Raw genomic sequence first — 114,807 nt, forward strand, 5'->3', positions numbered from 1 at the left:
TTTTTTTTCTCAAAGATGTGAAAGAATTAACAATAGGTTGAAAGGTAGATCTATAAGACCTTAGCATAGAGTACAAAGTACTTAACCATGTTTTGTCATGGTTATAAGTCATGCCAATATGTAACATCATTCAATTAGGATTTTATATTTTTGTTTTAATATTGTATTCATGCAATTAAAATAATGATGTGTTAATATTTCATAAAATCAATACTATTGATATTAAATTAATAAGTTCACTTTAAGCTATTTAACATTTTATATAAGTTAACCCTTAAATAAATTTTTAAAAATCAATACACTAGAGTAAAATGTCTTAATACTTTTAATATATTTGTACATTTGGACAACTACACAGGATTACAGAGATAGAAAAGTACAGAGACCATTTACATGACAATTCACAAAAACAGAACACAACATTCAACCTTAAAATTAAAAAACAAAATTTTGCATGTTTTAAGCTTAACTACTCCTTAAAATAAAAAAAAATCTTACATGGTACAAAAATATTTTTCTCTGGGAATGTTGGGTCATAATAATAGGAAACAAGTTAAGGGTTAATAAATTCAATAGTTCCTTTAACGAATACAATTTCTCACATTGGTACAACATCAAGTACTATTTGTGTTGATCTATGGATGTCATGGAATGAGAGAAATAAAGCTTGAATCACATCACTCTTTCTTGAATTAATAGTTACAAAACAGTAGTGTTATAATAGAAATAGTCACTTTTGAACATGTTACTTCTGCATAGTATGAAAGTGTGTATAATATGCATGCTATGGGATAAATTGGTTAATTATTCAAAGGTAACTATATACAGGACTGATTGCAAATATACAAAATAAAAATGCTTAAATTTACTAAAATGGATAGTTATCCAAGGTTATGCAGATGACACAAAAGTTGGGTTAATCTATACAGTCTGATACATATATTCCACAAGCAGGACTCTTTTAATTATACAAACTGTAACTATATTTAATGTCCACTAAGAGAATGGTAAACCTTACAACCTACACAATTAAGTGATTCCTAAGAGAATGGTGAACCTTACAACATACACAATTAAGTTCCTGACAGAGATGTAAACCATAAAAAAGAAAATTGCTCAATCCCAAACCCATATATCATTAGGTCTAGCCCCAGTAGTAATAAATGTTGGTCCACTAGTTACTGAACCAGAAAAAAAAAAAAAAAGCCCAGTCAGGAGCTATCGAGAGGAATAGTTACACAAACAAACAAACAATGTATATTGTCAACAAGTTGGTCAATCAGATGTAAAATCAAGAACATCTTTTTTAAAAGTATTCCGAGAGAAAAAGAAAAGGCCATTACACATTTTATGTTTGCACCCAGTAAAGGAGAAACAAGTAGACATTATTTAATTTTATTATCATAAAGCTTATTTTGAAAAAAATGTATAACTCAAAGAGATGACTTCAGAGACAAATTAAGATACCATAGATAATATTTGGGAGTAGTTTGAAAAAATTTTTAATGAGAGAAAAAATATTTATATATAAATATATATTTATATATATATATATATATATATGACCACAATATAAAAAATGTCAATAACCAATATTCTCAAAACTTTTCAATTTTAAAAATTCATTTAACAAAATTGCTAAAATATTAAGGTACCGGAATGTATGTTCATTGCATGAACAATTATGAGTCTTCCAAAAAATTCAATGAACTTACGTTTTTTATTTTAAATTGTAAATAATTCAAGGACCTCCAAGAATGATAAGAAAGCAGCTGAAAGCTTTCAAATGATCTAAAAATGAAAAAAGGGTTACTTAAAAAAAACAGGCACTACACAAGGTGAGGATACACAAGGCAATGTCAAGGATGAGTGTGGACAGAGCAATTCTAACAATGTACACAGCACAGAATAATGGGTAAAATCAAAAAGAGATTGGAAATCAAGTGGGAGCCCAACAGTAGCTTGACATGTAACTCTTTGGTCATTTCTTTTCTACCTTTATTGCACAGAGTAGAAACTAGCTAATATGTGAACAACACACCAATATATCTAGGCTAAACAATCATTGATTGAAAAACAAACTATCAAAAAGCAAATGTAGAGCATAGCAAGGCAGACAAAATCACAAAGTAATTCTATATAGAGTCAAAAAAAAAAAATACACACACTACTTGCTCTACTTAAATGTGCTAAAAAAAAAAGTCATGAGCATGCATGCAAAAATCAGTAAAAATCTTAGCAGAAATTAATAATCATGATTGTGCAACATAAACTTAAAAGACTCAGTCCAAATTATAACAAGCATAAATTGAAACTGTATTTTAATATTCGTTTAGAAAAAAAAATTCTATTTTAAATAAAAAGAAAGTTTTTGTTTCCAAATTTATTTTTTATTGGGAAAAAAAATGGGGAGGGGGGTAGTGATTACATATGAATAAGACATACATCTAAAGGCAGTATTTGATTTTAACAATCTTTGCTAAATGCTGTTACAAAATTAAAGTCATGTAGTACTGTAGTATACAAGTCTGCTTACTTCAGAAATCAAAGGAGTTCCTTACCACTCCAAATGTATAAATATTGAAAAGAAATATCTATTTAGAATATTTAAGCCTAACACCAGCCATTGCACTAACCTTAATTATAAAGCACAATTTTTATCTATCAATCCCTCAACAACAATTTATAACTAACTAAAAAAATAAAATGCTACCAACTCCTACAATGAAATACCCCAATTTACAAAATAATTAAACACTTGAGTAAAATTTGATTTTGACAACAGTGGAAGCAGTAAAAAATGTGTTTGATCCATTTCTAGGACAGTGACAAGATAAACAATATTTCAAGCACTGGTTTTTTGGGGCTGTTGAGTTAAATAAAGCCACAGATCACCCAGTCTTTCAAGCAGATAAAAAGTACTGTCATAGAGGCTTTGAAAACCATCTGTCAGCCTAGTTTTTAAAGTCTCCATATTTGGAAAAGCCTGTGACTTGAAATCTTTGAGGCTGTAAAAACAAATGTAAAATATAATTAGCTTTTAATTTATATTTTAAGTAACCTGTTTTGGTTTCTTTTTTGTTGATCTCTTCTAATTTTATATTTCATAACATTAAGATTCAATAAATAACCATTAGGCAGGGTTTAGGCTGTGTTATTTATTATAATTCAAATAATTAACTTCATTAGTCAAAATATGCCCATGCTTGATTAACTTCTTAGGTTTGAAAAGGAAACTTATTAGAATAAATTAACATGAACAATAACTTACTCAACAATTTTCTCAAGGAATAAAAAAAGTGCAGCCATAAAGGACAAAATAAAGAGGACAATCACTGCATAATCAGCCACTCGCCAAACAAGGCTTCGAGATTTTTTATCGTCATCACGAACAAGGCAACGTTCATTGTGAACACGTTGTACTTCTAACTCTTTTGTGAATGTAGATGTTGCTGCTGCCATATTATTGGAGTCTGTGTTACTCTAAGGAATATGAAAAGAATAAATTACAAATTTATTTTACATACAATGGAGTATTATTCATAGCCTTAGTTTGTAAACATCTACATTAGAAATGTATACAGTTGCCAGGATTGTATGGCAATTATGCAGCAGATGAGTTTCATTGAAAAAAGAAAGAGAGAAATAAGTCCTAATTTCACAACACAGAAAATACAAACAAGACTCTATGAATCAGTTTCAAAAAGAAAGAAACAACAAAATTCTACTTAAAAAATGTATTACCTTGGACTCAGTACTAATGCTTTCTACAGTGTTTACTACAATTGCTGATTCCTTAAAATTTCCGTCAGATATGGCAATACTCTTTCTGCTGCGTGTGTTTTTACTTGGAGTGGTCGATGTAACTATTCCGTCTACTTCTTCTGTTGTCTTCTCTTTATTTTGTACAGACTCAGACTTTCTTGGACGACCTCGTGACCGTGAACGTGATTTTGACTTCTCTGCAGAGGAAGACTTTCTATTTCTTGATGACGACCTAGATCTTGAACGAGAAACTTTTCTTGACCTTGAGGTAGATCGCTTTTTTTCACTCTTAAAAAAATTATAATAGAATTGTGAATGACGTAGTAGTTCATTCAAATATACTGCTATAATTGCAACTATATATGTAAATTGATTGGAAAATTCTAAAACAAATAGCCTAGCTATCAAACAAAATGATCACATTAAAAAAATAATGACATCTGCTAGTTAAGTAAAGGGTCCACTTGTCAGACTGTGCCATCACAAACCTTTAGTGAAAGAACATAGCAAAATCTATTTCAAATATACTATAGACCATCAAAGAAACTTCTTATAATTGAATAAAACATTTCAAATATAAACATTCTTAAAACATTTCTAACTAATATTGTTAATTGTTACTTTTATGTGCTAATTTCAGTTTCTTACCTTTTTACTTTCTAAAAAATTCTGGATCACTTTTGCATAATCTGAACCTATAGATAAAGCAGATTCCCAGCTTTCTATGTTGTCTCCATCACCTCTCCATCGTACAAGATATTCAAGAGCACCTTTCCTCTTTCTCTGACCTAATATTGCATCAACCTTTTAATTAAAAAAAAAAAGTATTTCTATTACAATATTTATTTTCAATTGATAAAAAAAAACGCTTAAAAAAAAAATAAAAGAAAAGCTAAAGTTGAAACTAAACAGATTTAGGGGTATGTCTATAACATAGACCAATGTTTCCCAAATTGAGTTCCACAAGGACCTCCCAGAATGATAAGAAAGCAGCTGAAAGCTTTCAAATGATCTAAAAATGTAAAAAAGGGTTACTTAAAAAAAAAAAAAAAAAAAAAACAGGCACTAAGCAAGGTGAGGATAGGAATAGGTGTTCAACGAACTATAGGAGTTATTAACTAGTAGGCCCATAAGTTATATTCTTAAGTAAATGAAGGAAAAAAAATAAAAATAAAACAACATCTAAGAGACTCTAATTTGAAACAAAGATACTAAAATAAATCATTAAATGATTGTCTAAAGCTTGTCTAAAGAGTATCAAAATATTTCAAAATAAATTCCTTTTAACTTAAGTTTCCTACATCACAACATATTTGTGTGATGCAGGTTACGTATGTTGCAACAAAGTAAACAAATAAAACCTAATTTCACATCACATCAGATATATATAGATATATATATATATTAAAACAGCTATATATGTATCATTATTTTAATTTAGTTTCATACAGCCTATTTGTGCGAAGCAAGATTTTCTTATGTTGCAACAAAGTTTAAGTCTAGAAACTGGCTTGATGCCACACTAGATTTTAGAATTCAGCTTTAGAAGCAACATGGTGCATGATAACAAGAAGTTATGCTCTTCAAGTATACCATCAAAGCTATTAAATCTTTTTATAATTATATATATTATATTATATATCATGATATATCTATATTTTTTTTAAAGTTGTATACTTGAAAAGAAAGCTTAATTTAGAATATGGTTTAATTATTTTTTTTTAATTTAAATAGAACAAAAATGCAACCTAAAAAATAAAGTGTTCCGCTAAATTCTCTGAATGTTCTCAGTGTTCCGCTAAAGATAGAGTATAGATCTAGACTCTAGTCTAGTGACAATAATATTATATACTTATCGCTTATATTAAACGTTATATTAGTCTACTAGATTACTATAGTAGTATAGTTACTGTAGTAGTCAATAAGTAGTAATAGAGTATTGAGTAGACTCTATAACAGTCAAGTAAATTTCTAAATCTAAGTAATAATTAATTAAAGTATTTAAAGTAATGCCAGTGATTGAATGAGTGATGGCTGAGTAATGGGATATGCATGGGCATGATTATTATTATGACTGCGCTATCTATGACTATATCTATGACCATCATGACATGATTATATATAGATTATGTCCCCAGTTCTAAATAATGTCTAGGCTAGAGATGATAAATTTAGATCTTAGAAATCTAGATTTATAACAATAATAACATACCTATAGTTTACTAGATATATTATTATTATATTATTTTATATGATAGAAAAATCTATACTATACATTCTGTATAATCTATACATCTATAGATCTAGAATCTATATACTATAATACTATAAGTCTATATGTCTATATTGACTATATGAGACTTACTACTATTAGACTAGATATTAACTATATAAAGTGTATAGATCTATACAGACCTTATATAAGACAAGAAGAAGATATCTAGACTTGAGACTATATAACTATATTAAGTTAACTATATAAATCTAGATGTGTACTATAGTATACTACCTATTACTATACTAGTTACTAGATCTATTTTTCTCTCTCTCTCTATATATATATATATATTATATTAATAGTCTATTACTATTAGATATTACATTATAAATAGTACTAGTACCAGGTATATATATATATAAATATTGATCCTATAACTTAGTAATACTTAGGACTTAGTGTCACTTAGTCTTAGTATAACATAACTAGATCTATATTCTATATTATAATATTATTAATATAAAAAAATGTATATAAATATATATATAATATTAACTACATCTTTATTATTATTATAAGTATTAAAGCATATATATATATTATATATAATTTATACTATTTATAGATTATAGATTCTAGAAATCACCTGAGAGCCATAACTTGCAAATGCATGTATTTTTTATTTATAAGCCTAACAACTTACCTATACTCTATAGTCAATAGAATAATAGATCAGTATATCTAGATTTACCATGAATACGGATACAAATAAGGCAATGAGTCTTGAATGAGGTCAAAGGGTATGGGCATGGCCCGTCAAGTGTGGTTAGATATTTTAAAATATTTAGATATCTATAGATTAGTCTCTAGATCTAGATCATGTAGATGTCATGTGGGTATGCAGTTTTACAGCGGAAAGACCTCTGGCCTAGATCTATTAATCTATATAGATCTATATATATATATATATATATATAGAGAGAGAGAGGTCTAATAGATCTAGAAGTATCGACTCTCGTAGACTCTGGTGACGGTAGTCAAACCGAAAAAAAAAAAAAGAGTAAAGAGAGGCAAACCAATGAATTGAATTTTTGAATTAATTTCATGCTTAGCTTATTACTGAAGACAAGGGATTGCATTTTGCATTCAAAGATAGACATTAATGTAGATCTACTATCAATATTATTCTACTTTGAATGCATAGGAAATACTAAAAAATCTAGAAATATCTAGAGAATAGATCTAGATCTAAATCTTGATAACTTACTTGAGAATCATCGTCGCTGAAATTCGCCATTTTTTTAAATGCTCAAAATTCAATCCCATAAAGCAGTTTGGGACGCTCTGTAACTATCCAACTCCCAGCAAATATTCAAAAATAATTGTTGCTATATAGATCTAATATATTTAGACTATTTGTTACCGGCAAAATGTGAAATCAGAATGAAGATTTCAGGCAAAGTAGGAAATGATTTAACCATGATTTAACATTGTTATTATTAAGTGTGTTTGCTGTGTACGACTTTATTCTGCTAGGTAAAATGTTGATACAAAAGATTTTTTATGTTGTGGGTATAAAAAGTGAAAATAAAGAATATGTGATCAAGACATAGGCCTGTAACCTATTTGGCCTATACGACTACTATGCACGTAATTGGAAACAACATTTGCTTATAATATTAAATTAGTAATAAGCCATCATTTTATAGTCCTTGCTAGAAAATGTTATGATCTTTATATGAAGCAACCGTGAAAATAAACGCTAAGAGAAGAAAATATAATGGCATTAATGGCTATTTTTTTTTTTAAGATATGGTTTTACTTCATTAGTTAAGGCAGGAATTGAGTCACTAGCGGATCCAGAAATTTGGTGGGGGGGGGGCGATTTTTTTCCAAACCCTAACCCTAATGCCCAGTAAACCCTAACCCTATGCATAAACGTGCGTACAGCGCGCGCGCACACACACATATATATATATATATATAGCTTTTCTCAACCTTCGGCGAAAAACAAAACAACTGGGGCAGAGCTATAAGGTCCTCTTGTGGGGTTCGGGGCGAAGCCCCGACGCCAAAAGCGTTTTCTTGCATTCTTCACTGCAGAAACGCATTCTCCTGACCTAAAGCTCATTATTCATACTATTAAAAAAGGACCTTTCGAATAATGTTGTACTTGAAAAATATTCTAATATGAATTTATAGGCCCATAATACATTGCAAATAAAACTGATTTGTTCCTTGAAAAGATAGGATACCCCACATATTTAGATTTTCGCTTTGAGGATCGCCGCCGAAAAAAAAAATTCGATAAATAGTATTTAAGAAAATGTAAGTATAAATTGTGAGTTATAGTCCCAAATTTATTTAACTAGAAAAATATCAGATTGAGTAAAGGTTGGGAAAAAGCGACTATGGATACATTATTTGAGTTTAGAACTCATCTCAATCATGACTTTTATACTGAAAAATTTCGTTTGAATTCTAACTTTTCCAATGCAAAGTCTTTCTTAAAATAATTATGATAAATTCATGTGAAATTACATAAACGGGAAATGGGAGGGGCGGTAGAGTGAAAACGATTAATCCTCGATCCTTTAAGGATTTCTGCTAAAGATTGCGTTTGGCATTAAAGAATAGGGGTGGGGCGACTCGATATAAGAATTTAATTTATAGTGTATATAAATTATATTAGTGACAGATTTTTTTTTAAATTTTGTAATTTCTTAACTATAATACAAAAACAAAATTGATTTGTCCGATGGGGGAAATGCGATTGCATGTATCGCCCCTCCCACCTAGTACAACCCTTTTTCATCTAAATTTTCTAATGAAACAATTTGAGATTAGAGTATGGTACGACATAATATACAATGGGTCACATATCAATACGTAGTTTATATTATATAGATATTCAACTAATTTTGTTCACAAACTATATATGATTCTCCACAAAAATAGGACCCCCCCCAGCACTCAGAGAGCTAGAGTGGGGAGGGCAGTACATGCAATCGACCCCCCCCCCACCTCACCGAATCAGCCAAAATACCAGAAAGGGAGCGACATAATATACAATTTATATGTTAATTCAACTAATTTTGTTCACAAACTATGATTTCTCCATAAAAACGGACTGCCCCCCCCCCACTCAATGGGTTTAGGTGGGAAGGGCAGTAGAGGTATTCGCACCCCGCCCCCCCCCCCCACACCAATCGGCAAACAGGGAACGACATAATATAAAGATCGGTTAAAATATCAATAACAAGTTTTAATTATATAGATATTTAATTGATTTTGTTAGCTGTTAGCAAGCTGTGATTTCTACAAACAAATTGGACCGCCCCCCCCCCCCACTCGAAAGTATAGGGGGTGGGGGTGGGATTGATACCATCGCCCCCTCCCGACCCCACCAAATCGGCCAACATACTAGAGGGGGGGGCGAAATAATCTAAAAATAGGTTGAAATATAAATAATTAGTATATATTTTTAACATAAGTAATAAATAAGTAATAAATTCGTATACAAATTGTGTGAATCCTATACTAAAGTTCGACCGCCACCCCCACGCCAATCAATCCGAACAATCTGAAACGTCATTTTGATATCAAACATCCGAGCTTTGTCGACAGCGACATACAGTGGGCTATGTGAACTGAGTCAAGAAAGCAAGACTTTACAGCTGGCAAATACAATAAACAAAACATATAGCTGTCATTAAAGTTTCTTATTTGATAGCCCTCAGAATTGCTAGAGCTATGAAACATAACATCGATGCTGATGACTTACTGTTGCCAGCTGCCAAATTCTAGTAATGATTGGAACCGACTTTTTAAAAAATCTATCTGTAGCCTACTATTTCAATCTCCGTATCTAATGAAACTGTTTACAGAATAGTTGACATGTCTAGTGATTTATTGATCAGATAATTCTATGCCTGTGGTCCCGTCTGGGGCATTGGCCACATCCAGCTTCCTCCGGGCATTTTGGTTCTGGACAATCTCCCCGATTGTCTAAATGCCTTGCCCAGGGCGGCACCTTCGCCCAGGGCCGCCGCTACCTATTGTGCACAATGCACACAGGCGGCCGAAATTAAGGGGCGGCCAAACCATCATTCCAAGGTTAATTTTTTTTATATTTTTAGTTTGATTAAAAAAAAACTTATATTAATAGGCCTATTTAAATATTTTATATAAGTTCTAATTATTCCATTGTCCGTTAAAAACTTTAAAAACCAAACAAAAAAAAAAACGATATTGGTAGGCCTACATAAAAAGTTATTTTGGAAATGTATATAAGAAAACAATGAAATTTTCCATAGGCACCTACAGAAGCAGATCAGTCAACAATTGTTTTTCCTTCATATTATCTACTTGCTACATATAACTATTTCTGTTTAGTCGAATAGACCGCCCTGTAAGTAGATCTAGTAATTAAAAAGTCAATGTTTAAAACATTTTCACTTTTATTTTAAATGGCTGTTAGGCCTACTTAAGTTAAATCTCAGCATATTGTAATAATAGTTTTATTGAGTTTTTGTTCACAAGAGAAGTTTGTTCAAGTTATTTAAATGTTTATTTATTTAAAAATATAATACACCTACATCGGTTCAGCTGTATAAGCTGTTTCGAGCTACAAGCCAACGACCGACCAACAACAAGGGGGGGGGGGGGGGGGGCTGCAAAAACAAAGTCTACTTTCATTTCTACTTTCAAAGTCTACTTATTAATCGATGTCTGAATATTATTAAAATTTTATAATTACCAATGTTTTAAAATTTAAAAAAATCTTAAATAAGACGTCGTTTCGTCTTCTACTAAGAGCTTGTCAAATGTAGAACATTTTTGCGAGAGGTGTTTGCAACAATATGGGTCAAAACTTTTTGAAGAAAACATTGCAAAACGTCTCCGCTAGTGTGATTCTTCTGGATTTTCTTGCCTCAGAATGGTCGAATCTCTTCCGACCATAGCACTTCATTATAGTGACGACTTTTGTGTGAAAAAAAAAAATGGTCCGAGACAGATATGTACTTAACACTAAGGTGGCCTTAAACCAGGTCACGCCCTTTACCGACACCCATGCGCTATACGTACCTAGAATGTCCCTCGCATAACACTATTGGCCAGGGATACCTCTTTATTATTATTAGACTTAGGATGAATAGTAGGCCTTCGTTTTCGATATTCACTCTTCTTACTACAAGACAAAATGCGTTGTAGACGCCACGAGAAAGAATTTCTGAAGATAAAAACGCGTAATGCCTACCGACATCGGATACTAAACCATGGGCGGATCCAGAACTTTGGAGTGGGGGGGGGGCGATTTCTTGCATTCTTCACTGCAGAAACGCATTCTCCTGACATCTACATCATAATATTCACCAGTGGAATTCGGGGCAAAGCCCCGATGCCAAAAGTGATTTCTTGCATTCTTCACTGCAGAAACACATTCTCCTGACATCTACAGCTCATTATCAATCAGTGGGGTTCGGGGCGAAGCCCCGGTGTCAAAAGCGTTTTTTTTTTAATTCTTCACTGCAGGTTTCAAGTCAAAATTTCGTTTTTGTATCTTTTCGATTATGTGGCCCGCGACACGAGTGTCGGAAATTAAAATGGCCCACAGGTCGAATTAGGTTGGCATCACTCCTTTAGTCTATCAGAAAAAAGGCCTCAAGTGAATTCCCCCTTCCTGTTCCCCACACTACATTTATTTTGGCATTCTGTCCTCTAAAAAAAAAAGGAAGTATTAATTTGGTTTCATCAATTGTGATCGTTTATTTAAGTGCTATCGAGTATAGATGAATCTTATCTACACACGTGTAAAATCATTATCATTCCTCCCTCTCTCTTTCAAGAAAAATAATATACTCTAGGATAACTCTAGATCTTTTTTACAATTCATCTATTCAGCTTGCAAATGCAACGGCTTAAAAACCTGGTCACGGATCTCATTTATTGGAGTTGTTTTTATGCAGTGGACGCCCTCACATTGCGGCGTGAGGAGCGATGAGGCAGCAGACGTCCTCGCAAGAGAGGGCGCGTTGGAAGCTACGAATCTCAAAGCACCAAGCACTTTTCTACAGGCTAAGGCAGAAGTCGGAGCACTCATTTATGTGAAGTGGTTAAAATCTTGGGAAGAATCCAATAGGGCCCGTAGCGTCTGTCAGCATATGCGTCACCCATTGTGGTAATTGAGGTCAGACCAGTCAATCATTGCGCACTTTAGGACGGAACACTGTCCTGTTGGCCGCAGATTGCCTGAGATTGGGCATACTTTGCCCGGTTCCATACAAACTCTGTCTCTCTCTCTTTGGAGAGAGCGTGGAAACAGTGACGCATATTTTGTACAATTATACCTGACTCCGAGAGTTACAATTTAAGTTTGGCTAAAGGACTAGACAATCATTATCTTAAACTATGTCTTCGGATATTTCCGCACGAAGGCTCTATTTACTAAAGAGTTTAATTAATAAATTAATAGACGTTTAGGAACATTTGTCGCAACGTCTTCAAAGTCTGCATCTATCATCACAATTTTATAAACTTTACTAGATTTACAGGGTAGCCTACATTCGCTCAATCAGGATTTTTTTCGGATGGGGAGGGGTAAAATTTTTTATTTTTTTTAATATATAGCATTCATTAGTTATCAAGAGCAAAATACCAGTTGGCAGCTCAATAGAGGATCCAGAACTTTGGGGGGGGGGCGATTTTTTTTCCAAACCCTAACCCTAATGCCCAGTAAAGCCCCGACGCCGAAAGCATTTTCTTGCATTTTCACTGCAGAAACGCATTCTCTACAGCTCATTAATCATTCTATTAAAAAAGGACTTTTTGATCAATGTTTTACTTGAAAAATATTCTAATATGAATTAACAAGCCCTTACTACATTGCAAATACAACCGATTTGTTCCTTGAAAAGATAAGATACCCCACATAAGCCTACTTATATTAAGGCTTATATATCTAAACAGAGAATAAAAAGTGGTCATATTACAACTAGAGCAGTGTTTCTCAAACTTCGGCAAAAACAAAAAAAAAATCATGTTGGTGGCCTTTCCCTTGTCAGCTAGGGGGTCGGGGGGGGGGGAGCGCTGTAAGCCCCCCCCCCCCAGCGGCGTTCGGGACGGAGCCCCTACTCCAAGCGTCTTCTGGCATTCTCACTTCGGGGAAGAGAGTCGGCCGAGTGGGGGGGGGGGCGATCGCCCCTACCGCCCTCCCCCCCGGATCCACTATTGTGGCAGCTGACCGCTTAGAACGTTTATAATTCAACTAGTAGAACACTTTTTCATGTGGCTGTAGAACCCACAGTGGAGCGCTCTTTACGAGAGACATTACCGTCCACATCCACGTGTAGGCATATCGCTTTGGTGGAAAAGGAGCCAACCATTTTTCGTTTGGCACGTTTTTCTTCCGGGGCTAAGTCCAATGGCAGAGTTTTAAGTCAATGATTAACATGCATGACTAGATTGACACATGAAAGGCTTATGACGTAATTATCTTCTTTTGTAAAGTAAGGTCTGATATATAAGATAAAGTTTTATTGGTTGTTGTTGTCGGTCGTTAACGTATAGCACCAGAGAGCTGGGAGTATTAATATTTTTAATAAATAGACTTTAAATAACTTGAACAAACTTCTCTTGTGAACAAATGAACTCAATATATTAACAGATTTATCTTGAAATGAGATATATATCTAATATGCCTTATACTGAAATAAACTGATATTCAAATAAATATAGCTCACAATAGGAACCATGGGCGTAGCCAGGGGGGGGGGGGGTTGGGGTTCAACCCCCCCCCCCGAAATGAAATCCCCCCCCCTCGCGGGGGGGGGGGGAGTCGGAATTTAGTGACTGATTTTTTGCTTTGATTTTGTTTATTTTAGGTGAGATTTTAATACTAAACCATCACTTGCCCCAGCACAACCAAAGCGGTTTTGAGTTTAAAACTCCCTACCAGGGGGGTTCGAGTTTAAAAACCCCTACTAGGGGTTTTGAGTTTTAAACCCCCTACCTGCGTTTTTGCAGTTAACTCCCCCTCTTCTATAAAACAAAACAAGAAAAATGCAAACGAAAATCCCCTAATTCCAAGAGCAAAGTTAAGGAAGATTTTGATTTTAAAACCCCATCTAAAATTTACGATAAACCCCCTTTTTAATATAAAAAAAAGCTAATTACGCACTCAAAATGTTATGAGCGTAGCTAAATGGGTTTTGACTCAGTTTTGAGTTTAAACCCCACTTCAGCGGGGTTTGAAGGTAAAAAATACCTCTTTAATAATAAAAACAAAGCAAATTATACACTAAAAATGTTATGAGTGTAGTCTAATGGGTTTTGAGTTTAAACTCCCCTCCAGTGGAGTTTGAAGCTAAAATGTACCTCTTCAATATTAATAAAAGAAAATTACTCACTCTAAAATCTATGAGCGTAGTCAAAGGGGTTTTGAGTTTAAACCCCCCGCCAGGGGGGTTTGAGGATAAAAATATATCTTCAGTGTAAGAAAAAAAAGCAAAATTACGCACTCAAAATGCTATGAGCGTTGCCGAAAGGGGTTTTGAGTTTAAACCCCCATTCAGAGGGGTTTGGTGCTAAAAATACATCTTCAATATAAAAAAAAAGCAAATTACACACTAAAATTATTTGAGCGTAGCCAATCGGGGGTTTTGAGTTTAAACCCTTCTTCTACAGATGGCTTTTTTTCAAAGTTTAAAACCCCTCCAGATGGTTTTGAGTCTAAGATCCCCCTACAGAGCATTTTGAGGTAGAAATGCCCCAACAGAAGATTTTGACGATAAAACTTCTCTTTTCGATATAAAATCTAAAGCAAACTACAGTCACTTAATTCCAAGAGCGTATTCATGAGATAAACTGCAGTGAATAGTCATCTACCGAAATCGAAAAACACTAAATGTAGCTCAACAAAGATGGCTAAGACAGATTTTAGGAGTCAGTTATAGAGATCGGGTCTAAATCAAGGAAATCCTATGCCGAACTGGGAGTCGACCCCTTAGTAAGATTGTGAGAGAACGACGCATGAGGTTTGCGGGAAATGTTCTTGTAAAATGTTTGTTTTACATGTTTCGGATGTTCCTTCAGAGTAGAAGATAGTTTACTTCCTAGCCCAAACCTCCCGCAGGACGACGGGGGATGGGAGCGGGCAGGGTTTGAACCCTCGACCGTCGATAAATCCGAACGACAGTCCAGCGCGCAAACAGCACGACCAGGCAGCCATTCTTCGACATAATGAATTACGCATAAGAAGAGTTGCAATGATATCCTAGTACAACTTGATGCCACTCATTCATGGAGGTCCTCATGGTAGGTGGGAAGAGGCTTCAGACATTACCAGTGACAGATTTTTATGGAAACGGCTTGCCTTCAAATGCTCTGAACGTCGTGGGAGGGTCTAAGTCAGTAAGAATAGCACATTTGGTTTTTGAAATAAAACTTTTTAATAGCAGGAAAATGCACTGTAGATACCTCAGATTATGCATTTTGTTGGTTTTCAATATCAAAAATAGTGCTTGGCGGCGGGGCTTCGCCCCGCGCTGGGGGAGCTCCTAGCGCTCCCCCAGACCCCTTTGCTAGTAGGCCAATGGCGGGGAGTCTACAATTTTATGAAAACAGCTTGATGGCAAATGCGCCGAACGACGAGGGAGGGTCTAAGTCAGTAAGAATAGCACATTAGGTTTTTGAAATAGAACTTTTTAATAGCAGGAAAATGCACTGTAGATACCTCAGAATATGCATTTTGTTGGTTTTCAATATCAGAAATAGTGCTTGGCGGCGGGGCTTCGCCCCGCGCTGGGGAAGCTCCTAGCGCTCCCCCAGACCCCTTTGCTAGTAAGCCTAATATCGGGGAATCTACAACTTTTCCACTAACTCATGGAAGAAACTATTCTATGGCACAATAAACGTCTTCCGAAAGAATGAAGGATCATAATGTAATAAAGATTATGTACACACACACACACAAACATATAATTTTTTTTGCGGTGGGAACGTCGGGGGGGGGGAATTCATTCCCCCAAACCCCCCCCCCCCGGAAAAAAATCCTGGCTACGCCCATGATAGGAACACATCCTTACACTCTGGTATCCTGGATCGTCTCTCGAGCATAACATATATTATGACAGCTCCGCTCATCTTGCATTATTCTACAAGACTGACAAATTAATGCTCCATTTCTTCATCACATATTATAGATGATTTAAGAAGATGGCGGTCATTCCTTTTTTTTGTGTGTGTGTGTGTGTTTTTTTTTACATTTTATGTGCAATATTGAACAAAGTGACAAGCTTCAAAGACAAGTATTTCTTACTTGTATCGATTTTATGAAAGCGCTTGACAGCTTGCTAGAATACAAAGATGACTTGTCTCTCAGTCTAGTTAAACTTGATTAACTGATCTGGGTGTTGCTTTGATTGTGTAGCCCAGTGATGCCCAACCTTATTCGACATGCGGACCATTTTTATTTCCGACACTCAAGTCGCGGGCCACATCAACGAAAACATACAACAATGAAATGAAATGAACCTGAAACTATTTGATTAGAATCCCGTGGATCTATAACCCGGAGTTTAACACTCTTTTATTCGCGGCTCAAATCGAGAAGGCCCCCATATTTGTTTTATTATACCGTTTATATGTTGTTGTTTTTTAAACAGCTACACTTTCCAATACTTTCCATATAAACCAACACGTAGGCTTACTATCATGTTCCACAAGTTAACATCCGTTCACTTTTCCTGATAGATTTCCATTCAGAAATGTTAAAGGTCAGCCAAGGATACCAACCCATTGTATAAAAAAGGAGGGCCCTAATGTAGATAAAGATACATTTTTCAACTTTAAAAAAAAAAAAAATGGGTGGGAGAGATTTTCTGCGGATCGGGCCGTATTTTGCGCATCACTGGTGTAGCCGAATTACAGCGTTAAATGACACATCTCGATTTGACCTCCTTGTAAGCAAAGAACATGAACAAATATAGAATATCTAAACTTTTAAAACTCTTCGTAACCAATAAATAATTAGATAAGATAAGAAATAAGCAAAATAAAATATATACTTAAAAAAAGCGTATATTAAGTGTAATTTTACCAATTAGATAAATGTGTATGAGTTATATATATTATATATATACACACACACACACACATATACATATTTGTGTATGTGTGTGTGTGTGTTTGTATGTCAAAAACATTATAGTTATAGGAGGAAATTGGGAAACAATGGTAGATCATCGATTTGTATTCTATCAAAGAACGCGATCATTTTTCATACATTCCTACAAAGTTTATTACACCATCGTCCTCATGCTGGCAGCAGTGTATTGTAACGTCCTCATGCTGGCAGCAGTGTATTGTAACGTCCTCGTGCTGGCAGCAGTGTATTGTAACGTCATCATGCTGGCAGCAGTGTATTGTAACGTCCTCATGCTGGCAGCAGTGTATTGTAACGTCCTCGTGCTGGCAGCAGTGTATTGTAACGTCCTCATGCTGGCAGCAGTGTATTGTAACGTCCTCATGCTGGCAGCAGTGTATTGTAACGTCCTCATGCTGGCAGCAGTGTATTGTAACGTCCTCATGCTGGCAGCAGTGTATTGTAACGTCCTCGTGCTGGCAGCAGTGTATTGTAACGTCCTCGTGCTGGCAGCAGTGTATTGTAACGTCCTCGTGCTGGCAGCAGTGTATTGTAACGTCATCATGCTGGCAGCAGTGTATTGTAACGTCATCATGCTGGCAGCAGTGTATTGTAACGTCCTCATGCTGGCAGCAGTGTATTGTAACGTCCTCATGCTGGCAGCAGTGTATTGTAACGTCATCATGCTGGCAGCAGTGTATTGTAACGTCCTCATGCTGGCAGCAGTGTATTGTAACGTCCTCGTGCTGGCAGCAGTGTATTGTAACGTCATCATGCTGGCAGCAGTGTATTGTAACGTCCTCGTGCTGGCAGCAGTGTATTGTAACGTCCTCATGCTGGCAGCAGTGTATTGTAACGTCCTCATGCTGGCAGCAGTGTATTGTAACGTCCTCATGCTGGCAGCAGTGTATTGTAACGTCCTCATGCTGGCAGCAGTGTATTGTAACGTCCTCGTGCTGGCAGCAGTGTATTGTAACGTCCTCATGCTGGCAGCAGTGTATTGTAACGTCCTCATGCTGGCAGCAGTGTATTGTAACGTCCTCATGCTGGCAGCAGTGTATTGTAACGTCCTCATGCTGGCAGCAGTGTATTGTAACGTCCTCATGCTGGCAGCAGTGTATTGTAACGTCCTCACGCTGGCAGCAGTGTATTGTAACGTCCTCACGCTGGCAGCAGTGTATTGTAACGTCCTCGTGCTGGCAGCAGTGTATTGTAACGTCCTCATGCTGGCAGCAGTGTATTGTAACGTCCTCATGCTGGCAGCAGTGTATTGTAACGTCATCACGCTGGCAGCATGTATTGTAACGTCATCACGCTGGCAGCAGTGTATTGTAACGTCATCATGCTGGCAGCAGTGTATTGTAACGTCCTCATGCTGGCAGCAGTGTATTGTAACGTCATCATGCTGGCAGCAGTGTATTGTAACGTCCTCATGCTGGCAGCAGTGTATTGTAACGTCATCACGCTGGCAGCAGTGTATTGTAACGTCATCACGCTGGCAGCAGTGTATTGTAACGTCATCATGCTGGCAGCAGTGTATTGTAACGTCATCATGCTGGCAGCAGTGTATTGTAACGTCCTCATGCTGGCAGCAGTGTATTGTAACGTCATCATGCTGGCAGCAGTGTATTGTAACGTCCTCATGCTGGCAGCAGTGTATTGTAACGTCCTCATGCTGGCAGCAGTGTATTGTAACGTCATCACGCTGGCAGCAGTGTATTGTAACGTCATCACGCTGGCAGCAGTGTATTGTAACGTCATCATGCTGGCAGCAGTGTATTGTAACGTCCTCATGCTGGCAGCAGTGTATTGTAACGGGCAAACTTGGGACCATCGAGACGACTAGATGGAGCGCATTCCGCACGACACGGCTGTCAGGCAATCCACACGTGCTTCAACAACGTGACTCTCTTTCAACGACTAACAACGACTGTGTCGTATAACCTCAAGCAAACGACTTTCAAAGAGTGTATGGATTTACGCGCAAGAAATAATGATTTAATAATCTCAAACGAATGACATTGCTTATATTATAGTGATGCTGATAGAATTGTGCCATATGACCGGAAGTCCAATGCGAGGAAATATTTTGTTGAATGCTAAATTATTATTTGTATCGCTTCACCTGCCACGCTAGTTAAAAATTACTTTTTTTTTTTTCCTGAGACAGACTTGCTAATTGTTTTCTGTAGAGAAAAAAAATGTGAAAACAATAAGCTTTAAATTTGCGCCTTCGCGGGCCGCATTTAACACGAATACCACCAGCGACTGCACTTCGCCGACCTTTAGTATATAGACTATAGTGCCTAGGATCTGCTGTGTCAAAAGCCACCGCCTAATGAGTGTGTTGATTCACGTAGGCACACAGTCATTGGAAGACCCCCGTCACCGAAGCGACGCCTCCGAATCTATATTTAGTCCCTCCATCCGGGCCCTAGATATATTCACACCTTTTTATTGGTCGAACCAGAGTTCAGGTCAGGGAAAAAAATCGCTGTAGCGCTATCTTTCAAAAATTTTGATTGGCTACTTATTCCACTGGACTTATGTGTGCAATAAATTACACAAACAACAATTTATATCACATTTCAACGCGTAGTGAGTTAGAAAATTAAATATAATGTATTCATATACAATTTAAACATTGAATCATTATTATTTTTTCATGTATTAGCCATTTAAAATAATTTAAAGAAAGTAAAATAATCCGTTACTATATTTAGACTACCCAATCATAGATAAGTTTACTTTGAATCGCGTAGGATTCATAAATGAAAGGTTTGAGAGGCCCTAGACGTCAAAATCATCAAATCATAATTTTCGTATTTCTCGGAACATTTGTAAGGTAAATTTACATATTTTATGAAAATATTATTGTTTAACTTACATTTTAATTCATACTTTTGTCCTATCAGGATTGTGTACTTTCTGACCGTACTGAATCAAATTTCACTCCTGATTGGTTTTCACATCTAGTTCTAGTAAGGCTAAGGGAAAAAAATCTTCGAAAGTTGAATAGAAATGGCGTTCAAACGCAACATTGCCTTTGTTTGGTAAGGGTAATAGAAAACAAAGGTTTTAATATTATGTAGATGTGTGCATGTGCAAATCGATTTTCAGTCATTAGTCGTAAGCAATGAGAATAAAAAGCTACCAATGTCAAAGGCTTGTTATTTCTGCACGTGTTTATTACATGACTTATAGCGGTTGGCATGTAAACATACCTCTGCACTGCCTTTGCTCTGGACTGTCTCTGGACTCAGGAGAATGAGTCCTATCAGTAGATTCTAGATCTAGTTATTTCAAGTAGTAGTATCGTCGATTTAAAAAAAAACAACAACAGAGACTGTATTCAACTGTACTGTATTGTAATGTTTGAATTATAAGTATTATTAGTACTATTAATAATCTAGATCTAGACTCTAACTCTAGACCTATCAGTCCTATCTAGTCTAGTAGAGACAGTAGTACTGTAATATATATTATATAGTTAGTAGAGATATAAGATGTCTAATAATAGTAAAATAGTAATAATAGACATGTGACATGTGTATTCACTGTACTGTATTGATCATAATTGATGTATCTACTAATCATTGTATGTATATAGTGACAGTCTGTAGGCTGTAGCTAGATTTAGTTCTAGAATCTAGATCTATATAGAATTGATTAGATCTATATAGACTCTAGATCTAATCAATCTAAATTTCTAATCTAGACTATAATCATAATGTCTATAGTCTATAGTGACATAGATCTACTAGTGACAATCTAGGTTATATATTCACTGAAATTCATGTCTAATGTAAGACTAGATTATATTATTATTATATATATATAATATTTTAAATAGTAAGAATCTAGATCTAAGTTGTCACTGATGTAGATCTATAATGATTAATCTATAAATATAGAATAGGAATAGATATAGATTTTAATGTAGATCTAGGTTAATACATTATTTATAAATCAATTATTTTTGCCAAGAACATCACATCTAAACATCTATTTCTGCTTGTAACTAAATAGAAACTGAATAGCTTTCAGCTGTTTGTTCTTGGGAATGAATGGTAGAAAAAACTTAGGGGATCATTATTTAAAGGGAAACTCTGATGGTTGGACATGTTTGATATGTGTTTCATTTACAGATAAGGAATATATTATTCTTTCATTTTATTTTCAATAATAACTTTAGACTTAGATCTAGATCTAGAATCTAGTAATTGATTTTTTATTTTTTAAATTTTGCTTTGCATCCAAAACTATCAGATTTTTACCTAAAGTTCTACGTATATCTGACCAGCTTGTTAACACCAGTTGGACTTGATGCCTATTTACTTTTTGGGCAGAGAGGGATGTGAATGAAATTGCTAGTTTTTTTTCCCCTTGAGTTGGTTATCTTAATCGTATGCTCTGAGTACATCTATGTGATTGTACATCTAGGCCTAGATCTCAGTACTACAGACTAGTGTCTAGTATGTAGTATCTATTACATGCTTTGGCACCATATATCTATGTGTCTTATAAATGTTGTTGCACACAATAATATAGGATGTATAGTATATATATATATTGTCACATTCAGCGCAGACTTAACCATTGTCCAGTGATGGTCAATTTTGATTCTCTTTTCGTCGTTTATGTCTGTCCTTGGCAGTGGATTTTCTTTGTTCTCAAATAACGGAAATGTTGAAAATTAAATAGTTCTAGGTCAGTGCAGATATAGATCTAGTAAGTAAAGAAAAAAATGTTTAAGAAAAATTTGATCTGTGTAACTAGGGTAGATCTACATGCATGACTAACCATGTCAGTGTGTTATTTTCTCGGGTACCACTCATCATCTCTTGCATAATGGGCAAGGAAAAATATATGACCATTATGACATGATGAAATACATGTTCAGAATTAGGCTAGGTCTAAACTGACGAGTTTGTTAGAATCAGTTGGAAAGACAGTCTATTTTACTTTTTTGGGCAGGAAGGAGTGTAGATGAAAATGTTACATATGTTATTTTTTCTTGAGTTAGTTATCCTAATACTTTTAGATCTGTATCAGTGACTATCATAGCTGTTGGACTGAACCAATACTAGGCCTAACAGCTACTGTAAAATGAAGCATTGCATTTTGTTAGATCTAGATCCTCTTTCAGTATTGTTGAGGGGAGTGACATAGACAATCCCTAAAAACAAAATCTCATATTATCCCATTTTTATGAGATATTTACAGTTTTACTGTCTAATTTTTGAAATATTTATATACATTGTTGTAAACATGTAACTAAAAAATGGCATTTACACAGAATTTAAGTATGACACTCAAATTTAAAAGAACATTAAAGTTTCCCTTTAATAATTTCAATGTCTTATTGGATTTTATCATATCAATGTCTATGAATATGACTAGCTCTAGACTTTAGAATCCAGATCTATATATCTTGAATTTTACATTAGTTAATATAAACAAAAATGTGCACCTAGTAAGCAATGAATGTTCATTTTACTTTTCAGAGAAGTCAAACTATGACAAAATATTTACTGCCTATTAAAGAGAGATCTATTTTCTCCTTGTTAACCTTTGTATATAGGTTATTATTGTAAAAAAAAAAAAATCAATTCTCTACAATTTTTTAATGCCCCATCTCTGTGCTCTATTTTTTTATGTCACAATTTTACCTTCCCCTTTATTGGCTGTTTTCATGATCAAAATAGGTTCAATCCAGTAGTTAGGGTTATGCTATATGCTTTTTGAGCTTTTTTTAAAAAAAAAAAAAAATAGATAAAATTTTACTATTGTCTTCATTGTGATATTAATTTTGGTGCAACTTATAATTTCAATTTACAGAATTTTTAATTTTGTTTATAAAAGTAAGTCAAAAGTTGAAGCACTCCTTCCTGACCTAGTTCTGTGTAAGGCAGATGATGTAAATAATTTTATTTTTTCCAAACTAAGGTCAGATACCTATTAGTTTGGTAGTTTGGGGAAATTAAAAAATCACCAAGATTTGAACCTGGGCCCTTTACTGCTAAGCCAAGTAAAAAAAAAAGATTACCTACCATTTTTTCCCTACAAAGTTGGTTAGTGATAATAATGGTCTCTTATTGGTCAATTTATGATCATTGTTGAGAATGTGATTTAAATGTGTGTTTGTATATAATATAAAATGTGATATTTTTAAGCCTTAGGGAAACATTTGAAAAAAATATTGTGTATAGTATAATTTCTTATTTATTTATTATCTGTAGGTACAAAGTACCTTATTTTGGTAGTATCTTCTGATGATGCAGCGGTAGTATATTGAGGCCTACTGTTTTTTGGTAGGTAACCTTATGTTTTTATATCTTTACCATTAAGTTATTTTGAAACTTTCTTTAATTATTTCATAATAATTTCTTTTTTTTGGTTTTGTTTTGACTTAAATTTGCCTTCTGACAAATATATTGAAAAAAAAACACAGTTTTCCTTTTCCAATGTTATGTATGTGTATATATATATATATATGTATGTATGTATCTATTTAAAAAAAAATATATGTGACTGTACCTATTAATACTTTGATAAAGTTTTTAAAACACAATGCTACAAGGACTGACATTTGTGTACTAAATTGTTGATTAAGAGGGATCTATTAAAATTTATTAATAAAATAAAGCTCATAACCTGAGAATCTAGAGATGTAATATGAAAACAAAATAATTCTAAATGTAGTTGCTAAAAAATATAAAAAAACTTACATTTTGACTTAGTGTCTAGTTTTTTTAGGATTGATATCTGCTAGAAAGTAAACAAAAAAATTAAAAAATTTCTCTTTTATAATTCTTTCTAAAATATTTTACTTAAGCAAAATGCTTTTTATTATGATATGCTTTTTGCTTTATAATTTAGGTAAACACCAGGCCTAATAATGGCTGATGAGCCAATTCTGGGGCTCTTCGATGGAGAGACTAATTTTCTAGATGAGTTAGCTGCTACAGGCTCCAATGACCTTGGTCCAACCACTGGTATGGGAGGTGGCAGTTTGATGGGAGGTTCTAATTCTGGGATGCCTGGGACACAACACCTGCAGCAAAGTGGACAGTCACAACAAGGTAGGAAACTCAATTAGTAATTAGATATGTATAGCTTCCTCAAGAACTTATTTCTTGGCTTCAGGTAATGGGACTGTAGGCTGCCCATGCATCGTGATCCCTCTCTTAACTTGCAGATGTGATCCAAAGAAATGCTATGCAAAAATTTGGCATCAATTCAGTTACAGGAGCTGTCTGAGTGGATACCTTAGTTGATGGTCCTAAAGAGTTCATTCTTTGAGGTTCACTATTGAAGCCTTAGCACTGGAAGGCAGTGGAGGTTTGAAATCAGAAGACCCTCTCCTAAATTTATAGTGTTATCTGCTCATGGTTTTAGAGGGGCCAGGTATTCATCTTTGCCCTTTCACCTGTCTGTAGAAGCAGTTTCACCTGGCTTAATATCTCAGCCACACTATAGAAGGCCAGGTGCTGCATTTGGTTGTCAGATGTTTTGTCAGATTATTAAAAATATTTTTAACAATTTTTAGTAATAAGCACCAGTTACGAAATCAATTATTGTTTTTTTTTGTTATGCAAAAATTACCCCTAATTATGAAATTTAGATGGCTGAGTTATGCTATATAAATTAAATTAGCTATTCAAATTTAATAATTTGAAAATCATATAGTATGTTTCTTTTAAAAATGTTTTATGTTTCGGATGTTCATTCAAAGTTGAAGATAATTTACTTCTTAGGAAAACCGGGGAAAGCAGTGGGAAGGGTATGAACCTAGGACCATCGACAAGTCCAAAATAATTTCAAAACACAAAAGAATCAAAGTTGTCAACATTTACAAAATATACTAACTTAACTCTTACAATACATACTAAGTAGACTCATAATGCTTTAGGACACTAGTAGCAGTTTCTTTCATATAAGAAAAGCTCACAGAGAAGAGATATTTTTTTATAATAGTAAAAACCAGATATGTGTTTAGCTTTTTCAGAATTTTTTTTCTGAGAATTTTTTAAAAGAAAGTGTCATACCATAGTGTATAATGCCTACCTTGGAAATTGAGTATTTTTGAAGCTTGTTTATATTCTAAAAGTATTAAAAGTATATTTTAATTTGTCTATTTTTATTAAACTTGTTTGTTTATTTTTTAGCATTATTCTATATTTGTATTATTTTTATTCAGAGCTACCTTTCTTAGCTTACGATGATGAGGGTACTTTTTCAGGCCGAAGCTATTGAGTTAAACAAATTTTTTATTAAATTGCTATATTTTGTTGTCTGGCTTTTAAAAACATTATATATAGCTTTGAGAGTTATGATCATTAAAACTTATCATTTTTTTTTTTTAGGTATGATGATTGGTAGCCAAGGTCTAGCTTCTAACATGTCTGGCAATTATGCTTCTAATATGGGGCAAGATGTTTCTGGGTATAACTTGCAATGCTCACAGCCTAACTTGATGACACATCAGCAGTATGGGGGAGATCAGTATGTCCAGTTCTCAAACCCTATGCCCAAGATTGGTCACAGTCAAGGTATCATGATGGGAAGTCAGCAGCAGCAAGGCCCCTTCAGCCCAAACTTGCCTGGTGGAATGATACAACAGCAAGCTGGATACACTGGATATAATATTGGTCCACATAGTCATGCTCAGCAACAACCCATTCCACAAATGACCCCAATGATGTCTCCTAATTCAGGTTGGAACCAGTCTCAACCCAGCCCCAATCAGCAAACACAGTCGCATCCCCTCTCCCAATTTATGGCTCCCAATGCCCCACAAACTCAGATGTCCCCCTATATAAATCAAGGCTTCCATTCTCAACAAATGTCTCAAATAAATCAGTACAACCCCAATAATAAAATGGCAGCTTCAAATTCCTCGTATATCATCCAGTCTAACCCTATGCAGGGAGGAATGGCTAGTTCCCAAGGCAACATGAATATGATGGGATCTATATCAGTAAGAGCTTCTCACCCAAATTACCCTTCACACCAAGTATCTCCAGCATCTCAGCATAGCACCATGATGCAAGGAAATTACAACTCTCCAATGAATCAAGTCATATCTGGCCCTGTTACATCACAGTACTCTGGAGACATAATGCCAACCCATGTGCCTAACCAAATGAACTCTAGCAATATGGGCCAGCATTATCCTCAGTATACTAGCAATCAACAATTAAGGCCAGAAGGAGGAGGTGCCTTGTCTCATTACACCAATCAGAATGCAGCACCTAGTTATGGCCCACCTTATCAGACAATATCCCAGCCCCGCCCAAACAGTTCAACACCTTCTCCTAGACCAACCCCCCCTCCTCAGTCAATGACACCCAACCACAACAGCAGCACTCAGGGAAACTATGGGCAGACAAGTCTGCAACAGCTGGAGCAGCTTGTTTCTCCCAACCTAGCAGGAACCAACCCCTATCAACAGCTGATGCAGCCTAATTCCTCCTCTCCAACTGGCAATTCCAACATGCAATGTGCAAGCCAACAAGGGCCCATTTACAGCTCTACCAATTTCCCTACCACAACAGTGTGCTCAACAGTCACAATGCCTCAAGGAGGAAATGTACAGTCTGTTGCTGGCCCACAAATTCAAATGAATATTCAAGGACAAATTCCTATGCAGAATTCAAACAACTTAGGGAACTACCAAGGCCAGAATCCCATGATGCAAAATGCTGCTGGGCCATTGAGCCCCAATCAATCCATGCTACCCCAAAATCAAATGGCTTTGGAAATTCAGAGACTTGAACAGCAGATGCAGCAACTGGTGTCAATGCCTCATACTCAGCAACAGATGCTGGAGGTTCAGGAACGGCTAAGATTGTGTCGCTCTCAATACCAAATGCATATGCAGCCCCAACAGCATCACCAGCCAATCCAACCATCCCGCATGCCAGGTGGAAAGATAATCCCACAGCACATAACACAAATAATTCCCCAACCTCAGCAACAAATAGGGCAGGTGCCACAAATACAAATCAGACCTATTAGAGGAGCTACATCAAACATACAGCCATCAAGCATGAATTCTCAGCCAATTCTCCAGCAGAAAGTTCCTAGTCAGTTAACTGGACCAGTCAGCAATAGATCTGTTCCTTCTCCTCAGAAAGTTCAACCATTTCAAGTAAGCCTTTGATTCTATTTTGCATTTTATGTTAATATAGTGTAAATTCAACAATTATTTTCAAGTTTGCAGTGGCTTATTTAAAAAAATGCCAATCTTTCTTTATTAAAAGAAATGTCAGTCATTTTCTTTCACCTCTAAAAACCAAACTTACATAGAACTTAAGTCATGGAAAGCATGAAACTGAAATAATTTATTAATAGTTCCTGCCAATATTTAAAAAAAATAAAAAAAATAATTATCTCAAGTTTATTAAAGCACAGTTTTTATAATAATTAAGAAGCAAAATTTAAATATCAATACATATAAATGTAAATATATCTTGACAGCTGTAATACTGTGATTACTACTTGTGTCATGCAGAATGCTGAGGGCTTTGAAATTTTGGTTCTTGAGGGCATGAGACCATATTCTCTCAGTAATTTTAAGGTATTGGAGTCTAGCATAAAATGAAAATACCCTGCTTAGGTACATGATCTAAAAAAGTGTGCCAATAAATTAATTATAATTTAGATAGTTGGATGAATAGAATTATCGCCAGATTAGGTTATTTAAAATAAACAATGTTCAGTAACAAGCTACATTACTCTGTTCATTACACATATTCTATTACTAAGTAGTGAATAGTGAAAAATAATTAACAACAAAAAATAGTCAAACAAAAGATTGTTTAAAAAAACAACTATAATTTTTGTAGTAAAGGAGAACAAATAATCCATAATTTTATCTAGTATATGCACATCTTAGGTCAAAACAATTATTTTGAGAATATCACTACAGCAGACTTGTAACCTTTATTCTTTAGATCTTTATTTATATTTTGTATATAATGTCAGAAAAAAAGGATGTCTGTGTTTGGGGAAGTCATCTATACAGAGATTTTAAAGAAAAATCAAACAGTATCTAATAGAGATATGCTACACAATCATACAAATCAGGCAATACATAAATGTAACACACAAGATTAAAAATTGTTATATTGCATGTAAAATTAACTCAAAGTTGCTTTAGACATCAGATTTTTCAAAGTAAATGAGATTTGATACAGTAAACTAAATTTGGAGATAATTGTTCTGCACTTTATATGATTCAGAAATGAAATTGTGTGTGTGTGAAATTAAAAGACATCTCACTACACAAAGTCTTGTATATGTTTAGAAATGTTATATAAATAATGTCAGATCAGTTCTTACAAGCTTCCATTTATTTGTTTTATTTCCATTATCAATATTTAGCTTTTTAGGATTTTAGAAACAACCTTTTCAAACTATTTCAAGCTTGTTAAAATTTCAGCATTTATCAATTGTGTTACTTTTGTCTTTTTACAATGCTGATCTTTTTAATAGTCAAATGAAAGTAACATGATTAAGATTGTAAATTATTATTGACAACTATTGATACGCTCATTAAATGTACCAGATTTATCTACTCATCAACTTTGGTTTAAAATTTGAATGAAAATTATTCCTTGCACCATTTTTTCCCCAAAAATATTGTACTAATCAGTTACACATTGCACCATGTTATTATTATTATTTATTTTTGTGCTGTTACAAATGTCTAAATGTAGTGTTATATTTTAAATTTGCTTTGTGCCTGTTTTCAAAGCTGCTGAGTGCATTATTGCTCATTACAGTTAACACATGCTTAGTTTCTACATGTATACGTACAAAAAAGGTCTTAACTTATTTACATTTCAGCTGAGCAAGAGTTACTAATCATAACTAGAACATTATCTGCATAAATTGTGAATTATGTCCCTTGCAATTATCTAAACGCTGACAAGAAGAATGAATGAAGCAATATCATGGCAGCTTTTGTGAAGTGTCAGTAATGACGAGCTGAAGTCTAAAAAAAAAAAAGAATAAGCACATGTAATTAACCCTCCCCCCACCCCATTTTTTAAAATTGACTTGTAAGTTGTAGAGGAAACACATTTCTTAATGAGGAAGTTGGGATCATGCATCGTAATGTAATATACAGCTAGTTGACCGATGTGACTTGAAAATGTGTGTGTGTGTGTGTGTGTGTGTAAGGGTCAAATCGGTGCACCCTGTCAATTCTGGCTCAACGTCTGGCCATCAAGTGTCATCCACCGAGCTTCTCTTACGTCCCCTTAGTTGCATGGGACTTTTCTCACTTCTTGACTTTGGTGTATCCAGTAAGGATCTCAAGGCAACTTTCATTTCAATTGTCTTTCCCCACGCCTCTGTTGTTTGACTCAATTCATTGATGTAGTGTCTCTAGGTGTCCCCGGCAGTGCCACAGTTAATGCATAGAAACGTTGTGTGGAAATGAATCACTGGAAATAATGCGCTGGATTTATTTGTGATGCTATATTGCAGAGTACGCTCCTTTCTCTTCAAACCAGCCACCTACCCCTCTAGCAGAAATATTTACGTATGTGTGTTTGAAGGTACAACTATAGCAGACAGAGCTTGTAGAGATATTATGACCTTAGCCAAATAAAAAAAAAGTAAAAAAAAAAATAGTAGCAGGTCTGGGGCGCGGTGGTGGGGAAGTGTGACGTCGTGAGCTGGTGAGCACTTCAGTGCGCGCGCGCTCTCAGCACGCGTTGCTTCATTTTTTAACCCAATGTCACTCTTTGTTCCTTGAGTCGGGGGCTGGTAAGGTCTTTTGGTATAAACAAAATAAAAAAAAAAGGACAGGTGCGCTGAAGATATTCCTTAATACCCCTCATTCGCCCCCATATCGTAACATTGGTGAAGCCTCGCCCCTCCCCACCAGCCTACCACCGGTCTAAGACACAGTTGGTAGTTACACACTTTACAGTGTAAAATTAAAACTTTTTTTTTTATTTAAGTACAATCTGACAAGGCGAACTATCCAACAAGAGTGTTGTGTTGTTGAGTGATGCTGTTGGACTGTGATTGAACTGAGCGAGGAATGGTTGTGCAAGTGATTGTGTGAGCTACAGTTTTTGTTCTTGTATTTAATATTCATACACATTTCGACGTGAATAGCTGTTTTTTTTTTTTAATATTTTTTTTTTTGCACAACCGTGCTATTTGGTAATCTTGAAATGTCGGATATGGTCTGGTCTATGTAAAATAAATCTCTTCATCTGCTGGTCAAACTGGACACCACACTACAGTGTTCTTTGCTTGATTGTGATTTTCTAACGCAATGTCGGGTACCTTGTGCTTCGTTTTAACGTCTAGCATTCTGAAGTCTACCCTATGATGTCATCGTGGAGTGATATTTTCGTATGCATTGATCAGGTCTGTGGTCTCGTTACAACGTACATCAAAATGTCCTGTCTCCGTTAGGGTCATGTTTCAGATGTTTTATTTGCCCCTCCCCCGGTACAAACGTTGTTGATTTCCGCACTCTCCCACGTCTGGTGATAAGTCTGTCAAATTGTGTCACCATTGAGTTCAAAGTTTAAACACTTTTCGTGCAGAAAACGTTTTTCCATTTATTCAAACAAAAAAAAAAAAAAAAAAAAACGTACGAATGAATGCAAAGATTTGAACTTCTATCATTACATTTTTCTTTTAAAATTTCGTCTTAATAAAATGGGGCGAGGTTAAGCATTGTGTTTGCCTATATCATTGCCTTTGTGAGTCACCACGATGTAAGAAGTTGGGGGGGGGTGTAAAGAGCTTACCTTGAATGGAGGAGAGAGGGAAGAGAACAATACAATTATTATGAGAAATAAAAACAAAACAAAAACACAACAACGAAGAATTGACAAGGTCTGACCCACGGCCTGGTTTCGAGATGTATGCCCTATATTGAAGCGTGTGTATTAAAAGAGCACATTTCTCCCACCTTTCTGCCTGGCCCACTACCGTTTTACTTTTGTATATTAATATGTAGCGGGGGAGTGGTGGCCTCGTGCCGGCCTGAATTCTTTGTCTGGCGAGCTCTGTATTTATTCCTCGCTCCCCTCCCATTCTTCGCTTTCAATGTGCTCTACATATTCTTCTAGCAACTAGCAGCCTAATACTTCTAGCTATACACCCCCCTCTCTTACACACAGACACACCTGAATAAGTTTTAACTAATACTTGATCACCCACCCGACTTTTTTTTTTTTCTTAAGCCACTTTTTGTGAATGCGCCATGTTCTAACATGTTATGTATCCTAATACTCGCGTTTCAAAACGTTAAATTGGCGCGCAACAAAACCTACATTCACCTTGGAGGATCTATCTCCAAAACCTCGCAATGTAGCCTGTTATTGCACTGTTTCTTTGTTCGTCTGATTTCCATGTCAAACATCAATAATGAATAATGCTAGTCTGTCGCCTGACCACATCAAGTTTCTTAACACTGTGTTCAATCATGTCCTTGTCATTGGTTTTCTAAGGTATTAGTGACACACGTTCAACTCCTCGTCCAACTTGCTGTTTGTTAGATTCGACATTTTCTTTTGGAACGACGCGGAGAATATATTTATTTATATTCGTACCGGCAAAGGTGGTATCCTCAGGTAAACATGTTACAGCAACATCGTATGTGACGTTTGCGTGAGTGTTGATCCGACTTACTCCTCTGTGTGAGCTGTGGGTTCGTCTCATTAGAGAATGATCGGTCATCGTTACAGAACTGGGAACACTAGTCACTTTACAAACGTCTCTTCAACTCAATAATTCAACAGTAATATGGATCAGGGTCGACATTTGGGTTTCACTTTTCAAAATGTCTACAGAAAACAAATAAACTCTTCACTAGTTCGGAATAAACAAATTCCAAGTCTTACGTCATTTTATTCCCCCCCCCCCCCTTCCAAAAAAAAATCTTCTGCGGGTTTAAGTTCCATGCAGTTGCAAAAAAAAAAAGGCTTCAGTATATCATTGGTAGATCATATATTTTGAAAGTGTACCATCATTTACCGGATATTCAATTTTGTGTTCATAAATGTGTTGCGGTGGGGGTACATCTGTGTTTATGTTATTGTTATGTATTAAGGTATGATGGTACACGAGAAAGATCTTCGAGTTGAAGAATACTGATGCTAGAATGTTGTAATATTGATTTATCATCTCTTAGTCCTAGCTCGACATGGCTACATAGTAGTTCTATCCTCGTGTCTGGCATCCTATTCTTCGTGTTGCCACCTCTGCACATAGAGTCACGGACATTAGCGTTTCTTAGAGGTTTCAGTGAACTGATGCTCGTTAAGTCTGATGTACTGTTTTCTTCCTTCTTTTCTACTTGTTTTAGTGCTGGACAGAAGTAGATAGATGGTAACGGGAACAAGTTTGTAAGCGTGACATTAGCCAATGAATCATTTATCGTTTGTTCAAATGGCCCTAGGCTATACACATGTTTTGTGTTTTGATAAAGCTCTGAAATCACTGCAGCGTATTGATCCATGTATAGCGTGCATCTTAGTCTCGATAATAATAGTAGTCCTAGCGTTTATGTACCCAGACGTATGGCAGTCATAAATGTAAGTATTGTAGTAGAGGTACTTGCACTGTAAACTATAGATATAAAAAAATGTTTAATCTCCTTACCAGCTCCACATCGTCATCATCGATTTATTCCCGGCAGCCATTGTAAACATCATATTGGCTTTGAGGTAACCCAAGCACTTGCTCTGGATATGTCCATGTCTATAACAAGATGGCCAAGTTCAGTTCAGCATACAATTTACGAAGTAGCCGAATAAAATGCCATAAAAAAAATTAAAACATAGTTTCCACGTCTTATTTTGGGGACCCTAGTAGAAAATTCCTTAACGACTGTACTGTGAATAGCTTCAGACAGATGGCATAGAATGACATGCCTCCACTGGTAGTCTAGATTTATGACAGACAGATGGCATAGAAATACAAACCTCTACTGGTAGTCTAGATGTATGACAGACAGATGGCATAGAAAGACAAACCTCTACTGGTAGTCTAGATGTATGACAGACAGATGGCATAGAAAGACAAACCTCTACTGGTAGTCTAGATGTATGACAGACAGATGGCATAGAAAGACAAACCTCTACTGGTACGCCAACTGTAAGACGACAAACTGTTTTTGTTGAAGGATGTCTTCACCTCTTCATAGTTCTTTGAACTGTTTAAACATCTTGTCAGGAGTTTATGAGCTTTGAAGCAGCAGAAAATATTCTCTGATTACTAGTGGCTATTTTAAGTCGTGTAGATCTCTGTAGGAAGAAAGTAAACTGCTTAACTCTTGCTTCGACTTCCAAAAAACAACCAAATCTAAATATGTACAGTTTTTGAATAGGGTTGTTCTGGACTCCCTTTCGCAGGACCCTTTTATTTTCCCGTTTCTTTCCAGATCTACTTGTAATCTCACAAAACTGCAGTACAGTATTAGTGGACATCAGGATAGCTTTTTGTCAGTTGCCCTCTCTCTCTCTCCCGTCGTCTTTCTATGAACTGAAACACACATCAGTAGCAATTAAAACAGAAGGAAAATGGGGGGAAATGACAAACTCATGGCAGAATTCAAAGAGTGTCGTGTCCGCGTGTGTGTGTATGTGTTAGTACTGGTGATGGGAAAAACTATCTAGGCCGCGGCATCCACATACATGAGGACAAATAATCGATAAAGAAACTAATGAGTTTAGATTTGATTCCGAAGCCCCCATCCCTGCTTGAGCACGTTTCCAGAGATGGGTGTTTTAGTTTGAATATACAACTCTCTCCCAGCATCTAATTGGATGCAGAAACTCCTCACAACCCGCCGCTTACTTTTGTCTTCTCTCTTCTTTGAGAAATAAAAAAGAAAAAGTGTTTCAATAACCTTCGGCATATCAATTTTTGTGTCTTGATTTTTTTTTTTTTTTGTTTCCTGCAAGAACTTCAAGAGTGGATCGAGCTGGAAACAAGCGCGCGTGTGTTTTCTCCTGTGTGTAGGTGCGTGTTCCAGTCAGTAGGGCTTATGTTCTACACCTGCATTGGAAACTGGTAGCAGTCACAATGATGTCATTCATACATTTACATAGGACAGCTCGCATCTATCAAATGGTAGTAACACAATCTTTTCGATTCAACTCTTGCACTGTTGGAGTTAATTAAACAACACAATAGTAAGCAACTGTCTGGCTTAGTGATATTCTCACTTTGATGGTACCGGTGAGATTAATCTTGGTTAACCGAATATAAAAACAATTCTGTTTGGTTAACTATTTCTTATTAATATTCATTAGTAGTAGTATTGAAGACCAAAGGAATGGGAGCGGAACAGGAAAGTCTGCTTCTCAAATCTATCAATTTTCTTCTTGAGATATTTTCCAAAACTACTTAGTGTTAAGTCGACATAGTAGCTCACTAAAGATTATAGTCTATAGAGTTATTTCATTGTTCCATCCGCATGTGCAAGCGTATACCATTTAATGTTGAACATGCTATTCATTGTATTGTATAATGGACTCAACTCCACTTTGGAAAACCTGCCCTCTGTGTTGCATTGTACCATTCCTGTTTGACTCGGTTTCCATTGAGTTCGTCTGCGTGTTTCCAACAGTAGGAGCAGTTTTATATTCACAAAGGATCGATCAACTTATTAATATAACTGTTCTTGTTCTTGTGACTCGGCTTGTATCGATTTTTGTTTCTACACAAAGTTGTTTTGTTTAAATTATTTCTGCATAAATGTTCAGCTTGGTCACTCGATACTAGTCGCGCATGCGCTTGGGTATGTGGATCTTTTTTTTTTATTCGAATATAAAGTTTTAATTGGAACAAATTGAAAACATTTCACAGACTGTCCGTCTACTTGGGATTCCACTTTGTCTTGGTTACTTTTTTTTTTTTTGGTATGAAGATGAACTCGTCAATGTCCTGAACTATGTTGGTGAACATTGGAGGCCAGCTTTTTCTTGCCCACCAGAAATAAAATGACTAGAGACTACAAACAATCAATATTCTGGTGTGCTGCCTTCCATCGCCTGCTCTTCATGCTTATTGCTCCTATTTGTACATAAAGTATGCCATCTCTCTCTCTCTCTCTGTTATACATGCGTATCATTTTTACATGACTTTTTATCATCACATTTCAACATCAAACTGTAAGTGAAGTCAATTTGAAACGCGAAAAAGTTTTATTCTGCCTCCTTGCACCGTGTTAGGGAACTTCTTTCTTTCTTTGTAATACTATGTTCAAGAATTTGAATAACCAGTAACCTTTTTGTTTTCTTCTCTACAACGCCTGCGAAGTTGCTCTCAGATGTAAGGCTGGACATTGAGAACAACGAAGACATTGCTGTTCTGATAGTTTCCATCAATGTTCAAGATGAAATGATCTTTCGGTAACGTTCTAAGCACTGCAGCTCTGTTCTCATACTTAGGCCGAAGTAATCACTTTCTTGACTAAAGCGTCTACTGTTACAACATGCCTTGATGTTTTATCAGTGTCTTTTTGACTGGAGCACTGCAAGTATAGTATAAGAAAACTTAGGGATCTACCTTCTCATAATTGGGAGGGGTGGTGGTAGCTGGGCTTGTTAAATACGCTAGGTAAATTGTGACGTTTTGAAACATGTTTGTTTGTTCTCTCTCTACGTTTGTGTGGACACGTGACACGTTTGATCGTTCAGCTGGTACACAAATAAATCATAACACATTTCCTATCTACTGCAGGCTGTACAAAAGCTGCTGTGAAGGTATTATTCGCTAAAACACAACCTCAAAATTAGCTCTTGGCAGTCTCGTCCCAGCACTGTAATTATACCGAGTACATCTGATCGCACCGTCAATAATAAAAAAGTTGATTTGTCAAGTGTGCTTGTCATTGTTGATAAAGTGTAGGTCTACGTGTGTACTGCCACTACACGACATGTGTGTACTGACATGCTGGTTGGATCTTAGTGTGTCATTAACTCTTTGTCTAGACAGAATTCACACTCGGGTCCATCTGGACATGTTCAAATCTAAAACTGGACAAATAGTTGAGGTCTATGGAGTTGAGTGATTTTCACTGTCTACTTGAGAAAGAGCAAACACATTTTGGAGATTATAACGGAGTACTGTACATGATTGATTCACTGGCCAAGACTAGTGCTAAGAAAAGAACTTAATAAACTAACACTGGAGTTGACTTTGTTGAATTACCAAACGTCGAGTCGACTTAGTATGGTGATATTTCAGGTAAGTCTTTCCTTAATACTCTAGACACATTGTTTTTATTTGAGCATTAGATAACTGGCTGTATACAGAAACATTTATTACAACTTTTTATCTTTGAATTCACGTCTACCTGGACATCAGATTTATAAGAGAAATATTTCTCTTCAAAAGAAGTCCTTTAGCTTTTTATTTCCCACTGACAAACTCGTCAACTCAATTTTAGTTTGTTTTTTCACCTTTATGCATCAGTGATCTGACCTCATTGTCTGGTAGTGTTGTCGTTGTTGATGAGACTTGTATGTAATTAGTACCACCACAAACCTCATATTTAGAGCCATCTTGTGTGTGTGGTGTGTACATACACACACACAAAGAAAAAAAAAAGACAATATAGACCAGTCATGTAGACTATTTGCTGATGGCCAAGAAGTGAGACAACTTGAGTAATGCTATTGTTCCGTACAATATAGACCAGTCATGTAGACTATTTGCTGATGGCCAAGAAGTGAGACAACTTGAGTAATGCTATTGTTCCGTACAATATAGACCAGTCATGTAGACTATTTGCTGATGGCCAAGAAGTGAGACAACTTGAGTAATGCCATTGTTCCGTACAATATAGACCAGTCATGTAGACTATTTGCTGATGGCCAAGAAGTGAGACAACTTGAGTAATGCCATTGTTCCTACTTGACGTGTTGTACTGTTGCAGGTTGGTTATTATCCGTCTGTGGTAATCTGTTCATAGCCTAATCGGTTTAGTTCTGTGCATTCACTACATCTAGCCACAAGTCTACATTAGGTTGTTTTATGACTCTGTTTACAAATGAACTGGTTACACATCGTGCAATGGTGAGTTCGCGCACTCAACAGATGGCCTGGGCCTCAGCAGACGTTGTCACAAGCACGTTAAAGGTTGTGACATGTAATAGTGCAAAGTCATAATGTGCATCGACTTCACAGCGTGTGGTCCAACTGTGGGACTGACATGACACGGGGCTCTACTCAGTCTGGGTTGTGTTTATGTGTTAGTTAGGTTTATCTTGGCCTTTGTGCCCCCCTTCCCATTCTACTCTCTAGCAGTGTCTCTGAAGTAACATTTTTTTTCTTGTATAACTTTTTGAATCTTAGTCAATCTTTGAGTGAATTTATTTTTTCACTTTCTCATCGGGCATCTTTGATCCCTTTCCCTTTGGCGCAATTGTTCAAATGTTCTGGTGCATAATCAGTATATAGATGCATGTTGGTGTATATGTTTAGTGGTGAGGCTGTAGTGTTTTTAGCAAGCTCAGATAGTGGGTGTCATTTCTCACATAGGCCAATCTTGATGGCACCAAGTTACTGTGGTCTCCTGTCTTTGTTGCTGGAATCTCAGCAGGCTGTAAACAGTGAAGTGTTGATAATCCATCAGGGCTGCTGTGGGACTTAGTTTCGTCATTTTTAACGGCCTGAATGATAGAGAGGAATAGTCTTAAGTAAAAAATATTGTATTGGCTGATGGCCTTTTTGTGTCTTAGTCTCCTTGCTGTTAAAATGAGTCTTGCTAGGTAAATGTCACAGCTGTACACTTAAAGTCAAACAGTATGTATACTTGTAGAAAGTTTTCCAATTAACCTTTTAAGTATCTTAGCAGCTATTGTGGTAGGTAGTTATAATACTTACTTGAGAAGGAAAAAAGTGTGTATAATTAATGTTGACCTAGTTATTAGTTTGAGCTCTTCAGCTCCTGAAGTTAATGCTAGTAGGTTATGTGATGCTAACACTATCGATCCATAGTAACTATCTATAGAGTTATTGTACACAACTTTAGCGTTGGAACCAAGTCGAAACAAGGGAAGCACAAATGCGCGCAATGCAAGATGTTCCTGAACTAATTTGCAATTCGCTTTATTTTTGTTTTTGTTTTGGCCCGGAGAGGGTGGAACGCCGATATACATGGCCCTCTCCTTTACATTAATAGAAATGTTCGTGTTTGCGCTTTTAACTGCCCAAAATAATGATCCTGAAGTTTGATCCCAGTCCGTGTGTATGTGCATGGAAGGAGGAGATCACATTTGTCAGTGGTATGCTGGGACGAAGTGCAGTCATAGGATACGCTGAACTATTTTGGTTCAGATCTTCTATTCATAGCAGTGGTGCCCAACCTATATTGGCCTGAAGACTATTTGTTTCCAACACGTCAAACAAAAAATAAAAGAAATCGAGTTATGTAGAGCCGATCTTTGGCCGCTTGGGGTAAAACTTCTTGTGGGGCCAGATCTGGCCCTCTGGCCGTAGTTTGGGCATCTTGTACAATCCTGGAAACCCATCTAAGGTCGACCTGTCAAAAGACAATCAGTGCAAACTCATCAGTGTTAGATATAGTTATCTAGACCTATTTCTCTGATACTACAAAGTGAATATATTATTCGTGAAGGAAGTAGACTTCAGTGGCATCACTTCGGAACACCCGTATCTGAACATTTCATTGCCGACCTTGTTAAAAAAAAAGGTATTCCCCTTTTTTGTAGTGTAAGGATGTCAAGGTCACAAGGAAACAACCACCGGTAGGTGGCCCTGAGCAAGCGTGCTTGTATGTGTGTGTGCATAAGGAGGGCGCTGGTCTGTGTGGTAGTATCCTCTAAGTCAGTTCATTCATTGCTCCCTTCGCCCTACTCATCGCCGTATTTCCTTTGTCTTGTCTACCATATTACATGTTGCCTTCTTTGCTCTGGTGCTTGAGTTCCTTTTTCTTGTCTACCATATTACATGTTGCCTTCTTTGCTCTGGTGCTTGAGTTCCTTTTTCTTGTCTACCATATTACATGTTGCCTTCTTTGCTCTGGTGCTTGAGTTCCTTTTTCTTGTCTACCATATTACATGTTGCCTTCTTTGCTCTGGTGCTTGAGTTCCTTTTTCTTGTCTACCATATTACATGTTGCCTTCTTTGCTCTGGTGCTTGAGTTCCTTTTTCTTGTCTACCATATTACTTGTTGCCTTCTTTGCTCTGGTGCTTGAGTTCCTTTTTCTTGTCTACCATATTACATGTTGCCTTCTTTGCTCTGGTGCTTGAGTTCCTTTTTCTTGTCTACCATATTACATGTTGCCTTCTTTGCTCTGGTGCTTGAGTTCCTTTTTTTTTCTGTCATTAGTTTGTAGGAATAAACTTAAGTCGTGGTCTTTCTTCTCTCTCATATTTTAGACTAGCTAGGTTTGTGACGAGGTCCACATGGGAACACATTTCATCACTGAACAATAGATCTATATACACCTAGTTTACATATAAAACAAGTAGCTATTAGATAACTTTGATCTGGTTAAAGCTTTGATTTTGTGTAATACTGTAATAGCATGTACATTTCTGGTTCATATTTAAACTGGCGGGGAAACTTGAGGGTGTACGTGTACAGTAATTCTCACCTAACACACAAGTCTACTCATTTATTGTTACAATATAGCAGCTTCTGAAAAGCACACACAGACACACACACTAGCGTTTTGTTTTGTTTTACAAAGCCTTCCAAATGTTTTGTGTAACAAACTTTGTTGACATATAACGTATCTGTTTTTAAAGGTATGGTTTAAGTTCCCTTCTTAACTCAAAACTCAGTGCTCGCTATTACGTAGGCCTAAAATAATACCGATTTTTAGAATTTAGGAATTATTAGTCTAATAATAGTTCAACTGACGGGACACACTCGCTTAACAGTTCTAATTGCACCATTTAGACACTAAAATGAATAATGAACACTAAAAATGGGAGCTTATATTGAGTTTGAGACTGAGCACCAAATTATATTTCTAGATCCAGTTTATTTGATTTTTACCAAGCTTATATCAATTCACTCTTGTCTGTCGGTCTGGTAAAATGTTATTTATCCCACACTTCATCTCGGATCAAGCTGAAACTTTGCACAATTATGTCATATACATGACAAAACACGAATCAATGACAAAAATGAACCAATTTGTTCACTATTGGTAATTATTTTGTTTTATTATCAAACAAGGTAAAGGAATTGTATTTCATAGATGTGGTGATTTAAGGTTATTGAATAAAGTCCCATTTATATTTCGAGTTTTATAAGCACTTGGCTGGTATAGTAGTTAGTGTGTGGCTTGAGGAGGTTTGAGCCCCCAGTTCGAATTCAAGGTGTATACAATGCATTCAAAAAGAGAGGACGGTAACATTGACCCAGATATCTCCCCCCCCTCCCCAAACTGTTCAGACAAAAATGATAGGATCATAGCGCATTGAGAAAGATAAAGCATGCAATTGCGCTAATGGAAAAACCATTGGTAAAAATAGTTCTAATGGCACACGTTTATTATTCATAGATCTATTACAAATTTAATGACATGACTGATCTAAACGAATTGATACAGTTACAGTTTGTTTGTTTTTTATTTGATACATTTTTCTTGTTAAATGTTCATCTTCAGACATCTGATGTATAGTGTGTGCATCTGGTCTTAACGTCATCCTTATCAGTAACTGGCCAAGTCAGTGTAATAGATCTTGACCACAATGGGGAGAAACCTATTGAAGGCATGGTGGGGACACGTTCAATTCTCTGCCGCTAGAAGTATTGCGTATTGAAGGCATGGTGGGGACACGTTCAATTCTCTGCCGCTAGAAGTATTGCGTATTGAAGGCATGGTGGGGACACGTTCAATTCTCTGCCGCTAGAAGTATTGCGTATTGAAGGCATGGTGGGGACACGTTCAATTCTCTGCCGCTAGAAGTATTGCGTATTGCATGCGTATGCTTAGTAACTAGCATCTGCATCATTGTTTATAATAGCTGTATCCATGGCTACACATCAAGGTATTGTGCAAACCCCCCCCCCCAACCTTTTTTATTTTTTAATTGTATATCTACCTGCCTGCAGAGGTTTACAAGCCTGTAATTACTTCGTTTGTGGGAGACTCAAGTTTTTTTTTTGGGATGGGAGAGGGACAAAAAGGGTGGGGGGTGAGGGTTAAAAAACTAGAGGGAGTACAAGATTTAGGCCATCACTGGATTGTATTTAACTCTTGCCATTTTGGCTATTTGAAAGAAAAATGTCTTTGTCTGCAATGTCTAGTGTCGTGCGTTAGAACTTGCTGGTCTAGGTGTGTAGTTGTTAGATCTTGATAATCTCTTCTGATACAGGCTCAAGTGTGTGTACCTACCTACACCAAGATACTTAGGTGTATAAACTGTGTTCGCGCGCTGAAGAGAAAAAAAAAGTGGGGGGGATGGGGGTTCTGCTAACCGTATGACTATTTTGTTTTTAATGCCAGGCAAGACGTGCTTGCTATAAAATAGTTTCTGGGATGGTAGTAACTCCGGAAGTAGGACAGTACGAGGACTAGTCAAAACGTCGCAATAATTTGTCTACATTTTATACTACCAGACTTTGTAGAGTAAATCTTTGTACTCAACGTTTGTTTTTTTTTTTGGCTTGCTTATTGGGGGAGGAAAGGGTGGTATTGAATGAAATTCATAAGGGGCTGCTTGGAGAGATGGTGTCATTATTACGCCATCTGTGTGTTGTGTACTAGTCAATACAATCAACTCAAGAGAATACATATAGTCTGCTGTTAGAGCCAGTTGATCGATCACATCTCTCGTCCTTCTTTTTTTTTCTCTTTCTAGGCGTGCGTGTATTATGTTACGAATATACAGACTAGTCAATTAGATCCGGACCAAGCCCTGTACCCCGCGTCCCCCCACGGTTTTGTTTTGGTGTGCATTAATACAAGGTGGTCCAGATACAAAGACGTTTCTTTGTTGTTTCTGGGCCTCAAAAGTAGTTTATGTAGCGAGGGGCTCTGTGTACATCTGTTTAAATGAGCTGGACTGGATTAACAAACGAAATGGATTAACAAACGAAATGGATTAACTCGTGTCTGTTTAGTCATTCCTGGATGATAGTTGAGGTTATGTTCAAAAGTAATAGATCTAGTTTGCGGACAAAATGATTGAAGCCATCTATTTCTACAAGGTAAGTAAACGATCAGCTCGTACTTGTTTCTAAATACCTCGCAGAGGTTCCATTAGAATTTAGAAACGGGTGTAGTTCTTAGCCCAAACCTCCTGCTGGACTTGAAGGAAAGGAAGGGATAACTTAATAATAGAATCTTCAAAACATGGCAATACCAAGTGATAGCGTTATAGCTAATCAACTCTTCACTTTTGATGTAGCTCCAGTCTTAAATTATAAAAGTGTGCGTTTGTGTCAGTGTCAACACAAAGTCCAGCTTCTACTCTGTTTCGAGACTCTTTCTACTTTTACTTCTTATGATACGGTGTTGTATTTGTGGTTTTTCCCCGTTATTAAACGTCAATTTATGGTTGCTGTGTTTTAAAGGATCGCTATAGTTCTGACTACCATCGTTTGCTAAGCGCATTTAGACTGATCAGTACACTATCTATGTGAGTACAATGCACATCTCAAATGACACGCGATCAAGTTGTGTAAAAAAGGATTTAAAGTCGACGAGCCATTACATTCTAGACCCGTACCCCTCTCTGTTCCGTCCGTCCCATTGAAGAGCTAGTAGATCTATGTCATAGTGACTGGATGGTTGTCAGCTATTGGAAACTCCTGTCCACTAGGTCGATGGGCCCCGCGCACTGAGCTTGCCGTGTGTCTCAGGTCCGACTGGTCAAGCTTGTGTTCCTGTGCTCTAATAGTACTGTGCTGTGCCCTAATAGTACTGTGCTGTGCTCGGGAAGGTCGCACTCCGTTTTTGTTGTTTTTTAAATCCTGTGTTGAAATAGAACGGGGGGGGGGGGGGGGGAGCGAGATAAACCAATGAAATTGAAAAACTAGAGAGAATGTAGCTTTGTTTATAGGACTAAATATCTGATGAAAAACTATATGGAAGGTGGCTTTGTTTTCCAACGGTACACATGACCTGGGTAGGCCACACATATCAGTATTGTAAGCACACAGTGTTACAGCTACTTGTAATGTGTATCATGGGGGTGTAGGTACTTGAGATGGTCTTTGACTATAGTTGCACACAACACACACACACGTTCATCCATGCAGTAAGTGTCAGTTAAGGGCACACACTGACACACAACCAACTTTACTGATCCCACCTGCCATGTGACCTGCCCAGTCCCCAGACAAATAGATGTATTATTCCTTCAAATCAGTTGTAGATTTTTCTCTCCAAATGTCAATGCATGCAGTAGTTGGAAACTCAATAGTTTCACATGTTCTATTTTACTGCTTGTCTCAAATACACTTACTGGAGTTATTGAAGATGTTGGAGAGGGGCAGCTGAGTCTGGATAACTTGTTTAAAAAATGTTTGGAAGATGGTTTTTTGTTCATACAGTTGGCTGTGTTTGCATGTCTTTTTAACAACTTTTAGGTTAGTTCTATACAATTCCTCCCAGAAAACTTCACTAGAACAGTTTAGTGGCTAACAATGTAGAGCCTTATTCTCAATTTAGTGACATCTTGACAGACAAAAGTGGTGTTTTTTTTAACACTCTTTTTAAGTAAATGGTCTAATGAAAAACATCCTGTATACTTAGTAATTGATGCACCTTGTCTACTTCTACAACTCTATTGACTTGTGTCTAAAAGTTGTGCTTTGTAAATCTTTGAACTCAGAACAAAAATCTGTCACACAAACCCATCAATAACAAAACATTTTAAAGGCTGCTAATTTGTATTTATCAGGTTTTTTTTTTTGTTTATTTTATATATATCTATAGATATCTAAGCCCAGCATATTTATTGTGCACAAAATCTTTATATCACTGAAGTCTTATTGTACAAGATCCAATTGCTGCTAAAAGAAAGAAAATCCTTCAATGCCATTTTATAGGAGGAAAGACCAAATCATTAGTTTTTCTGGCCATACACCCTCTTCCTTAGCCATCTTTGAACTGATAACTGAGCTAGCATCTCAATGCTAACTTGACTTCATTAATTTACATTATCACACTAAATGAACAAAAAAAAAGTGCTATATTTATATTAAATGCACACACTGAATTGTCTTCCCTAAGTACAGGAATGCACTTGATAGTAGTGTGTCACTTATTGTTACATGTCCCTCCATTATCTGCAATTTGTTTAGTTTGAAAATTGAGACATATCTAAATTACATTGTTGTTATCTGGGACAAAAGGTGACACATAGCTGCTCTTTTGCAGAGCATGTTTATGTCTAAAGTACTTAGATAAGTTTAGTTCAAGCTTAGTTTTTACTTGATACTATTTCAACATTTTTTTTTAAACACACACTCCCTACGCATTCAGCTAATTTACATCAAAGCATATTTTGTCTGCATATTTTGTCTGCATATTCAAAGTTATTCAAAGTTAACGTGCAATAACAATGACACTTGGTAAAAATTAATAATTAAAATACTTGTAATACAGGCTTTTTTTTTTAAAGCTATTGTCAAAATTAAGAAAGAAATTAAGCCATGTAATAGTTCTAATGTTTGTTTATATTTTGAACAGAGCCCGAGTTCAACGAGCCAGATGGACTCAAGCCAGCAAAAGCCCATCTCCAAGGCTTCGTTGGTGAGCATCCAGCCTGCTGACTCCTTGACTGTGGACTCTGGACCCTCCTTCCCAGATAGCCTTCAGATGAGTCCGGAAGAGTTCCATATTCCTTTACTGGATCAGCTGACTGACCAGGAGTTATCATCCACACAAGACCAGGACAATGGGAACAAAATTATCATGGACATTGCAAGATCACAAATGTCAGGAGGACATGTAATAGTTTCCTCAGACTCCATGCCCACCACTATCACAGAGATAGCTGAGGCACAGGAGGGTCAGGGCGAAAAGCCAAAGCGTAAAAGAATCAGGAAACCAAAGGCAGAGAAGCCTTCTGAGCCAGGCATAGAAGGAGAAACAGAGACGCTCTCAAAAACGAAAAAAGAACGCAAACCCAGGGAGCCTAAGGAACCTAAACTTCCCAAAGAGCCCAAACCACCTAAAGAGCCTAAGCCCCCAAGAGAGCCAAGACCTAAAAAACCCAGGGTTCCCAAAGAGCCCAAACCACCTAAAGAGCCTAAGCCAAGGACGCCTCGTGTCCGAAAGAAGAAAGCAAAAGAAGATATTATTACTGATGTGTCTGTAACAGAGGGTGACTCAACAATTGTAACCAGTGACACCTCCTCCATTGCAGGCCCTGATACTTCCATAGATGTCACCAATGTGTCTGCTGTGTCTGTCACTGATCAGGCCTGCATGACTATCCTTGATGAACCTCCTGATGGTTTGATAGAAAAGCCAAAAACTGTTAAAACCAAGAAGCCCAGAGCTCCCAAAACATTAAAACTGAAAACACCAAAGAAGAAAAAGCCCCCAGCAACACTTCTTCTGCGGAGCAAGAAAAGAAAAAGGAATAATTCAGGCTCAGATGTTGAATTAAACTTGGGTGAAGGGGAGACAAGTTTAGATATGGATTCTAACACTGAGAAAAGGCGTTCTTCCAGGAACACAAAACGCACTAAATATATTGATGATATAGACTTGAACTTATCAGATGATGATAAGAATGATGATGATGCACTTGGTGATGCACCAGTGACAATGAAAAAGAATACAGAAGAGGATACTTTGATAGTAGACAAAGTGCTTGGTGAGCGCATAAGAAGGGCAGACAGTGATGCAGAGAAATCTGCTAGTGAAGAGCCAAAGAAGGAAGGTGAAGAGAACAAAGAGAGTGAGAATTCTGTGAAGAAACAAGAGACTGGTGTGGAAGAGTTTTATGTCAAGTATAAAAATTATTCTTACCTGCACTGTGAATGGAGGACTCTTGAAGAGTTAGAGCGTGGTGATAAACGAGTATTGTCCAAAATTAAGAGGTACAGAATGAAGAAAGCTCAAAGCTACTTTGAGGAGGATGATGAAGAGCTGTTCAACCCTGACTATGTTGAGGTGGACAGAGTGCTGGACATGATGGTCTCTAAAGATCCAGAAACTAATGAGGAAATCAAACACTACCTGGTGAAATGGAGGGCGCTCGCATATGAGGAGGCCACTTGGGAGCTCTCTCAGGATGTTGATCCAACCAAGGTTGACATGTTCTTGAAATTCAGAGAGCCACCTCCTGAGGACCAGCGAAAAGTTTTTGCGAGGCCGAGACCTGGTCAGTGGCGCAAGTTGGAAACGACACCAGAGTACAAAAATGAGAACACACTTAGAGAGTACCAGCTGGAAGGAGTCAACTGGTTGACCTTTTGCTACTACAATGGTCAGAACTGTATTCTCGCTGATGAGATGGGGCTAGGAAAGACTATTCAGAGTATTACATTCCTTAATGAGATATATAAGTATGGCATCAAAGGCCCATTTCTGGTCATTGTTCCCTTGTCTACCGTGGGTAATTGGCAGCGTGAGTTTGAGACTTGGACAGATATGAATGTTGTGGTATTCCATGGCACCTCCATTAGCAGAAACATGATTAAGGAATATGAACTGTTTTACAAAGATGAGAATGGCCAGCGAATACCAGACATTTACAAGTTTGAAGCCTTGATCACAACATTTGAGATTATACTGACAGACTTTGACCTATTGGCTGACATTGAGTGGCGGTGTGCTGTCATTGATGAGGCTCACAGGCTCAAAAACAAGAACTGTAGACTTCTAGAAGGCCTGAGACTGTTTGACCTGGTAAGTTTTTATAAATCATTAAATTGACTAAGACGTGGCTTATTATATTTTCTTTCTGTGTTATTATTAAATATTTATTAAATATTTTGTTAAAAATACAACTAATTTTATAAATTTACTCACCATTGGTGAACAGTTTTGTAGGTTGGAACTTTTAGTTTTTTTTATTTGGGTGATTTTCATTAATTTGACCTAAATACTTATTCACCTTTTAAAAATGTTGGTTAACAAACATACCTTATTTATTGAATCTATTAATATTTCAGTTCACTTTGACATTTGAGATTTAAGTAAACTATTTCTTTGACTGCTAATTTATTGACAGCTTGCACAGAAACTTCCTAACACTTGAGCAATCACAAAGCTATACTATATCTTGCAGTTAATATTTTTATATTGTAGAATGACTGAGAAATCATTTGTATTTAAAAAAAAATGTTTTCAGGAGCACAGAGTATTATTAACTGGAACACCACTCCAGAATAACACAGAGGAGTTGTACAGTCTTCTGAATTTCTTAAGTCCAAATAAATTTAACAGTTCTGAGAGTTTTGTGAAAGAGTTTGGAGATCTAAAGACAGAGGAACAAGTTGACTCTCTTAAAGAGGTGAATTGTTTTTTTGTTTTTTTTAAATTTATCCTTGTCTTAATTAAATTTGTATCCATCTATAATTCAACAACTTTTGTTTTGCTACACTGTAGATCTTGAAACCTATGATGTTGAGACGTCTGAAAGAGGATGTGGAGAAGAACTTGGCACCCAAAGAAGAGACTATCATAGAAGTGGAGCTAACAAATATCCAGAAGAAATACTACCGTGCAATTTTGGAACGTAATTTTCAGTTCTTAGCCAAGGGCGCCTCCAGTGTTCCTAGCTTGATGAATACAATGATGGAGCTGAGGAAATGTTGCAATCATCCATATTTAATTAATGGTAGGATTGATTACATTGAATTTACTTTGTGTATTAGTCTATAAATTGTGTACAATTAGTATTTAAATTGTTTGCCCATACCATGTTTAATAAATATTTTACTTTTAAAATTTACCATCAATAGTTAGTTAATTGTTCATAAATGATATGGTCATACCGTGACTAATGGCATTCATCTTTTATTTTAAATAGTCTTGGACCATGTGATGAAAGTGTCTCAACATATCTACCTAATTCCTATCCAGTCTATATTTAACTTTAAAAAAATCTTCATTAATTAGTTACTTAAAATTCTATAAGTTTTTTTTTGTTTTTTTTGAGATTTTGCAACATACTTTGCTTATTTTTTTTGTAAAAGAGCCTTTATATTTGCATTTATGTAGGTGCTGAAGATAAGATTCTGGATGAAGCCAGGGAAAAGAAGTCTGATGACCCAGACCTGATGTTAAATGCTATGATCCAGTCCAGTGGTAAAATGGTGCTGATGGACAAGTTGCTACCCAGGCTGAAGAGTTCTGGCCACAAAGTGTTGATTTTCTCACAGATGATAAGAGTGCTAGACATTATTGAAGACTATTTAATGCAGAAAAAGTAAGTATGGAGACGTTTCACCATGAGAAATATGCGGGTTGATCTTTAGATGGGATGCTGAATCATGAGTGATGGGCTGGTTGATCTTTAGATGGGATGCTGAATCATTAGTGATGGGCTGGTTGATCTTTAGATGGGGTGCTGAATCATAAGTGATGTGCTTTTTATTTTATGGACTTGTAATTATTGTTTCTATTAACTTAGATATTTATATGAACGTCTGGATGGAAGAATTCGTGGTACAGTCCGGCAGGAAGCCATTGATCGTTTCTCAAAGCCAGACTCTGATCGTTTTGCTTTCTTGCTGTGTACTCGAGCTGGTGGTCTTGGAATAAATCTGACTGCGGCTGACACAGTTGTTATTTATGATTCTGACTGGAACCCTCAGAATGATTTGCAGGTAAGTGTCAAGTAACATGAGATACCTGAGTTTTACTTGAAGCATTTGTTTCACTTTATCCTCACTTCTATTTGTTGTTGTCTCCTTAAGGCCCAAGCACGCTGTCACAGAATAGGTCAGAGTAAAGCAGTCAAAGTGTATCGCTTGATTACTAGGAATTCCTATGAGAGAGAAATGTTTGACAAGGCATCTCTCAAGCTAGGACTTGATAAGGCTGTGTTGCAGTCTATGGGAGGAGAGAAGAATGTCAATACTGTAAGTTTCATTATTAGCATATGTGTTTGTCAGATAAATAGGCAATTATGAAATTATTTTTTTGACATTAATAAAACATTATTTTCAAACAAATTATGCATTACTGGGCTTTGTGAATAGTAGTATTGCTACACCTAGATACTTGAGCTAATTGTTTTCCCCCTGTTCTATTTAGTCAACTCAGCTAACAAAGAAAGAAATAGAAGACCTTTTGAAGAAAGGAGCATATGGAGCATTGATGGAAGATGACAACACTGGGGATACTTTCTGTGAAGAGGACATTGATCAAATCTTACAGAGGAGAACAAAAGTTATTCAGATTGAATCTGAGGGCAAGGGATCTACTTTTGCTAAGGTTTGAAAATGCATTTTTTTTTAAAGGTTTGAAAAAAAAATTTTTTTTTCCCACAGTAGTTTTGGGGAATTTATGTTCTTGCCATTGAGGCTTGTTGTCTTTTAGGGTATTATTATGATTTAAGATCTACTATTTTTTGTCTTGGTTTTCAGGCCAGCTTTACAATGTCAGAAAATAGAACAGACATTGATATCAATGATCCAAACTTTTGGCAGAAGTGGGCCAAGAAAGCAGACATAGACACAGAGTTGCATAATAAAAAGGTCAGTATAATTTTCCTGATATATATTCAAGCCCAAGACTTTCAGAAATATAAATACCAAATGAACTTGGTCAGTAAGAGGGGCAGTCCTGTTATGTTTTAACAAAAATAAAAGTTTTTTGTTTTTTTTTTAAATTTTTTTTTTGCTAGAGAATAGATTCTCTTTAACAGTTAACCTCTTTTAATTTTTATGTTTACACAATTAATAAGTACACTATCTAAAAACAATGTATGCATTTTTTTTAAAGAGTGAATTAATTATTGCGGAACCACGCCAACGTAGACAGACCAATCGTTATGGAAATGATGAAGGAGCCCTTGAAATCAGTGACTTGGACTCTTCTTCTGGCAGTGAAGATGATAAAGGAAACAGATCTTTCAAAAAGATGCGTAAAACACGCAGTCAAAGGAGAAACCAGGATGAGGATTTAGATTATGCCAATGAGACAGCTGGAGAAAAATATGACAGATCTGAGTGCTTCAAAGTGGAGAAATTATTGCTGGTTTATGGGTGAGTTGATTTATGCAGTTTTATTTGATTCATTCCTAATTTTTGCATCTTTTTTTTTTTTCAACAAAAATTTTTGAAAGATTTGCCCCACTTTTATAGAAATTGCTATATAGAAAATAAATATTTTTTAAATATTAAGCAAGCATAATTATAATTTAATTAGCTTAATTTATTAGTCTCATTTTTTTTGTTTTCTCTGAGTAGATGGGGCAGATGGTCAGACCTAATCAAACATGCTCACTTCAAGAGAAAGTTAACAGAAGATGATGTGATTATGATTGCTAGAGCAATAGTAAGATTTTTTTTATACCTTGTCATCATTGTGTTTTACAATATTTATTTTTAATTAGAGATGATTGGAGTGTTTTTATGTTAATTGTTGTTTGATTGAAGTGTACCATTCATCCTTTTTCAGCTGGCCCATTCCCTCAAATTTTACAAAGGAGATGAAAAAATCAAAAACTTTATTTGGGACTTGATCTCCAAAGAAAAAGAAGGGGAGCTAAAAAACCATTCAGGTACAGATTTATTTCTTTTGTTGTATTTGGTACAGGCATCTTAGTCAAAGTTGTATTTTACTTTATAGAATAGTTTTGTCTGACTAATTGTGTATAAACAATTCCAAGAGATGTCATTTTAAATGTTAAATTATCCTGTGATGATTTGCCATGCTAATACCAAGGGAGTCTCATAGATGAGATGTGCTTGTCTTGGAGACATTCCTATGAGTTGAAAGTAAGCTTTACTGAGGATATTAATTAATGACTGTGTAGATACATAAATATTTCTGCTGGAAATTTTTTTTTCTTCAATGATTTGTTTAATGTCTAGGTCTGTCTGCGCCTGTTCCCCGTGGACGTAAAGGAAAGAAACGAAAGGATAATATAAGTTTTATAGAGGATCAAGAAAGACCATTGGACTTTGATCCTGAGATGGTTTTAGACAATGGCTACAAAAGACATTTGCATAGGCATTCCAACAAGTAAGAAGTTACTTGGTTTTGCACCATGATATAAATAAATTTAGTGCTACATATTCATTTTTTAAAGTCTATAGCCTGACATTTTTATAAATGTATATGACATTGTCCTATGATTATTCTCCATTTTAATCCTTAAAGAGAACTCCATTTTATCAGCTTTTAAAAATCTGTCAATAAGTTCATAATTTTTCAATGGGAAAGTTAAGCATCATATTTATTTCCATATTTCTGCAGGGTATTATTGAGGGTGAGACTTCTGTATTACATAAAGCAAGAATTAATCGGTGAAGAAGCTGAAAAAGTTTTTCAGAATGTTCCGCACACGTAAGTAATTTCTGAACAATTTTTCTTTTTGACGATGTATATTTTAAGGTAAGTGTTGCCCTTATTTTCAGATGAAGGTCAGTTGTGCATGTGTAAATCATATCTAAGTTAATGAGTTTAAGAATTAGTCTTGCTTGTTACATTGAATTTGGTTAGTCAACTAATACATTTATTTATGCAGTATGAGCAGGGAATACCTTCCCTATCCCATTTTCTTCTTTAAAATGAGAAATATGCTCATTCACATTCGGTGGATTTTACATTGTCTTGTGTTTTTTTTTAATTAACCGATGTAGGGAGATCAACATTCCACAGCCCATCCTTGAAGGAGAGGTGCCAGTTCCTTGGTGGGATGAAGAAGCTGATAAGTCTTTGATTATTGGAGTCTTCAAGTATGGCTATGAAAAGTATAACTGTATACGCTCTGATGGTGCTTTATGTTTCCTGTCCAAATGTGGGCCGCCTGATGGTGCAGCATTGTTGGCTGAGCAAGAAGATGACAAGTTAGTTTCTTTCCCGGATTCTAAATCTGTTTTAAAAAGATTTGTCCTAGACCATGTTACTTCATCTAGTTTGTTCTAGTTGATCTTAGGTTTGATTTTGTTTGTAAATCCAATATTAGTGGAGACTAGCTAAGACTTGTGTACTTTTTATGCTTATAATGTATCACCAATAGAAATAGGTGAACACTATGATCTGCTCTATGTAGACTGTTGTAAAAAGGAAAAAAAAAGTTCATTAGAAATCTAATTTTTTTTTTTTAATGTAAATAATAAATCTCTTAATTCACTACTTAATATAGTTTACAAATGTTTCTTTAGAGATGATGATGAGAAGGAAGATGAAATGGCAAAAGATGAACTGGATGATGAGGAAAATTCTCAAAGCTCAGCCAATGACAACAAAGCTACCTGTGATAATAAATCCTCCGACAAAGACAAGAACTCACCTGAGAATAAACCTGAAAAAGTTCTTGAAGCTTCCACAGAAACTCCAAGTACCCAGGCTGGCTCTAACACAGTAGAAGGTAGGAAATAGGGTCAGTTTATATATATAAGGGTAACACATTACAAAGACAACTGTTTTCAAAGTCTTGAGTTTATTAGAAGAATGATGACAGTTTATTTATCTTACTTATTATTCCAGAAGGGGATAAGCTTCTGTTCCCAGATGCTTCCAGTCTAAATGTGCGTTTAAGAAAATGTATCACAAATTACCAAAGGCACCACAAGAAGCGGATGCTGAAACATGAACAATTACAAAGGGTTAGTACTTGGAAGAAACTAGCTTTAGAAACTAGCATATTTTAAAATGTGATTTTAATAAAAAAAAATTTTTTTACTTTCTCAGAGAATGGAAAGAAGAGAAAGAACAGATTTTAATTTGAAGGAGCGAGAGTTTAAAAGAAAAGAATTACAACATAAGTAAGTCTCACTGGTAGCATCAATACTTCTTTTTCCTCTTAAATGTTAGGTGATTTTTACATTTTCAAAAACAAATAATTTAGACGTCTTTAAGTTGCATTGTAATTAATAATGATCCTTACAATGTTTAATATGCTAAGCAAAAAAGTGAACAAATTATTAAAAATCTTTTATCAATAAACACCACTAATGTATGATAGAGGTAGGTCTGGAAAAAATCATTAAACAGCACCTCCTCCATAATGTTCCAGGGACATGTTTTGTAAATATTTATAGTTTACTTAAACTTAGCTGCTCCTGTGTGTTTCTAGTGGCAAGTTGTCTCCATTGAACTTTATCAATGCACCCCACCACAAGTGTCCAAGAGACAAATGTGAATCATTGATCATCACAATGCACCAACAATATTCCAGACACAAATCTTGTTATTCCTTAATTAGTTTATCTCATCAGAAATTTTATAATGAGGAATCTTTTAAAATTATTGATCAATGCACATCACCCAAAATATTCCATAGATATATCTTGTAAATCATTGATAAAATGCAACTTCACCTTACTGTTAAGAGGCAGGTCTTACCCTACCAAAATGTTAGCGCTTGGGCTCATTTCAGCCGATGGACTAGAAGGGAAGAAGCAGATTTTTACAGGACTGTTTCAACATTTGGTGTTGAGTTCAGCAGAGCTGCTGGCAGGTTTCGTTGGGACAGATTCCGTGAACAAGCCAGATTAGACAGAAAGCCAGATGAATCTCTGACAGAGTACTTCCATGCTTTTTACTTCATGTGTCAGAGGGTCTGTGGGAAATTGAAACCTGGTGATAGTAAGTATTGGAACTTTTATTTAAAATTAAAAAATTAAAATGTTTGTAGTCCAGTTTGACCATTTGTTCAACAGATCTTCTAAAATGTAAAGAAGCACTTTGAATGAACTGCATGTTGATGATAATCATGAGGTTTAATGCTACCTTTATTGACTAAATGTGCCAAACATGTGATCTTGAATAGTCTTGTAATCTAAAATATTTGGTGTTAAAAGTAGCTTTTTTTTCTTATATAGCTGTACTTTAGCAATTGTATTTTTATTTTTTTGGTCTAATTTACAACAAATTAAAAAATTGTTTCTAGTTCCTCCAAATATGATATTTGTGGAGCCCATCACTGAAGAGAGGGCTAGTCGGTGTTTAGCCAGAATCGACCTTCTTAACAAGATTCGACAGGATATATTAATGCATCCACATTTAGAGGAGAGGATTAAACTGTGTCAGCATTCCTATGACATGCCTAGTTGGTGGATTTGTGGACAGCATGATAAGGAGTTGCTGATTGGCGCTGCTAGGTAGTGACTTTTATCTCCACATTCTGTGTAATTTCTTTTCAAATGTACTGAATTGTATTTTAAAATAATTCTTCTCAACCTCTCCCTAATGCAGGCATGGTGTTGCTAAAACTGACTTCAATATACTTAGGGATAAAACACTCTCATTTCATTTGGTCTTGGAAAATTCTCTAAGAACATTGAGAGGTCATCCTTCCCCCATGGCTCCATTGCCTGGTCATAACCGACCGGATGCTCCAGGTAACTTGTTAGCTAAATGAATTTGTAATCAGATTTTGTGGTTTTATTTAACTTTATTTTTTTGAGTTCTTTTTTCACCTTTGGTTCTCACTATATTTTTCCTTTAATTTGTTACATAGGTAACAGTCCTAAACTTGAACAACTAGTCAAGTCTCCACCCCTGGACCAGCAGGAGGTCAGGAAAGACTTGATTAAGTTTGAAGAAAATTGCCAGGCTTTAGTCAAGTCAGAAATAGATAGCAAAACAATTAAACAGGAGTCTCTCAAAGAGGAAGCAGATGAACATGTTGATGACAAAGATACTTCAGAACATAGTGAAAAGAAAAAAGATTTGTATAAGGATAAAACCCCTTCAGAAAAAGATTTTGATAGTGATAAAACTGAGGATGAAAGCTGTGTGGAAAAGGAAAGGACTCCAGTTGTAGCTAAAGTGGATAATGGCAATGAAAAAGAGGTCGATGACTTGGAAGTGAAAAGGAATGATGTTAAAGAGAATGAGAAAGAAATGAATGCTGCTTCTGCTGAAACAGAAGCTCTTGTAGAAGACAAAGAGAAAGTGAAAACAGACAAAAATGCAGCCCTCTCCTGTGAGGTTAAAGAATCTTCTGATGAAGACACTCTGGATGAATCTGAAAAGGCAGACGAGGTGGAGAAGCCTGTGAAGATAAAAGCAGCTATGGCACTAATCAAGCCTAAAGAGGAGAGCATAGTTGATGGGGAGAAAATAATGAAAGAGGAAAAGAAAGATGTTGCTGTTAAGATGGAGGAGGGCAAAAGTGAGGCCTCAGATGAGGATGAAGAGAAACCTGATTATGTCAAGTTAAAAGAAAAAATAATTAAAACAGAAATAGAGAGAATCAATGAGGAGAGATTAAAAAGGGAGAGAGAAATAAAAGGTTCTGATAAAGAATCTTTGGTAAGTCTTTTTTTTATTTTTAAATATAATTTACCCCCCCCTCTTATCTTAAGTCTGCTTGAGAGCACAAATATTAAAAATAAATATAAATTTTAAATAAAAAGTATATTTTGTGTGAGAGACTGAGAGTCTTAAATTGGGTTGTATACAATATTAACAAATAGATGTTTTGCAACTCAGCATCTTTCGAGTCATTTTCAGCAGTTCATCTGTTTTTGGAATGTTAGCAACATTTTCTATTCATACTCTCTATGTTATAGTATTGGTATCTATTCCTTTAGCTACAGTTGTTTAGTTCCATTGTAATACCAAAGTTTGTATGCTTGTTTCCAATATAAATGTCTTTATCATGCAGCCTTTAACTGGTGGACCACCTGGTATGTTTGCTGAAGACCTTATGGAAGTAGAAGGTTTGGAACCAGGAGAAATAGCACCAACTAGATATTTTGGACCAGCCGTAGAGTGGCCAAAGGTGAGTACAAAGTTAGATATAATTGAACATGATTTTTTTTTTACATTGTGCCTTGAATATGCTTAGGTTTTAGTTGAGTTTTAATTTTTACAATTTAATTTTCTTTATTGTGATAGGATCGTGTGATATTTCATCGCTTGGAGCACATCTGCTACACCATTGAACATGGAGAGTGGCCATTCGCCCGCAGGCCACCAGCAAGCTTTTTCCCTCCTGGCACTCCCACACATGCAACAGACTCTCGCAGTGAAACTCCAGTTAGCTCTGCCCTGAAATCTGACAGTGCCACAGGAGCTGACTCTGATCAAAGCGAGGGCCTGCCCACCTCTGAGCTAACCAATCAGGTGAACTTGGGTACTGGGTCAGAGGTGACCCCGGATAGCAAGTTTCTTGTTAACCTGACACCTGAGGTAAGGCAGACTTGGCATTCATCACCTACACTTCATCTGAATGGATTGGACTCATCCCTTCTTCCCACAAATATTTTTTTTAAACATGGCTTGATAAGTTGCTTTGTGTACGCCCTAAAATATCCATTATTACTTCGCTTACATTTTGTCTTTCCCTGGCTTTTTGTTTCATTTTATTGAGTTTATTTAATGGATTTTTTTATTGAAATCATTTTTAAGAAAAAAATGCTTTGATAACATGGTGCCTTGATTGAGCAGCCTATCCTTTCAATTTAATTGCTTCTATTTATTTATTTTTGCTTGGTGATGATTCATTATGGTCAGTCTGCCCACCTCAGTTTGGACTTGGTTTATAACTTGGATAATGCATGAATATTTTTTTTAGTATTTATTTTATGCTTTCTATAAACTTTTTGTTTTTCATTAAAAAAAATATTAAAAAAACTTATTGGCTTTATTTATTTGATTTTTTAATTTTATGATCATCTTTAAATCTGTGTTTGAGTGAGTCATCCTTATTTTGTTTTGATGTGTTGAAAAGACTCATTTATATATATGTTTTAGGGATTCATATTTGTTTAGGTATTTAATGAAGGAGTTTTTCTTTCTTAAAATGTTATTTGGCCTTTTTTTTTTAAATTTATGTTTTAGATATTAGTTGGAAATATTTTTGATTTATGTTTTTTACATTTTGGAGGGATTTATTTTAGATTTGTTTTGGAATGATTCAAGGTAGAAATGTGTTGAAGGGCTTTATGTTTGTCTACATATGTGTTGAAGGAATTTGTTTTTGAGCATTATTTAACTTTTCTAGTTATCTCACCTTTTGATCAGATTGTCAACAAAACTCTTTATCTTTATTTTTGTTTTTAACTTGTACATGAAATGAATATTGTTTAAATTCAATTTCAGAGGAGTGAAAGTTTAAAAATGACATTCCATAAGCGAGGACGTGGAAGGGGAAGAAAATATGAAATTGACCCAGACAAAGGTAAAAATACAACATAAAACTCCTATAGTTTTTATTTAATGTTGATATGACATCTATTGTGCCCTAGCACTTTGACTAGAAATTGTTTACTTTTTGAACTTTTTTTTTTCTTCTGGAAATGTTTGTTTAAACCAGAGGTGGGCAACCTATGGTGCTGTGCACACTGAGAAAAACAAGATAAAGCTAAAAAGATAACCAATTTTTAGAGGAAAAAAAATTTTCACAGGAATTTCATTTACTGGCTATTATGAGACCCAAATTACCAAAATGTTTATAAAACTAATCAGACCAAAAAAAAACAAAAAACGTTGGTTTAATGTAGTTGTTTGCATGGATCATTTTTCAGAGATCATTATTTTCTTTCTTTTTGTTATACTTGGACATTTTTTATGTTACAAATTTAAGCTTTTTTATTATTAGAAAAAAATGATGACATTCAACTTTTTTAAAGACCTTATTGGCATTAAGTCACTCTTAAGAAAAAACTAGATGGCTAGACATATTTAATGAAGCAAATTCATGTCTAGGAATTCATCAATTAAATAAAGTCAACTAAAGTAAACTTAACTGTCAATGACTGGTAGAGTTACTTATTCATGAAAATGATCAAAACAAACTGTGGTCACGAAATTAACTCTTATTATTATAGATTTGTTGAAAGCAAATTATAAAAACTTGCTAAAGATAAACCAATTTTAAATTGCTAACAGTGTTTATAAATTATCAGTCTATAGATAAAAAAAAAGAAATGATAAATTAAAAATATAAAGGCAAACTAAAAATGTTAACAAAGACTTAGACTTACTTAGATTTAGGTCCTCCCGTGCCCCTGTCTCCACAAAGATCTGTCACTGGCAATGTCTGAAGCTCCTCCCACCTGGTGTCCACTGTTCTGAGGTCCTCCATGAAAGTGTGGATACGAGGATGTCCCTGTTTGCGCTTTCCTCATATTGGCCTCCATGTCATCGCAACTCTTGGTATGCGAAGTTCATTTTGTCGGAGAACATGTCTCACAATCTCACTAAATGTTTGTCTCCCAGTTCAGCATAGGATTTCCTTGTTTGAGACCTGATCTGGTCAACACAGACAGACGTAATATAGTTTGGTTTGATTTCTGTTAAATCCCCTTTTTCTACTATACACAAATATGCATGACAAACTAAATGTACAAATAACCATACTTTAAAGGACTGAATCTTGTAAAATTTAAAGTGGTGCATCTGCCTCAAATGAAAAAAATATGGTGAATGTAACCAAAAAGTTGGCCACCCCTGGTTTAAATTTATTATTTGTTTTCTTTTTCACCTTTAACGTTATTTTAAGAACAAGGCATGACTAAAGCTGATTTTGTCGGGTGATTTCAAACAATGCATTTTTTTTTGGGTGTTTCAGCTAATCGCATTCAACAATTACTTAACCAGAGTGCAGCTGGTGTATTGTCCAGTGATGAGAGCCAGTCTGATTCCTTGAACACTTTGGGTGTTCATAGCTCTTCAGCCTCATCCACACCATCTGTTCACACCCCACAGAGGCATTTGCCTACATCTCCACTTGTAAAATCTCCTCTGGTGAAAACGTCTACACCAGCCCATTTACCTCCTGTGAGTAGCACCTTGATTAACACATTTTTAAGAAATTATTATTGTTACTTGTTATAAAAGTTTATCATGTGTCTGTTTTTATATACAGTGTTTTAATTCTATTTTTTCATCAGTCAATTGTAAAATACATTTTAAAAAATATTTTAATAATTATTTCACTTGAGAAACAGTTTTTTAGTTTAGTCTGAATACTACTAGTTTTTAAATGTTTCTGTCACTTTCCACTTCTAACTATAGCATCTACCAAGTCTACCTAGTCCTTTGATTAATGGCTCATTAGCTGCAGATCTTGAACACTCACAGCTGCAAAGGCATATGGTAACACTAATTTAAATTGATTACTAATAAAGTGTTGCATTTGGAAAGAAATTGGAAAAAAAATGTTGAAACATTTGTTTGAATCACATAACTTTGTTTTTGTCTTCTTTAGCTAGAGCAAGGCCTGTTCATCCCAGAACGGAAGAGAAGAGGACGGAGAAGACGTTCAGAAAAAATTGCTGAATTAGCCATGGCAGAAGCCTTAGCCAAAAAAGAACAGTCTAGGATTTTATCTCAACTAGATTCTGGTAATCTTTGATAAACTATCTCAAATACCCTAGTTTTATAAGCATGTTTCTTACATTACCACTGTTGATCCCATGTTTTAATGAATCATGAAATCCTAAACTTTTCACTCTTAAGAAATATTATTTTGTGTTGGTAGAAACAAGAATTCCAATGATCAATTTGGAAGATGGCAGTGTTCTGGCAGATGAGGAATGCCCCAGGAAGAAAGATCTAGATGATTGGATGCAGCAGCACCCTGGTTACATGATTGACAACAGTATCAATCTCTTGGACCCTTTCCTTGCCCAGATGCAAGCTTCACTCAGCACCAGTAACTTTGGGGCTGCTGTGCGCAGCAGTGGTGGTGGTGGAAGTAGCAGTTCGCCACGAGTACCTAGTGCTCCACCCACTTCTGCAACTCCTGGAAAAGTTGTGGAGGATGATGATGGAAATCATGTAGTCCTGAACACACCTGAGATAGGACCGGTATGTGTTTGTGTTGTTCATTCACTCTGTTTGGTCTAATGTATGTTATTTCATTTGGTCACATCCAAATGAAGAATGTTTCAGAAGAAAAAATTGGCTTCAAAACATTTTTTAAATTTAGTTTGACTTTGGAAAAAGTGCATGTTAATTAAGTATTCCCTTACATTAGTATTTTTTTTTTTTTAACACTTTTTATTATTGTTATTTAATATTGTACTACAAGTCTTGCCTTGATTCTTTTTTTTTATCATTCATCTAAAATGTATGACTATTTTATATTAGAAGTCTAATTTTGTTAAAAAAAGAAGTTAAAGCTTTGCTTATTTGTATTTAAATAATGTATAGTAGAGTTAAAGCTTTGCAGGTATGGAATGCCTTAATTATAACTATTTTTGTTCTATAAATTGCATTTATAATTTAACATGAGATGAATAAATACTTGCTATAGATGCAAATGTATGGTTGCAAAAAGAAAAAAAAATGGTTATCTATACATTTTTAGTGAAGGTAGCTCATGGAATGATATTAAAATTTAGAAGAAATAAAATGCAATTGGTAACACAATGGCTTATGTTGCTCGAAAAAACTGATGTGAACACACATAAAATGCTAGATTTAAAACTTTCCACATTTTAAATTGATTTTAAAAAAAAAATTAAGGTACTCTTTTTGTATGGCCTTGTTGCTGTCTAAAAATTGTATTTTAATTTATCATGAGCTATCTTACATTTAGAGTTCTGTAAAAAAAAAAAAAAAAAGTAAATATAACCATATATTTTTTTTTTATTTTTGCAATCTATGCTTAATTTTGAAAGGAATGTCTCACTCTTTGCTTTAAGTACATTGCATCCAATTTTATCTTAATTTTTTTCATGAACAATAATGACACATTTACAAATACCCTGCTTGCTAAATTTGAAAATAAATAAAGCATTTGGAAGTTATGAATGAGAGGAAATAAGTCACACGCGGATGTTAAGTTTCGTTGTAATTGTAAATGTGTCTGGTTAAAACCTATTGCTTATGGTGGATTATGGTCTGCGCTGTGCTGCAACTTATGTTGTCTTGTACACCCCTACTGTTGGCCTTACACCACCACCATTTACATCATATGGCCCTTACCCCATCTCCACCTTGGCAAAGTGCCGACATCATGCATCACACACTACACCCCACAGGAGACCTTTGCTCGACGTAGGGGCCGCAAGCCTCAGCTGGACCCACGTACCCTCAATCTGGACCGCTTGACCGGGGAGGAGAATGTGACAGTTGTAGAGAGGGGATCTGGAAAGAAGGTGAGAGGTCCATCCTGCTCTGTATTATATGATAGTCACGCCCATAGTGACTTCATCTTAAGTTCTATCATTATCATTTTAGTTGTTTTCTATAGTATGTATACTATATTAGCCTTATTATACATCTTGAAAACAAGGTCAGTATAGGTCAGTCTACAACCTAGAGCAACCTTGCACTTGGTTGCAGTAGCCCAAGTGAGACTATCTTAAATACTAAAGCTAAATGGATAAATATACAGAGTAGATAATTATAATTTGTAGATAAATAAAAGATACTAGATAAATATATTTTGTGCACAACCTGGTCAGTAACTTTGGGGAAAAAATGAATGGGAACTTAGTCACTTTTTAAACTGTATGCTGTAGAAATGTAAAAGGTTCACACATCAAGTAAGTTTTTAAAAAAATATGTTCATTCTTCCTACCAATGTGATGAATGTGCTTGTTGAATCTTAGTGTTCAGGTAAGTTCAAGTTACCAGTTAGGACTTGATAATCCAGATGGTAAGGTAAGCGTTCAAAACCACACAGTTGTGTATCCATCATTGCATGATTGATGGGTTATCTTCTGAAACCAAGTTTTGCATGTTTTGTTTTCAACATCAAAACATTTTTGTTTCATTATCTTTACTCCTTATTGTATGTTTATTTCAATATTTGTCTTTTTTTTTCTTTCTATTTATATTTTTGTTGAAAAAAATATTTTCGAACGCATAAAACAATAGTATTTTTATTTTTAAATAACTGACCAAAGCCTGACATTCTAGAGCTGAATACACTAAACTGAATGCTTGAATTTTTGTTATCTGCTGGGCCAAATAGGCATCATAGTTGAGGTATAGCTTGACTTCAACTATGTGCTCATCCTCTACTAATATTAACTATATGGCTTAGCTTTAGTGTTTAACCAAAAAAATTGTTCCCTTTAAAAAAAAAAAGCTTTTTTTTTTTTTCTATTATTGATAATGTAATAAGAAAAGTATAACTTTCCTTTTGAACTGCAGTAAGAACAGATTGTCCTGGTTATCACAAGACAACTAAACATCTTTCTTTTAGTTCTCTTTGCTGTACTTCTATTGTCTTCTTTTTACCCCCTTAGTGTTTTTTTAATCTGTTACTTTTTGTTATATTTTAATGTAATACTTTTTGAAAAAAATTTTTTTTTTTAAATTTAAGAATAAAATGTGGAATGGGTTGTGACTTTGTCTGTGAATATTTTTCTTTAAATGATTTTTTTTTCTATGTTGTCTCATTTGAAAGGAGGGTTTTGTTTTTCACTGCTACATCTAGACTTCAATTTGATATTAGGAAATGTTTCATTTGTAACAAGCAACTACAAAAAAAAGTGTTACATCAAATCTAAGCTCCCTAGGTTTTACTTAGATTCATTTACATTTAATGTAAGATTTGAATACTTACCTAAACTTTCCTGCTATCAGATTACTGGATCCAAGGCTCCACCTTTGAAACACCTAAAAGAATGGTTGGATCAGAATTCTTCTTTCGATGTGGATCCAAAATGGGGAGATCTTGTAAGGACAAAGGTATGCTATAATGTTTTTAGTTTAATATCTTTCAAATAAAAATTATTAGTTGTTTTTTTTTTTTTTACATCATGATGTTATACTATAATTGTAGGAACTTTTAATTTACTCAGAAAATACTGTTTATAAATCTCTTTTAGGGTATCTTGCCAAAGACTATGGATAGTCGTATTTTGAAACCTTCAGGGCGAGGTCGTAAACCCCGTGACTCAATGCTGCACTCTCAGATGTTGACAGGTGAGATGCCTTTCCCACCTGTGTCACTAGCAGCTCTTCAAGCCTATCAGGGTGCTGCTGCAGCTGCTGGCCTTGTTGGGGGATTCCCAAAATTGCCTTTGGGTCTTCCATTTGGAGCTATGGCTGGTCTTCCAGGTCTGCCTAATCCTCTATTAGGGCTGCAAGGTATTGGCTTGCCTGGTATGGGTTTCCCACCTCATCTTGTGAAAGCCATGGAAGAAGAGCTGAAGGAAAGGGAGAAGGAACTCAAGGAGCATCGTGAAAAGGAGGACAGAGCTGGAAACAGTAAAGATGGAGAAAAGAGCAGCCGTGGCAGGGATGAAGAGGGTAGGTCTAAAAAGGGTGATAGCAAATCAGAACAGTCATTATCTACCTCAAGTACTTCCGCTGAGACAGCCCATCCATCATTCCCACCATTTCTCTTTAACCCGCTGCTGTGCAGTCCTCTGTTTGCAAACTTCCCTCTTCTCCCCCCTGGACTAGTGTTACCACCACACACTGCTCCATCACCGGTCAATGGTCAGCCAGAGCCAAGCAACAAAACTGAGTCTTCAGGCAGTGGCAAACTACATCATTTCTCACAGCATTCTCATCAGAGTCATCAAGATAAGAAACGCAAACAGGCTCACACAGACAGTAAAGGACCTTCACCTTCTGCCCCAACTGCTCACAATGCTGAGGACCTCTCTGTCAAAAGGCGTCAGTCCTCCTCCTCTACATCTCCCACTTCTCCAACATTACAAGCTCAGGATTTGAGTGTGCGAAGAGGGACTGATAGTAAGCAATCAACATCTTCTTCCCAGCCAGCCCAAGAAGAGGCCACAGATCTATCAATGAAGGCCAAGTCTGCTGCCGGTGACAAAGCATCTCTGCCATCTTTACTATCATCTCCCTCCTCAAACATGTCCAAGGCTATCAACTCACCTAACACATTGTCAACCTCATCATCATCATCCAGTCTTAAAGTTCCATGTAAAAATAAAATTCAAGGTTCCCTCAAGCTGAACAAAATTTTAGACTCTCTGAAAGACAGAGTGTTCCGAAATGACCCCAACAAAGACAAATCACAAAATGTGACCCCTGAGGCCAATGGCAAAGAAACAGAAAAAAACTCTACTAATAGCTTAGAGAATCTCTCCCAAGATGTGGCAGCTGACAATAAATAAAGTAATAGTGCTATGTTGACAGTGTACAGGATAGACTATTTGTTTGACTGTAACTAATTGAAAGATAAACTGCAAACCTAATCAATTTTGTGTTTGCATCACAATTGTGTGTGTGTATGATACCAAGAAGCAATGAACTTTTTAACAATGTTTTAAATTATAGATAATGACCTCTTTGTAGTTGACTGTTGTTTTGTAAATATTAGAATCCAGTTGTTTAGACATACACTCCAATAGGCCTTTATGTTACTGCAAGTTAACCCCCCCCCCCCCTTCTTCCCCTTTCCCAACCTCACTGTATTTCCAAACCACAAGATGTCCATATAAATTGCCTAGTCAGAATCATGTCTCATACTATCACCATATACCTTCATCTTTTTGTTTTATTCTCTGTTAGATGTCAACTCATCGCTGCTATTGGGTCTATGACTAAATGTCATGTCACTGTACAAAGATAGTCTTATTTTATTTTTATATACTTAAGGGATGAATTTTAAAAAATTTTTGTATAAGGATCAGATCTAGATCAAATTGTGGTTCTTGGAAAAAGAAATGTAAGAACTATTACCCCAACCACTGGGGAGACTTAATAGGCCTCTTTTGATCCGAATCCCCTTTCTTTATAACTTTGCAGCATGGCAATCAATGGAAACATTATGAACTTTTATATTCATGTTTGTGTTAGTTCTTTGGGGTGACCAATTTGTAAATATGCTTAATGTAAGGCCACTTCATTAGTGGTATTGCTAAGAACACAATACAAAGTGTTACTGTGCTCCAGCTGACTGCTGATGTAGATAGTTGTAGAGTATGCTACAGCTTTTCATGCTCTTCCATTTCATGACTGCATTGTTCATTGGATCATTTTTTGTTCTATCTCTGGAAAAGCAATGAAAGTGTCTCACAACTTTTCTCTATATTTACTTGTACATTTTTTTTTAGCTTATATTTAGTTGATTTTTAATTCATTGTATTTTACTTTTTTAAATTGTAGGTGATTCTTGAGTTTTCCTTTTTAAACATGGTGTTTGTTTATTGGAGGTTCCTGTTGATGGAACTGAACTATTGTAGGGATAACCTATGTGTATAAAACGTATTGCCTAGCTGTTAGATTTAGTTGGTCACCAGCTCACACTTCTCTTTGTTGATCCCTATGCTTCCTCACTGCTGAATCGGGACTATCAACCTGAAAAATAATTTTACCAAATGCTAATTGTTAAAAAAAATACAAAGGTCTGTGTGTCTTATGTTGGTTCAGTGTTTCTGACCTCAGTTTATCTTATTTGTAGAGAGATGTTCTCATTATTATTTATTTTACAAAAAAATAAATTCTTTTTCTGTTCATATTATATTATCTAAGCAAGGCTTACCAACAATGACATGCTACTGATCAGCAGGAGTTTTATGAAAGTGTTAGTTACATCATTGAAGTGGCCAACATTCCAGAGGAAGAAAAAGATAGATAACATTGTGACAATGTTGTGTACAATGCAGTGCTTCATATTCCCTTATCATTCACTCTTACACATACATATTTATGCCATCAACAACACAATCATTATGTTAATAAGTAATAAGAACAAAATAAAATAGTTCAGGTCACTCTGGCGTTTCACCCCATCCCAACTCCCTGTTCATTTAGCAATGATGTGTGTATATAGTTTGGTTTGTGATGTTACTTGAGCTCCTGTATGAGCACTTTTCAGGGAAACAATGTACCACTCAGTGGCATTTAGTATTGTAGCAGCTATTGTAGCCATGTTTCTACACATAAATAATTGACACTGGTCTTGTTAAATGGTTGTCTTAATAGTCATATTGATATGTGCTACACTTGAAATCTCTTTAGTCACTATAAATAAAAATCATGTCCACTAAAAACAAAATTTCCTGTGAGCAACCAAAATTTAAATTTTGGCTATTCTTATTCATTGGGGTATAAAGGCCACCTTTTATCATAATCCCTTCTGACAAACTTTTTTTTTTAGGGCCTCAAAATTGTATAGCATGGCAATCATTAAAAGTCTTTATTTTGGTAGCATCTTTTCACAGGTACAGAGGATCATACTACATTGCTAGATTCACTAATGGGTTTATAAATTTTTGCCAGATAATAAATCTGACTTTATGTTTTGAATCAATAAATGTACTTGCTTTTGTTTAAAAGAATTACAGGTTAGGTTCAAAATTAAAAATCCATTATTAGCATTTCTGCCCTACCACACCATTCCTTTACATTGCTCATATTTTACAGTTATATTTATTAAGTGGTGTGAGGCTTTTCTCCTTTAAAAAGTTTTATTAGCAACTTGATTGTATTCTGTAGTGTCCTTTTATTATTGTTCATCTTTGCTTTCCTGGTTTTAAGGATTTTTCTGCATGTTCATTACTGGTTTCTAACTTGTCATGACCCCATTGTTCATATTGAAAGTGACCCACAGTTGCAGAGAGGCTTGAAGGGTATCAGAAGACTTAGTGATTTAAAACCACTGATTTAGAAGTTGAGCAGATACAAATTTTCATGTGTATATATGTAAAGATAACCATGTCATCTATTCAAATGAGATTAAGACAACTTCCTTTCCCATGCCCAGTAAAACTTTATATTTTTATACATCTCTTTACAGTTTACTTTCAGATTCTAATGAGCTTTTTATGTTCCTAATACTGTTTGTGAACCAAAATGTGTCAAGTGCTTTTGGTGTAAAGATGTTATGTCATGTTAGAACTCACCATTGTTTGGTCAATCAGGGGAAATCACTGTTGATGAGTTTCACAAGTCCAGCAATTTATAATTCACCTCTTTTTTTTTCTTCAATCTTTTTAATCTAGTATAGTCTTGTTTCTGTTTTTCTCTGGAAAGGTTTTGCCACTTTATTGTGAAAAATCTCAGCAAATAACTTTGAAGCAGCTATTATGAAAATGTAGGCATGCAATTTCTTTTTGGTGCAGTTCCCCTGCTCTGTGATGTGTCACAACTCCAGTTGGAAAGATTCTTTACATTGGCTTCAGTGTAATTACATCTCACTCCATTGTCTCCCATATCTCTCAAAATGTTTGTGGCTACACCATTTGCTCTTAATCACCTCAAGTTAAGCCATGCTTTTTTTTTTCTGAAATCACTTGACTTTTTATGACAAATTATTGTTAATGTTATTTTTTAAAAAATATGCTATTTATTGTTCTAGGTTCATGTTGATTTCTGTTTTGTGTAGATCATTGTGCAGCAGTGCAACACGTTAATCCTCAAGGTTTTTTTTTAATAAAGATATCTCAGGGCTGAACTAATGATAGCAATGTTTTGTTTCATGTACCTGGTTTTTCATTATTCCTTTTTGTTCATTTCATGGACCTGTCTATTTTTGTCATTGTCAAGGAATTGATGTAAATACTTGTATTTTTGTTCATATGATTGTTTCAAATGATCAAGTACTTAGTTATTTATAAAATGAAAAACTAATGTCCATTTAGTTCAAATGGTCAGTTCATATCAAACTGTGTGGTGAGGTCACCATTAACTTATTGCCAGGCCTCTGTATGACTTACTTTATTTGTGCAGATCATGAAATTAGTGTAATAAATGTTTCAACAAGTCATGATTTTGGTTTTAATGTTTTATTAAATGCATAGTATAGAAGTTTGTATGTCATTAAGTGTAGGGATCTTTCTATGTGGTTCCATTACTTTAAACAAAAAGCTGCAACAAATCAAACAGATTGAAAAGAATTATTCCAGAACAAAGCTTTGGACAGATTTATTTATTTAAGGGCACATGAAATAATTGAGAAGCATTTTTTTTTAGTGTTTAGTGTACAAATGAAATATAACAGCAGTAAGATTGATATGAAGACAGAACATTGATTGAGTCTTTGAAAGGTATGATGCCAAATGTGACAATACCAGAAAAATGCAACACATGAAGAAGCCTATAGTAGGGAAGCAGATCTGAAAGTAAAGAGAAGTTGTCGAGATAAGCTGGACTGGATTGAACAGGAGGGTCAAGAGGCACAAGCAGCAGCATGCAATAATGACACAAAGACTCTCCATCGTATTGCCCAAGATCTCAAGGAGCAAAGAGTGGACATGGAGCACCAATAAAAGACCAGCAAGGCAAAACTTTGTTAATGAAAGAACAGAATGCAAGATGGGTAGAGCACTTGAGACCCTTAACCAACCGTCTCCAGGCCTGACTTAATATTCAAGGACCCCTCTCCGGAAAATGATCCCAAGGTCAAAACAGTTTAAATACAGTAACAACAGAGGTTATCACGGCCATTGCAGTCCTAAAGAACAACAAAGCACCAGGGCTAGACATGGTGTCAGCAGAAATGCTAAAACCAGAGGGACAGTGCATTGTTAACAGAATGACTGATATCTTAAATCTGTTGGCGAACTTCTTACATCCTTGAGGACTGGCGAAAAAGAGTGATTGTAAAGCTTCCTAAAAAGGGCAACTTGGCAGATTGCAACAACTGGAGGGTCCAAGGTTTTCAGCATTGTTATTTTGAGATGGCTTCAACAATCTATAGACGAGAGCCTCAGAGAAAAACAAGCAGACTTCTGAAGATCATGTGCAGAGCAGATCTTTGTTATACAAAATATAGAACAAAGTCTCGAGTACCAAAATGGTTAACGATCAGCGTTTGATAGTGTCCACAGAGAATCACTATGGAAAATAGAGAATAGGGCACCTATACAGTCAATCTAGTTGCATTAAAACAGAAGGAACAACCCAGTTCTTAAGCATCAAGACGGTTGTGAGACATGGGTGCATCTTATCTCTCTTCCTCTTAACCAGCGACTTCATAATGAGAAGAGCAATGAATCAGACTGCCTTCAGTATTTCATGGCAGGAACAAAACCGAATGACGGACGTAGACTTTTACGACGACATTGCACTACTCGGGTCTACAAGTAAATGTTTACAAGAAATGACGAAGAGCCTAGAGAGAGAGGCACCCAAAATTGGCCTCCGCATTAACTTGGATAAGACTAAAATTGTGCAAGTGGGATATGAGGCAAAAGGTGCCCCATCAGACTTGGGGAGTGAGATCCCGTCATCCCAACAGCAACATATGCATGTGAAACATGGAAGTCATCTTCCAAATTTGAGAAGACTAAATGTGGCTCAACAAAAATGGCTAAGATGGATTTTAGGAGTCAGTTACAGAGATCGGGTCTTAAACAAAGATATCTTATGCCAAACTGGGAGTCGACCAGTTAATGAGGTTGTGACCGAGCATTGCATGACGTTTGCGGGATATTTCTCCTACAAGAGTTGCGATGGCATGGTGGCCAATACGTGGAAAGCACAAACAGGGACGTCCTCATATAACTTGGTGCCACACTTTCATAGAGGACCTCAGAGCAGTGGACACCAGGTGGGAAGAGTTTTAGATATTGCCAGTTACAGACCTTTATGCCCAGTGCGCCAAAACGCACGGGAGGATCTAAGTCTAAGTAAGTAAGTCTAAGTAAAGATTGATATGAACAGGTGTGTCATGTGATTGTCTAAAATGAATAAGAAGTCATACAATAAACTCTAAAACATGAGGAGTATATATATCAAATAATATCAATAATAATTACATCAATAAGAAAATTTTTTAACAGGTAGGACTTTGGCCCTAGTCTGGGACACATTTTCAAAGACTTCCACAAAGATATTTGTTTGATTCAGCCCACTTATCCTTAAACAATGACAGCTATAAATTTGTGTATGTTTAAAAAAAAATATGATGAACCTTTGTAGTCTTAGATTTGTTTGTGAAAAGTAGTTGAAATAATTTGATTTCATCCTGTACACTTGCAAGAAACAAAAATCAAATACAACTGTATAAACATTTTAAATAAAAGAAAAATACATTTAGAAAAACATAAGAAAATAGGTGAAAAAAAAAAGTTATACCTGTACAACAAATGAAGTCATTGGCATCTAATGCCAGAAGTAAAAAAAAAAGAACATTGTGTATTAACTAGAAATAATATACATGCATGTGTACACAGATTCACATTGTCTCTCTCTACATATACATACAATTACAAATTTATTTGAAAGAGCTACAATTAAACACTTTTATAAAATTAATTGGTGGCTGAGCCAAAGCACCCGTCTTCTGAAGTTTTAACAATGAAGACTTGGGTTTTAACTTGAGGATTTCTGGAATGCAGCCATCTCTAATGGGTCCTTGACATATGTTGGGGAAGCGGCTGGTCCTTGTCATTGTGTTGACCCTCTTTAACAGTCAGCCATTAAAACAGATGCGCTTTAGGTCAGAAACAGTTACCTTTACCTTATATCATCAAGTTTCTTTGTGGTGATATATATATTTACATGAAATGAGTACGTTCAAATCCACTGTTATAAAGCTTGCTGAAATTTGTCCATGAAGTGGCTGATGAAAGTAAACATTGATTCTTGAGTTTTGGGTGACTCACCAAACTTTATCTGCGGCAAAAAAAAAGAAAATGTTGTACTTCAGTAGCAGGCAAAGTGTGTACATTAAGCCAAAATTTACAGATTTAAACTCACCAAAATCTGTTTATATTTCTCTGTGACTTTGTGGTATCTGGCCTCAAGGTGTTCCATATTTCTGTCATGCTCAGCTATGAATGTCTAAAACATACCACTTATAGATCAAAAGATAATTCAAGTAATTTCTTTATGAATTACAATATGCTAGCGGATGGCTAAAGAAAGAATTCCGTAAAGTAACAGAGATTCACTTGTATGGCTAAGATTGAGATGAAAGTCCTAGCTATAAACTTTTATATATTCTTCTTCCTGAAATACAATGAACATTACAAATTTATTAACAAAGTTAGTAAAGCTTGTTTTGCAACCTTACAGTCCATGAGGCAGGAGGTATACATTTAATATTTATGTGGTCATTGGTTAATGAGTGTAACATTTGGTCTTCTTAAAAACTTTTTTTTTCAACAAATGCCTGAGTCCTATTAAATGTGCATGGATGTAAATAAGATGTGAACATATTATTTTTAATTTGTAATTTTATGCTTCTGTAAAAAAAGAAAAAAACTTTTTGTTACTTCCGGTACAGGTGCTTTAAGTATAAATGGAAAAAGAAAGACAACTTCAAACCTGAACATCAGCTATAAACTTCTTGTCATTTTTATTTTCAGAGTTGTTGTTCCTTAGTATTTTTAATGTTTTCTTGATTTTCTGAAGATCATTTTTCATCACTGAAAAAAAAAACTTTCTTCGTGAAATGAAATACCAGTACAATTTCTATGATCTAGAAATCAACATCACATAAGCTTGTTGATCTGTTTCCAGGGTATAAAATAATTTATTTTGACCAGTAAACCCACATCCTCTTTTCTTCATATTGTTGTCTATTTACCAGACAATTGTACATACCATCAATCTCAGCGCCTACTGCTTTCATGGAGTATTCAGTACACTTAGGAACATGGGGTAAAAGTTTAGGCCAGTCAAGAACTTCTGGATCATTCACTTTCAGCTGCTTCACTAAGTAATTGCACAAGGTACTCTTGTTGTCCTGACTTTTCACACTGAGGATCTTGGAACAAAAGTTAAGGTCCATTTTATTGAAACAAAACAAACAACTTTATAACTCCTAATATAAAACATATAATGCCCAATATAAGACATATATCTAATATATAAAGTAGAAAGTAAGGAGTATGTATGTCCCAAATAGAAATCAATTCATTTGATCAATCTTTATAAAACTTGGCATAGATATTCCTTAGATCATAGTGTATTTTTAATGTCCTACCAACAACTGGAAGGCCCTAAAAATTAAACAAAATACCTAAATATATCTCTATTAAAGGACTAAACTTTTTAACAAATCAGGTAAACCCGTTTTCACAGTATTTTATATTTGATATCAATATGTTGGATAAACTGGTAAACCCATTTTCACACTCTACTTTCATTTTAGTGGCAAAATAAAGGACAAGGGAAAATTCGCCATGTTTGACATGGTGTCATGAGTCGAGTCTGTGACCTATTTCGATTAGTTTCTAGAAGCGAGGTCAAACCAGTGCTAGTGTCCAGCGTAAACAAGTTAATTTTAGGTATCCAATCAAAGAAAGAGGTAAAGGAAAAAAATAGCACACATCAGCTTCTAGAAGGTCAAAGTTACTAAAATAATTATCGGAGAAGTTTCCATGATTCTGGAATGTACGATTTAAAAAAGTATAAATTGGGGGAAAGTCAGTTAGATGGGGTCCTTGCAGAGTAGTGGTTCTTGTAGAGCGATGGTCCTCACTTAGTCCTCACTTAGTAATAGTTTGGTAGAGTAATATTAGCGGGTCCATTTATTAAAGTTTTATTAGTTGAAGTAATATTATTAGTTGAAGTTGAATGTTATACTAAGTGAAGTTTCATGTATCTTTAAGTTTTATTTATGAAGTATCAAGTCAAGTTGTTATTGAATTGAGAAGTTAATTTGATGTGAAAGTTGAAGAAGTATTATTAAAGAAGTTTGAAAGAAAATACAGAGATGTTTCTTCCTTCATGTCATATGAATTTATCAACTTATTAATACAATCCTCGGCCTGTTTGTCACACATGGATCTAAATCCAGTTTACTACATCAGTAATACCCAAACTAAGGTCCGCAGTCCGTGGTTCATATCTGGCTAGTATATATATATATATATATTATGGAGACTTAGCTAATGCAAAGGACTTAAAAATAACAGGTAGCAATTAAAAAGATCTAACCACTAAATAAAATACAAAACATTTTGATTCATGTTCATGATTCTTTTTTTCTTTTTCACTTTGTACATAAAATATATTTTATATTGGCTTTTTATCTATAATGACATATTCTTTATCACTGGAGGAAGAGGAAGAAAGAAAACTGCTTTATTCACTCTCATCCATGGACTGTGTGGCAAAGTTTGTTTAGTCTCATCAGTCTGGCCCAAGTCAAGGAGAAGCAATGAAAATGTATCTGCATTAGTAAACACTGGTAATAAAAATATTAATTATAAAATGTAGCCTATGACTAGTCTCATGGGTTCAAACACTCCAATTATTTTTTTATTTTCTTCTTAACAACCAGTGTATAGCTAATAAATTACTAGCCAGTTTTAACAAGCCATGATATTTAAAACTGAGTTTTACATTCAGCATATTGTATTATATGCCACAAGGGCATTGAGATTTGTTTTTCTGCCCAGGATACCCAATAGCAAAGCACAGATAATTTGGTTTATTGTTTTGTACTATTGTTTTGTGTACTTACTTTTTCTATTGATGACAATTGAAAGCCTTGAGCCAGTTGCTTGGTGTTCCACATGGAGTTCATATAGTTTCCAATGGCTAAGAGATATTCCAATGCTATGACTAATGATGAACAAGACAAAATTTCCTCACAAGACATTAATAAGTCATTCACCTCCTGTTCAGTCAAAAGAATAGATGAAATGTGAGGATAAATTATTTTATATAAAAAAAAAATTGCAATGAAAAATATTAAAAACTAAAAATACTTTTCTGAATCATTCTAAGAAAGAAAACACTGTCATGGTAAACACAATTTCTTTAAATAAAGATACATAGATGTCTTTGAATATGAATACTGTAAAATGTGTATAACAATCATGTAGATTACATTAAGTCAATAGACTTTTGTATAATTTCAAAATAAAAAAAAAATAGGCATGAAAATCAATACATTCTTTTAATAATTTATTTTTTAATTATCCTCTACCTCTTATCTTATCTTCTTATCTTATATAATACAGACGTTACTTCAAAAAAGAAGATGATTACGTCCTACGCGTCATGCATATTAACCAATGACTTAAATTCTGCCAAGTCACTGGTTTTCCTGGCTAGCTCAGGCAACCCATTCCATGCTCTAATAGCACTAGGGAAGAAGGAGTATTTGTACAAATTTGTCCTAGCATATGGGACGAGGAATGTGCCTTTATCTTTGTGCCTTTCAGAGTATTTTATTAAATTTTGTTTTTGTATTTGAAGATTATGGTTCAGTGTTTTATGTATGATTGCTACTTTATTTTTGAGCCTTCTGTCCTGAAGGCTTTCTAAATTTAGTGATTTTACTAAGGGGTTACTCTAGTCAAATGTGAATATTCGTTTGTTATGAATCTCACTGCTCTATTTTGTGTCTGTTCCAGTTTCTTAATGTTTTCTTGAGTTGAGGGGTCCCAAACGGAGGATGCATATTCTATTATTGGCCTAACCAAGGTTACTTGGTGCATATTCAATACCAGGTACATTCTTTGAGCCATAATATGTTTATTAAATATTTTATAAATGTTAAGGGTCTTAAAATCATGAAAAATTTAAAAAATTTGTTAAATGTTTTTGACTTGCACTCGAATAATAAAAAACAAATGTAGTCTAAATAGTTTTCTCAATATTTGATTTTCCATTTATTTGTAATTTATTTTTCCCTTTCAGAAAATACACTAGTTGTATATAATAATAATAATAATAAGGCTTGTCTTCGAGTCCAAAGATTAATGAGGATTAATGTCATATTCAGGGCAAGCATAACCTTTTCCTCCAGTGGTCGATTAAGATTTTCTTTTCGCCATCTGCATCTGTCCTTGGCAGCAGATTTTCTTTTGGTCTCAAATGTGTATTCTGAAGCCACATGCAACCAGGTGCTCTCTTCTATGTCAGCTACAGCAAGTTGTATATACTAATTATGTTATATTTATATTAAGAGACAGTTAAATTTTTATCATCTATTAAAATTCTTATGTAGTGAGGTAGATATTTCTTCAGCTCCCACCAGCTGCCGATACAAACTTGACCTTTCCCCCAAAATGGCTGCTAAATGTCCACACATAAAAAGGTAAAAAAACATGGACACTGTTTATCTCTCTTGCTCCTTCACCACTGTTTGTTACTAAATCTACCTCTTCCTCAATGACACAATTAGGAAAAATGATTTGTATTCCTTTTGAGCCTGTTTCAAACCAATGTGTTATTGTACAGCTGCTGGTCTTTAGTCTACAATAAAAATATTTAAATCAACCTTCTAGTTGTCCTCGCCATTTATTTTCTGTACCAAACCCACCACATTTATCATCCACCTTCTTAATAATATACAGTGCTTTTTTTGTAAAAAAAAAATTGGTGCGGTACTCAGTGATTAGGTGCCAGTACTCAGTAGTTGATTGCCTAACTTTTAACTATTTAAAAATTTATAATATACATTAAAATACAAGAAAAGTAATATTTTTTTCAAAAAGGTGCTGGTACGCCGTACTGGTGCATACCGTCACAAAAAACAACAACATGATAATATATAATTTTAAAAAATTGTTCTTTAATAACCAAAGCATTGAAATACATAGTATAGACTCATTCATCCTTTACTAGCAACTCATGTTTAAATGTATACCTCTTCTAGGCTCTTAAATTGATTCGGGAATTCCCACAATATAAGTAAGAGGTCAAGTCGAATACTGAGTTGCGGAATTTCACATAACTCCAACATGAATCTGTCGGCTGGGTGAAGGTTTTCACTTTTGTTGAGGTACAGCTTGTACATTTCTTTATCTTCTGTATTTGGCTGATATCTGAATAGAAGATATCAGGAAGAGTATATTCAACTTCCTGCGTCATATCACATTGCCTATAGACTTGGTTTTACTTTGTAGGAAAACTGAATAACATCAACAATATCAATTTTATACAATAGTAAGAAAAAGTTGTACAAGAAATTACTAATGATAATTTCACACTGAATGAGAATTGTAACTATGGTAGAGATTTATCTGTTAACAACTAAGTGTTATATAAAAAAAAAGTAAAGTTCCCCTTTCAGACCTTGTGGTGTATAGGGCAGATGATGTAAATGTCATCTGATTCTGTGGCCTATGGTTTACGAGGGTGTCAAGTGGCCAGCACAACGACCAACTTTACTTGTAACTAATGTCAGGTACCCATTAGAGCTGGGTGGACTCAGAGGCGCCCAAATTCCAGAAATTAAAAATCCCAGTCTTCACCAGGATTTAAACCTGGGACCCCCTGTTCAGAAGCCAATTATTATTAATTTATTAGTAGTTAAAAGTTACCACTCGGCCACCATGCCTCCAAGTGTTATATGGAATCATATATTTTGTTAAATTATTTGCTGGAGCTCGGGGATAAAACAATACCTTGAACTGAAGATAGTTGAAACAATAGACAAATTGAACAGACATGGTAGTTTCTCTGACTACAATGATTCAGTATAATAAAATTATATTTTGAAATAAAAAATCAACTGACTGATTCTTCTTATCCACCTTTTTTGTAATAAATGTCTAATAATATATATACATCTTTCTGTTGAGGGACTGTTATCTCCCTATTGCCTAACTAATTGAGACAGCTTCCTTCCTGGAATAGTCTTCCAGACTTTTCAGACCACCCCAAAGTTATCCATTGGAGGCCAATTTAGCCCTTAGTTATTAGTCTACCTACTTCCAGTAATGGAATTTTCCAAAGGGGTCCCTGAACAAGGCCTCAAGAGCTGAAAAACAGTTAAAATCACAGAATTTGCTACAATTTACTAGCCTTAAGCAAAATGAGCTATAACAATTTTAAAATAGTCCATAGGTTGACCTTTTTAATGTTGCGATCTTGTCTGATGGGAAAGTGTCCACTTCAGTGATAGAATGAAGAGCCTCAGTAAGCTTAGTCAAGTTGTCCAGTTTTAGACCACAGAACAATATGCCAAGATTCTGAGCTCGTTTGGCATCTACAAGCATAACTTTTTCTTCTTTAGGCTCTGGGAATATTTAAAACATTTTACAATTCTTGATGGTGACTCATATAATGGTAAAGAAACTTCAATCCTAATATTAGCCTAGAAAGAAATTAAATTGAAAGAAGGTCTCAATAATCTAGGTGCTTAAGACTTCTCAAAATGTAGAATATCTCAACTTATAGGCTTATTAATGTAAGAAAAAAATACCAACAATTATATAACAATTATATTACAAAAATTATATCCTTATTATTCAATAAAAATATCCCTTGGTTCATATTTAGCCCTCAATCTTTTTGCCATGATTCCACATAATATAATGTTCATTGCTTTTGACTACATTACTTTGTTCCATCAAATTTAAGATACTTTAAAATTCTTAAAGAGGACCCTTTTTTTTTTTAAACATTATGTTTTACTACTCAATAAATCTTTTCATTTGCTTTTATAACATTTATATTTTTAAAAAATGATGCTAACAATTGTGACAAGTCAAAAACTCCCTGTCAGAGTCACTCAAATTTATCACAGCATTAATTATTATTTATCTTTATTTATTTATTTTATTTTAATTATTTCCCCACCCTACCCCAAAATTCTTCACCCGCACCACCTTTTCCGCTCCAGGCTAGACTTAGTTGACCACATTGGAGATAGCTAGGCCACGTCTTTTGATTTATCTTCCCTTGACCGGGGCAAGACTCTTTGATCTTATCGGCAGGATGTCTGACAGCCGCAGTGGACACCACCTTGTGTGGAATGCAAGTTACTCCTCCCCCCCTTTCTCCTATGTCTCTCTTTGATCTAGGAGATTACTCGAGTCAAAGCGCCTCTCGACGTACCAATGTGCGACTCCCATCTCAAGTCTAATTCACCCACGTGTAAGATAATTCTAAGCCTAGGACATTTCTTGTTTCCGCCCACATTTTCCAGGCCCATATAAAGTAGATCCAAATCAAATCAGACCCTCTTATTTCTCATTGTCGCTGAGCAATCGAGTCTGGACTACTTCATTTATCCTTTCTCCTAGAGGAATACCTGGTGGTAAGCCGAACTTAATCACAAGTTCCATCTTAATTACTTTGTGCATATTTCTCATTGGAGATCATCATGTGTATTTTATTATTTCATTTATATTTAATTAGTGCATTGTGTATTTCTCACTGGCGTAAGTAGAAAACATAAACATGTCCTATGTATATATTTATGTATTGCACTAATCTATTAATGCCACGGTGCTCAATTGATCATTGAGGCAACCATGTATATATTCATACATCTTATTTTATTTCCTTTATCTCGGCTGATCGCCTTGATAATTTTACTAGCGCACTAATACTGCGCCTAGAAAAGAGTTATGAGTTATCCCCCCGGTATTGAATTATCTCCCCTGTAGTAATTTTACTCTAACGAGAGTTGCGCCCCTTGAACGGACACCCTCTCCATTCAAGCGCGCTCTATTGTTCTCGGCCGATGGTCGTATGTAAATAAACCGTCATGGTCGCTGACCACCGCCCATCCCCCCCCCCTTTTTCTCTATCCACATGTGTTGTTTATTTGAGATTATTATTTCCCCTTTTATGTACATTTTTATATTATTACTTTCCCTTTGATGTACATTTTTATATTGCTATTGTCAGCCATCTATTTTCCCAATCCCATTTGTCATCATCTCCCTATTGTGCTCTAAAGCAATTTCACCAATCTGACGAATGCACCTCAGTCGAGGGCATCGATAAGATGCATGAGAGACATGTCCTAACTTGTCTTTATTTATCCGCAGCCTCCCTCAGGTGTCTGCCTACTTATCTATTGGATTAATCACCTATTTGCTATCAAGAATTACTTACCTGCCTATTTATGTGCTGAGTGCTATTCAGCACTGCACTTTCCTACTGAGATCTGCCTATTTGCCATTTGCTGTTCAGTGTCTACTTGACACTACTCAACTCTACTACTTGGCGCTATTGGCCTTGCCCGCCTATTCGACAGCCCACCTGTCAACTTGTTAGGTGCAACGTCCCTATAGACTCAGATCTGTGCGAGACGTCATAGCTACGCCAACCCTCTGCAACTCACTGGACAGATCCTGCTCATTACGCCGCCCACGGCAGATCAGCTCTCCCCGCAGTACACTTGCGCCCACGGTAGCCGGCCACCCGCCCTACTGTGCCCACTACAGATATCAGAACTTTGGACTGAGACTCCACAAGAACTGAATCACCGGCGTCCCTCTATCCGCTAGAGCACCACCTCCAGCTGCAGAACCTCAAGCCAGGACACAGCCAGCTGCGACATCAACAGGACAACCAGCTAAGTCAGAGGACAAAGTGACATACTCTCTTATTAAGTGCAAGAGTGATGATCAAAATTTATATCAATTAGAGATAGATGCAAACCCTCCCCCTTTTTCTTATTCTATGTAAATATTTATGTAAATAAATATTCTTTTATTTTAACTTTGTATCTATCTTTCATTGCTTGTCTCGTTGCGTGCCTGCTCCCGATTTATATGCTGACGGGTTGGGGTGTGATAGCTTTAAAAATAATCATCCCCTAGACATTAAACACACGTCACATTTCCCCACCTGTCACAACAATTTTGCTAAAAGAAATCAAAGTCTTTTTATTTAATATATCTTACAAATAAATAGTTTTGCCTATTTAATTTCTAAAGAGAATGCATGCAGTTATTCTAACTTGTTTTAACAGTAACTGGCTTTTTCTCTTGTATAGCAAATTGTTCTTCCAACAGAGAAAGGTCAAGTTTCTGTGTCAAGTCATGAGCTTCCTTCCATATTGAATCAGATATCTGAGAGAGAAAAATAATGATACAATATTCATTATGTGATAACCAGTGATGTTTCTGTGACAGTATGCACTGGATCAGCGTACAGGCACCTTTTTCAATGTGGAAAAAAATTATTACTTTTTTTTTTATTTTAACGTTTATTATTAATTTATTAGTAGTTAAAAGTTAAGCAATCCATCTGGCACTATTTTAAAAAAAAAAAAAAAAGCACTGCTGGTGATAAAAGGAAGGTGGTTAACTAGATGTCAACATTTTTCCTACGAATAAGCTATTAAGATTTTATTGCAATTTCAATAAAAAATAAATATTTACTTTATGATTGATCCCAAATGGAAATATGGTTTGATTACATTGGTTTATAACATCAATTAAAAAAAATGTTACAGCACAACAAGCACAACAACCACCAGTACAACTTTAAAAAAAAACACTTCCCCTTCAAGTCATCTACAAAAACATGCATCTAAATTTGTTAATACTTTTTCCAATCTTAAGATGACCTTTTTTTATTTTGTAGTATTCTTGCAAGTATTTCTTTACAATCAATCTATTATTTTGATCTTATCATAACAAAAAAGAATATAACATATATTTCAATTCAAAGAAACAAACAGTGTTTTACATAATAAATGTGTACCTGATTACTGTTGACTTTGACCCAATGAACTTGTTTCAACTTTACATGTGGACTGTGCAGTTGTTTCATGGACATTCTATCTTTCATTAATGGTGGAGGGGGTGGTGGCCCTCCCAGTGGAGGTAGAGGAATAGTTCCACCCTGATGTAATGGAGGAGGTGGTGGAGGTGGCAGATTTGGGATTCTAGTTTTACTGCTGCTAGGCGTGGATAAGTTATCACAGGAAACACTGAGAGGACTGGGCCCAACATGTCTCATCACATCATTTTCATTGGAACTAATATGAAAGGCTTTCAGCTTGGTTGAGCTCAGAGTATTTTCCTCAAGCTGTAATCTGTAAAAGTCTTGTTGTGCTCTGTAGGCTTTTAAAGAGGATGACTTCCCCCCTTTCCTTGCCAGTTTGGCTCTAAGTTCTGCTGCTGAGCCTGGGAAGAGCTTGTCCACCTCAATGTGATCTTCGGAGGAAGATGACTGAGTTGAAATGTCAGAGTGAACAGATGAAGGTGAGTTGTGGTGGCTGGAAGAGCCTTTGTTATCTTTATGGTGGAACAAAAGGTTGTCCAAACTTTGGTGCAAACTTCTTTTAGGAGGTAATGGAAGTGCTTTGTCAGCATAGATCTTTTCATCAAGAACCTCTTTGGTTGACTGTCTGAAAATAATGTTTTACATTACAGAATCAACAACATTGAAATACATATTTTATGTTGAATTATTAAGAATATAAGTTAAAAGTTAAAATTATTTACCTGCTTGATGCTATAAGATGAGGCTGAAAAAAACAACATATGCATTAAATATAATCTTAGTACACAGAGGATATTTTTAAGCTGCTCACCCAGAATGAATATACGAAAAACATGCATATATGTAACAAACATATATGTAACATGCATAACTTAAGACTATTTTGTGTTAATTGTTTGTTATTTTTTGTTTGTTTTGTAGCTGATGAAGGCCTCGTGGCCCAAACATCCTTTGTTTTACTTGTTCCAGCAGGGTTACATATATGCATGTTTTTCGTATTTTCTATACAGTCGTTTACCCCTGCAGCAGTAAATCTTTGTTTTTCACCCAGAATGACTAGCAGTTGTCTTGAAAGAGTGATCTGATGCTAAGAGTTCAGTTACATAAACAAAACAAAAATACAAAGATTTTCTATCAAGTTAACTTTATTTATATACCATTAACTTTGCTGGCTAACTATTAAATTTACCTAAAAATGTCTTTAATTAACAATATAGATATAAAAAAGGTGGTCAAAACAATGAAGTGCATAGAGAAGATTATAGAGGATGGGTTTTCTTCCTTGGTGAGACACTAAAGATGGCAGATCATAAGAGGATATGTGCAGGGCTGGTCAAAGCACAGACTTAAATAAAATGATATTTTTTACAGCAAATTAGTAAGCCCTCATATGAATAAAATCTTTTTAATTTCATTTAATTTAATGGAAAAATAAATCACTACATCTAGCTGCTGTGTTTCTCTTATTTTCATCAAAACTCAAGTGTTTTTAAGCATTTCCAGAAAATAATTTTGAGTTGTTCCATGTGTCCCAAAAAAAAAAAGCAACCTGTCTGTAGTGCTTTAAATATTATGATGATGAATGTTATATACTTTGGTGAATGTAGACAGTGACTCATGGTGAAACAACTCACTGATATGTCAGGTGTCACATCATAGATATGTTCATCACTGTCCTCAACTTGTTCATTCAATGTGACATTGTGCTGTATGTCAAACAATTTGGATGAAGCAGGAATGTGATTAAGTGCCTTTTCAAAGGCCTGAAACAAAGAGAGAAAGCAGGAATGTGATTAAGTCCCATTTCAAAGGCCTGAAACAAAGATAGCAAACATTTTGAGCCTAATGAATGAAGTTTTAAGAAAGTTTATTATTCAAATATTTATGAAACATTCATTTCGGTAGATGTTGACAAATTAATGTTTTACCACTTACCGGTAATCAAAAATATATATATTTCAAGACGCATTAAAATATATTGAAGATTTTTTAAAATAACAATGGGCTAAAACATAGGTGTATGAATTTATTCTAGGCTAAGCAAGCAAAATATACAAAATTATTTACTAGTACAAAAATAACTCACTACAAACCACTCATTCCTGACAATCTCTGTCATATGCAAAACTTTGTATTCACTCAACACCCTAAAGCTGTCAGTTTTGAAAGAAAACAGTTGTATATCATTGTGATTGTCATTTTAAATAAAAGTGTTGCTTTTTTTGTAAATAATGCTATACACATTTTTGCAAGAAAAAAAAAGAATGTTAATGAATTTTACACTAAAAGTTTTAGTATTAACTTACTGGTAAACTCTATCCCTCACAGTCACACTGAATCCATTTTGTCCATGTTTCTTTAATTTGGTGTGGTCCTGCCACAATTGGACAATGTTTAATGCTAGCTGAAAAAGTGTTTTGAAACAAGAGAATTAAGAAAAATTGAAATTAGTTTATGAGTTTTGTAATCACAAGATTTACCAGTGGCTCTTAGCTTTTTTAACAAGTGCTGCACCAAACTTTTAATTCAAAAAAAACATTTCCTGCACTCATCTCCTTCCTAGTTCCACATTTTCATGCAACACAATAGTTGATAAACTACAACTCAATGTGTTATTGAGGCCCTAGATCTAGTTATTTTTTTCTTTTCTATTCTGTTTTGTTTCAGGCATTCATAGTTTTTTTTTTACCTCTTCTCCAGGTTTGTAGTAGGAAAATTCTCCTGGTGTAAGTTTTACCCGGCGCCTTCAAAAATTAAAACAGAAATGAAAAAATTATTTTCTAAAAAATAGCTTAAATTAAATAATATATAAAGGCAATTATAAATTTTTTTAAAAGAGTCATAAACTTCAGTTAAAGAGGGAAATATGTTGTTTTTTCTGGTTACACAATGTCTTTGTTCATAAATGGCTTTGTAACAAGACCCATGTTTACATTTGAACAAAAAATAAAAACAAGCAAAATAAAAAAATATAAAAAAACAACAACAAAGATTATATTTATTGTAAGTGTATCAATTAGTTTGGATCAAACACTTAATTAAATTTGTGATAGATCTAGACTAAAAATAAAAATTCTGTGTGATTAGATATTATTATGAAACTTAATTATAAATAGCAGCATCAAGATATCAAATAAATATATTACTGATGGTTCAACCCATGTATGTTTTACATTTTTTAATAAAAATTCCAATCTCTAAAACAGTTTGACAGTTAAATACTTTTATCACTCCATCACTTCTAGTATACTTTGATTTAAGAGAAACAACTAGGTGTAGAAAAATACTTGACTTGTTCCATAATGTGATGGCAGTGTTTCCTTTTTTCTCCAGCAACCCTTCTTTGATGACTTCTGCCCTTTCTATTGGCTGGTCAATGATGGAGGAAAAACCTTGGCCAGAATCAATACCTAAGTTCATTGTTTAAATTTAGACAATCTTGGATCTAAATAAATTATCTTCTCAAGATATAATTAAAATAATAATAAAAATAGTTTTTCTCTAACTTAAACATTAACATTTGTCAATACTGAATTATTTGTGAATCTATGTTTGTTAACAAAAGTAGTATGTAGGTTATAAGCAGCATCTAGGGTTACATGCTCAGCCATAAAAAAATATCTAATATGATTCAGTGATTCGAAACTTTTTAGTTAGCCATGTCAGTTATAGATATGTCAAAATATGTAGGTCACAGGTGGGGCACCATAGCAATGGGAAATACAGCATTCCTCATTAATCTTCTAGACTCGAAGAAAAGCATTATTATTTAAATAATTCTTTTAATAATCAATTTTAAATAGCATGTTCTTTAACAGGGAGAAAATAACTTTATAAGTGTTATCACATTGAATGTTTTCAAAAACTTTTATCATTTTCACTTGTACTACAAATAACCTATATAGTCAGTCACAAAACATACCTCAAAAAGTTGTAAACTACTTAAGCTTTTAGTTTAATTTCTATTCATAATTTTTCTATTAAAAGAGGGACATACTTTCATCATCCTCTCCATGTCCCAGTTGTAAGACATAACCCAAAAGTCGGCAGATAGTATATTTCTCCTCACTGTTATCTGTTTCAAATTCAAACTCTGAATCTTTGAACTTCAAGGAGACATGTAAACCTTCCTGGAGATTTGGTCAATTCATTTAGGTACAAAACATTCATATCCAATATTATTTAAATATCACACAGTATGACTTGTCAAGATTACAAATATTAGGCTACTGTTTCCAACACAAAAGCACTTACTTCAGAATCATAATGTTCCAATGTGTGAAAGTTGTGACTTTTCTTTATATGTCCTTTCTGGATGACGAGCAGCATACGACCGGGAAAATCAAGCTAGAGATATAATACAATAATGTCAAATCTAGACCTAAAACTAAAAGTTTTTTAAAACTATTGTTTAACATATCTGTTATCTTTTTATATTCTTTAAAAACAACAACAAACAATTGCATAGATCTAGATCTATGTAGAAAACATATTTAATTATTCAAACTAGAATTAGTACTAGATCTATGAAAAACAAGAGAAGACTAGCATTGGGAATGATTATGATTAGGCCTATGTACCTGTAAAATACACCGTTTACCTCCCTTGCGATAGATGCCAAAATTATGAACCTTGCCACAGATTTGGTGACTCATTTTTTGTTATTCTTTGATTTTATTCCTGTTTTTTAAAAAAAAGTTGGATTAAGTTCCAATGAATAATGCTGTGTATCAGACAACAGGAAAAGAAGACAAATGAGTTTGTACTTTTACAAGTTAACAGACTTTGGATAATTTGAAGAGTCGAAAGTTTAGCTGGTTTGGTCATATTGGGTAAGACATTACTCACTATTAAAAATCATTCTCCAAGGTACAGTGAAGGGAGCACGAAGAAAGGGTCGTTCAAAGGAAAGCTGGCTGGATAACTTAAAAGAAAGGACCGGCCTTTCTCTTGATACCCTGCTTAGAACCGCTGCTGACCGGGGAAACTGGAGGGATTTTGTCAGGCCTACACGGTCAGAGAACCCATACGACCAAAGTCAAGGGACAGATGATGATGAATTACCGACTAAGTTTAAAATCCGGCATTTATAGAGTGCCTTAAAAAGTCAGGCAAAGTACGAAATGAATATAACATATAGGGTTGCCAGACGTCCCTGCCGGCCGGCTGTAAGTGTGAAAATGTCCAGCTTTTTATACTATTGTTTACTGCAATGGCATATAATCTTTTAATCGAACTGTGTTTTTTTATTTGTACGTGTCGGTAGCAAAAAAGGGCACCGCGCATTTAGAACGTCATGTAGCCAGCAAACAAGGACAGCACTGATTTAGAACGTCATGTAGCCAGCAAACAAGGACAGCGCTGATTTAGAACGTCATGTAGCCAGCAAACAAGGACAGCACTGATTTAGAATGTCATGTAGCCAGCAAACAAGGTCAGCACTGATTTAGAACGTCATTTAGCCAGCAAACAAGGGCAGCTCTGATTTAGAACGTCATTTAGCCAGCAAACAAGGGCAGCACTGATTTAGAATATGTAGCCAGCCTCAAAACACCGTAATATGATAATTGTGTATAAGAAACATGTGTTTAGAAAGTAAAAGGAAACCGCAAAGAATGCTACGAAGACGAATTCAAGGCACGCTATCTACATAGCCTACCAAAGATGAATTGAATATTTGGAAAAATGGATGGCGCCCTTCGAGGAATCCCAGTGCTTTCGTTGGATGTTTCTAAATACATTAAAAGATACTACATTTGCAAATGTATTGTGTTGCATACAAATACCTAATGGAAAGACGCATGAATGTCAACGATGTTTTCAATTGTTTGACTATTTGAAATCAGGACAGAAAGATACGTTTTTTTGACAAGCTTCTTTATGAACTGTGCTATGCGAGTACATATGAAGCTGTTTTAATGAAACTGGTTACTCACAGCTCTTAAAACTTTGACACTTTTTCTTGTGTAGGCTACATAATATCAACCTTAAGACTGTGTTTCCGCTGATCAAAGAGAGGCAAAAAAAAAAAAAAAAAAGCCGTGAGAGGAATTCTTCTCACACACTGTCCTGCGCGGAGTTCACGCCTATGTTAGTGCAAATGATGAATTACACAGTGATGCCTCCTGTCTTCTCAGAAATACGATATGTCTTAAAGTTGCATCACTGCCTATAAATTCAGCCTACTGTCTTTCAGACCTTATAATCTATAGAGCAGATGATGTAGGACCTAAAGGTAATCTGTTTCTGTGATCCACGGTTAATGAGGGTATCATCTGGCCAGTAAGACCAGTACTTTTCCCCCAACTAATGTCAGATACCCATTAGAGCTGGGTGGACTCAGAAGCGCCAGTGGCATCTCTAGGGGGTGCGGGGAGTGCGGTCCGCACTGGATGACACCCATTAGGGGGTGACACCCGACAGGAAATTTTTTTTTTAGCAAAAACTAGAAAATAAAAACCCGAATGGAAAAATTGAGTGTTGGCAAAAACTAGCAAATCAAAAAAAAAAATTTTAAAATAATAAAATAAATCTCAAGATGTATACCCAAATATGCCTAGGCATACCTACTGTACTTATCTAAATCTATATATTTTATATTTAGGCCCTATTGTACATATATATATATATTTGGTACAAATGTCCAAAAATTTGCGTAATAACAAGGGGAATGCAAAGGCAGTCTTTTTTTTTAGAACGAAAATTGGTTGCAATTGCATAGTTTTTTAGCGGCCCCCGAAAGGGGAAAAGACGCTATTAGTTTTGAGCGAAATGTCTGTCCGTCCGTCCCGTTTAGATCTCGTAAACTAGAAGAGATATTGAAAATCCGACTTCACAATATTTTAGACCATTCAACGTTCTGATGCAACGGCTACTTTTTTTTTTCCTGAAAGCGAAAATTCTAATTTTTAAAATCAATTATGCAAGCAGTTTTTTTTATAAGAAAAAGCTAATTAGTATGCATTATATGTTAGACCTAATTTAAGACGAATAGTAATCTTATAAACATCATTTTCGTGAACATTTTTTCTATATAGCGGAATTTTTTTTTTTTTTTTTTTTGAGGATTCGAATATGAGATTGAGCCTTTTCAAAACAACTAACTTATTTAGTTCGAACCGAGGGTCCCGGGTTCGAATCCTGGTGAAGACTGGGATTTTCAACTTCTGAGTCTACCCAGCTCTAATGGCTACCTGACATTAGTTGGGGAAAAGCAAAGGCGGTTGGTGGTTGTGCTGGCTACATGATACCCTCGTTAACCGTAGGCCACAAAAACAGATGAACTTTACATCATCTGCCCTATAGACCACAAACTAGTTAGGCCAGGTTCACATCTAACTTTACATTCACTTTCACGTATCCTTTGATCTGCGGGACGGTTGGGGCACTACACAAGATCTGTTAACCTTCTTTCTCCATTCTTATCTCTCATTTGTCTTTGGTATAATTTCATTCGGATGTTCTTTCTGAAAATACTGAAGCCTACCTGGGTGGACCACTGGTCGTGCGGTTTGCGCGCTGGACTGTCGTTTGGATTTATCGACGATCGAAGGTTCAAACCCTGCCTGCTCCCATCCCCCGTCGTCCTGCGGGAGGTTTGGACTAGGAAGTAAACTATCTTCAACTCTGAAGGATTATCCGAATTATGTAAAACATTTTACTTCGGGGGCCGATTTTGAGTTTGTGTTTCCACACAAACTGTCTTTTGTAACCTTGTTATATTTTAGTATTAATTAGGTGAAAGCGAGTTTATTACAAAAGTTCAAGAAAATTTAAATTATTAATTATTTGACATCGTTTTATCGTCCAATTAGAACTTTTCTACGTTAGCACACTAGCAGCAAGATCGATTCAAAAGGTTCTTTTAAAGCAGTGATTCCCAAAGTGGTCTATATAGACCCCCAGGGGTCTACGAAGACCTCCAGGGGGTCTACGAAAGTGAAAAAATAAATTGGGGGTCTATGAGATGTCCACGGGGGTCTACGGTAATAGATTTCATTTAAGAAGGTTGTTACGGTCGTAGCGCAGCACGGTGTGCATGAATAATGGTGCGAATTTGTGTAATGAATGGAAGGGATGTTGAAAAAGGGAAGCCGGGAGAAATTGACAGGAAGAGAAATGAAATGTTCGTATTTACATAACTTGTTGTAATATTAAAGTATTTATAGAGTAATAACCTGAGAGTGTCTTATTATTTTGAAGAGTCTTGTGTCGTAACAAGTGGCGCCCAACGTGGGGCAAGACCTGCGTTATATCGGTATCTTATTCCTGTCTACTATTACTACAAAGTGTAACAAAATCTCTAGATCTCTAGATCTATTAAGATTGAGAGAGTGAGCGTCATTTAGACCTCTAAAGTTACGTGCTAAGCTCATGGGTAAACATTAAACTTTAGTTGAAACTTAACTAAAAACATTATTGCTGAATTAATCAATTGGCTTAACATTTAAATCTAGATTTATATCATTATAATTATTATGAAGGCCAATTCTCTACATTCACCAACGTGAAAACGTCAGGGATTACCCACTGTATTTGGATGTGATATGAATGTATTGTCAATAAAAAAAAATCATATCAGTGGCTGCTGAAGTACATATTCATTATTCTGGCTGGTCATAGTTCTCAACAAAAACCTTTAACATTCAATCTTGATGGAAATGTGTACGATTATTGGCACTGCTGTGGGCAACACTAGTGAATTTTGACTACGGTGGAGAACAGTGCCCATTTAGGAGCAACGGATATACACTAACTACGGCATATAGACAAATAACGAAAGACTCATATCACCGGCGGAGAATATACGCTAGCATTGGCAGTTATACCAGCAGGAAGAAGAGTATTCCGGGAAGTAGATACATATTTGTATTCGAATGACAGTAAACGTTTGTTTCATTACATTACATTTAGATATGAACATTGTTTTGGGTCCAGGCATTAAGTATAGGAGAATCAAATATATTTAATTGATATGGTCAGATAAGTCTATAAAGAAAATTTACAAATATTTATCCTGCTATTCAAACGAATAATTGTTGTATTCAATTCCAATACTTATTTAAATAGCTTAATTTTGTCTACATGTAACTAATGTTTAGAAAAAAATAAATGTAAACTGTACAGCGTTGATTATTTAAAATTGGGATTCATTCCTTCCTTTTCAAGCCATTGGTTGCCTAAGTGACTTTTTATGACGATATGAAACCAGTTACGCTGTAGGATCATCTGAGGCCATGCCACCCTGACAAAAATAAAGATTTGAAAAACTTTAAAACACTCAAAGATAAAGTTCAGAATAGAGCCACAAAATCTCTGTTTGACATCATATAAAGAAGATGATGGTTTGTGAGCGTCTTACAAGATATCTTTACTTAAAGCCACATACGGAAAACAGCAAAGGTCAAACATTGAATTTACCAGCCGTTTTACACAAACCTACAACTGTTATTCTTAAAAGAATTTCTTAAAGCAATAATACAGTTCAAAGTCGCTTCGGTGGCATGAGTTATAAAATTAAAAGCTTCTTAAATGTTAATCTTTGCAAACGACATAAATACAGTTTGGTCTGACAAGGTGTAGCACTGTGTGCTACAAACTGTCTAATGGTCGCCGTCTCCTTATATATTTCCTTAGGGTTGACCCACGAAACCTTTCCCATGTTTGGGTATAGTAGCAAGGCAGCAGAGGTTTGAATTCAGTGTTCCTTCTGCTAGGTGGGCAGCAAGCCAAGGTTAATGAGCCCTTCCTGCTCGAAGTTTACTGGTTTAGTTGCCAGTTACTCGCCTTCGATCCTTCTCCTGTTAATGAAAACAGTCCCGCAGATTTAATATTTGAGCCACACGTGAAAGATCACGAAATATACAAGAAACTGCTCTTTGCGAAACCTTTTACAATGATACTTAAGGCATATTAATTAATTAATGAAAATTTAATGTTGGGAAGACTACTTTATTGAACAACAAATTCGTACATGAATAAACATAATATCTTTAGTTATGTAGTTTTAAATTATTTTTTTTTCACTCTTCAACTCATTACAGTTAGAAATTTGTTTAAAAAAATGTTGATAAATTTGCAAAAATTTGCAAGTTGAGCAGGGGGTCTACCGAAAACCAGAAAACATGGCAGGGGGTCTACGAGACAAAAAAGTTTGGGAACCACTGTTTTAAAGAGTACATTTTAATGCGTCTTCATCATGCTTCTAGAGTCTACCCCGTTTTTACGTTAGTACGAACTAATTTCTCCCGACCAACGTACCATCATACTATTGAACAGAATAGACCCGCTACAAGACGCCTTCTAAAGATGAGGATGATCTTAGGACAACAAGCCCATTAGAAACTCGCAGGAACTACTCGGCGCCTTCGACAGGAGGTCACGAACTACTGCGGCTTTCCTCAAGCTGTGTGTGTGTGTGTGGGGGGGGGGTGTTGATGTTCTCTCATGAGGGCGCGACGTCCTAACCAATGGGGATGGAGTGAAGCGATTCAAAATATTTAACACGGGTAAAAATAAAAAGTTGTCTGTTCATTGTAGTTATCAATCAAATTTTGAATATTAACCTAGTGAAATGATATCATCAATGTTTAAAAAGTTAAAATAGTGTAAAATGAAGACTTTGTATCTTCTACTACTAAGGATATTTTTAAATGTATATGCCTACCGTTTTTGTGTGAGGCTTCTGCCAAAATATCGATTTAAAACTTTTTGAAGAAGACATTTCAAAACTGCTGACGTGATTCTTTTTGAATGGTCAGAAAAGTCCACATTCTCTCAAGTGCTTAACATCATTATGTTGGCGTCTTTTTGCGACAAAAACGACAATTTCGCGGCAAGGATTCGCACTGAACACGAAGATGATCTTAAGACGTACGGGCGCTATATGTACTTCGAACATCTCTCGTATATAGTATTGGCCAATGTTGTCTCTTTCTTTATTGGACTTAATTAGTGCAGCTTTTTTTTTAACTAGTATAAATATTGCTGTCATTATTGGAACGTGCTACACCGTTATAATTTTACATTGACATGGGCTCTTCTTACTAGGGGGTAAAGAAAAATGCGTTGAAGCTGAGAACGAAGGGAAACGCTTGGTGGAGCTAACAGCGCTTCAACAGACAACATTGGAATATGGAACCTGACAGTGCTGATGCCTCTCTTTCGGTTATACAAAACAGTTTAAAATTATATATATTATATAACACTATTTTAAAAAAAAGACTTAATGTTTAGCGCGCGGGGGCGCCAACGGTAAAAGTTTGAGAAACACTGCTCATTTGCCTCGAATGTCTCTCATGCTTCAAATACGGCCCACCGCTTCTTCATTGAAATTTATTTGACCTGCAATCTTCTTACTAGTAGTAATTGTACAAGCTAGACTTAAGGAGAATGAGTTTCTGAAGCTCAGAAATGATTAAAATGCTTGGCGCCTGGGCCTTCGTCCCGGACATCGCTGGAGAATCCTTAAGCGCTCCCCGAGACAAATAGATGACTAAGGTAGCGGCAAACGTACATTTTCTCCTTTAGGTCAAAGTTAGAATAACACAGCGTTATGGAATACCGTTTCCCGTCTATAAGTCTGACAAAGGAAACATATTGTAAAATATGCAAAACTATTTTTTAAGTGTCATAAACAATTGGATTTAAAAATAGAATAGCTACTCATTTTACATTAGTGCAAAAAAAAAAGAGTAGGTAATCAGCTTACTGCCTTACTGTATTGGTTAAACAGAAAGAATTAACAATAGTTTCTATTGGGAAAATTGTGGATAAAGTTGATGGCAAGGGGGGGGGGTGACACCCCGAGCTAACCGCACCTGGTGACACCGACTATATTGACGTCACTGAGAGGCGCCCTAAGGATCCAAAACGTAGAAATCCCAGACTTCACCAGGATTCGAACTCGGGACCCCGGTTCGGAAGCCAAGCGCTAAAACAACACAGCCACCGCGACTCCACTATCTGTTTAATCAAATAAATTTAAGTTCATAGTTTAAAGTTTGCATTGTTATTTGTTTATCCTTCTTTGTAAGGCTTTGTCCTCCTTTGGGTAAGTGTTTGGTAACCCTTGTAAAACAGAGAGAATATAATTTAGTCCATGCATAATGTTGAGAACCTTTTGTATAGAGTAGCTGACATCTAGAAATCTATGTTTTTTTTACTTAATGGTTCCGCAAAATGTTCGAGTGAGTCACATCACTCATCACTGTTAAAATACAGGCTGCTGCTGATTTCCATTGGATTTATTCATTTAGTATTTCCTCTATCAAAAATAAATAACGAAGTCCTGCTCTCTACATTGTGTCTACTCGAAAATGGAATTTAAATATTTAAGAGTTAAACATTTTAGACCGTACATCTATAGTCTTTATTTCATATGTATAGATTTAATGTGGCCTTGATCTACAGCTTGAGTTAATGAACTAGATCTACCTTGTCGCATTTTAAAAATAGTTTTCTAGTTGCTTCTTAAATTCCTCTCTCTCTCTCTCTCTCTCTCCCTCTCTCTCTCTCTCTCTCTCTCTCTCGTGCGAACATTTCGCTCTAACTAAAATAGATCAAACATAGTCGAAAATCGAGTTGAGTATAGGCCCTACTAAAAGATTATGGATGTTATTAGTACATCCGTATTTACTCCAGAGAGTAACGGTACAAATAGTTCTCACTAACACACAAATAGCTCTAGAGGCTAAAGGCCTACACACACCGATTCGTAGCTTAATGTATTAGCGCTGAAGGCAATAATTATTCATCAATCATCAATGTCAACGTCATTCCGATGAAAGATTTTTAGAAATTTCTAAATGGTTGAAACGTTCCGAATGACAGTAAGTGACCTACATAGTATAGGCCTACATTTTAAGTAACATACAATTAAGTAACATTAATGATAGCCCACGTATGGGGGGGGGGGGGATGCTGTATAAATGGGCCAATAATTATGGGCATTTATTTACCCCACAACTATTGAGGAATGGATCCTTTGAATATAAGCCTGGACTTCTGCTTCTTGATCTATTTGAAGTAACGAAGCCTACAATAAACTACAGTGGGCGACAATTATTTGACTAAATTTATTTTGCATATAAGCCAATATAAGCTTTAAAAAGTTACGGTCACAGGAATGCAGAGCGATTTTTCCCTGTGTGCAACCATCCCCAAAATTTAATTAGTGTGATAAGGATAAAGGGAAATAAACACCATTAGAAGCTATGCTATTATCTCCCCTTACGATTTCCAGACGATAAGAAGTGGATCATTGCGTACAGCCAACATTCTAGTTTAGCGCTTTTCAAATTTTTTAACCAAGTATCACTCGGTGATGACCATCAAACTGAAGTATCTGTCAATAAATCGTTAATTTGTCCACGTGTACTATTGAAAAAAAAAAGTCATTAAACTAATTAAAAATTGTTTAACCATGACAGGTGTATAAATGTCAAAGACTGAAAAGTCATCTGCGCGATTTTACAACGTCAGAGTTTCGCTTACGAGAAGAAGTTTAACAGGCTAACTTTGTTCATATGCAAGTTATAGACTCTATATCTCATTTGTATAGTGGAAATTAGGCCCTATACTCTCACTCGTATAAGTTTACTCGCTCTTACTGCTGAGTGTTAATGCGAAGAAGATGACTTCTGAACGAGACGGCTGGAGATTTATTACAAAGGCTGCGGGATACACATTGAGACCAAAAGGAAATATATTGCCGAGGACAGATGCAGACGGCGGAAAGAGAACCTAAACCGACCACCGGCAGACAATTGTCATGTCTGCGTTGGATGTGACACATTATACAGATCACAGCCATGACTTCGTAGCCACATGTCACTGCATTTCTCCTTGATCTTCGGATTTGAAGAAAAGCTTTTTTATTATTATGTTCTGAATTTGATATGTCCATTTGTCATTAGAGACCACCAGATCGTGTTTTAAATGTAAAAAGTTTTTGTTTCTTTTTTGCTTTCGTCTTTCTGCTTGTCATGGTCTTTTTGTATAGAAACTTCAAGTCGAAAGATGGCTGAGCAGTAATCGCTGTAGCTCCGGTTTCATTATGCTCTTTACTCACTTGATTCTGTACCTGCTATTTGTCTGGAAAATTCCTGGAAATGATTATCTGTCATCTCTATCAATAGCTCTTGCTGCTGGATGGAAATATCGGCACTATATTAAATGGCGATGTAATCAAGCGCTTATTGGAATCAACAACAACAGCTTTGTGATTCTTCTATAAATGTTGTCACTTTCCTGAATTGTTCACTTTGAAGGACACAATGAAATGATAAAAGCTGCTCACGGATAGAAAACGTACCAATTTCCATGAGACATCGGACTGAAGAAACGACTGCTTAGAAGCCAAGTGTGACACGCCAAACTGCAAGCACTGGTATAACATTTTTTTTACAAAGCTTATATCAACTCTGTCTGTCTGTCTGATAAAAAGTTTGATATGTTATTTCTCCCACAGCCATTCTCGATTAATTTGAAACTTTTCAACCTTTTTTTTAACCTGATAAAATAATAATCAATTTTGTTTTTAATTTTTACAAAATAATTGTCAGAAGAATTTGGACTAGAAGACTAGAGACGCTAGAAATTAACAGAGCCAGGCAAGGCAAATTATAAGGATTTGATAATATAATATTGTATTTACGTAAACAAATAGAATCATGTTTCATGGTATCAAATAGAAAAAGTCAGTTTCTTGTAACGTTCATGTAAAGCAAAACGTATGTAGGGCATGGAATCTATTAACTTACATCTTGTTATAGAATCTATCATCTTACACCTTGCTATAGAATCTATCATCTTACATCTTGTTATAGAATCTATCATCTTACACCTTGTTATAGAATCTATCATCTTACACCTTGCTATAGAATCTATCATCTTACACCTTGCTATAGAATCTATCATCTTACATCTTGTTATAGAATCTATCATCTTACACCTTGTTATAGAATCTATCATCTTACACCTTGCTATAGAATCTATCATCTTACACCTTGCTATAGATTCTATCATCTTACACCTTGTTATAGAATCTATCCTCTTACACCTTGTTATAGAATCTATCATCTTACACCTTGTTATAGAATCTATCATCTTACACCTTGCTATAGAATCTATCATCTTACACCTTGTTATAGAATCTATCATCTTACACCTTGTTATAGAATCTATCATCTTACACCTTGCTATAGAATCTATCATCTTACACCTTGCTATAGAATCTATCATCTTACACCTTGTTATAGAATCTATCATCTTACACCTTGTTATAGAATCTATCATCTTACACCTTGTTATAGAATCTATCATCTTACACCTTGCTATAGAATCTATCATCTTACACCTTGTTATAGAATCTATCATCTTACACCTTGTTATAGAATCTATCATCTTACACCTTGTTATAGAATCTATCATCTTACACCTTGTTATAGAATCTATCATCTTACACCTTGTTATAGAATCTATCATCTTACACCTTGCTATAGAATCTATCATCTTACACCTTGTTGTAGAATCTATCATCTTACACCTTGCTATAGAATCTATCATCTTACACCTTGTTATAGAATCTATCATCTTACACCTTGTTATAGAATCTATCATCTTACACCTTGTTATAGAATCTATCATCTTACACCTTGCTATAGAATCTATCATCTTACACCTTGTTATAGAATCTATCATCTTACACCTTGCTATAGAATCTATCATCTTACACCTTGTTATAGAATCTATCATCTTACACCTTGTTATAGAATCTATCATCTTACACCTTGTTATAGAATCTATCATCTTACACCTTGCTATAGAATCTATCGTCTTACACCTTGTTATAGAATCTATCATCTTACACCTTGCTATAGAATCTATCATCTTACACCTTGTTATAGAATCTATCATCTTACACCTTGCTATAGAATCTATCATCTTACACCTTGCTATAGAATCTATCATCTTACACCTTGTTATAGAATCTATCATCTTACACCTTGTTATAGAATCTATCATCTTACACCTTGCTATAGAATCTATCATCTTACACCTTGTTATAGAATCTATCATCTTACACCTTGTTATAGAATCTATCATCTTACACCTTGTTATAGAATCTATCATCTTACACCTTGTTATAGAATCTATCATCTTACACCTTGTTATAGAATCTATCATCTTACACCTTGCTATAGAATCTATCATCTTACACCTTGTTATAGAATCTATCATCTTACACCTTGTTATAGAATCTATCATCTTACACCTTGTTATAGAATCGATCATCTTACACCTTGCTATAGAATCTATCATCTTACACCTTGTTATAGAATCTATCATCTTACACCTTGCTATATAATCTATCATCTTACACCTTGCTATAGAATCTATCATCTTACACCTTGTTATAGAATCTATCATCTTACACCTTGTTATAGAATCTATCATCTTACACCTTGCTATAGAATCTATCATCTTACACCTTGTTATAGAATCTATCATCTTACACCTTGCTATATAATCTATCATCTTACACCTTGTTATAGAATCTATCATCTTACACCTTGTTATAGAATCTATCATCTTACACCTTGTTATAGAATCTATCATCTTACACCTTGTTATAGAATCTATCATCTTATACCTTGCTATAGAATCTATCATCTTACACCTTGTTATAGAATCTATCATCTTACACCTTGTTATAGAATCTATCATCTTACACCTTGTTATAGAATCTATCATCTTACACCTTGCTATAGAATCTATCATCTTACACCTTGCTATAGAATCTATCATCTTACACCTTGTTATAGAATCTATCATCTTACACCTTGCTATAGAATCTATCATCTTACACCTTGCTATAGAATCTATCATCTTACACCTTGTTATAGAATCTATCATCTTACACCTTGTTATAGAATCTATCATCTTACACCTTGCTATAGAATCTATCATCTTACACCTTGTTATAGAATCTATCATCTTACACCTTGTTATAGAATCTATCATCTTACACCTTGCTATAGAATCTATCATCTTACACCTTGCTATAGAATCTATCATCTTACACCTTGCTATAGAATCTATCATCTTACACCTTGCCTTAGAATCTATCATCTTACACCTTGCTATAGAATCTATCAATATACCGCTTGTTATAGAATCATCAACTTACTGCTTGTTATATAGGCTATCAACGCGTAGGACGTAATCATCTTCTTTTTTGAAGTAACATCTGTATTATATATGATAAGATAAGATCCACTTACTGCTTGTTATAAATTCTATCAACTTGTAGCTTAGGAGAACTGATGATGTGTCGGACGCAAAGTAACTGTGAAATAACTTAATGTTAACACTCGAAATTGTTTTATTAGCCGAGATGATACCATCAAAAATAATTTTGTGCTAACAAACATTCACATAAAAAGAAAACTTTTGAAGAGCGTAAGAAAGCTAGAAGGTAAGCTTAGTGTTTTATACAGTCGTAAAATAGTGAGGAAGTGATTATGCTTTGTCTGTCTTGATGGTAAAAGTCGAGTTGTCGAGATCCACACATTCTTTCTTTTTTTTTTTCAACATGATACTCCCATGATCAATCAATTATTTTTACGTTGTCTGTTGACATTCATGTAGTTTTGTATGTTAACTCATGGCTACCAGTTCATAGTGTCAATATCAGTAGGTCTAAACAGTTTAAAAGTCTCTATAATTTTTGACTGAAAAACTCATCGTTTGGTTATTATAAAGCATATATCAACTTACTCTGTCTGTTTGTCTAGTAAAAAGTTTGTACACATTATTTCTCCCACACCCAAAAAATGTTGTAAAATGTTTGACTTATTTCGGATGTTCCTTCAGAGTTGAAGATAATTACTTCGTAGTCCAAACCTCCCGCAGGACGACGGGGGATGGGAGCGGGTTTGAACTCGGGACCATCGATAAGTCCGAACGACAGTCCAGCGCGCAAACCGCTCGACCAGGCAGCCATCATTCTTTGTTTTGTTTTCTTTATCATTAGTTTAGCAAAACCCTGATGGAATATTTTTAAATTAATATTTTCCTGAAATGTTTCGAATGTTATTGTATTTTTTCATTCAGTCTATATAAATAGATTGTTCCTTTGTGTGTGGTCATAGAACGATTGCTACTAGTTCTGAGTGTGATAACAGACTTGAGTTCGTCTTCTTGGTCCTGTTTCTGATCGCTCGTTTAAGTTTTCTCTCACAACAATTGATGTTACTAAAATGCAGACATATAATTTGAAATCATATAGATATAACAATATAATTCATTAAGCTCAATATAGAACCTATATTATATATTACAGACGTTACATCAAAAAAGAGGATAATTACGTCCTAAGCATTTCATGTATCAATCAAGTCATGCAGGTTAATCAATGACTTAAACTCTGCTAAGTCATTTCTTTTCCTGGCTGATTCAAGCAACCCATTCCATTCTCTAATGGCACTTGAGAAGAAGGAGCACTTCTACGAATTTGTTTGTTCTAGCGTATAGAATAAGAAATGTGCTTCCATATTTGTTTCTTTCTGAGTATTTCATTAGGTTTTCTTTTTCAATTTGTAAACTATGGTTCAACGTTTTATGTATTATTGCTACTTTACTTTTTATTCTTCTGTCTCTAAGTTTAGGGATGATACTAAAGGTGTTACTCTAATCAAATTTCAATATTCGTTGTGTAATAATAGCTATTGTAGCATTCATACAAATATGTACACAGTTTGAATACATTTGATAGCCAACAGACAGCCAGACGCCTACTACTTATAACAAGTTCTAAAATTATTCTAAAATTATTGCTACGGAATTTAGATCATCTGATTCTCTTCCTCGTTTATCTAGTAGGCACCTGTAAACTAGAGCGTGACTTTAGAAAACCAACTCGTCTTGCTTGTCGGACCGTAAGCAAATAATCATTGAGCTAAATGCTCAGGGCCCTTAACTCTTACACGTGCAACAAGGAAGAACAACTCGACGATAGAAGTAACAAAAATAGCTTCCCCGCGTTAAAAAAAAAAACGTTTCTAAAGAGCTGTCAGCAATAAAAGAAAGAGAAAGGATCAGTGGCATATATTTTTTTAGAAAGTAAACAATTGTATGTTCAGCTATAATTCAAGTTGCATACTACAGTGGCTCCCAAACTGTGGTCAGCGGACCGAAACAGCTTGGCAAAACACAAATGGATTTACTTATTTTGCAAACCAATCAACGACGGTCATTCCATTTCTATGTTTTACCAGGCCATTCAGAGAAGCTGGTCAATCTTAGTTTGAAAGTTTCCAACCGACCACCCTGAAAATGGACCACACACAGACATGGTGCACATTTTATGAATAATTATAAAGTTATACAGCGGTAATTAATGTTTTAATTTAATTTAATTTGTTTAATTATGGATAAATATAAAGCGTAAGCTGAGATCTAAAGAAGAGTGTAGTGGAAACAGTAACTATGAACTGAGAAATGCCGTAAGAGAGGCCGCACCGCGTAGGCCTATGCCAAGCAGGGGCGGACTGGCTATATGGGCAAACGGGCAAATGCCCGGTGGGCCGGTACCAAATGGGCCGGTCTGGTCGCGACCAAAGAAAAAAAAATTAAATGCAGACAACTTTTTAAAAAAAGTAACAGCAAGACACAAAGGCCCGAACACGTTTTCTTGTTTTTTTTTTATTTTTATTATTATTACAAATAATTTTGTTTGAAATTCAACAAGAATAAAATTTAAGAATTACACTATACACTGTACGTGTTATTATTTGTAAAACGTTAGACCGTACTTTCTGCTATGCACGAGCGGCATGGCCTTCAACACTACTTTGATGTCTTCGAGACTGTGTTTGGCCTGATCATTTTGCTGGTCGGCATGGGCCTTTCATGGCACTCCTATTTTTGTTTTGCTCCTTCCCTCACCCGTATTTTGATGGTTCCATTGAAAGTTAACGAAAAAGAGGGATGGGAGAGGTTAAGTTAGAAAACATTGATATAACGCGGCAAAAGGGGAGACAAATAGCTCTTTAACAAAACTTAATAGAAGTTAACTTAAACACATACACACTGCCGCGAAATTGCAAACCACCCAACTTATTCATAGCTCAATATGGGTATAACCGTATAAAGTTCTAGTTTCTGCGATTTGAAAAGAAAAAAGTAAGTTTCTTGTTGTTTATTTGTAATAACAGATCTAAAAATACTACACTTAAGGCTTAAAAAAAAAATAAAAAATATTTAATTAAAACATACATCTAGATCGAAATCAATATGCATACGGTTATGATTAATGGCAAACTTATGCTTAGTATGAAGTCATTAATAATGAAAATTATTACAATAATTACAATAATTTATATAGCGCTGTCACATCCGATATTTAATGAAAGGAGATTTAGAATCATTTATATTTTAAATAATATATTCATATACAAATCGCGTTTTTGAGAATGTACTAGGACGAAGCAAAAGCTTTTCACATTTAGAAGTACCTCTCTAACTGTTCAGCTTTCCCTTATCTGGTAAAGGAATATATATATATATATATATATATATATATATATAGTTCGTCCATCGTAGTTCGATTATGACCACTTTGTCATCCAGGGGGCTGAGGGCTTTGCACTGGGGTTTTATGTCTCCTCGTGTGGCTGGTGAGACCTATGTGAGCCCGGAATGTTCGACCGCACAGCTGGAGCTAGTGTCATTGGCCTTGCTTTTCTTCTCTGGCGTTTTTCTTCTGCCAGCTTGGTTCTCTTTTCCTCAGCAACCTGTGCGCCAGTTTTCACAGCGCGACGCCATGATGCTCTGTCATGTGCCTCTGTCTCCAAGATGGCTGGATCTATGCTGAACGTCTTCAGAGACGCTTTGAGGGTGTCCCTGAAGCGCTTTCTTTGACCATCTAGTGAGCGCTTTCCTTCGCTTAGTTGGCCATACAAGAATCGTTTAGGGATGCGGTGGTCTTCCATTCTGCATACGTGTCCTGCCCATCGCAGCTGGGACTGCATCAGGATTGTGTGTATGCTTTGCAGACCCGCTCTTTGAAGGACTTCAGTATCTGGTATTTTGTCTTGCCATTTGACATTCAGTATTTTTCACAGACATGTCGTGGTAGTGAATCAGTTTCTTTGCATGTTAACTGTACACTATCCATGTTTCTGAGTCATAGAGCAATGTAGGGAGGACGACAGCTCGATAGACCCCTAGTTTTGTATTTGTGATGATACCACTTTAAAGGAATGGGTTGCCTGAGTCAGCCAGGAAAACCAATGACTTAGCATATTTTAAGTCACAGATCAACATGCATGACTAGATTGACACGTGAAATGCGTAGGACCTAATTTTTTATTTTTTTGAAGAAACGTCTGTAATCTATAAGTAATACCAAAAAGTTTGAAACTCATTAAGGCTGCTATTGTAGTGTTTATAGTTTTCAGACTACACACATGTATAAATAGAATACATTATGTAAGCCTACATACATCCTGTTTTCGATGCGTTATCAAACTTTATATATTTTGAATAGAATTAGGCTTACACCTATGATAAAACACATGGGCGTAGCCGAGAGGGGAGGAGTTCAAACCATCACAGGCCTCAGATCTCATTGTCTGAAAGGGAAACTTTACTTACTTCCCCAGTGCAGCCAACTTAAGCAAACTACAGTCACCAAAGTTCATGAGCGTAGCCAATAGGGGTTTTGTGTTTCCCCCCCCCCACCTCCAATACAAAAATTAAAGCATTTTACTTTTTTCTACCAGTCGCTGGACTCCACTGAATAGAAGATTTAGTTTTTTATTTTTTTTTAGCGGAAGAGTAGCAGGCTAATTGCACTGTAGATACCTCAAAATATGCATTTTTTAAAGCTTAAAATAACGAAAATAATGCTTGGATCCGGGGCTTCGCCCCGAACCCCACTGGGGGAGCTTACAGCGCTCCCAAAGACTCCCTAGCTGTCCCTTGGTGATGTATACTGCCTTTCACTAATTATAGGAAGAGAGTATTCTAGGGTAGAAAAAACGTTTGAAAGAATGAAAGATAAGAATGTAATGAAGATTAATAACATATAGACACACTTATATATATATATATATTTTTGTTATATATATATCATATATATATATATATATAATTTGCGGAGAGGTTTAAAATCACACACACACACCGAAAATATATGACACGACATTTGTGGGCCGGTTTATATGGTAATGCCCGGGCCGATTTTGATACCCAGTCCGCCCCTGATGCCAAAATTACGTAAAAATTACCGTAGGCCTACAAAGTTAACACTGATCAGTCACAATGTGTCATTTCTTTGAGTGTCTTATCGAACAAAAGTTTGAAAACTGCTAAACGTAAACGTCATCTTGTAACAAATGAAATGAACTAACAAACAAACCGTTGATTTTTTAAAACTCTAATTGATAGTTTATGCAAATCAGCAGAAAATGAGTATAAATGCGATAACAGTGTCTGAAAAAGCTCTTAAGACTTTGTATATTATTACATTGTGTATAGCTCAAAACAAAAAAAGTCACACGGTTGCGGGGAGTCTGATTATGGCAGCTTTAGAAATATGAGATTTGGGCAGACAAATCAGGCTGCGTCTAGGGTCCTCTGATATCGCATGGCTTGTAAAGGAGTCCCTGAACTGAAAATGTTTGAGAAACTCTGACATACTAGATCTATAGAATTTCAACTTTTACTAAGAAAACCTTGCTTTAAAAAAACTAACTAAATCACTTCACATAGACCTGATTGTAGAGTGTAGACAAAAAACAAAACAAAACAATGCTCACTTAGTTTAGTCTTAGATATTTGCTAGTAAAAGTACCCTGTAAATTACTTTGACAGAGTCACGTCTTATGCATTTAGCCTATGTGACTATGTCTTAATCCAGTCGTTTACCTATAAGAAATAAAGATTACAGCGATATCGTTGGTTTTCCTGACTGATTGGGGCAATTCGTTTTAGGCCTATGCTCAAAATGGTTTTTGAAAAGAATGAGTAGCCTACTTTAGTTTGTCCTGGCATATAGACAACGGACTGTTGCTGTTAAGTCATTTTTTTTATACTGACGCATTAAAAGAAAAGACTTAGGCCTATAACGTTATACGTCCATAATTTTGAAATGCCGCACACACACACACACATACGCCTACTTTGAACATGTACACTTCAAATGATAGGCATAGAACAGTGGGTCAATGATGCCAGGTGTGCAGCTCTTCGTGATGCCAGGTGCGCAGTTCTTCAAAGATACGTTCACCAATAAGCTGTAATCATTGTTATAGTATTGCTAATACGCAAAAATACCAATTATGCAAAATGATAATATTCGAATACAATTTGCCATTCAAGGATCTGAAACAGTCCAGCATATGGATTGTCCATTCAATGCAGAGAATCTTACGTGCTTTCTTGCTAGCGAAACTATCAATAGTTTTATCGAGATATATTTTTCAGTCAATTATGGGTCATAAATTTGTCATCGTTGATCGCAAGTAATTCTTGATCAACTTTAGGCTGGAAAATAATCGCTCACATTTAACTACACTTACCTCAGTTGTCAGAAATATGCGAATGAATCTACGAATATGACAATATTTTTTATACGTAAAACACAAGAGCTCAACAGGTTTTGGTTTACAAAGTTCGGAGGCTTCTGAAGAAATTGACAAATCAGTTGAAAGCTCTTGACGAAGTTTTACTTTCGTTCATGTCGATTGGAACACAATCAAGATAGATTTCGATTCAGTAGTTGGCTAGGCGACACAATTTCAGATTTATCTGCACATCACGAAGTTTTAAAATTTGGGTAATTATCTCTTAAACAATCCAGTCCAAGGAAAATATAACACTTTAAGTAGCTCGTGTGTGTGGCATACATAATTATAATCTATTTCGTTTTTCTCGTGGTCACTGATGTTCTGCACTGATTCCCAGATCTGAACACAAACTTCCTACCGACTAGTAGTTAAAATTATATTTAAATAAATATAAATGCTTTCAGTTTGAATGCGCAGCCCTAATAGACAATCCTTGTTTGTATTTTTTTAAAAGGTAGGCTTGGTAGTCTTTTATTTTAGTTAATATAGGGGCCGAAAATCCAAGGTAGGTGAGAACATTAAAAGGAATAGTCCTACATAGCAACTAGCAATCTATATGCTTCGAAACTAGCAGACAAAAATTGTATACGTACTTGTCAATGTCTTTTGAAAATGTTGATAGTAGGCCTGCTTAGATTGTAATCTCACTCCAAGAAATTGCCTGGTTTTTATCCTTCCAATTTTTCTTTGCTTCGTTTGCAATGTCCACGGAGTGTCAGATTTTTTTTTTTAGAGAAAATGAATGATGTCCATTCTTTTCATATAGTCACTCCCTTTTTTTCATTTTAATTAAATCTTAATAGGCCTGTTCCCTACTCGATGACTGAATATGAGCTCTGCTGGTCTTCGTTTTCAATTTTCAGCAATAATCTCCACCACTTATTGAACCTAAATTCGGATTTAGATGCAGGTGTGGTACGTGTTCTTATTGAGAAGAGTATGCAACAAAAGCAACATAAGGATTTATTTATTTTTTTGGCGAGAATACATCCACTTTCTCGGAACTTTCAGCATTCGCCGGAAGAGCCAAGTCTTTCCAATATTCATCTTCTTTACTTTGATTGATTCTTGATGTCCATAGACGTCTCTGAATGGACCATCCATATGCTTAACTGTTTCAGATCCCTGAATGGCAAATTGTAATCGAACATCATCTGTAATATCTTCAGGCCTTTCTCCAAAGTCTTTCTGTCTAGAGTATATTATCCCCATGAAAAGCTCAAGGAAATAGGAACTTAACACATACTGGGGGAAAGTTTGATGCCCCGTGCAGCACGCACCTACCATGTTACGCCTCTGGTATAGAGATTTTCAAAACAATGTTAGCTTTCCAAACAAATATTAGTCTATAAATACAGATCTAGCCTCATATTTCAGTATTATAACGTGTTGTTTTTTTTTAGGCCTACACATATTTTCCCCTTTATAAAGATTCGAAAGTATGGATAGTCGAAACAATTAACATTTTAAAATTACTTTCTTATCTTTTTACGGAAGGCCTGAATCATCTGAATGATGTGAGAAGAAAAAAAGTGTGTGTTAGAGGTGGGCTGACTGCAATACTAAAATATATAATAACAGCAGGACCTTTCGATGACTTGAAGAAAAAGTGCCATGACTAAATATATATATATGTATAAAAAGGAAATCCTGCAACAAGCATCTTTATACATTTATTTCTAAGCTAACTAGCATTTTAATGATTTATTTTTGTTTACCTGTTTATGATATCCGTGTAAAGCAGTGTCCAATCCAACATAAAATTTGAAAGAATTCATTATAATCACATGTTTTTCCCTATCTTTCATAACGTCACTAACTAGCTTTCTTTCTTTCCGATTTTACTTAGAATGGCACGCTCCTTATTTAGGCCTACGTCTCTACCATTGCATCTAGACTAAAACTGATTCATAAGCACAGATTGAATTTTGAATGTTCAACTTGTACCAACTAATTAACTTAATGATGCGCGCTGAATTCGTCCTCAAACTTTACTAGCCGATGCTTAGTGCAATCAGCGTGCCAAGGGGGATCAATCAAGGCGACAGGTAGAAATGTCACCTAAAGCAGAAATGAAACCATGCCTAGTCCTAGTTGAGGATGGAGAAGGGGGAAGGAGGGGGAGGGGACGTACGAGTTTTGACTTGGTCCTGAACTATTTGTTTAATGACATTAGGAAATAAATCACTGTGTACCTAAATAAACAACCTATTTAGCTTCGTGTACATTGCAATAATCTCGAACAGAAACTTGATCTAGATGATTTTGTACAAAAATCAAAACATTTCTTGCGAGCCGAAGAATGACGAAATAGGCGAGTAATGTCTAGGCAGTAGCGATAGAGTACAGAAACTGGGGGGTGTAATCCGTCATCTTGTCCGTTTCATCTGAGGCTAACATAAACACGTGCCTCTTAGTCTTAAAACATGTTGCAGTGAAGTAATTAAAAAAATAGTTTCTTAAAAAATTTAATGACCTTATTGAAAATAGCAATCTCTCGGAAATAGTGAAAAAAAAAGTGAAATGGAAGAGCAATAAAATGTTGAGTCTACTTCATCAAAGAGCAGAACTTTTGCAGTAGCTAACAGGTTAGGTTTGCATTGAACATATTTTACATTTGCCTGTGTGTAAAGGTGACTAAAACGTTATTATCAAATACACCATCAGTAAAACACACACAAGAAATCATTTCTCTTTGACTAGAGTGCATAGACTAGGCAGAAATTGTGAGCTTATAGTAGAAACGGAACAAAACAAAATGAGCTCACTTTTCAATCATAGGACCATATTGCTGTCGATGAGCACCATGGTGTGAATGCTTGTTGAAATAAAGAGAGTAGCAGTGGCGTAGCTAGGGATTTGAATCTTACAAATATCTGCTATGAACACTAACAAAGATATTCTACAAAAGCACAAAGCTTTTAACAAAAAAAAAAGGGAAACAAAAAACAAACTTTTAAATAATTTATTTCCAAACAGAAGATTTATATATATAAATATTGAAGCAGGATAAAAGTCAGATAGGATCATGAAAAAAAACCTGTACAACTTCTGTCCACCAGCATTGCCAATATCAGCTGATAGTTCCTGATGACAAATAAAAAGATTTAATGTTAAGTAGAAGGATTAAAATTAGGGATGTTAAAGATAATTGACAATTTTAAAAACACAAATTCTATATTTCGAATGATTCTTAAGGTGCACCAATGATAGTGTGTATGTCAATTCTATTCATTAATTGTTAACCTACCTGCTGAGATGCTTGATATATTGCTTCAAATACTATTTAAAAAAAGGAAAAAAACAAACATTAAAGTTTGTTTCTAAATACATTTCTTCTAGCATTTTCCCTAGACATGTTTCCAGCCGTTAACCTGGTGTCCCTGGGTATAAACGTTTACAAGAATAAATGAATAGGCCAATAAGGAAGCAAAAAAAATTTGATTCCTGGTGGAGTGCTGTATGGAACTTAGTGCATTGCACTTGACAAGGATGGATAAAAGTGTCATCAACCAGTCATGATCCATAACACTGTTCCTCATAGGGGAATTTTTGTGAAGATGAGCAAACCCATCCTGGAAGTGGTAGTATGGTGAAGGAAAATAAAATGGTCTCCCTGGGCTACTCCTTCAGCCTCACTTTCTAGTCCAGCGTTTACAGAATTTGAGCCTTCAGAAAAAAATAGGTGTAATGACTTTGCATCTGCTTGAAACCAGCCTTATCATTAAACTAGGGTCATAGTGTACACAATCTATAATCTAACCCTGACATTATATTCTGTTTATTCAGAACAAGACTAGAAGAAGAAGTGAGGATAATGGATAGATAATAGAAAGATAATAAAATTCACTTGGGATTTGTAAAGAAAGTGTGGCTGTTTTTAAAGAACATAAAATTAAAAGGTATTATGAAGCCAAACACATAAACACATACGGTGACATTCTTGGTTTGAGCCGAGAAGACAAGATTGTCAAGTTACGACTAGAGATTGGGGGATTGACGAGAATATATATAACAAGATTACAAAGAGAGTTTGTGTTACACAAACTCAGAGGCGGCCCCCGTCGAAGTCGGATCCCTGTCGGATCTGCATATTCACAAATAATATTCAAGAAGTGATTTAATTTTGATGTAAAATGTTTTACATGTTTCGGATGTTCCTTCAGAGTTGAAGATAATTACTTCCTAGTCCAAACCTCCCGCAGGACGACGGGGGATGGGAGCGGGCAGGGTTTGAACCCTGGACCATCCATAAATCTGAACGACAGTCTAGCGCGAAAACCGCACGACCAGGCAGCCATCCGATGGTCAAAAGTAAAAATTTTTCAAAGATTCATTTGCCGTAAATTTAAATTAAATAAAAAAAATAGTAGATTAGTTTTAGTATATTAAAACATTACAATATTGATCAAAACGTTTGGAAATGAAAATCTACACTTTTTTTTACACTTTAAGTTTAGAAATTGAAATTCTACATCTTAATCTAGTCTATTTTAGTCTAAACTAGATCTACAAATTCTAGATATAGACTCTAAAATAATTTTAATTAGAATATAAATCCAGATCTAGATATACTGTAATAAAAATCTAGATCTAGTTTAAAAATATCTAGATTAGATCTAAATCAAGATATCATTCCTTTTTTAAACGCGAGTCACATAACGAGGCTTAATAAACATTACTATACCGAGTTCTTTTTTCATTTCATTTGGAGAATTAATTCCATATAACGTCAGAGGAAAAAAAAACAACACTACGTCACACGGCCTAGCTAGACTAAAAATCGCCTTCATCGATACGAGCCATTTATCGAGTGTTCATTGACTTTGGTGCACTGAGTGCGTTCTTTAAGCATTTCTTTTAAAGAATTCATTCCATATGACGTCAAAGGAAAAAAAACACTACGTCACACGGCTTAGTTAGACTAAAATATGTTTTTATTAATACAAGCAATTTTTCGAGGGTTAATAGACATTGGTGCACCGAGTGCGTTCTTTTAACATTACATTTAAAGAGTCCATTCATATGACGTCAAAGAAAAAAAATTCCATTACCTCACAATAGGCTAGTAAATGGTACCATAAAAAAAATTTCTTTATTTACACGAGATATTTAACGAGGGTTCATAGACATTGGTGCACTGAGTTCTAATAAATATTATTTAAAAAGGATCAAAGCCACATTGTTTTTGCGTTTTGTCTGTCAGTCGGTCTGTCCGTTATCTTGATATAAAAAAAACAACTAAAAGTTATTAAAAATTGATTAATTTTTATTCTACGTTTCAAAACATCGCAATAATTTTTAGGTATGAACACAATTGAAAAGTTTATATAATAGATTGTTCCGGATGTTTGTATAAATAGTAAAAGAAAAAGAGAATTTCAGATAAATGAAATACCGTTAATTAAATTTTTTGGATGGTCTCGTATAAAAATTAAATGTATTACAGCCATGTGGAGAGATTTTCATACCTTACTTTGGTGTTTAATATTAACGATAATTAGATTTTTTAATGTTTTAGGTAGAAAGTTAAATGTACTGTAAGAGAGTAGTGAGTTAAAATATTTTTCATAAAAATCCGTAAAAACATTATTTCGTAAATGATAAGATTATTTGTTTATTAATTAGAAGAGGGAGTTCAAACAATTATTTGGCGTTAGTAGATTTTTAAATAAATTCGGAAATTTCTGGCGACGATTTATAAGAAACAAAATCCGGAACTTTCTTTATCGATTACAAAACTTCTATGTTATGTTTTAGCAAAAAAATTAAATGTCTAAAAAGTAATTTTCAGTAATCAATTCTAGTAAATTACTTTTTTTTAAAGCCCTGAACAACCTATTGTCGATATTTTTAAAATTTGTTTAAAGATGAAAATACGGAACAATTTGATATTGATAACCAAATTATAGTGACGCATTGTCAAATAATATAAGTATACTATTAGTAAATTATGCGATTTCAAACAATCATTAGGCATAATTCATGTTTTATAAAACAATATCCGGAACATTTTTACACTTAATGAAATATAAGTCAGTATAGAGATTTTGATTTAGCATTAATATGCTATTTACATAAAAAACGGAACAACATATTATTGATAATGTGTTTTTGCAACTTTTAAGCATGGAAATTGAATGTAATATAAATTAGAAGAGCAAACAAACATTTGTTGGGGTTGATTAGTTTTGCACAAAAAAATCCGGAACAATCAATTTTTAGATACTTAAAACTATTGAGATGTTACGGGAGGAACATTAAAGTGTAAATCAGATTTTCAATAGCTTTTAGAGTTCTAGTTTTTTTTAATCTAATCGTGACGGACAGACCGACCAACAGACAAAACGCACAAAAATAATCTTCTTTTATTCGGATGGGGGCACTAAAGAAAAAATAAATAAAATCTGATTTTTTAAAAAAGTTTAAGGAATTGGTTTAGCACCTGGACATGTAGCGACGTTACGCTACTGCACGAAAATCGCTGCATAAAAAGTCCATTAAAAAAAATGTGCGTGATATTTACATACAAAATGCATTATTAGCCTTTATAAACAAACAGAAATGTTTTCTTTTAATTTTAGCAGCTAGTTGACCAGAAACAACATCGTTAACTATTATTTATATTTGTTGTAAACATTTCCTGTACATTTTAAAAATATATTTGACTTAGTGATACTGAAAATACACAAAAATTGTCCATCTTTGTTAGCATATTGTAACATTGCCTCCCTTACATTTACGTAATTGTTTTAGAATTGGTGTATTTTTATGAAAAAATCGCTTGCATAATTAATTTTATAAATTAAACGGTTTGCTTTTAGAAAACCAAAAGTAGCCGTTGCACCTAAACTTTTCAAGCCGCATTTAATGATGAAATAATATTTTTCATATCTCTTCTAGTTTTCGAGATCTGAGTGTGACAGACGGACAGACGGACATTTTGTACAAACCTAATAGCGGCTTTTTCCCCTTACGGGGGCCGCTAAAAAAGAGACAAGAAAATGAGTTGCTCACATCTGAAATAGAGCATGAAGCCTATTTCCGATGGCGAATGTGTAAAAAAGTGTTTGTTAGCAAGGTTGGAAGAAATGTGTCCTGAAGAGAAGAATGCAGTAGAAGCTGTCAACATTTCTCGCATGACGATTACAAGGCGAGTGGAAGATATTGGGGTAAATCTCCATTCACAATTAAAAGACAGAGCAGCAGAAGTCGAAATGTTTTCTATTGCCGCTGACGAGTCCACTGACATAACTGTTACCGCGCAACTCTTGGTATTTATTCGCGGTACAAACAGCAATTTTGATATAACAGAAGAGTAAGCAGCTATAAGGAGCATGCATTGAACTACAACTGGAGAAGACCTGTTCAAAGAAGTGTCAATCATAGAGGACCTTGCTCTTCCTTGGAATAAATTAGTTGGAGTAACTAATGATGGCGCTAGAAATATGGTTGGATGACACAGAAGACAACGGCCAGGTCGTCGCGAAGTGGGCGACTGCTGTCAATCAAAACAAGAACGGAGCGGTACAAAAACTCGTTCGTACCTCACTCGGTCAGACTCTATCACCGCCACTCATTGATCAGGGAACATGAAATGCACCAAGATACCTGTGTGTAGTCGCTGAATGAACTCTTTATGTTGTCTGTTGTATTTATGTGTATTTTTCTGTTGTGTTGTCTTTATATGAGAAACGAGTCCTTGTAATCACAACAAATTTCCGTAAGGATCAATAAAGCAATCTTAGTCTTATTAAAAAAGTTGTTGAGTCAAATGGAACTGAACCCCTGCGGCTTTACTGCATCATTCACCAACAAAATCTCTGTGGAAAGGTTTTGACCATGTGATCATGATTGTAGAATATTTGCATTACACAAATAACAAACTAATGTTTAAGAGGGAAGACATATTAGGAACTCCATTTATTACGTAAACACAAGCGGTGTTGCACTGATGCGCTAGTGTGCAAATGTACATATAATACTATTATGTTACATCTCTCTTCTTCAATTCAGAAAATACATTTATCAGAATAACTAACAAACTAAACTATTCAACTAAAAAGTCAAATCAGTTAATCACAAATCAAGTCTCATGGGTTTGTTAACTATTCTGCCTGAGCGTGTTACATAAGTTCATGTGGTCTAGAGGTGTTAGAAGAAGCAGTGTGTAGTGGCGGCTCAAAATCTAGTGTAGTATGTAATCTTGGACTCTCTAGATCTAGTGGTTCTGGTTGTTCTGAGATGTCATCTGGAAAGTCATAATTATTGTCAAATCTGTTTGCTTTCTCAGAAGACTTACTGATGTGTTTCCTGTTTCTTCTGTAGACCTGATTTCCACTTTTGACATTATATGATCTAGGCTTAGAATGCTTCGAAACTACTGTTCCTGGTTTCCACTTAGAATTAAGTTGCATTCTGACTGCCGTTCCGTCTTGTAGTGGATTATGACTCCTTTCCTCTTATCATAATGATGTTTCTCGGAGTCAAAGTGTTTCTTCACCACCTTGAGATCTGGTGACTTGGTAGGTATTAGCGGTTCTGACACATTTTGATTCTGATGTTCAGCACACCTGCTACAATCCCTAACTGTCACTTCAATGTCTGCATTCATGCCTGGCCAATACATGATTTCTCTGGCTCTCTGCTTACACTTAACTATTCCTAAGTGAGACTTGTGAATCAGATTTAGCATGTATTTACGTAAGCTCGGTGGTATGACTATTCTCAGACCTTTGTATATAATACCATCCGAAGTTGATAACTGGTCTCTTGAATCCCAATATGGCCTGACTTCTATTGGAGTCTCGCTTCTTGTGTCTGGCCAACCAGTCATAATTACTTCCAGAAGCATTAAAAGCTCCTTGCTTGTACAGTCTTGAATTTCACTGTATTTCGAATCACTTACAGAGATCCTATATGCACTGAATCATCTTTAAATTCACATGTCCATCAGTATTTGGTAGATGTGCACGAGAAAGTGTATCGGAGATAAACATTTCCTTGCCTTTTCTGTAACAGACTTTCAGATCATACCATTGTAGTCTTATTAACATCTTCTGTATTCTCATTGGTGCTGACAATAGAGGTTTCTTGAAGATTTGCTCCCGAGGTTTGTGATCATTATAAACAGTTACTTCTTTACCAAATATGTAGCAGTGAAATTTGCTTGTCCTATACACAATTGAGAGCAATTCCTTCTCAATCTGTGCATATCTTGTTTCTGCATCCGTGAGAGCTCTTGATGCGTATGCAATTATAAGACCTTCCTGGAGTAATACTGCTCCCAGTCCATCTTTACTTGCATCACATTCTATCTCTACGTTCTTGTTGACATCATAATATGCCAAAACTGGAGGGTTTGTACAAAGATGTTTCAATTCAACAAAACTCTTGTTTTATTCATGATTCCATTGAAATTCTATGTCATCTTTTAGAAGCTTTCGTATTGGAGCATCTGCTTGACTAAGATTAGGAATCAATTTTGCTAGGTACTGAATTAAACCTAGAAATCTTCTAATTCCATCTTTGTCTTGAGGAGCTGGCATGTCAATAATTGCCTTTATCTTTGCTGGATCTGGTTCTAAACCTTTCTCTGACAAGATATGGCCCATATAAGGTACTCTGTTTTGCCTTATCTTGCACTTGTCATAGTTCAGTTTTAGATTGTACTCAATTGCTCTTTGCATGACTTGTTTCAAAATGTTATCATGATGCTCAACATCTCTACCAGCTACCAGAATGTCGTCTATGATGACATATGCTCCTTCAATACCTTGAAGCATTTCATCCATAATTCTTTGGTAAATTTCTGACGCTGATTTGATTCCAAAAGGTAATAGTAACCATCTATATCTTCCCAGAGATGTGTTGAAAGTTGTGAGAAATGAAGATTCTCTTTCAAGCTTTATTTGCATAAACCCTGACTTGGCGTCGAGAACTGAGAATATCTTCGAATCTGGAATATTAGTGATCACATCTTCAATACTTTTCATCGGGTGATGTTCCCACCTGATTGCTTTATTGAGATCTTTTGGATCAATACATATTCTAACTTTGTAATTCCTGAACGAAACAACCATGGAGCTAACCCATTCAGTAGGCTCATGTACTCGAGTAATAAATCCATCAGCTTGCATTTCTTTAAGTTTTTCTTCAACTTTCTTGCGTAGTGATGCTGCTAAGCGACGTGGTGGGTGGATAACTCCTTTAGCATTTTCCTGTAACTGAATCTTGTATTCTCCTGGCAGTGTTCCAGTTGTTTTTAGCATTTCAGGAAATTCTCTTTGTAACTCGTCTTCTGCCTTGGATTCTATGCTGTCTATCCGTTGTAGTAGCCTAGTCCTAAGCAGTCTGCTATGTCACCACTCAAAATGTTCTCTTGGCTAATGTCTACTACCTCAAATCTTGCTTTCACCTCTTGGATATTATTTTTCAAAGGTAGCACCACTGCTCCTACAGTCTAAATAACATGATTAGTGTATGACTTGAGTGACTTTGCTGAATAAGCAAGTTTTACTTTGTCTTTGAGCTTTTCAAACTCTGACTTGACAAGAATGTTACATCTTGCACCAGTATCGATACGAAAAATTAATATCTTGCCATGTACGACTAGTTTTACAGTCCACTTGTCTTCAATAACGTTGATGTTCTCAATTTTACCCTTTTTATACTGGCTACTTGCAGTCAGGGGCGGACTGGGTATCAAAA

At 35.4% G+C, this 114,807-nt stretch overlaps 3 protein-coding genes across 11 annotated transcripts; 1 reads left to right on the top strand and 2 right to left on the bottom strand.

Annotated features, from left to right (window-relative positions):
• Positions 1-307: 307 nt before the first annotated feature.
• LOC106071927 (chromobox protein homolog 5-like) lies at positions 308-7,394 on the bottom strand. Of its 3 annotated transcripts, none has more exons than XR_008779010.1 (5): positions 6,687-6,824; positions 4,414-4,569; positions 3,745-4,053; positions 3,272-3,483; positions 308-3,008 (listed from the first exon to the last, which is right to left on the bottom strand). XR_008779010.1 is itself a non-coding variant. In XM_056036284.1 (5 exons), the coding sequence occupies exons 1-5, from the start codon at positions 7,278-7,280 to the stop codon at positions 2,846-2,848; spliced, it is 870 nt and encodes a 289-aa protein (XP_055892259.1). In that variant the 5' UTR covers positions 7,281-7,394; the 3' UTR covers positions 308-2,845. The 3 variants fall into 3 exon arrangements, 1 of the variants encoding a protein (XP_055892259.1); XR_008779011.1 differs by lacking the exon at positions 6,687-6,824 and adding an exon at positions 6,630-6,678; XM_056036284.1 differs by lacking the exon at positions 6,687-6,824 and adding an exon at positions 7,251-7,394.
• A 12,474-nt stretch (positions 7,395-19,868) lies between these two features.
• On the top strand, positions 19,869-67,847 carry LOC106051881 (chromodomain-helicase-DNA-binding protein 8-like). 7 transcript variants are annotated; one of them, XM_056036277.1, is made up of 35 exons: positions 19,869-19,971; positions 23,369-23,440; positions 24,009-24,211; positions 25,496-27,282; positions 44,801-46,972; positions 47,418-47,579; positions 47,675-47,906; positions 48,290-48,497; positions 48,702-48,897; positions 48,988-49,152; positions 49,328-49,507; positions 49,660-49,770; positions 50,018-50,280; positions 50,485-50,572; positions 50,696-50,798; positions 51,112-51,262; positions 51,497-51,586; positions 51,883-52,089; positions 52,408-52,613; positions 52,733-52,851; positions 52,937-53,010; positions 53,607-53,833; positions 54,138-54,348; positions 54,443-54,588; positions 54,708-55,504; positions 55,860-55,976; positions 56,093-56,386; positions 57,299-57,377; positions 58,770-58,978; positions 59,216-59,296; positions 59,409-59,544; positions 59,682-60,010; positions 61,189-61,305; positions 62,744-62,848; positions 62,989-67,847. In XM_056036277.1, exons 3-35 carry the CDS (start codon positions 24,028-24,030, stop codon positions 64,249-64,251), a joined length of 10,809 nt encoding a protein of 3,602 aa, XP_055892252.1. In that variant the 5' UTR covers positions 19,869-19,971; positions 23,369-23,440; positions 24,009-24,027; the 3' UTR covers positions 64,252-67,847. The 7 variants fall into 7 exon arrangements, with proteins under 7 accessions (XP_055892252.1, XP_055892255.1, XP_055892254.1 ...); XM_056036280.1 differs by having other exon boundaries at positions 56,093-56,320; XM_056036279.1 differs by having other exon boundaries at positions 53,625-53,833.
• A 1,982-nt stretch (positions 67,848-69,829) lies between these two features.
• LOC106060819 (disheveled-associated activator of morphogenesis 2-like) lies at positions 69,830-106,114 on the bottom strand. Its single transcript, XM_056036915.1, has 19 exons — positions 105,816-106,114; positions 85,042-85,141; positions 84,716-84,808; positions 84,459-84,591; positions 83,754-83,871; positions 83,151-83,205; positions 82,768-82,865; positions 82,548-82,614; positions 82,096-82,224; positions 81,184-81,206; positions 80,438-81,086; positions 79,689-79,800; positions 76,844-77,009; positions 75,636-75,813; positions 73,500-73,655; positions 71,633-71,795; positions 71,354-71,454; positions 70,784-70,867; positions 69,830-70,699 (listed from the first exon to the last, which is right to left on the bottom strand). The coding sequence occupies exons 2-19, from the start codon at positions 85,114-85,116 to the stop codon at positions 70,613-70,615; spliced, it is 2,487 nt and encodes an 828-aa protein (XP_055892890.1). The 5' UTR covers positions 85,117-85,141; positions 105,816-106,114; the 3' UTR covers positions 69,830-70,612.
• Positions 106,115-114,807: the final 8,693 nt, after the last annotated feature.

Source organism: Biomphalaria glabrata, chromosome 7 (assembly GCF_947242115.1).
Source record: "Biomphalaria glabrata chromosome 7, xgBioGlab47.1, whole genome shotgun sequence".
NCBI classification, from domain to species: domain Eukaryota; kingdom Metazoa; phylum Mollusca; class Gastropoda; family Planorbidae; genus Biomphalaria; species Biomphalaria glabrata.

Excerpts from the sequence above, each read along its gene's own strand:
- LOC106051881 (XM_056036277.1), top strand. The coding sequence starts at position 24,028 with ATGGCTGATGAGCCAATTCTGGGGCTCTTCGATGGAGAGACTAATTTT. Across the intron at positions 48,898-48,987 it reads ACCCTCAGAATGATTTGCAG|GCCCAAGCACGCTGTCACAG; the intron begins GTAAGTGTCAAG and ends TGTCTCCTTAAG. Across the intron at positions 59,297-59,408 it reads CACAGCTGCAAAGGCATATG|CTAGAGCAAGGCCTGTTCAT; the intron begins GTAACACTAATT and ends TGTCTTCTTTAG.
- LOC106071927 (XM_056036284.1), bottom strand. The coding sequence starts at position 7,280 with ATGGCGAATTTCAGCGACGATGATTCTCAA. Across the intron at positions 4,054-4,413 it reads ATTTTTTAGAAAGTAAAAAG|AGTGAAAAAAAGCGATCTAC; the intron begins GTAAGAAACTGA and ends AATTTTTTTAAG. Across the intron at positions 3,484-3,744 it reads GCATTAGTACTGAGTCCAAG|AGTAACACAGACTCCAATAA; the intron begins GTAATACATTTT and ends CATATTCCTTAG.
- LOC106060819 (XM_056036915.1), bottom strand. The coding sequence starts at position 85,116 with ATGAGTCACCAAATCTGTGGCAAGGTTCATAATTTTGGCATCTATCGC. Across the intron at positions 82,866-83,150 it reads ACTACAAACCTGGAGAAGAG|CTAGCATTAAACATTGTCCA; the intron begins GTAAAAAAAAAA and ends ACACTTTTTCAG. Across the intron at positions 70,700-70,783 it reads AGAAATATAAACAGATTTTG|ATAAAGTTTGGTGAGTCACC; the intron begins GTGAGTTTAAAT and ends TTTTTGCCGCAG.